The 110453-nt window shown below is 41.8% G+C and overlaps 2 protein-coding genes, 1 long non-coding RNA gene, 5 other non-coding genes and 1 pseudogene across 23 annotated transcripts; 6 read left to right on the top strand and 3 right to left on the bottom strand.

Annotated features, from left to right (window-relative positions):
- The first annotated feature begins 16929 nt into the window (after positions 1 to 16929).
- On the top strand, positions 16930 to 22459 carry LOC140626077 (protein LSM14 homolog B pseudogene; annotated as a pseudogene).
- ZNF391 (zinc finger protein 391) lies at positions 22347 to 62610 on the top strand. Of its 14 annotated transcripts, none has more exons than XR_012025344.1 (6): positions 22463 to 22596; positions 22958 to 23028; positions 24000 to 24074; positions 28461 to 28651; positions 58772 to 59249; positions 61180 to 62610. XR_012025344.1 is itself a non-coding variant. In XM_072813753.1 (6 exons), the coding sequence occupies exon 6, from the start codon at positions 29690 to 29692 to the stop codon at positions 30548 to 30550; it is 861 nt and encodes a 286-aa protein (XP_072669854.1). In that variant the 5' UTR covers positions 22463 to 22596; positions 22958 to 23028; positions 24000 to 24074; positions 24392 to 24548; positions 28461 to 28651; positions 29402 to 29689; the 3' UTR covers positions 30551 to 32583. The 14 variants fall into 14 exon arrangements, 9 of the variants coding, with proteins under 9 accessions (XP_072669849.1, XP_072669850.1, XP_072669853.1 ...); XM_072813753.1 differs by lacking the exons at positions 58772 to 59249; positions 61180 to 62610 and adding exons at positions 24392 to 24548; positions 29402 to 32583; XM_072813748.1 differs by lacking the exons at positions 22463 to 22596; positions 58772 to 59249; positions 61180 to 62610 and adding exons at positions 22347 to 22455; positions 29402 to 32583.
- Positions 37708 to 52816, bottom strand: LOC140626161 (uncharacterized). Its single transcript, XR_012025351.1, has 3 exons — positions 52343 to 52816; positions 38282 to 38351; positions 37708 to 38180 (listed from the first exon to the last, which is right to left on the bottom strand). It is a non-coding gene; the product is annotated as an uncharacterized lncRNA (long non-coding RNA).
- ZNF184 (zinc finger protein 184) lies at positions 60368 to 85032 on the bottom strand. Of its 3 annotated transcripts, none has more exons than XM_072813715.1 (6): positions 84559 to 85032; positions 84168 to 84311; positions 76656 to 76723; positions 68390 to 68516; positions 67979 to 68074; positions 60368 to 64832 (listed from the first exon to the last, which is right to left on the bottom strand). In XM_072813715.1, exons 2-6 carry the CDS (start codon positions 84172 to 84174, stop codon positions 62875 to 62877), a joined length of 2256 nt encoding a protein of 751 aa, XP_072669816.1. In that variant the 5' UTR covers positions 84175 to 84311; positions 84559 to 85032; the 3' UTR covers positions 60368 to 62874. The 3 variants fall into 3 exon arrangements, with proteins under 3 accessions (XP_072669816.1, XP_072669814.1, XP_072669815.1); XM_072813713.1 differs by having other exon boundaries at positions 84607 to 85032; XM_072813714.1 differs by having other exon boundaries at positions 84852 to 85032.
- A 2901-nt stretch (positions 85033 to 87933) lies between these two features.
- Positions 87934 to 88015, top strand: TRNAS-AGA (transfer RNA serine (anticodon AGA)). The gene has a single exon. It is a non-coding gene; the product is annotated as a tRNA-Ser (tRNA).
- Positions 88016 to 96724: 8709 nt separating this feature from the next.
- On the top strand, positions 96725 to 96806 carry TRNAS-AGA (transfer RNA serine (anticodon AGA)). Its single transcript has one exon. It is a non-coding gene; the product is annotated as a tRNA-Ser (tRNA).
- A 6946-nt stretch (positions 96807 to 103752) lies between these two features.
- Positions 103753 to 103834, top strand: TRNAS-AGA (transfer RNA serine (anticodon AGA)). The gene has a single exon. It is a non-coding gene; the product is annotated as a tRNA-Ser (tRNA).
- Positions 103835 to 104333: 499 nt separating this feature from the next.
- Positions 104334 to 104405, top strand: TRNAD-GUC (transfer RNA aspartic acid (anticodon GUC)). The gene has a single exon. It is a non-coding gene; the product is annotated as a tRNA-Asp (tRNA).
- A 3265-nt stretch (positions 104406 to 107670) lies between these two features.
- TRNAS-UGA (transfer RNA serine (anticodon UGA)) lies at positions 107671 to 107752 on the bottom strand. Its single transcript has one exon. It is a non-coding gene; the product is annotated as a tRNA-Ser (tRNA).
- Positions 107753 to 110453: the final 2701 nt, after the last annotated feature.

Raw genomic sequence — 110453 nt, 5'->3', positions numbered from 1 at the left:
CTTGCAGACTTTGAAGGAGCAAGCTATGATACTGGAGGTCTGTATGTCAAGGGACCAAGGGTGGCCTCCATCCAACAGCCACCAAGGAACTAAGTCCCATGGTTCAGTAACTCAACAAACTGAATCCTGCCAACAACCACATAGGTAAGTTAGGAAGTGAATCCTTCCTTGCTTGAGCCTCCAGATAAGATCCCAGACCTGGCTGCAAAAGGCACAGATCACCATATGCATGTGAAGCAACTACTCAAGGCTAGGAAAAGAACTATTTAAAAATATTAGGGATAACAGTGCTCAGAGCTCAGACAGGGCCTGTTCCAACAGCCATACTAGAAAACTGCATGATACATGAAATACTGGGTTGAATCAAAGAATAGTCATGCTAATATGAGACAATAATTAGCCCTTGGCTGAGAAGTGCCTTGGTCCCACTTAACAAATCTTAAAAGCTAGACCTGAAAGGATCAAACTATTTCCAAGTAACTTAACTGCATCGCAGATATAAACTCATAAATATTTTTAGGAATACAAAAATACCTAGAACCCCAAAAGATAAAATTAACACTGGCATCCAAACAAAGATTATTAGGGAAAAAAGGAAGAAAAATCACAATCCACAATGAAAAAGAATCAGTCACTAAAACCAATCTGAACAAATAGAATTATAATATAGTTACATTCCACATGTTCAAAATAAGCAGAGAATAGCAGATGAAATTTTTAGAAAGGCTCAAGATGAATTCAGAGGTAAAAGCTAAAATGATCATGATGAAAACTGAACTGATGGGTTAATGGCAAATTAGACATTGCAGTGTAAATATTAGTGAACTTGAAGACAGCAATGAAACTATCCAAAAAGAAACTGTGAGAAAAGATAGTCTTTTCCAAAGAATGAACAAAGTATCAGTGTTCATGCAGTTGAAATCTAGAGATTGAGGGAGCAGGGCAGAAAAAAGACTTGAAGAAATAGTGACTAAAAACTGTACAAATCTGATGAAAACTACAGACCCACAGACCCAAGAAACCCAACAAATTCTAAGCACAGAAACATGGAAAAAACTAAACCAATGCTTATAATAATCAAATCAATCAAAACTAGAGATAAAGAGAAAATCTTAAAATCAGCCAGAGAGAAAGAAGACACATTAGAAATAGAAGAACAGGGATCCCTGGGTGGCTTAGTGGTTTAGCACCTGCCTTCTGCCCAGGGTGTGATCCTGGAGTCTCAGGATCGAGTCCCACTCAGGCTCCCTGCATGGAGCCTGCTTCTCCCTCTGCTTGTGTGTGTGCCTCTCATGAATAAATAAATAAATAAATAAAATCTTTATTTATTTAAAAAAAAAGAAAGAAAAATAGAACACAGACAGCAGGCCAGAAACCAAGCAATCTAGAAGACCATGGAGCAACATTAGAATTTTATATAGAGAGGAAATACCTTTCAAAAATGAGAATAAAATGGGGGACCTGAGTAGCTCAGTCAGTGAAGCATCTGACTTCAACTCAGGTCATGATCTCAGGGTCCTGGGATCAAGCTCCACGTGGAGCTTTCTGCTCAGGGGGCTCCCTGCTCAGGGGGGAATCTGCTTCTCTCTCTCTCCCCTTCCCCTTCCTCTGCTTGTGCCCTTTCACTTTCAAATAAATAAAATCATTTTTTTAATCCTTTTTTTAAATTAAAATCAAGTAAAGGCATTTTTCAGACATAAAAAGACTGAGATCATTCAAAATATATTCTCTGAGGAAAATAAAATTTAAAAAAATATTTTATTTATTTATTCATGAGAGACACAGAGAGAGAGGCAGAGACATAGGCAGAGGGAGAAGCAGGCTCCCTGTGGGAAGTCCAGTGTGGGACTTGATCCCAGGACTCCAGGATCACAACCTGAGCTGAAGGCAAACACTCAACCACTGAGCCACCCAGGTGTCCCAGGAAAATGAAATTAAATTAGCAAGCATTCACAATAAGATATCTAGAAAAATCCCAATATAATTAGAAATTTTACATAATGCTAAATCAATTGTTCAAAAAACTATAAGAAATATAAAATATTTTAAACATAATTGTAACATATGTAAAACCAAAATTTATGAGATATAGCTACAGAAGCACTGAGTAGCTATGTCCAAAAGAACTTCCAGAAATGAGGAAAACATTCTATTTCTGTGCTGTTAAATGCAGCAGCCATAGCCACATGAGGCTATAAGGATTTGAAATATGGCTAGTACAAGTAAGGAGGTGAGCTTTTAATTTCATTGAATTTTAAATAGCTACATATGGCTAGGGAGTACTTATAGTGGACAATGCAGTTCTATATCTTTTTAAGGATTTTATTTATTTATTCATGAGAGACACACAGAGAGAGAGGCAGAGACACAGGCAGAGGGAGCAACAGGCTCCCTGCAGGAACCCGGATGTGGGACTCGCTATCTGGACCTAGGATCACACCCTGAGCCAAAGGCAGACGCTCAACTGCTGAGCCACCAAGGCATCCCAATAGGGTTCTAAATCTTGACGTGGTAGAAGTTACACAACTGTAAACAATTGTTAAAACTTAAACCATTCAAGCAAAATTGGTAAATTTAATTGTGTGTAAAATATACCTTAAAGCTGGGCAAAAAAATAGTAGGAAGGGTACAGTTGCAAAGGTATATAAAGTATAAAGGAGAAGGGAAAATTAAAGGTCTTGAAAATGTAGAAAGGATGAGATCCAAAACACAGGAAGAATTGTCCCAGAAAGACAGACAGAGCTCCTCTACTGACATGGGAGGGATCAAGTATGGGATGAAACAGGTTTAGGCAGGTTTATGTTGATTTCAGGAGAGTGAAAGGGTCCCCATCTGAGAAACTATTTTCTTTGTCATCTGTGAAGAAAATAGAGTGATTCAAGGTTTGGGGAGACTGTAACCTAAATTTTTTTTACACACAACCACGAAGTTTTGTTTTCTTTTCAGTGCTAATATACAAGGATTTTTTCTATAAAGGCAGCTATGTAAATCAAGGTACTTTGTTCTGAGTTTTACTAAGATTTGGTCATTTTATCAGCCTGAGTTGCAATGTTGCAGTGCATTCTTTTTTATATCTCCTTTATTATTATTATTATTTTTAGATTTTACTTATTTATTCATGAGAGACAGAGAGAGAAAGAGAGAGAGAGAGAGAGAGAGAGGCAGAGACACAGGCAGAGGGAGAAGCAGGCTCCATGGAGGGAGTCCAATGTGGGACTGGATCCCAGGTCTCTAGGATCATACCCTGGGCCAAAGGTGGCACGAAACCGCTGAGCCATCCGGGCTGCCCTTATTTCTCCTTTAAAGTTAGGGCATTATATAGCTTTAAAAATTATGTAGGTTAGTTTTCCCCATTTAATGAACTTCATTTCAGGATAAAAATGAGGGCATTACAAAATATTTATTATAAAAAACGCTCATTAGGTCTGAAATAATGGAGAACCACTGATACACTGGGTCATTTAACCTCACAGCAACTCCTTAATAAAGTTACTAAAAGAAAGATTAAGTAACAGGGGCACCTAGGTGGCTCAGTGGGTTGAGCATCTGCCTTCTGCCCAGGTTGTAATCTGGGATCAAGAACCACATCTCAAGGTCCTGGGATCCAGCCCAATGACAGGCTTCCTACTTCTTTCTCTCTCTCTCTCTCTGCCCCTCCCCTTGTTTGTATGTGCTCATTTGCTCGCTCTCTCTCTCAAATAAATAAATAGAATCTTCTTTTTTTTTTTTTTTTTTTTTTTTTTTGAGTTAAGTAACTAACTGGTCTAAGCTTATCACGCAATCAATAGATCTCAAACAAGCATTCAAATTCAGACCGGTCTGCTTTTCAAAACCAGGCTGAATAAAAAGTTATGTTCACAGAAAAACCTGTTTATGAACATTTAGAACAGTACAATTCAGAATTACCAAAAACTGGAAACAATCCACATGTTCTTTAACAGGTGAACAGGTTGAAACAACAGCAACAATTGTGGTGTATCTACTTAGTGGAATGTTGCTGAACAAGAAGGAACTCCCAGGAGACAAATGAATCTTCTTTGGTAAAATCAGAGACTATTAGAAACTATTTGACATGATTGTGAGGATAAATAAATGTTCCACTCTCGTCTGGAGGATCAGAGCCATGTTTGGCAGAAACAATCTCTTTCCAAATCAGTGGTAGAGCTTTAGATACAGCATTTTCACACACAATATATCACATTTTTATATTAACTTTGAGATTTCAAAAAAAAAAAAAAAAAAAGCAAGACTGTAGTCTACCTTTTAATCCAGACCAGCTGGGGCGCCTTGGTGGCTCAGTTGATTAAACATCTTACTTAATTTCGGCTCAGGTCATGATCTCAGGGTCATTGCATCAAGCCCCATGTGAAGCCCTAGGTCAGCTCTGTGCTGGGTGGGGAGCCTGATTAAGATTTTCTCTCTCTCTCTCTCAAAAAAAAAAAAATAATAATAATCCAGACTGGCCTTCCATTGAGCCTATCAAAACACTTTTCATTTAATTTTACCTAAAATTTCACTTTTCTTCAAAATCCTGCAATAACTCCGTTTCATACTTTGTGAGATGCTCCACAATTCTGCTGGTAATGGTCTACCTTGTTGCAGTAAATGAGTAAACCTAATTTTGTTGTAATATACATTTATTCCTGGTAGTCCCTATCAGATGTGTCTTAGCACATTTTACCTCAAAACATAAGCTCCAACAGAGACTGGCATGTTACAGATAATCAAATAAATTTTGAATAAATTATTGAAGTCATTATTTTTAACCTCTTTTTACAGGTAAGGAAATGGTCTCAGAGAGGTTGAATAACTCACCCAAGGTCATCCATGACATGGCTACAGGAGTTTTTTTTTTTTTTTTTTTTTTTTAGGGTTTTATTTGGTTTTGACTGATTTGATTATTATAAGCATTGGTTTCATTTTCTTTATGTTTCTATGCTTAGAATTTGTGAGTGAGAGAGAGTGAGCACATGAGCAGGGGCAGGAGAGGGAAAAGCAAAGCAGACTCCCCTGATCAGCAGGGAGCCTGACATGGGGCTTGGTCCTAGGACCCTGGGACCATGACCTGAACTGAAGGCAGATGCTTAACTGACTGAGCCATCCAGGTGCCCCAGGAGCTCACATTCTTAATTGCTGTGTTATGTGCCCTACTACTTGCCCAAGATAGGACTTCCTAAAGTTTCACAACTAGCAAATGGCAAAACTAAAATTGGAGTCTATGTCTAATCCCAGTCCAATTATTTTCCTGCTGTGGTATTTGTGTGTGTGTGTGTGTGTGTGTGTGAGAGAGAGAGAGAGAGAGAGAGAGAGAGAGAGAGAGAGAGAGATGTATACCTCAGCTCATCTACCAGACCTTGTATAGATCTCAATATATTTGACAATATCACAGAGATCCAAATACTGTCATATTTCAAATGAAAACTGTTAGATTCCGTCCCTCAGCAAGGTATGGCCTGATGCTAATTATTCATTCTGACAGTGATGAATGTGAGTGAAGGAGTGTAGCACTGAGAAGCACATTGGTAGTTGGAAAAAGTGAGTAACGAACAGAAAAGTGCAGTGCCTGGTGCTAAATACGTGCTTTTGGGTCTGCATCTCAGAAAACGTCATAGGCTCGTGTTCCTTCCTAAATGGACAAGCCTGAGAAGCAACATCAATGGATTTGTCTGATTGTCCCTCTACATTTCTTAAGTCTTATTTCCTTATATCTAAACAAGCCTCTCACAATCTGTTGGTTAAGGATGGGTGGAATTTGAAACCTCTCACAGTGTGTAGCATTCTCCCTTGGTGCATCTCAGAGATTGTTCCTTGGTGGTTCTGGAAGGAACCTATGAAGATTATGAAGATTAAATGAGTTATTAATGTGATACTGCTGAGAACTGAACCTTGCATATAACACAAGGAGCATCTCAAAGAAATTGGGAACAGTTAAGAGAGAGTCAAACAGAACTCAGAATTAAATATGTAGGTCGTCAGTGCTCCTGAATGAAAGATTCCCATGAAGACTTTAAAAAACAAAAATTGGAAAAATATAAGCAATTATATCTGGAAAAACTAAAAAATAGAAAATCATTGTCAGAATTACCTGAGAATGATTAAAGTTCATGATCTTCAATGACGCAGCAAGATATGGAAATATATATATGTTTGTGTGTGTATGTGTGTGTGTGTGTGTATGACGTGTGTGGAGAGAAATAGATGCTGCTGAGTTTAAATCTGGATCCTACAGATTTGCAAACGTAAATAGCTAGTTTTACAAACTTCTCAAGAATGTGTACATTTTGTAAGGAAAAAATTAAGTGACTCTAAAGAGAAATAGAAATTAAAGGGCTGTTTATATAACATTTTTATCAAATATTTATTGAAAGTATTTTTAGGTATACAGGTGAATGATCTGACAAATGTATACACTTGAGTAACCACCATTCCTAGCCATGATACAGAGCATGTCTGTCCCCCAGAAATTTCCTTTGTGCTTCCTTGCAGACAGTATCTCTGTATAGAACATTTAAGGATTTCCCATTAAATATACGAAGTCAAAAATTTTAAATTAAACACATATTTGAATAATTGATTTTTTAAAAAAATATTTTAATTATTTATTCATGAGAGACACACAGAGAGAGGCAGAGACATAGGCAGAGGAAGAAGCAGATTCCCTATGGGGAGCTGATGCAGGACTCCACTCCATCCCAGGACCCCAGGATCACAAACTGAGCCAAAAGCAGACGCTCAACCACTGAGCCACCCAGGCGCCCCTGGATCACTAATTCTATAATAAAAAATTTATATACTGCTTTGGAGTTACGTCTCTTGCCTTAGAGTCAAACTTTAACTGATTTTGCAAATAAAAAAATAGCATTATTTGACTTTTACATACTCAAACTGCCCCAAATGCCAGCTGTTAGAGTTGTACCGAAATAATCACCATGTTATTAATCCATCAATGGATGGATTAAATAGAAGCTAATGGAAGTTTATACCTGTATTTTCTATTTAATATTATTGAATACTAGCCAAAGATTTAGACAAATAACTTCTGTACACTGCCGCTGTTTCTGTTCTCAGTGTTTGGTTGTATTATAACTGTTGCCATACAATTTAGAGTATATTTTAAGTTGTATTTGAACTTACACTGATTAACAGCCAACTAAGACTAAATAGAAGTGAATTTTGGGGGGAGAGGAATCAGGTTTCACAGTTTCAATCAGGTTTAGGTCATTTCTGGTTTCTTCCTTCTATGCTGTGGTTATCTCAAGGGAACTTGGATTTACTGTTATCTTACCTTCTGATCTAAGTCTCAACCTATTAAAATGACATGACCTCACATAATATGGACAATTAGGTTCACTCATGAAGCATAATGCCATAGTGCTTAAAAAAAAGATCTTATTTATTTTGATAGAGTGTGTGCATGAATTGGGGGGGGGAGGGGCAGAGGAAGAGGGAGAAGCAGACTCCCCACTGAGCAGGGAGCCCAATGTGGGGCTCAATCCCAGATCATGACTTGAGCTGAAGGCAGATGCCCAACAGACTGAGCCACCCAGGCACTCAAGTGCCAAGTAATAAGAAATAGGCTCAGAAATAGAGTATCTGTGTATCTTTCCTAATCTTCTATTTTTTCATTCATCTTTTCAAAGATAGGCTTCAAAAGTATATGCCTATATCCTGTAGAAGTTTGTTCTTGTGATATATATCTTGAAAATCGCTCTCTTTCCACGTGTCTCTCCCCCTTAGATAAAATCTTGTGGTGTTGGACATGAGGGAGATGACCTTTCCCCTTGCTAAAGGTCTTAGTTATTTAAAAGGTGTCCCTTTGCTTCTACAGGTCCTCTGGAATTGTCTCTGTCATGGTTGAGAAGACTTATGAGAGATATACTTGGATTCCTGGTTTCTCTGTATTAGAACTTGTAGATGTAGAATTTGGGGTGATGCAATTAAAACATTTTCTCAATTTTTATTTGAGTGGTTCTATTTCCATTTGGGGCATTTCTTTTTAAAAGTTTTTAGAAATAAAGTATACCTGACATTCAATGTTATTTTAGTTGACACAACATAGTGATTCAATAATTCTATCCATTGCACAATGCTCTCTTTGATAAGTTTCCAGCTGTCACCATACAACATTTTTAGGATATTTTTTACTAACATTCCTTGTGTTGTACTTTTCATCTCCATGACTGATTTGTTTTATTAGGGGAATTCCTATTTTTTAAAGTTTCAGAAATCTTCTGAAGATGAGGGCATAAAAAGTCTGATGGTAAATGTATTAATGATTGATAGAAGCATTTGCATGGAGTGTCTATATGAAACTCTGATAAAAAGCTGAAATGTCAGAACTACACAATATCCACCATCAAGTATCTTATAAAAATGTATTTGGTAGTGTCGTGCTCACATTAACTTGCTAGCCTTTCATGAAATGTCAAATCTTGCTTAAACTTTATTTGTATTACCAGTGAAATTTTTGATCTCTGGTGATGACTGATGTTACCTGAAGTCATTAATACATTCATCACATTCATAGATTTTCTAGGTAGTATAAGTTATCAATACTAAAAAAGATTGTACTCTGGGGGTACATAGATGGTGCAGTCAGTTGAGTGCCTGATTCTTGATTTTGACTCAGGTCATGACGTCTGGGTCGTGGAATTGAGCCCCACATAGGCTCCACACTCAACAAAGAGATTCTCTCTGTCCTCCCCCCCCTCCATTCTCTCCTAAAATAAATAAATAAATATTTATTTTTTAAAAAAGGATTGTATGCTGGCTGAAGTCTTTCTCAGACTGACTACAACCATAAGGTCTTTCTGCAGCATTCAGTCTTCTGATTTTCATGATACTTATGCTCTGGGTAAAGATTTTGCCTTGTTTACCACAATCATAGGGTTTCTCTTCAGTGTGGGTTATCTGATGTGTGTTAAGATGTGAACTCTGGCTGAAGGATTTTCCACATTCATTGTTTATAAGGCTTTTTCCAGTGTGAATTACCTGATATAAGGTAAGGCGTGAACTCTAGCTGAAGGCTCTCCCACACTGATTATACCTGTAGGGTTTTTCTACAATATGAGTTCTGTCCTGACTTCTGACAGCAAAGTGGTCACTCCAGGCCTTCCTACAATCAACACATTCATAAGGTTTTTCTCTGATGATGAGTCAGGGATGAGTTTTGGCCAAAAGCCAAAAAGACTCATTACCTTGATAGGGTTTCTTTCCATTGTGTATTTCCTGGTGTGAATAAGAGCTGAATGGATTTAGAAGGCTTTCTCAAATTCATTGTACTTATGGGGTTTCTCTCCAGTGTATACTCTTCTGTTTAATAAGTGATAAGCTAGGGCTGGAACTTTTCACACTCATAGGGTTCCTCGCCAGTGTGGGTTCTCTGATGTTTAATAAGAGAAGAGTTCTGACTGAAAGTTTTTGCACAATCATTGCATTTATTTTTTTAATATTTTATTTATTTATGATAGTCACAGAGAGAGAGAGAGAGAGAGGCAGAGACACATGCAGAGGGAGAAGCAGGCTCCATGCACCGGGAGCCCGATGTGGGATTCGATCCTGGGTCTCCAGGATCGTGCCCTGGGCCAAAGGTAGGCGCCAAACCGCTGCGCCACCCAGGGATCCCCAATCATTGCATTTAAAGGATTTCTCTCCACCGTGGCTTTTCTGATGCTGAGTAAAGTTTAGATCGTCACTGAAGACTTTCCAATTATTACATTCAGAAAATTTCTAAGATAAGACGATGGATGATGAATCTTTGGATGATTATTAAGAAAAGAACAGTGACTGAAAAATTTCCCATATTCCTTAGATTTGTACGGTTTCTCTACACTGCATATTTGATGATGTCTTGTATTCTGTTTGAACATATCTTCAGTCATATCACATTTATACAGTCTCTCTCCTATAGGAAGTTTTTGTTGTGTAGTAAGGAATTTTTTTGCAAATTTTGTGTTTGCCTGTTCCCTCTCTTGCTGAGTATTTTCTTGCTAGAAAATGACATTTGATCCCATCTCTTTGCTTTTCTCCCTCCTGGCTCTCCAACCTATTCTCACATACCACATCCCCTACCAAGTTTGGGTCCTAAGGATCATCTTTGATGGGTCTTCCCGTGATTACCCCCAAGGCTAAGTATTCTTCAAAAACATCGTGGTTTTCAATAGACTCCTTGGCCTTGAAACTATTTTCTTAACCTGAAGAAAATTTTAAAGATGCATGTTTTGTGTTGAGTGAAAGGAAACTGGTAAAGATGACGGGATATCATAAAATTAAATATGTGCATAGTTATATGGCTCTTACATTCTGAAACATGTCTTTGCATTTAATGGAGCTTGGGGGATGAGCAAGGAGAAAGAAAGTGTATGCATGGGACAAGAATGGTAGAAAAGGAAATGGTAGGAAAGCCAATCTATATATAGAATTCAAAATGTGAGGGAAGGAAAGTGAAGCATCATCAGAAATTAGACAGGGGCCAATACATATATTTCAAGTTAGTGTTTTCATTTTCTTCAGATAAATACTCAGCAGTGGAACTGCTGGATCATATAGTAGTTCTATTTTTAATTTTTTGAGGAAGGTCCATATTGTTTTCCATGGTGGATACACCAGTTTACAAGCACACCAATTAGTGTATGGGGGCTCGTTTTTCTCCACATTCCTACCAACATTTGTTAATTCTTTTAGCTTTTTTATAATTGCCATTCTAATAGGTGTGAAGTGATAATCTCATTGTGATTTTAGATTTGTATCTCCTTGATAATGAGTGATGTTGAGCATCTTTTCATGTAGCTGTTGGCCATCTGTATGTCTTTTTTTGAAAAATGTCTATTCAGATCTTCTGCTCATGTTTTAATTGGGGTGTTCAGTTTGTTTGCTTGGGTTTTTTGTTTGCTTTTTTTTTTTTTTTTTTTTTTTGCTATTGAGTTGCGTCAGTTCTTTATGTATTCTGGATATTAGCCTCTTATTACATATATGATTTGCAATTATTTCCTTCCATTTAGTAGGTTTCCTTTTCATTTTGTTGATGATTTCCTTTGCTGTGTAGAAGTGTTTTAGTTGGATGTAGTCCCACCTGTTTATTTTTGCTTTTATTGCTTTTGCTTTTGGTGTCAGATTAAAAAAAAATCATTGCCAAGACCTATGTCAAGTAGTTTACCACTTACGTTTTCTTTTTTTTTTTTAATTTTTATTTTATTTATGATAGTCAGAGAGAGAGAGGCAGAGACATAGGCAGAGGGAGAAGCAGGCTCCATGCACCGGGGGCCCGACGTGGGATTCGATCCCAGATCTCCAGGATCGCACCCTGGGCCAAAGGCAGGTGCTAAACCGCTGCGCCACCCGGGGATCCCACACTTACGTTTTCTTTTAGGAGTTGTATAGCTTCAGGTTCTGCATTCAAGTCTTTAATCCATTTGAGTTACAATTTATGCATGGTGTAAAACAGTTGTCCAATTTCATTCTTTTGCATGTGGCTGTTCAATTTCCCCAGCACCATTTATCGAAGAGACTGTCATTTCCCCCTTCTATATTCGTGGCTCCTTTATTGCAAATTAATTGAACACATATGCATAGACTTATTTCTGGGCTCTCTATTACGTGATCTGATCTATGTGTCTGTTTTTAGGCCAATTCCATACTGTTTTAATTACTATAGCTTTATAATATAGTTTGAAGTCAGGGAGTGTGATGTCTCTAGCTTTGTTCTTCTTTCTTAAATTGTTTTGGTTATTTAGGGTCTTTAGTGTTTCCATACAAATTTTAGGATCGTTTGTTCTATTTCTCTAAAATAGTCTAATAAATAGTCTAATAAAATAGGGCAGCCCAGGTGGCTCAGTGGTTTAGTGCCGCCTTCAGCCCAGGGCATGATCCTGGAGACCCAGGATCGAATCTCACGTCAGGCTTCCTGCATGAAGCCTGCTTCTCCCTCTGTCTGTGTCTCTGGCTCTCTCACTCTCTCTCTCTCTCTGTGTTCTCATGAATAAATAAATAAAATCTTAAAAAATGAAATTAAAAATAAATAAATAAAATAAAAATGCCATTGGGATTTTGATAGGGACTGGATTAAATCTGTAGATTGTTTTGGGTATTATGAATCTCTTAACAATATTGATTCTTCCAGTGCATGAACGTAGGATATATTTCTATTTATTTGTGTATTCTTCAATTTCTTTCATTAATATCTTGTAGTTTTCAATATATGGGTCTTTCACCTCCTTAGCTAAATTTCTTCCTAGGTATTTTATTTTATTTTATTTTATTTTATTTTGATGCAACTGTAAATGAGATTATTTTTTCTTAATTTCTTTAAACATTTATTTAAACAAAAGCATAAACCTCATGGGATAATGACAAATGCCCCAAATATAAAACAGTGTGGTACCTCATGAAACTAAGCTTTGTGGCCTGAAAACCCCACCCTGTGAAAAACAATGTCACCTACAGGTGTCTGGCCTTTGCTGGGGGACTCTGGGGAATGCAGTGAGCCAGGGTCAAATGTATTGTATCTATGTCTGCTCTCTAGGACTACCTAACTTTCAAAATTTAAAGATACTTGGATAATGAGAAATTTCCAGGGCTTCTTTGGGTGAGGGGGAAGGGCTCTCTTCCCACTACCCCTAACCCACTTGAAATATGCATATGTACATGAACTGTGGGAAGCAATATGAACTCCAAATCCCGGTTTGTACCTAAATTATGTGAGTCTCCTGACTAGTTACGGCTAGCAGACTCTTCTCACTGCAACCATCCATATTCTCCTAATCTGCTCCCCAAAATCTCAACACAGCAAGCTAAGTGATCTGGTTAAAAGGCAAGTCAGGGCATGTCACTCCTCAGCACAGGGCCCTGCTATGTCTCCTACTTCACTGAGTATTAGCAAGATTCTTACAATGGCCTACAAGACCCTAACAATCTTATCCTATTACCCTCTGACACCAATTTCTACTTCTGTCTCCCATGCTTACTGCACTCCGGGCATATTGGTCTCTTTAGTGTTCCTTGGACACACCCAGCATATTGTTCTCTCTGCCCTATTTGCTCTTTCCCCATTACCTCCATGCCTCATTTCCTTACTTCTGTTCAATTCTTGCTCAAATATCACCTTCTTGGCCAGACCTTCCCTGACCATTTTGTTTAAAATTGCTACTATTGGGATCCCTGGGTGGTGCAGTGGTTTGGCGCCTGCCTTTGGCCCAGGGCGTGATCCTGGAGACCCGGGATCAAATCCCACGTCGGGTCCCTGGTGCATGGAGCCTGCTTTTCCCTCTGCCTGTGTCTCTGCCTCTCTCTCTCTGTGTGTGACTATCATTAAAAAAAAAAAAAAAAAAAATTGCCACTATCTTATCACCCTGATCTTCCCTATCCCTATTCCTGATCTTTTATCTATAACACTTAGGACAATATAACATACCACATATTTGATTAGTTAATATATTCCCACAACTGTAAAAAGTCTCTCTATGAAGGCTGGGATTTCTGTTTTGTGGACTGCTGCATCTCTGGCACTTAGAGTATGTGGCACACAGCAGACACTAAAAAAATATTTTAACATAAATTAATCAATGAATACTGTCACACATCTTAAAAGATAAAGATTAATCTAACAGACCTTTTAAAGAATCTTAAAGGATGTGACAGTATCCTCAATAAAGGAATACAATTAGTAAAAGATGATGAATAGTCAAAGTGTTGTGCCCAAGATTGCAAATCCGAGAAACCACCAAGGAGCCCACACCAATGCAAGTACATGAGGGTTTATTTACAAGCTCGAGCCTGGGTCCAAGTATATTCCATACAGCAGAGCAGGGACTTGGACCCCGAAGTGGGTTACAGCTGGATTTTTTATGGGCTGGTCTAGGGGATCTTCAGAAGGGGTGGAGGAATTTTTTCCATTCCTATATGGGGGAAAGGGTGGGGAGTTTCTTAAGATCTGATACAGGATTCTCTGCTGAGGGCATTCTGAGCTTTATTGTCTTTCTGATATGGGATTCCCTGCCTAGGACAATCTGCAGTTTTTCCTGTAAAGTTCAGCTCTTATTCCCAGGGACCTAAGATGGCTGTATTTGTGCTAATGCTAAACTTGAGGTGGAATGGCCTTAATTTTTCTCGGCCTCCACAAAAGATGGTAATATCATGTGCAGCCAGAGAGACATAAATATAAAGAAATGAGATAAGATTACCATGTGTTTATTGTTGTTGAAGCTAGACAATAGATACATGGAGCTTGATTATACTATTCTGTTGGCTTTTGCAAATGTTTGAGATTTTCCATAACCGTTTTTAAAAATTAAAAATTTAAAAAGGAAATTCACTGAAGAAACAGGAATACTGGGAAGAAGTCTGATTTTGACTTCAGGCAAATTTAACTTATGGGGATGGCTAGTCACCCATGTGAATGTGTGATGAAGGAAGGTGGAGAGAAGGTAAGAAGTTGGAGCTACAGAGGTCAAATCTGGTAGTCAGAATGGAGAGTTTCCCACAGGCCACTATGGACATGGTGAGAGGAGCAATTCTTTGTTATGCTAGATGTCCCATCCATCACTGCGCATATAACATCCCTGGGCACTAAATGCTAGGAATGCTTCTACCCCCAAAACATCTCTACACATTTCCAAATGCCTCCTAATGCCCACTATGGGAGTAGCCCCACTGTTGGATGAAAACTACTGGCACAGAGAAGCAGAACTATGAGAAAAAAATAATTAAGTCACAGTATTAGAGAGCAGAAGTAAGAATAATAAAAGTAACTGGGGGAAGGGAAGAACGCAAGTCAGGTTAGCCCACTGTATCAAAATTGACAGAGCAATTAGGAACAATAGATTAGATATGCTCAAAGCAACCTTCAGAGACACAATATTAAGTGAAAAAAGTAAACAGCATAGGGTCTCTGAGTGACTCTGTCAGTTACACATCTGCCTTCAGCTCAGGTCATTATCCCAGGATTCTGGGATTGAGTCCTGGTCCAGCTCCCTGCTCAGTGGGGAGTCTGCTTCTCCCTCTGCCCCTCATCCAGCTTGTGCTCAAGTAAATAAATAAAATCTTTTTTTTAAAGAATGGGGGCAGTCCAGGTGGCTCAGTGGTTTAGCGCCGCCTTTGGCCTGGGGTGGAATTCTGGAGACCCGGGATCAAGTGCCATGTCAGGCTCCCTGCGTGGAACCTGCTTCTCCCTTTGCCTGTGTCTCTGCCTCTCTCTCTGTATGTCTCTCATGCATAAATAAATAAAATCTTAAAAAGTAAAAAATAATAAAAAGAATGGGATTTGTAACAAAATCATTTAGGTTAATTAAAAGTAACCATTTACATTTTATAACAATATTACAAAAAGTATACATTATTATATAGCAATAAGAAAAGATTTGCTGATATACACACAACATGGATGAATATCAAACATAACATTGCCTATGGATGATGTGGAGATATAGGAATAAGGAACGAAGGTAAAAGGGGAGAAAGAAAGAAACAAAATGGCAGGGGGTAGAAATAATGAACTGAGCAGAGACCTCCCTGAAGATAACTTTCAGTAGAATGAATGAGAGGCATATTCCAAAGGAAGAGGAAAACAAAAGGTGAAGAAGTGAAGGTAGCAGGTGCATATCACTCAAATCTGGAGTTCATTAAGGGAATACAGAAGAAAAACATTCTTTTCTGTCTGAAAAAAATAGTAGCTAGAAGTGGCAATTTTAAGATAAAGGAAAGCAATAAACATATGAAGGCCCAGGAGAAGGAGCATAGAAAATGAAATACTGAGGATGCCTGAAAAGGAGCTAGGTAGGTTTCAAGTAAACATATCCAGAGGTGGGATCCAGAGCTTAGGGAGAGTGATTAGCTTTAACAAAGACTATGACTCCTTTGAAGACCAGAAATTCTGGTAAGAGGTAGGGAGAGGGATTCCCTAGGCTATGGGGAGAAGCCCCAACTTCTTAGGCTGCCCTGCACCAAATGGTTGGGATGCTTCTTCCATTCACATCCATTGGCTTCACCCATCTGGACAGGTATATGTAGGAAATTCTTTCTTCAACACACATGTTTTTTTTCCCTCTTGTAGGTAAATGATCACATCAGGCTTGGAAACTGGCAGCCCTATGCATAAGGAAAGGCATGTGACCTGGCAGTGGTACTGGACATAATAAGATCTGAAACTATCAATTATTTCATGACATAAGGCTATAGGGAGGGTTGGAGGAGGTTTGCAGGACTTGTTTTGAAGGCAGCACTCTGAAGAAGGGGAAAGGGAGTTGGCATTATGTTCAAGGAAGAGATGAAGATCATGGTGAAAAGTTCATTCATAACCAGGAAGATTCATGATTTGTCCCACTATTGAGAAAATGCTGTCTCACTGCCTCAGCCCTGGCTCCTTGGGGAGACTTGCTGGCAGACACAACAAACATGTTGCCTATAGTCAACTCTACCAACTGCAGACATTCACTTGGGAATGAAGAGCAGAAACATCTTATCACTAAACCTAAATATATCCATATTCATATATATATGGAGTCTATGATGCATGAACTCCAACTCACAGCTTAAGTAAGCCCTTTCTATTAGGAGCCCAATTTGCTTTCCTGGACAAATGTCAAGACTCAAGGGGAAACCGCTTACCCACAAAGACTAGATTTCTGCAGTTCTCCAGCATCACATCTCTGTATAAGTCCCTCTAAATGGAGTCTGGGTGCCACTTTTCCTCCCTAAAATATATTGCCACATCTTGAAAAAAAATCAAAGCCCTCCCCCACAAAAAAACAGACAATACTTGTTCAGCAGAAGTTTTAGAACAAGCGAGAGGCATGCAGGTAGTGCCAGCGAATAAAGCTCTGAACACATGAAGTCAAGGCAAGTGTAACTCAAGTATCTGCTCTATGTTAAGATTTGTGCTGGGAATAAAGAAGTATAAAAATACTGTCAAGGTGATCCAGCCAGGAGGCTACTGTCATGAGCGGCTCCTCGGAACCCCGATACCCCAGCAGCAAGATCGGCCTTGTCTCCAGAGTATTCCCTACACCATCGAATCCTCTACACCATCAGTGTGGACAACACCATGGCGCTCGCCAAAGTGAGGTCTTTTGGTGCTGAAGACCGCCCCACAGATGGGCGGGTCCCCCAAGAGAGGAAGTGCGTGCCTGCATCATTTTCCTGGGAAACGATATCACACATACCTCCATGTGTGAACCTGCGAAAGCTCAGCATGCACTCCTGCATGATCCTGCTGTTGCTCCGTCTCCTCCAGGCTTGGGCTCGGCCACCTTCCAGCCACACATGCTTCACAGTCTCTTCGGAGGGATGCCACCCACAGCTAGCTGGCTGCCAGCCCTCTGCTCAGCCAGTAAGACCCACTTTCTTAGGTCTGGAGAAGCTGGTGAGCCTTGGTTCTCCTCCATCCCCACAGCCCATCTCAGAGCGTACTTGTCCTCAGAGCCACATCAGCTCACCTCGAAGGGAGCTGGTTTTCCATCTGTCCCAGGCTGCCAGAGCCCCATGCTGGAACAGGCTGTCCATGCTGGTTCTGTTGATAACCTGAAGGCCAAGAAGCTGTTACCTGGCAGGGCCCTGTGGGGTGCAGCAGCAAGACCACCAGTGATGTTGTCCAGTCAGCAGGTGTGCACAGTCACCGGTAGGTAAATGAGGACAATGGAAGGCCTCAGAGGAGGACATTAGGGACCAGACGAGTCAGGAAGCACACCAGAGGGCAAAACTGCCAGACTGATGTCAAAGAAAACACTACTAAGCTTGAAGGCAACTTTGCTTTTTTTTGAAGGCAACTTTGATTTTGAGACTGTCAATGCCCAGTTGAACAGAGCGGAGCTGGACAAAGAGCTTAAGGAGAAACTGAATTTTAAAGATGACAAAGCTGAGAAGGAGACAAGAAGGAGAAGTCAAATTTATATTCTCACCCTCCCTCCACCCACTGTAAAACAAAAACACAACTATTGACAATTGAGAAAAGACTGAGACATTTAGAAATTAAAAACACATTTCTAAGTAACTTGTGAGTCAAAGGAAAAAATCATTAGGGAAATCAGAAAATATTTCAAACTAAATGATAGTAAAAGTGCAACATAGCAAAATGCATGAGATCTTGCTGAACAGCTCTGTTAGAGGGAAGTTTGTACCTTTAAATGTTTATATTAGATAAAAAGATTTAAAATCAATTATGTAAGTGTCTATCTTGAGAAGCTAGAAAAAGAGCATATTAAGCCCAACTAAGTAAATAGCTGTTAAAGACTAGAAGGCAATGAAGTAGAAAATAGACAAAGGTTTAAGAAAAATCAATGGAAAAAGTAGTTTTTTTTTGAAAATATTGGTAAAATTCATACTTCCTAGAAAAGCTGATCAAGAAAAAAGAGAAAGCACACAACTTATCAATATGAATAATGAGCAGAAGATATCATTACAGATTCTGTAGACATCAAAAAAATATTAAGGGTATTAGTATGAACAAACTCCTGCCACTAAATCCAACTAAGATGAAATGGGAAAATTCTATGAAAAATACAATAAAACTAGCACAAGAGGAAATAGAAAATATGAATAAATAGCCCTGTGTTTATTAAAGAAATTTAATGCATTATTAAATAGAATACTACAAAAAAGAAAAGAAGAAGAGGAGAGAAGAAAAGAGAAAAGAAGAGAAAGAAGAGAGAGAAGAGAAGAGAAGAGAAGAGAAGAGAAGAGAAGAGAAGAGAGAAGAGAAGAGAAGAGAAGAGAAGAGAAGAGAAGAGAAGAGAAGAGAAGAGAAAGAGAGAAGAGAAGAGAAGAGAAGAGAAGAGAAGAGAAGAGAAGAGAAGAGAAGAGAAGAGAAGAGAAGAGAAGAGAAGAGAAGAGAAGAGAAAACAACCCTCCGGGCCCACATGGTAAATTCCATCAAACACATAAGGAAGAAATAATACTATACTTCCCCCAAATCTTCCCAAAAATATAAAGGAAGGGAAGGGAACAGTTCCCAGGTTGTTTTATGGGGACAGCATAATCCTGACACCAAATCCCAACAAAAATATGATAAAATTATAGATCAATATCCTTCATGAACATAGATGCAACAATCCTTAAAAGTGTACTATCAGATAGGATCCACCAACATTTAAAACTTTTTTTTTTAAAGATTTACTTATTTTTATTTTAGAGAGAGAAAAAGAGTGGGAGAAGGGGCAGAGGGAGAGACAATCGCAAGCAGACTCCACAAAGAGTGCAGAGCCCAACATGGGGCTTGATTTCATGATCCTGAGATCAAGAATCCATCAGTATTTAAACAAAATAATATGTCAGGATCACATGGGGTTTATGCCTGAAATGTAAGGTTTACACAACATTTGAGTAATTGATGTAATTCATCATATTAACAAAATAAAGGAGAAAATTACATGATCTTTTAAATAGATGCAGAAAAGGTGATAAAATTCAATACCAATTTATTTTTTAAAAAGTCTTAGCAAACTAGGAATAGAATCAAAATTCTACAATTTAATACAACTGATTTATTTAATGGTGAAATATAAAAATTTCTGCTAAGATTGAATATAGGACATAGGCATCTGCTGTCATCATATCCATTCAGCATTGTACTAGAGGCTCTAGCTGGTGAAATAAAAGTAATAAATATGAGGAATAAACAGATAATAACCGAATATTTAATAAAATAAGACAAATAGAAGGCCTAAAGATTGGGAAAGAAGAAGTATAACTCTATATTCACAGTTAACATTATTTATATGGAAAACCCCAAGGAACCTACAAAACAATTACTGAAAAAAATAAGTAAATATAACAAGGTGATACAATATAAGATCAGTATAAAAAAAATCAATTGCCAGGGCACCCAGGTGACTCAGTCAGTTAAGTGTCCAATTCGATTTCGCAGCTCAGGTCATGATCTCAGGGTCGTGAGATGGAGCCAAGGCTCCATGCTCAGTGAAGAGTCTACCTGAGATTCTACATGACATTCTCCCTCCCTCTGCTCTTCCCCTTGCTTGAGCTTCTTTCTTTCTAAAACAATAAGTAAAATTCTTTTTAAAAATTGTCTTTCTATATACTAGAAGCAAACAACCAGAAAATGAAATGCAAATGATTCCATTTCTATTATAAAAGCCATAAACTATTTAGGGTTAAAGTTAACAAAACACATGTATGAACTTTAAACTGAAAACTAAATAGATGGTTCAGAACATTAAAGAAAACTTAAATAAATTGAGAAATATACCATGTTCATAAACTGAAGACTCAATATTTTTTAGACACCAACTCTTCAAGATGGATGCATATATTTAATACAACCCTGGTCAAAATCACAACAGGAATTAAAACAAGAACTGACTATAAGGACTCAGGTGCTTGTAACCAACGTTCACAGCAGTAGTATTCACAACAGCCAAAAGGTAGAAACAACCTGAGTGTTGAACAAGAGATGAATGGATCATGTTATAATATGGATGAACTTGGAACACACTATAACACAATACATGCTATAACATGCCACACCCTATAACATGGATTAACCTTGAAAACATTATGCTAATTGAGATAAACCAGATACTAAAAGATAAATTATGTACTATTCCACTTATATGTGTTGTCTAGAACAGGCAAATTCATAGATGCAGGAAGTAAAATGGAATTACTAGGGGTGGGGAGGAGGGTGATGAGGAGTGACTGCTCAGTGTGTTCCAGGGTTCTTTTGGGGTGAGGAAATGTTCTGAAATCAGATGGTGGTAGTGTTTGCACAACATTCTGAATACACTAAAAACTTCCCCATGCAATTTAAAATAGCTAAAATGGGAAATTTTGTGTTGGGTATATTTTACTACGATTTGAAATTTCAAATAAAAATATAATGAAAATGGCAACAGTAGACGGTCTCCGGGTCCCTTGTAGATCTAGGATCGGGATCCTGGTCCTCTTGGATTACTCCGTGGCCCCTACACACGGCGGTCGCACACCCGGTCCACAGCTCTGCACACGCTCTCCACTCTGGTCCATCAGTTCCCTCCGGGATCTTCCACTGTTTCTCCTCCTCTGCGCCACACTACTCCGACGTACCTCGCCCCATCGGTGCTGTCCCCTATGAAGGGCCCGAACAATTGTACCGACTTTGGTGCCATGACACTGTCTTCTTCTTCTTCTTCTTCTTCTTCTTCTTCTTCTTCTTCTTCTTCTTCTTCTTCTTCTTCTTCTTCTTCTTCTTCTTCTCCTTCTCCTTCTTCTTCTTCTTCTTCCGACTTCGGTGCCATGACACTGTCTTCTTCTTCTTTCTTCTTCTTCTCCTTCTCCTTCTCCTTCTCCTTCTTCTTCTTATTCTTCCGACTTTGGTGCCATGACACTGTCTTCTTCTTTCTCCTTCTTCTTCTTCTTCTTCTTCTTCTTCTTCTTCTTCTTCTTCTTCTTCTTCTTCGGTGCCATGACACTGTCTTCTTCTTCTTTCTTCTTCTTCTTCTTCTTCTTCTTCTTCTTCTTCTTCTTCTTCTTCTTCTTCCTCTTCTTCTTTTTTAATAAGGCAATAGCTCTGCCTTTTTTTTTAAGATTTTATTAATTTATTCATGAGAGTACACAGAGAGAGAGAGAGGCGGAGACACAGGCAGAGGGAGAAGCAGGCTCCATGACACTGTCTTCTTCTTCTTTCTTCTTCTTCTTCCTCTTCTTTTTTAATAAGGCAATAGCTCTGCCTTTTTTTTTTTTAAGATTTTATTTATTTATTCATGAGAGTACACAGAGAGAGAGAGAGGCGGAGACACAGGCAGAGGGAGAAGCAGGCTCCATGACACTGTCTTCTTCTTCTTTCTTCTTCTTCTTCCTCTTCTTTTTTAATAAGGCAATAGCTCTGCCTTTTTTTTTTTAAGATTTTATTTATTTATTCATGAGAGTACACAGAGAGAGAGAGAGGCGGAGACACAGGCAGAGGGAGAAGCAGGCCCCATGCAGGGAGCCCGATGTGGGACTCGATCCCGTGACTCCAGGACGGCGCCCCGGGCCGAAGACAGGCGCTAAACCGCTGAGCCACCCAGGGATCCCCTTCTATTAAAATTTTGTGTAGCAATCTAACAGATTAGGGTACGTCGCTACAGCCCTGGAGGGAGCTGGAGGCGGGCAGAGCCAGGTCTCCGCCGTGAGCACGGGGGCCGCCCGCAGAGAGCCTGGAAGAGCCGCGTTCCGGGGACCCTGCGCAGGCCGGGGACGTGGGCGGGTACGCAGCTCCCAACCGCGCAGGCAGCAAGGGTCCGAGCTGCGCCGAGCGGCGCGCACCAGGCCGTCCAGGAGCCCCACCCCCTGCGACCTCGCAGCACCCCCTCCCCCACCGCGGGAAGGGCTCCGCACGCCGCGGGCCAGAACTCTCGGGCGCAGGCGCAGAGCCGCGCCGCCCACGCCCCCGCCGGCGCCCCAGTCCTGCCGCAGGTCTGCGCGGGGAGGACGAGGCCGGGCCCCACCGAGCGCGCGAGGAGCCGCTGCTGCCCGGGCCGCCTGGGTGAGCGGGTGAGCGAGCGAGCAGCGGGCGGGCGCGCGGGCTCCGCGCTAAGCCTTCCGGCTCCCTCGCACTCGGGTTCCATCCAGAGTAGGTCCGGCCGCGGGGGTGCCCGGCCTCGGTGTGTCCCGACGCGGGGCTGGAGGCGGCCGGTGAGTGCAACGCTCAGGGCGCCGGACGCCAGGCACCGGGCCTGGTCTGGGCGGGAGGGCCCGGAGGCCCTGGGAGGCCCTTTTCTAGCCCAAAGCCCGAGCGGGTTGCTTGTAGATCCTGCCGGGAGGCGCCTCCACGCCTGAGGCTCGGGGTGCGCTGGCCAGGGATCCGGTGCTGTCCTGGGACTGCGCTGCGGCCAGACGGTGGCCTCCAGCTGCATCCCCGCTCCCCTGGGCCCCCCAGACCCCCTGCCCCCCACGCCACAAGTCGAAGGGCCCCTGGGTGAGCCTGTCACTGGCCCTTGAGTTTCTACCCAGACTGACTTTAACCTCGCAATCACCCCATGACATATACTCTTAGTATCCCCGCGATGCCCATGAGGAAACTGAGGCACACAGAAATGAAGCACCTTCCTTGAAGTTACACAGCTTGTGAGTAGTAGCTTTTATTTTATGGTTCTGATGTTAATAGTTGGTACTTCAGATAGTAGGTCCTTGTTTATTGACAAATTCTGTGTATCAAATTCTGTGTTATTTTGAACCAGTTTCTGTGAACACTGTTGCCTGAAGACTATCTGTTAGTAGGTTTCAGGACTTGACAATCTGTGTTCCAGGGTCGAACTCTGGCTGCCTGGGCCCTGGTGCTGATTCCTTTGTGCGTAGGCAAGGTCTCCAGCAAGCAGTCCGCCCAAGACCAGAAAACAAAGCCCCTGGACAATAGCTATCCCAGAACCTTCAGAACCTGCTTCCTTCTGAATGAGAGAAATTCTTAATATTGAAGGGAATAGAAATAAGGGAGAAGTCTTGCTGGATTACACATTGATTTGAAGAGGAAATGGCATGGTCAAAAGAATTTCAGTTGGTTAGGGTAATAGAAGGTGGACAGCGGTGGGAAGTTAGTCCCAGAAAAGCAGACTGGGTTGGCTGGTGCTGCAGCACTTATGACGTCTGTACTTGAGAGAAGAATGATTTGGTGGGGCTACAGTATGTAGAAAGCAGTAAGGTGATCCAGAGGTAGAAAGGAGGAAAAGAGAAAAGGACTTGCCACTCTATGGCAGAGAAATCCCTTGAATGGCACCTGAGCAAGGGAATGGCTCTGAGCTTGCAGACACAATAACCTCCTAGCCTCTCTGAAATATCTGAGGGTTCCCCGCTGAGACTTTTGTCACACACACCAGGCCTGCCTTCGAGTGCATCCTCCAAAGCCAGGAACTCATCTGTCCCTGCTCTAGAGCAGTAGCCGCTGAAGAGAGCCTCACACATTCTCTGAGAGCATCTTTGCTTAAATGTACACCCTCACAATTTTAAAATTAATTCATTTGAGATGTACACTGCAATAATATCTCTTTATGTTGTATATGATATTCTTTATTGTAAATGCTTTGCTGTCTTTTAACTTGTAGCATTAACAGAAGCTTTGTGAGAAGAGTAAGGACTGAGGTATGCCATCTTACAGTGTGGACCAGACTTTCAGAAAGGTGAGTAGACTTGCCCAGGGATGCCCAGCCTTATGGTGGTGGAGCAGTGTGAGCTGCCTTCCGCTTTGATCCTCAGGAGTAATTAAGAGACTGCTGTCATACTCTGCTTGAACTCCTATCCCATGTGAGGAAATTCATAAAGAGCCTGGATTTTGGCCTCAGATCACCTAGGGAGTTTAGGGAGGGTTTAGACTTGGTCCAGATCCATCCCTTTTACTTTTTATCATTAAAGAACTAGGGACTTTGGGTCACACATCAATGTCTATGGGAGGAGGTAGGCTTGCTTTTAGGCATTTGTTTTACCTCAACCCTTACAGTTGCATTCAGTTGGCCAGATGTGGACATTACCAGACCAGTGATTCTGGCTGCCTGGGATACGGCCTTTGCTAGCTTTGCCTTTGACCCAAAAGAAAACCAAGAGGAGGCAGAAGAGGTAAAGGCAATTGTCATCTTACTAGAAGAGCTATGTCCCATGTAAGTAAAGGATTCTTCCTTCTTTTCTGAGGGTGTCATTTCACCAAGCAGGCGATACATTTATATCTCTTTTCGTAGAACTTCCCTTGGGTGAGTCTGCCACATTTTGCCCAGGATGGGACTATTCCTTGTTTGTCTGCTGACTTATTACCCTTAATGTCTTCCTCCTTTTCTCAATTTCATCATTAGGTGATGATGAAACACCTTACTGGCCTGTTTCTTAAATGGTTTTATCTGAAACATGGACCTTAGGATCTCACATGTCTCTGGTGATTTGAAAAAGACAAGGTTCACATTAGTCTAATCCCCTTAGTCTAAGCACACATGTATGTGCCTTAGTATTTGGGACCTAAAACTAAACTCCAGGAATCAGAAAGCTTTGTACCAAACAATCAAGTCCAACATCTTCATTGGACGGATGAAACATAAATAGATTGATTATTTTCCCCTGGTTTTTATATAGCTATCAACAGAACTACGATCAAAATCCAGATTACCGAGGCACCTGGGTGGCACAGTCAGTTAAGCATCCAACTCTTGGTTTCAGCTCAGATCATGATTTCAAGGTTGTGGGATCAAACTCATTGGGTTCTGTGCTTAGAGTAGACTGCAGAGATTCTCTCTCTGCCTCTCCCTCTGCCCTCTCCACTCAAATGAATAAATAGATTTTTTTTTAAGTCCAGATTACCTGGTAAATGCTTACATCACAGGACCTCTATCTAATGTTTCACTGCATCGTGCCAGCGGTGCCACCTGCACTGAGGTGACCTGAAAATTTAATGCTCAGGTTATATAGATAGGGCTTTTGCATGACTGGGACTCACTGTAGCCTCTCAGGGCAGTCACCTTTCAGAGGCAGGCACTCTCTAAACCCCCATGGTGTTCTGTGGTTACGGTCATGCTGGTACCCTGGGATCGGTGGAGGTTAATTTCTTGGCCATTTAGGGGCCACAGGAGTGGAGAGTGCAACTCAAGTGTTGTTCTCTAGTGAGTTTGAGTCCAGTATTTAACACTTAGCTTTGGGCCAAATTACTTAACCTCTTCATTTCTCAGTTCTTCATTTGTATTATGGAAATAACAGTAGTACCCCACTCACTGTTGTGAAGCATAAATGAGTCCATATTCATGAAATGTTTATAATGGGCAGATCCACAAGACCTAAAGAATCTCCCAAGTTAGGGTCTTCTGTTTTAATGTAGAAACTTTCCCCAGTGGAGTTTCTATGTTATCGATCATGTGTCACATATACTAACATAAAATGTATATTATACTTATATATATATAATGAATTTATTTGAAATGCCAAAACAACTACAGTTTGGGATACCTGTACTACATGGTATATATGTGAATTGAATTATGTAGATAAACCGATAGCACATTGGCTCAGTTTGTCAATCCCAAGGTGTGAACGAGCATGAAGGAGAACTATCAACCTCAAACTGGCCATCTCCTTTGACTTCTGTCCTAGTTCTTTTCTCTAGTCAGGATATTCTGCTTACTTTTAGGTAGCTTATGTTTTCATGGTCCTAGGAAGACAATTTACAGAGATCTTCAAATTTTAGATCTTCCTGATTAGAGGGAAGACCTAAACCACCAAAAACCTAAACATTTTCTATATCTCTTCTCCAGGATGGAATATTAAATGTACTAATGTAGTAATATTCCACTGTGAACAGAAGTCCCATTTGCTATCCTGAAATAAAACTTACAGATAATATTACCTATAGATATAATTTCTGAATATCAATATATTATCTAACTCTGATATGAAGGAAAGAATTTATATTAGGATAGTATATATTTCATTGTGTACAGATTGGATGAAATAGAGGCCTGCACCTATTCACAGAATCACTGTGCATACAACAGCTCCAAATATAGCCTGATACATGAATGTCGTATTTGTGAATCTAACTCCATAAGTGGTTTAATTTTCCTGAAATGGTGAACAATTCTTAACATCTAAAGAAGGAGAAGTATATTTCCTTAATTTTCCAATATCTATCAGCTATGCAAAATATATTGTAGCTCTATGTAATATAGTGTTATGTTCTAGCCTAAGGTAACTATTAACTTTTTTAAAATTATTTTTTTTTAATTTTTATTTTTATTTTTTTTTAAGATTTTATTATTTATTCATGATAACACACAGAGGAGACAGAGAGAAAGAGGCAGAGGCACAGGCGGAGGGAAGAAGCAGGCTCCATGCAGGGAGTCCGACGTGGGACTCGATCCCGGGGTCTCCAGGGTCACGCCCTGGGATGAAGGCAGGTGCTAAACTGCTGAGCCACCCGGGCTGCCCTATTTATTTATTTTTAAAGATTTTATTTGTTTATTCATGAGAGACACAGAAAGAATGGCAGAGACACAGCCAGAGGGAGAAGCAGGCTCCATGCATGAAGCCTGATGTGGGACTCCATCCTGGGACTCCAGGATCACGCCTTGAGCGGAAGGCAGATGTTCAACTGCTGAGCCACCCAGGTGTCCCTTAACTTTTTTTTTTAGAGCAGGGGGAGGGGCAAAGAGAGGAGAGAGAGAATCTTAAGCAGGCTTCATGCCCAGCACAGAACTTAACACAGGGCTGGATCTCATAACCCTTAGATCATGACCTGAGCCAAAATCAAGTGTCAGACACTTAACTGACTGAGCCACCCAGGCGCCCCTATTAACAACTTTTGAAAGTCATACAGGATGAGGAACATTTTTTTGTTTTGCAGGAATATCCATTATCCCTGACCCCCACTAAATTCCAATAGCACCATCCAATCAACATGACAATCCCCCAAAAAACCCTCACCAATTCCCGGAACTCTCCCTGGGAAGTAGTACTACTGCCTTGAGAATTACTGTAATAAAAGAAATAACAGTGAAGTGTCAACAGAGTAATGATGGAGAAGCTGAAGTGTCTCTGCTATAAGAATGAGGCCAGGGATCCCTGGGTGGCGCAGCGGTTTGGCGCCTGCCTTTGGCCCAGGGCGCGATCCTGGAGTCCCGGGATCGAATCCCACGTCGGGCTCCCGGTGCATGGAGCCTGCTTCTCCCTCTGCCTGTGTCTCTGCCTCTATCTCTCTCTCTCTGTGACTATCATAAAATAAAAAAAAAAAATTAAAAAAAAAAAAAAAAAAAAAAAGAATGAGGCCAGCCAACCTTGTAAGAAGGCAAATTCCTACTAAGGAATGATGGTACCATAAAGTATGCAGCTGGATCTTACTGGAAGGTTCTATATAAATGAGACTTATTTAGTCTAGTGGTAGGGCTTCTGTGTTCTCTGTTTCCAGATGAAAGGCATGGTTTTGGCAAAGCTGAGTCCCAACAACATCATCATACTGCCATTGAGGTTCTGTATGCATGACTTCTTGGTGGATGTCCAAGGTTCACCTGTGCATCTGGGAGGTTCCCAGTCTACAAGAAAGGAAATACCTGTGAAACTAAATTATGTCTTGACCCAGGGGAGTTTAAACTATGCTGTGAGCAGAAGCTTTAGAGGAAATGTTATAGTTTGTAGCCTGTTGTCAAGCACAAGTGCTCAAGAGGAATCCACAAGAGAATGGCTTAAAGAAAAAGCATTAGTGGGGAAGGCTGAGTTTATATTTTAGACCCTCCCGCTCTGTGAGGAACGTTCGTTGGGGAGCACATTTTTCAGGCAACCCGGAGTATGTTTCTAAGGTTCTTTTTGGACAATTCTACTTGTCAGGTTAGATGAAGTTATAAAATACAAATGTCTGGGCCCCATATCATACCTATTAGCTCTGAAGCAAAGCCCAAGTATCTTGAATAATAAGTTCCACAGGGGATTCTGATGTGAATGTGTATAACCTTCTGGAACCCAATTTTGGCCTCTTTCAGAAAGCCATTTTCACCAGGCCCTCCTCCCACAGTTTCTGAACGTTTACACTATTGTTTCTATAGGTCAAAGCATTAAGATTGCACTCTGAATAGCCCCGTGTCTCCAGCACCCAGAGCCTTGTGTTAAATCATCATTTCCCATCAGGAATCCCAGCATGTGAACTGGACATGGTCCTTCAGTTAGAGAGAGAACAGCTGTGATAGCTGAATCTTCAGGAAACCAAAGAGGGCAGTGAGTGAAACTACCTGTTTGGGTAAGTGACACCATGAAAAGACCACCAGTTTGATATTTAAGAGACATGAGTTCTAGTCTGACCTCTTGGAATTCGCCGGGTAACTTGAGTCCGCTTTCTATTTGTCAGATAAATATGAGCTGGCCTGGGTGAATTCTGATAGTAGTGTTGTTTAGAAGAATTCCTAAACTAATTGGAAGGATGGTGGGGAGACAGGTAGGGGTGGCAGTGTCGTAGATAGCATGTCTTAAATCCTATTCTCTCTCAATCCCATGAAAATGATTACATCCAAGCTTGATAGAATCATCCTTACTGTGCTTTTTTAGAGGGTATCTTTTCTACACTTCAGAGTCTACTCTTCTCATCCCTTTCCTTTCTCCCATTTACCATTGCTGATGATCAGTTACAGTAACTGACAGATCATTTTACCTCCTAATCCCCTACTCTCTGCTCATCAACTGGCATATCTGCTTATTTCCATTTTGGGGGGCTCAACATAGTACACAGTCACCCTTCCTGTATATCCTGGTATATCCTGATGTCTCTGAGCTTCCTGTGCGGAGTAAAAAAATTCTGCCTGTTATCTCTTCTGCCCCATTCACTTCCCTCCTCTAACTGTCCCTTTTTGTTTTCTTCCCATATAAAGTTGCTAGTGTGCGTGAATTGCAAATTTTTGTCGTTTTTTTTTTTTTTTTTTCTTTTTCTGCTGGTTTATTTTCCTTGTTCTCCATACTAGATGCCGGTGACATCTGCACTTTAAATGTCTTTCAGATAGGGAGATTTGAACTGAGCCAAAGCATCTACACCTATCAGGCTATTTCTGAAGAACTAAAGTTTTCAGGGTCAGCGATGGAAATTCTCAGGGAATACTGCCCAAGGTCCTGCAAATGAAGAGGCCTATAAAGACAAGGGCCGGTTATCAAGGCAGACAAAATGTCCTGTACAAAAGATATCTTTTGAGAAAACAGCCATCAGAAAAGTGTCAATGACCCTCAAAGAAATTTTCACTAGGGAGAGAGCTCCTGAATCAGTGAATTTAGCCTAAGCTCAAAAGCTAATATGCAGCAGGACATTCCAAACGGAGCTAGATCCCCCATGTCTAGGAAGAATTCCAAAGATAATTCAGACTTTATTGAACACCAAAAACTTTTCCCACAAAAGAAACTTTGTAAATGCATTGAGTGTGGGAAAGCCTTCAGTTACAAATCAGACCTTATCATTCACAGTAGAATTCATGGTGGAGAAAAGCCTTTTGAATGCAATGAGTGTGGGAAGACTTTTAGCCGAAGTACACACCTTATTGAGCACCAGAGAACTCACACTGGAGAGAAGCCATATGAATGCAGTGACTGTGGGAAAGCTTTTAGCCGGAGCACTCATCTTAGTCTACATCAGAGGATCCACACTGGAGAAAAACCATACGAATGCAGTGAATGTGGAAAAGCCTTCAGCCGAAGCACTAACCTCAGTCAACATCAGCGAACCCACACTCAAGAAAAACCCTACAAGTGTAATGAATGTGGAAAAGCCTTTGGTGATCGTTCCACCATAATTCAGCACCAACGAATCCATACCGGTGAGAACCCCTATGAGTGCAGTGAATGTGGAAAGGCCTTCAGCTGGATCTCCTCCCTTATTGAGCACCAGAGAACACACACTGGAGAGAACCCCTATGCATGCTGTGAGTGTGGGAAAGTGTTCAGTCGAGGCTCATCCCTCACCGAGCACCAGAGAATCCACACGGGAGAGAAGCCCCATGAGTGCAGAGAGTGTGGGAAGGGCTTCAGTCGGGGCTCCTCCCTTCTTATTCACCAGAGGACTCACACTGGAGAGAAGCCCTACAAATGTAATGACTGTGGGAAAGCCTTTGGTCAAAGTTCAACACTCATCAGACATCAGCAACTTCACACCAAAGAATGATATTTGAGCTTTCATCAGTGTTCACAAAAGAGCACACAGCATTAACTTCCTACAGCTGAAAAGAAAAATATAGATATCTTTGAAGTTTTCTTCTGTACTAGCTAGCTATAAGCTACTTTCAAGTTAGCCTGCCTGCCTTCCTTTCTGTAAACTAGATGCTGAAATGAGTGCTTGGTACAAGGGGATGATTTTAAGAACCTGATACAGTCCATCTCCTCTTCTGGAGGACTCCAGCCGTAGTGTATAGACCTACTTGACACCTTGTATTTGCCCACTTTATCTATTCCATGGGGCTTAGGTCCCTGAACAGTCAGGGAACTTTGTTTCCCAAGCACATCAGCCCCATCAGCAAAGAGGAAATCCAATGTGTGACTGTGTGAGTGTTTCAGTGTGAGTGATACTGGCTCCAGTAGCAGAAGAGGAGGAGCTGGCTTTAGAACAGGACAAAAAGCTTCCCACTAGTTTGGTGATAATAGTGTTGAGGTAAATTCAGTCTCTTTTATAAGGACAGATTTCTCTCTTACACCTTTTTTTTTACTGTAGTAGATTTTCCTCAAAGTATAAACCATAGTTCTAATGTGCCTAATTAATCCTAATATTATTTTATCTTATTCTTACCAAGACTGTCTTAAGACTTTCATTTAGTTCTTCCAGTATTTAAAAAAAAAATGCTGCCCTAGTTTTAAATTTTTCTTTTGTTTATAGACTTCATGAAATGTACACCCTCTGGCCCCAACTCTCCCAAATCCTATAAAGCTGATCTCTCAAGGACAAATTCAGTGCCTATTTCTTAGTCTTTTTTTTCTACTTGACATTTGCAGAACTGGCACTTTTGGCCATGCTTATGCCTTAAAATTTTAACTTCTTCTGGCATCCTATTCTGTGCTGATCCACACTTTTCCTACCTCCCAGACACTCTGATGAACAATGATCAGCTCTAGAACTTTAGGCAAGAGTTAGACCAGAATAATCTCATTTTATCAGGTTATATATATAATACCTGAGGTTACTCAATTAGATTGTAAGCTTCTTGAAGACAAAAATCTTTTAGATCCCTGTAAAACATCCAAAGTGCTGAATAGTCACTAAATGATCTGTAATTCCTGCCTACTTTCTCCCAGGTAATCAGTCTGCTAGGTTTCATTTGAAATGGCTTATGAGTTGATTTCTCCCTCTATTCTTGGTGCTGCTGCTAGGTGCTAGGTGCTCAGCAGTTTGGGCCCAGATTACTAGAGTCAACACTGCTGCCCTTGTCTCCCTGTCTTGATTTAGCTGCCTGACTAAACCACCACCTTGTTCAAGGAGGCCACAGTTCCCAGGAAAAAGATCAGATGGTTTAATTCCAAGGCCTTCCACAGTTAGATCTATTTACTTATTTTCCTTTACTCCCCAGGAGCTGTGGGCAGGCCTTTCCTGTGTGTTTACTATGCCCTATTCTCACGTGGCTCCTTTTCACATGATTCTATGGCACCCTTTCACATGTCCTGCTTTCCTCCTGGTATCGCCAGAAATCCTGTCCACTTTGTAAAAGGCCTTTCTCAAATCCTGCCTCATCTGACAGTCTGAGTCCCCCACCTCAGAAGTGCTTTGCTCTGGAGGTTTGAATTTATTTTCCTGCATTACAAACTTTCCTGTTCTGTTTTCTGATTCTTTCAGGTGCTTTTTTCCCAGAAGCTTCTGAAGTTAGAAATTGTCTTAAATCTCTCAGAAGCCCCATCTAAATACATGGTATAATACAGATCTGGACTCTAGTTTTAATCCAGACCAGCAGGGTTTAATTTACGAGTACAATCTCTTTAGTCTTTTGAAGGGAGAGATAACCTCATAAAAATTTTGGTCCTTTTTGTCCTACCTTGAATTATATAAATTCACTCTTGGGACAAATTTTCCTTTGGAGTTCCAGGGATGCTGGCCTCCTGGCTTTCCCTTCCCAGAGACTGTTGTAAGGAATAAGGGAGCTTATTCATGTAAAATGATGAAAACAGTGCCTAACATAAAGTAAATGCTCAATAAATGCTAATTGTTATGATTCTGCGGTGCATCAACCTATAGCCTTTCATTTCATCTCCTGCAGGGTCTGTAAATCCAGTGCCAGAAATGGAAAACTAGGATTACAATTATATTAGAAGACATTTCTGCTAACTGTAATGATAGGCAACAGCCATCTCTTTTATTATAACTATCACGTGTCAAAAAGGATTCAATATAACTTTAAGATTGATAAACTAAAAACTTAAACACATATAAGTCAGCTTTAGAAAAAGGAGAAAGCCTTGGAGACCAAGATCAAGACAATCTATGGTATGCTATAGTTACCCAGATAGAGGTGCCAACAGAGCATTCCGCCAACTGAGGTTAGTTACTTTGTATTTAGAAAGAAAAATATATCCATTCTTCAAGGACAGCAAAGCTTTCCTAATAGACTTAAGATGAATTTCTCCATTTCTCTGCATTTAATTATACAATGCATTTGAAACCAAAACAAAAAACAATATATTTTCCACAACATCTAACATGTAAGTTCTACAGTAAATGAATATTTAGTTCATAGTGGAAGGCTATGAAAGGTAGGGGCAAAGATTGTCTTGGGGTGGAGTGGGGTTAGAAGGAGCAGAGCATAGAGCAGATAAACACATAATAACCGTGAGCCATAAGAAAAGCTCTTTTCACCCATTTGAGTCTTAATTTCCTGCCCTATACAATGAAAAAATCTGAAGTTTACAGATGTTAAGATACTTACCAAACACCAGGATTTGAGCCCAGTTCTGCTAACCAGTACTGGACCACATAAGGTGGCAGGAAGGAGAGAACTATGAGTACAGGCCAGGGATCCCTGGGTGGCGCAGCGGTTTGGCGCCTGCCTTTGGCCCAGGGCGCGATCCTGGAGACCCGGGATCGAATCCCACATCGGGTTCCCGGTGCATGGAGCCTGCTTTTCCCTCTGCCTGTGTCTCTGCCTCTCTCTCTCTCTCTCTCTCTCTCTCTCTCTCTCTCTCACTGTGTGCCTATCATAAATAAATAAAATAAAATAAAATATGAGTACAGGCCAAAAGGAGGGGAAAGGCCCTGTGTGCTCCTGGATATGCACTGGACAGTCCAACAGGGAGAGAACAATGAGTTCAGACCCAAGTTTGGAGAGCCCCTGTCTCCTCCACAAGATGCGATGTCAATCAGGGAGAAAACTGTGAGTGCAGGCAAAGAGGTAGGGAGAGGCCCTGTCTGCTCTACAAGATGCAGTGGACTGTCCAACGGGGAGAGAACTGTGAGTATAGGCAGAGAAGTGGGGAGAAGCCCTGTGTGCTCCCAAAGATGCACTGGACAATCAGGAGAGAATTGGGAGTCCAGGCACAGAGTTTGGTAGAGGCCTGTTCTGCTCCTGGAATGGGCTTGACTATCCATCAGGGAGAAAAATGTGAATATAGGCACAGAGGTAGGGGGTGACTGTCTATGCTCCAGGAGGTGCATTGGACTGTCCATTAGGGAGAGAACTGTGAGAATAAGCACAGAGATGTACAGAGGCCTGGTCTGCTTCTAGACATGTGCACCACTCTCCATTTCAGAGGGAGAATCATTTCAGAGGTGGGGAGAGGCCCGTTCTGCTCCTAGGGATGTGCTGGACTCTCCATCAGGAAGAGAAGTTTGAATACAAGCACAGAGGTGGGGAGAGGCTCTCTCTGCTCCTAGAGATAGGCTGGACTACCTATCAGGGCGATAACTGTGAGTACACACACTGAGTTAGGGAGAGACCCTGTCTGCTCCTAGAGATGCGCTGGACTGTTCATGGCAGGGAGAGAACTGTGAGTAAAGGCACAGAGGTGGGGAGAGGGCCTCTCTGCTCCCAGAGATATGTTGGATTGTCCACGGTAGGGAGGTAACTGTGAGTTCAGGAACACAGGCGTGGAGATGCCCTGTCTGCTTCAGGAGATGGGCTGGACTGTGAATCAAGGAGAGATTGGGGAGGTGGGGAGAAGCTGTGTCTGACACTGGAGATATGCTGGACTGTCCATTACAGAGTAAACTGTGAGATAGGCACAGAGGTGGGGAGAGGCCCTGTGTACTCCTGGAGATGAGCTGGAGTGTCCATCAGGGAAAGAAGTGTGAATACAGGCACAGACTGTGGAGAAGACCTGTCTGCTCCTTGGATAATTTCCAAGGCAGGGAGAAAACTGTGAGTACAGGCTCAGAGGTGCAGAGATGCCCTGTGTGCTCAAGGAGGTGTGCTGCACTGTCCATCAAGGAGATACCTGTTTGTATAGACACTGTGGTAGGGAGAGACCCTGTTTGCTCCTAGAGATGCACTGGACTGCCCATGGCAGGAAGAGAACTGTGAGTGTAGGCCCAGAGGTGCAGAGAAGCCCTGTTTGCTCCTGGAGATGTGCTGGATGGTCAATCAGGGGAGAACTGTAAGTATAAGCACAGAGGTGGGGAGAGGTCATGTCTTTTCTGGTAGATGTGTTGGACTGTCCATGGCAGGGAGAGAACTCTTGAGTTAGGGCACAGAGGTGCAGAGAGGCCCTGTCTGCTCAGGAGACGGGCTGGACTGTGAATCAAGGAGAGAACTAGGGAATCCCTGGTTGGCTCAGCAGTTTAGTGCCCCTCCTTAGGCCCAGGGTGTGATCCCGGGGCCCAGGGATCAAGTCCTGCATCGGGCTCCCTGCATGGAGCCTGCTTCTCTCTCTCTGTGGGTCTCTGCCTCTCTCTCTGTGTCTCTCATGAATAAATAAATAAAATCTTAAAAAAAAAAAAAAGAGGAGAGAACCGTAAGTACCAGCACAGAGGTGGGGAAAGGCCGTGTCTGCTGTTAAAGATATGCGGGACTGTCCATCATGGAGAAAACTGAGCACAAGCACAGAGGTACAGAGGCCTCTCGGCTCCCTAGAGATGCGCTGGACTGTCCATCAGGGAGAGAACCGTTAGTGTAGGCAAAGAGGTAGGGAGTGGCCCTGTCTGTTCCTAGAGATGCGCTGGACCGTATATCAAGGAGACAACTGAGTCCAGGCACAGAGGTCCGGAGAAGCCCTGTGTGGTGCTCGAGATGCACTGGACTGTCCATGGCTGGAGTGAAATGTGAATACATGCACAGAGGTGGGGAAAGGCCGTGTCCCCTCCAGAGATGTGTTGGAATATCCATCAAGGAAAGTACTGTGTGTACAGACACAGGTGCGGAGAGGCGCTGTCCTCTCCCCGAGTTGGGTGGGACTCTCCATAGCAGGGAGAGAATTGTGAGTACAGTCAGAGAGGTGGGGAGAAACCCTGTCTGCTCCTGGAGATATGCTGGACTGTCCATCTGGGAGAGAACTGTGAGTACCAGCACAGAGGTGGGAAGAGGCTGTGTCTGACCCTGGAGGTATGCTGCACTGTCCATTACAGAGTAAACTGTGAGATAGGCACAATGGTGGGGAGAGGCCCTGTGTACTCCTGGAGTTGAGCTGGAGTGTTGTCCATCAGGGAGAGAACTGTGAGTACAGGCACAGAGTGGGGAGAGATGTGTGTTCCAGATATGAATTGGTTGTCCATGGAGGGGAAAGAAACGTGAGTACAGGCACAGAGTTATGGAGAGGCCCTGTGTGCTCCAGGAGATTGCTGGACTGTCCATGGTAGGGAGAGGACTGCGAGTACAGGCACAGAGGTAGGGAGAGGCACCTTCTGCAACTTGAGATGCGCTAGACTGTCCATGACGGAGAGAAGTATGATTACCAGTACAGAGCTGGGGAGAGGCCCTTTGTGCTCATGGAGATGTCCTGGAGTGTCCATCAGGGAGAGGACTGTGAATACAGGCACAGAGGTAGGGAGAGACCCGTGTCTGCTAGAGCTGGGGTGGAGTGTCCATGGCAGGCAGAGAACTGTGAGTAAAGGCACGGGGGGGAGAGGCCCTTTGTGCTTATGGAGATGTCCTGGAGTGTCCATCAGGGAGAGAACTGTGAATAAAGGCACAGAGGTAGGGAAAGACCCGTGTCTGCTAGAGCTGGGGTGGAGTGTCCATGGCAGGCAGAGAACTGTGCGTAAAGGCACGGGGGGAGAGGCCCGTTCTGCTCCTATACATGCACTGGACTGTCCATCAGGGAGAGGACTGTGAATACAGGCACAGAGGTGTCCAGAGGCTGTGTGTGTGCCAGGGGATGTGCTGGACTGTCCATCACGGAGACAACTGTGAGTACTGGCACAGAGGTGGGGAGTGGCCCGTTCTTCTAGAGATGCGCTGGACTGTCCTTCATGGAGAGAACTGTGAACAGGCATAGAGGTCAGGAGAGGCCCTTGTCTGAGCCCGGAGATGCACTGGATTGTCCATGGAAAGGAATTCGGGGTATCAAGAACGAGATCGCTGTCTGGGATTGGATAGGTTGGTGATGACAACCTCCAGGTCTGGATAGTGCTTGTGTGAAGTAAGGGGATTATAGGAGGCTCCTGATCATGTTCAAGCAGTTCAGTCTCGCGGGAGAAAAACCCAGGAGAGAGGCCGGAGGGCATGGACCTGAGTCAGAGCATAGGGGGAAAGTTGGGAGCTGCAGAGCCGGGAAGGTGGGGAATGCAAGTCAGGCTGCCGGGACTCTGGCTGGGAGAACTGGTCCAGGGGCGCCTCCGGGATGGCCATGATTCCCTGTGCCTTTGAAGTGGGGTCTCCCGTAGGGCGGGTCTGACACACCTCAGGTCAGCACCACCGCGACGTGATCCCGCTTCTCTTAAGTCAGAGTGGAGCTAGAGCCGCGTGGTTTCCACGGGGACCTCGGGGCAGAGGGCAGCATGACCGGGCGGGGACAGCCTTACAGCGAGGAAAGGCGGAGGGTCCCCCGGACGTCCCCGCGGCCCCGGGAGACGCGCCCCTTCCGCGCGGCCCCGCGTTCCGACGCTCTGCAGCCCTGCTCGACCCCGCAGGCCGGCGGCCCACGCGCGGAGGCGTTCCCGGGCCGGGAGGCTGCGGGCGGGCTAGGGGAGGCGGCTCCAGCGCGCAGTGCGGGCTCCCGAGCGGGGCGGGGGCGCGGGGGGCGCGGGGGGCGCGGGGGGCGCCTCGGCCTCCCGTGCCCGGGTGCCCTCCCGGGTGGCCTGAGTGCGACACGTGGGCCCTGCCGCGCTTTCCTCCGACGGGGGGGGGGGGTGCCCCGGATTTCCTGACAGCTTCGGGATCTGCTGTGGTGCCAAAAACTGGACTGCGACTTGCGTGGTTTTCATCATTGCTTTAATGCTTTTTGATGCAGGGATGTGGGATCTGACGAGATTCTGTTTACTGGAAACATGGTTTGAATGAAGAAAGGGTATTGCTGGCCTCTGCCTGTGGAATCCGTATACTTATTTTTGGGTCCCATTTTTATGCAGAGGTCCTTATTGGAATTGTGCTGGTGGTTCTCTGTCTTTCCTGATAGGAGTCAACTTGTTCTTGCAAACTAATCGGAAGGTGTTGCATTTTAATATGTTTTTTAACAAAGATAGAAAAAGGAACGCCGACTTTGCAGTTGCTGAGATATAGCCCTGGCCCTAACTCCTAGCTGATGGCTCCTTACGCTGAGTTTTGGGACATGGAGGCAGCAGCTGCTGATTAATCTAGATTTTTTTACCTCTCACCAAAGCCATTTTTATCTCTTCATACCACTTTTTGCCTTTTCTCTCCCAACACATGGTGTTTGTTCATATTTGGCTGTGAAAGGAAATGAAGGAGATGGAAAGCAAGGGTAATCATATAAGGTGATAAAATTTAGGAAAAGGGGTTGGAAAGGGATAAAGACACCAAGTCCATACCTTCTATGATTGCTTTGAAGTTTCATCTCAAAGATCATAAAACCAGTCGAATCCATTTTAAACTTGTTCTCTAGGAAATAAAAAACTGATAAAACAGTGTTCACTTATAAAAATATTATGACAAATTTAAAACATACACAAAATTAGACAGTACAATAAATTCCCATATGCCCATTGTCCAGATCCAACAATTATTAAAAATTTGTCACATTTGCTTTATTTGTCCCTCTTTTCTTTCTTTGTTGTATTCTTTTGCTGAGACTTAAAAAATTCTTTAATTAAAAAAATTTTTTTTAATTTAAATTCCAGTGTAGTTAACCTATAGTGTTATATTAGTTTCAGTTATCCAGTACAGTGATTCAACAATTCCATACAGTGCCCAGTGCTTATCATGATAAAATGCCCTCCTTAATCCCTATCACCTATTTCCCCCATCCCCCATCCTCCCCCATCACTTGTTCTCTGTAGTTTAGAGTCTATTTCTTCATGTGTCTGTTTTTCCCCCTTTGCTCATTTGTTTCTTGTTTCTTAAATTTCACATGTGAAAAAAAAATTGACACGTGAGTGAAATTGTATGGTATTTGTCTTTCTCTGACTTTTTTGCTTAGCATAGTACCCTCTAGTTCCATCCATGCCATTGCAAATGGCAAGATTTCATTCTTTTTGGTGGCTGAGTAATATTCCATTGTGTCTATACCACATCTTCTTTATCCATTCATCTGTCATTGGGCACTTGGGCTGCTTCCCTAATTTGGTTATTGTAGATGCTGCTGCTAGAAACATAAGGGTGAGGGGATCCCTGGGTGGCGCAGCGGTTTGGCGCCTGCCTTTGGCCCAGGGCGCGATCCTGGAGACCCGGGATCGAATCCCACGTCAGGCTCCCGGTGCGTGGAGCCTGCTTCTCCCTCTGCCTGTGTCTCTGCCTCTCTCCTCTCTCTCTCTGTGTGCCTATCATAAATAAATAAAAATTTAAAAAAAAAAAAAAAAAAAAAAAAAAACATAAGGGTGCATGTAACCCTTTGAATTGGTGAATATTTGGGGTAAATACCAGTACTGTGATTAAGTCATGGGGTAGTTCTATACCTAACTTTTTAACTTAGAAGAACTTGTGTAGGAACACATCACAAAAAATACCTTTCTGAAGAAAAGGGCTTCACAAAAAATACTAGTCACTGACCTGAAAATCGCACTGTGCAGCATAAGTATGAATGTAATACGTTTAGCAAAAGCTAAGACTGTCAGGTTTAGTCAGAAGTACCCCCAGGGGGCCATTGAGCCTGGTGGTGAGAAGAGAGAGGTTCCCCACCAGCGTGGGGCCTTGATCTCCTCCCAGGTTTTGGCACCAAATGTCAGGTTTAATCTGATCGGTAGTAAAATGAAATAGAGAGTCCAGGCAAAAGTTGGTCGAAGCAGGAATTTTAATGGGACGTGCTCTCTCTCAGTCAAGGTTCCGCGGCCACAGGGGAGGGAGAGAGCAGGAAAGTCGCGGGCCAGGGAAGTCGTTCTCAGGGGAGGGCAAGCAGGCTTTTTAAGGGGGAAGGGGGAAGGGGTTGTATGTCTGTACAGGGTGATAGGTATTAGGCATATTACTGGTGGAATCGGCCTGGGGCAATAACTGCCCATACCCTTATATGGGGTCTGGGTAAAGTGGGTTCAGGTTTCCTGCATAGGTCCAGGCTCCCGTGATGCCGTGTCCTGGGGGGGCAGGGTGTCTGCTGGTGATGGGAAAGTTCTGAGGTTGGGGCAACAAGGTGGGGGGTCCACGCCATTTTGTTGGTGCCTCCCGATCCCCCTTGATCCCACTGGCCCAACAAAGACAGTATTCACTGAACAATAGAGTTCTTACAGGAAGATCTCATTAATCGTAATATATATGAGAAAAGCTTCAAATGGAATTCAAAGCCAATAAAAGATCAGATTATTTTTACTAGAGAGGAGATATACTCTTGTAATGATTGTGGAAAAGACTTGATCATTCCAATCTTATTCAAGATAAAAAAGAAAGAATTTGAAAGCCTTTATTTGTTATCAAAGTCATAAGAAGAAAGGTCTTGGGATCCTTGGGTGGCTCAGTTGTTTGGCCCCTGCCTTTGGCCCAGGGTGTGATCCTGGAGTCCCGGGATCGAGTCCCACATCAGGCTCCCTGCATGGAGCCTGCTTCTCCCTCTGCCTGTGTCTCTGCCTCTCTCTGTGTGTGTGTCTCATGAATAAATAAATAAAATCTTGAAGAAGAAGAAGAAGAAGAAGAAGAAGAAGAAGAAGAAGAAGAAGAAGAAGAAGAAGGAGAAGAAGAAGAGAGGTCTTGTACATGTATTGAATTTGGCAAATCCTTTACTCAGCAAGCTGTCTTGAACCAATGTCAAATAATACCTATAGGAACGAGGCCTTAAAAATGCGCTGTATGGAAAAAGGCATTTCCTTGAACTACTTCCCTTACAGTGCAAGGTAGAATTCATTTATAGCCAGTGAATGTGGGAACATTTTTTGACAGATGTGTTTCTTCTCTTTCTCTCTCCATCAGCATCCCCCCCCCCCCACGTCCCTCCCTCTCTCCCTTTCTGTCTCTCTCTAGCTCCTTTCTCCATTACTAAATCAGAAGTCCTACAGGGGAGAAACCATATAAATTCAGTAAATGTAGGAACACTTTTAGTCATAGTTCACATCTTGTTTAACAAGAGTGATAATGAGAACTCTTTCAACCAATATGCATAGCTTATTCAGCGTATAATATACTTCATGCTGGAGAAAAACCAACAAGTTAAATTAATATGGGAAGGCCTTAACATTTGCCCTGCACACTTTATCAAACATCAGCCACTGATACTGGGAAAAGCCATACCACTGTTGTAAAAAGGAAGAGCCTTTAAACTCTAGGGGCCAGTAGCAGGCTGCCCCCAAGTTAGGCTACTTTGGAATGAAGACTATTTTGACTCATTTCACTCAGCATAATACCCTCCAGTTCCATCCACGTTGAAGCAAATGGTGGGTATTTGTCATTTCTAATGGCTGAGCAATATTCCATTGTATACATAGACCGCATCTTCTTTATCCATTCATCTTTCGAGTGAAATGAGTCAATCGGAGAAGGACTAACATTATATGTTCTCATTCATTTGGGGAATATAAATAATAGTGAAAGGGAATAGAAGGGAAGGGAGATGAAATGGGTAGGAAATATCAGAAAGGGAGACAGAACATAAAGACTCCTAACTCTGGGAAATGAACTAGGGGTGGTGGAAGGGGGGGTGGGGGTGAATGGGTAACGGGCACTGAGGGGGGCACTTGACGGGATGAGCACTGGGTGTTATTCTGTATGTTGGCAAATTGAACACCAATAAAAAATAAATTTATTATTTAAAAAAAAGACTATTTTGAATTAAAAAGCAGTCAACAGGGCAGCCTGGGTGGCTCAGTGGTTTAGCACCGCCTTCGGCCCAGGGCGTGATCCTGGAGTCCTGGGATCCGGTCCCACGTTGGGCTCCCTGCATGGAGCCTGCTTCTCCCTCTGCCTGTGTCTCTGCCTCTGTGTGTGTGTGTGTGTGTGTGTTTGTGTCTCTCATGAATAAATACATAAAATCTCAAAAAAAATCTTTAAAAAGCAATCAACAGGGACACCTGGGTGGCTTAGCAGTTGCCTGTCTGCTGTTGGCTCAGGGTGTGGTCCCTCAATCCCTGGATCAAGTCCCACATCAGGCTGCCTGCATGAAGCCTGCTTCTCCCTCTGCCTCTCTGTGTGTTTCTCATGAATAAATAAATAAAATCTTAAAAAAAAAAAAAAAGCAATCAAAACCCAGGAGATTCAGGAAAAGCTCTTTACCTTCCCCACATGCCTAAAAAGAATGTAGATAGGAAGAGAGCTGTCACCATGGATAACAACATTGTGGTATGAACTAGGTACTGTGGACAAAGAGGAACCTAGCAAGCTGTTTAACCAAAGTCCTCCCTGTGTCCCATTGTTTCTGAGTGGCCCAGGAAATATCTGTTTACCAAAAATTTACTACTTTTCATCTTCCTAAGGATTGCACTTCTTCCCTTTGAGTTCCAGACCCCTATCCCCTTCTCCTTAGTTGAGGAAGACATAGTATCTCATTTTGCTTGATTGCCTTTGGAATATCCATGTCTGCATGGATTCCCTGTATATATGTCATTAAATTTTATTTTCTCCTGTTAATCTTTCTCATGTCAGTTTGATTCTTAGTCCAGCTAGAAGAACTTTGAAGGGTATTCTTGCTCCCCAACAAAGCATAACTCATCTCTTGACTCATACAGATTAAAAACATGATCTGATCAATGTGGGAAATCCTTTGGTTTTGTTTCATGTCTTAACATCAAAAAATATTAGAAGTCCTATCAATATGGCAAATGTGGAAGGAACTTCACTCAGCTCATGTCTTTCACAGCATCAGAGAATTCTGAGAGAAAAATCTGAGGCAGTTCTGTTCTTACATAGCACCAAAACTCCATAACATACAATATAGACTTCTGGTTTCCAGGGTAGCATGTAAAGAGCTTGGAAGTTATCACTCCTATCATCACAACAAGAAAAAAGCTGAACAAACTGAAAATTAACAAATTTTCTTAGATCCATCATAGAATTGAGGTCACAGGGTAAATACCACCCTGAAAACTGGAGAGACAGACAGGTGGATACAGAGAATCACCACTTATCAAGGGCAGAAACTGAGGTTGGAGCCAGCTACTGATAGGATTAACTAAAGGCTAATTGACTAGCTGCTGGAGACTGAGCATGGTCTAACTAGAGAGTTAAAAAACCTGAGAATCCAACCTTTGTGGAGACCAACATTATGAGGTTTACCTCTAGGAGCCCTGTCAGGTTCTTACTGTGAAGATCTGAGAAAAATCCTCTCCCTGCTAGAAGTAATAATTTTGAAATATGCCCAGAGCTATTCTAGTCTCCTTGACAAATGCCTGCGGTCTAGAGAACTATTTTACTAGAGTCTAACTATGTGGGGGAAGGGAAATTCCCAACTCTAGCTCTTTCTTGCCTTCCTCTCTCCTAAAAGGGAAGAGGAGTACTGAGAAGTACTTGTGAAGGTCCCAGCCCAGGGTCAAAAGCACACAACAACTGTTGCCTAACCAGAGATTATAGAACACTGCTCCCTCCCGCCCTGACATACCACCACATCAGTATAGTTCCTGTATAATAATGGAGGATTACACATGAAAGAGTTGTAATGTTGCCAAGTGAACTGGGAGGGCTCCAGGCCTTGGGGCCTTGACCAAACCTGTCTTCTTAGTCATGTCAGAAGAAAGAATTCAAGGATAGACACAATACAGTGGATGAGCAACACGAGTGGAAAAGTTTATTAAAGGAGATTGTACTCTCAATATGTGAGTGTAGGTGAGCTTGAGAGAGAGCAAACTATGCCCTGGGGTTTGGGTTTCTGTCTTTTACTGATAGTCGTTAATTTGGGATTATTCATTACTTGGGGCAGGAATTTCTTGGAAGCAAGGTTTCCTCCCTTTCCTTCCTAACTTGCTCAGGGGTTTTGTCATGGCACCACCATCTTGGGCCTGTTTGGTGTGATCTGACTTCTTGTAGATTGCTGCCAGGACAGGCCTTGGACCTTCCCCAGGGTCCTCCTTGCTGGCCTCCAGGCATCCTGTCAGAGCCTGACTATCTGCCTATTTTCAAGTAAGACTCAGGATGTATTTGAGAAAGAATCTCTAGGGAAACCCAAGAACAACAGAGAAGACAAAAACAAGGACAGAGGAAATTAGCCTCGAAGGCTGTGGCTGCAGAAAATTACAAACACAGTCTAGGGGATCTCTGGGTCGCACAGCGGTTTAGCACCTGCCTTTGGCCCAGGGCACTATCCTGGAGACCCAGGATCGAATCCCACGTTGGGCTCCTGGTGCATGGAGCCTGCTTCTCCCCCTGCCTATGTCTCTGCCTCTCTCTCTCTCTCACTGTGTACCTATCATAAATAAATAAAATTTAAAAAAAAAAACACAGTCTAATTCCTAGTCACACAAATTCCATGTTGAAGACCTGTTTACTATTTACTTCAGTTCCTTTTACCCAATACATCATGTCTGGATTTTAACAAATAATTATAAGGAGTACTACAAAGCACAAAACACAGACTAATGAGACAAAGCAAACAATGAGAAGCAGATTAAGACATGGCAGAGATTTTGGAATTATCAGACCAGGAATTTAAAATATGATGAGTACGTTAAGGGCTTTAAAAAGTGAATAAGATATAAGAACAGATAATGTAAGCAAAAATTCTAAGCATGAATCAAAAGGAAATGCTTAGAGTTTAAAAGCACTGTAAAGAAATGAATAGTTTAGATAGGCCCATCAGTAGACTGGACACAGCCAAGCAAAGAATCATTCAGCTTGAATATATGTTGATAGAAACCCCCAAACTGAAAAAGAGAAAAAAAAGAATAAAAAGCATAACAGAATATCCAAGAACTATGAAGCAGTTACCCCAAAAATTGTGACATGCTCAATGGGAATACCAGGAGAAGAAAGAGACAAAGGACCAAAAGATATATTTAGAGTAATAATGGCTGAGAATTTTTCAAAATAAACGACAGTACATACTGGGGGGACAAACTGATGTGAGAGCAAAACAATGTCAGTCATATTTATCATTTTGTGAAATAATTAAAATGTATAAGACTTCTCCACTGTTTGGATAAAATAGTATTACCTACCCAAAGACCAATTTATGTACATTTAACTTTCTTAGGCCAGTCTTATGCATCAAGACCTCATAAGTATTATAATCTCCACCTCACACATTTATTCCTCTTAGTGAGCTCTTTGGGAAGAGCTGAGAGCAACTTCTGCCCAGTCTCAGGAGTACTGATTTAGCAAAATGTTATAAGGAAGAATGTTTGGAGGCCTTTCTAAGGCTTCTACTTCTAGTAAATAATAGTATCCTACTGTATACTTCCTAGATAAAAGGATGTAAGTCAGGAAATGGCCAGATAGAAGAGTTGTATAGGGCAAGGTATTGAGGAAGGGGCACAGAGCTTCTGTGCCCTCCCTTTGTACCTCAATGTATTCATCAACCTGGAAGCTCTCAGAACCCCTCAGGGGAGGGTTTTTAATGGATGCTTCATTACATTGGCACGATGAGTTAAATCACTGGCCATTAGTGATTAACTCAACCTCCAGCCCTTTCTCCCCTGCTTGGAAATTGGGACTGGGAGTGAAAGTTTCAACTCTCCAATCACAAGGGTGGTTCCCCTGGTAACCAGTGCATACTTAGAGGCTTTCCAAAACTCACCTCGTTAACATAAATTCAGGGTGGCTGTAAGGTTTTTTTTTTTTTTTTTTTATAACAAAAGATGTTCTTTCATCTTTATCATTCTATCATTCTGGAACTGTTTTAGAAGCTGGGGACAGAAACCAGAAATCGCAGAAGATGCTTCTATTGCTTTTATTACTTACGAAATTGCAAGGGTTTTTGGAGCTCAGGAATGGGACAAGGCCAAATACATGTATGTATGGGGAACAGAGGGTTAGATGAGGACAAAGCACAAGCTGATATCCTACAAACAACCCCCCTACCCCAGGATGGGATATGTGTGACACTCCTCAGAGAGTTTCTAATGGTCTTAATGTTAATGCCTTGCTAGAGAGAAAAACAAGCTTTAATCTGACAATGGCAAGGCCTCCTGTATCTTGGAGGTCCTCCTTAGCATATGGAAATCCTTAGAAATCTCCCTTTTCCTTATTTCCCCCAACTCCCTGGTATATAATCAGCCAGTCCTCACAAGCCTGGGGCAGCATGGGTCCTGTACCCATGCTTTAATAAAACCATTTTGCACCAAAGACATCTCAAGAGTTCTTTCTTGGTCGTGGACTCTGGACTTCACCTATATTCCAAAACTTCACCACTATCACAACCAGAAATACAGATATTTGGAAAGGAACTAACAAGAAAGAATTGAAAAAAAGAAAAATAATTTCAGAAATGAAGATTAAACTACATGTTGGGCTGGTGAGACTGGGGACCTCAAAATGGCCGACATGAGGCCAGCAACCTCCCAATAACGCAGCCTTGCTGCCCCACCCCCATCTTCCTGCCAAAAGCTTTATAAACTCCCCTGCAGTTTGCCTGGGCGGACTTTCCTAACTCGAGCCTCTCCAAGTCAGGGAACCTCGCCCAGGAGCGCTCCCCATTAAAGCACTCTGGAACCTGGCTCTATCTTTAAGTTTCTCCGCTGATCATTAAAAGAAAACCTAACACTACAAGGAACAGAAGAGCAAATAAACACAATAATAGATCAAAAGAAATAAGGAAAATATTTAAAATCAGAAATCAATGATGATCAACTAATAATGAATTAGTTGATTGAGGCAATGATCACCAATGGCTGCCATCACTGCCATTATGTACCTCTAATAGATGTATATAGAACACGCCTATGAAGTATCCTTTCTGCCAGAATAAATATAGAGATATATAGATATAATTAAAATATATAAATAGAAAAAATAAAAAATAAAAAAAAATAAAATATATAAATAGATATAATTAAATAGATATATATAAATTATATATAAATGTAAAAATATAAATATAGATATATTTGATGAAGCCTCTTGGATCTATTGATTTATAGGAAACATGAGGGACAAAAGAAATCTATTAAATGACACTGGGCATACAACCAGCAGAACCAGTACAACAATGGAAAGCACTATTAACCTAGTTAATTCAATAAAAAATTGCAAGAAAAAAATACAGAGAAGACACTATAGATTAAAAAGTCTCAAGAGACATCAACCAATCTTAATATATGGATCTTATTTGGATACCAGTTCAACTTGTTAGAGCGAGTTAGTTAGGTTCTAGGAAGATGCCTGGAGGTCAGTCAAGAGGAAGTCTTTGCTAACTCAGAAAGTCAGCCAGTCCTGGCAGCACTCCAAGACAAAGCCACAAGAAGCAGGATCCAACCAGACAGGCCCAAGATGACTGACATGGAAGGTCAGAAACCCCTGACCAAATAAGAAAGAAAAGCCACAAAACCCTGCATCCAAGAAATTCCCACCTCAAATGATGGATATTCCCATCCCCTTGTTAACAACTGTCAATAAAAGAAGCACAACACCCCCCCCGCGCCCCCCCCCCCAGAGGTATACAACGAATGCTCTCTCTCTCTCTCTCTAGCTTGCTTGCTCTCAGATAGGGAGAGTGTGCTTTCACTTCAATAAACTTTCTTGCTTCTCTGCTGTGTTGTCTGCCCTTGAATTCTTTCTTGTGATACAACCAAGAGCCTTTGGTGACATCTTTGTGGTTGTCTGGATCAAGAGGGCCTCTCCAGTTCACCCAGCAACAAAATAAATAATTGTAGTTATATAAGCAACAGAATGTGAACAGGGATATTGTCTGGATCCAATGAGGGAACATATATAGAAGCAACAGAAGCAATGTAAGTACTGTAAAACACCAGACAAATATAAGGTACTATTATCATTTTAGAATGAAAGCAGAAAGTACCTTACATGAGGAAATTTGAATCTTGGGAGAAGCTATTATTACCTATTGCTACCAGTTTTTATAATTTTTAAGCATCACATCCCTATATGTCTGTCTGAGCAAGGTTCACTTGTTGCCCCTTCTCCTGGGTAAAGTCTAAAATCATCCTTGGATGTTATCAGTTCCTAAAACATCAAAGATATATGGTACCAGTAGGATGAAGAATGAAGTAGCCAGAAGTGAGAGAGGATCAAACTAAAATAACACTGATAGTGTTCCAAGCTGTAAGTCCTCAGGATGTTAACTATGTAGTAAGCATAAAGAGTCAAGATGAGAACAGGAGGAGGCGGCCCCCAAAAGTGTTGTCAGCAAGGAAAAACAGATGACCTGATATTCTGATGTGTTTGACCATACCAAGAAGATTTTTATGAATATATTGGTGAATTTGTGAATTGGTATTTAGAAAACTAAGCAAGCAAAAAAGGATTAATAACTACCTTTAGGAAAAACAAAAATCTGTACCAAGAAAAAGAAAATTAATCATAGTATACTATGTGGCTTATCTGTGAACGATATGTATATAGTCCTAGTTATCAAAATTGATTTCACTCAACCTTGTGATGTCAGTTTGTTGGAAAGGTTGGGGACAGGGTATGTATAGGGAGGTTGAGAGAGGTAAAAATTCTCATCCTCCATAGCAAAAGCCCATATATAATTACCTAAAACCGAAAAACCAAGAATAGACAATGCTGTAGAAACATTATTCTTAGGAACATTGAGGGTAATGCCAAAATAGCCAAAAGACTTAATAATAGTTCCCTTTGGACAGCAGGTCATGGACGTAGGGATAACTGTTTTTCCTTATAAGTCGAATAGTATTCTTTGGCTTTTAAAAATATGCATAGATATTATTTTGTTAAATTTTAGAACTAAAGTATTTTTTTTGAAGAACTAAAGTATTTTTATAAATGTTTCATGGACAATTATGGAGAGATTTATTATTATTGTCTACATAATTATTCACACTACCTCCTTGCCCAATAATCTCCCCATATGCTTTTTTAAATCATTAGAAAATATTCAAGACATTCAAAATATTACAAATGTTAACATATTGAACAAACATGTATCCACCATCTAGCCAAGGAAGTCAGCATTAACTGTACAGGTGAAACCCAAACAGCAAACTTTCTAATTTAAAATGAGTTATTTATCCCCTCTCTCTCTTTTACTAAGATTAGAATCATCTGATGTGATTTCTCTAGTATTTGCTTACGGGTTTGCTAAAGGTTCTTAACCATTTTCTGTCCTGGTTGATAGGAAATCTAGATTATTCCCATCAAAAGCCCAAATCTGATTTCTCTATCTCTTAATGGTACAACCATTCTCTCAGGCTTGAAATATAGCCATCACCCTTGACCTCTATCTCTTTGACAATCCCACTCTGCCTTGGCAAATCCTGTCTTTACATGGGATTAGAGGAGGGAAAAATAATCTAGGACAGGGAAGTTTGTTGCCACGCCAGAAACCCAAATGGCATTTTGGAAAGAGCAGAAACTCAGCCTCACCTGGGTCTCAGCCTGCGAGAGAATGGTAGCCAATCCTTGCTCTATGCCCTACTTGCTGAAGAGAGGAAAGAAATAGATGGTGAGTGCCCTGCTTATGCTTCTCAGACTCACCTAATGTAAATGCCCACCCTCCAGTTGATTTTTTCTAATCAACATCAGAGATGAGTCAGACATTCTTCTATCTCGGTCTACTTTCCATAAGACATAACTAAAATTACAGTTTTCAACCTGAATAAAGATCAGCATTCTAAATATGACCTACAAAGTCTTTAGAGGCCCTGGTTAACCTCCTTCCTCTATCCTCTCAGACCTCTGCTCTTGATACGCTGGCTTTCTCATGGGTTTTCACCAGTCTTAGGCCTGCCTAAAAACCCTACCTTGTTTTCTTTGCCTCTTTCTTAAAATGTAGTTTTTATTATTCAGGCATGGTGACATCAAGAGATAAGATGATTGCCATTGAAAAGAGAGTTTGTTATTCACTCACTGTTCCTGAAAAGCAGGCATGCTGTGCCAGGCAGGGCCACATGGGAGGAAAGTGCCCTGGTGGGAGGAAAATGTGGGCAAAAGCCTTTATTGTGGTTTCTATGGAAATGGCAAAGGACAAAGGAGGGTAGGTAGGTTTAGAATTGTCCAATCTGAATTATTTCAGTGGGGGAGTATAGGGACTGTCCTTAGTGGTCTGGTACCTGAAGTGAATAGGACAGCGGAATAGCAAGGAGTAAGAGCCAAAGGGCAGGTGGGGAGGGGTGCTGTGGGCCCTGGATGGGTTAGTTCACCTGTGAAAGATATGCAAGGGTGGGGTAAATTGTTGATATCCCTAGGACTTGGTGAGTCCTGGGAAGGCACAATCCCTCTCTAGTCTGTGAGGTTCCAAATACCAGAGCATCAAGAATACAGGAAAAACAAAAACCAGAAAATAAAATATGGTTAATACAACCTGTTTAGTCTTCTTTATCTATGAGCTCTCAGCCCAAGTGCCGCTTCTTCAGGGGAGCTTTCTGTGACTTCCCAGAGTCCCAGACCGTCATTTTACTAACAGCTCCTTCACAATTTCTAGCTTGTATGATTATTTGGTTAAAGTCTCTTGTCCTGACCAAACTACTTGACCAAATCCAACATGAGGGCAGATACTTGTCTGTCCACCTTCGTACCCACAGCTACAAAACAGTGCTTGGCACACAGTAGTTGTTCAAGAAATATATACTGAATAAATACATGATTGAATGTCTCTGAGCCTTAGTGACTGCCACACCAAAATGAAACCTGCAGGAATTTCCCTTTTACCTACAAGTTAAATCCCCAAGGCCAGCAAGTTAGAAACTGTTTTCCAAGGCTACAACGCTTGTCATTCAGGGTGCTAGGTCAAATCCTAAAAGCTTATGCAATAAGTAATATCCGTGATGTGTTGGACTCATGGATCATCATAATGATGTGGGAAAAATGTGTTCTGAGTTATGGACATGGGAAGCCAACACTTTTTCAGTGTAGTCAGCTTCTGTACTTGCCATTCTAAAATCAGCAAGGCTCTAGAATGAGGCTCCATCTGGTGTGAAAGGAGAGGATCAATTTGCTACAGTTTACATTTCCATAGAGAAGGTCTGTCCATAATCCCATACTGTATACATGAGAATAAATAATGAACGTTCTCCTAAGATGCTTTGAAACATGCAGAGATCATTTTAGGACTCAGAAATTTTTTTTAAGATTTTATTTATTTATTCATGGGAAACACAGAGAGAGGCAGAGAAATAGGCAGAGGGAGAAGCAGGCTCCCCACAGGGGAGGAGGGACTCCATACCGAGATCAGGCGGAGCCAAAGGCAGGTGCTCAACCGCTGAGCCACCCAGGCATCCCAGGACTCAGAAATTTCTCTGCAGCCCATCAAAGTTCAGTTTCTGTTTATGAATTGAGGATTGTCTGAATCACTCTGCAGGTTTGTAGCTTCATTGATACAAGTGAGAAGAATTAATGTAGCGTGATACAAGAATCAGTGTAGCTTTATTGATACAATCACTCTGCAGGTTTGTAGCTTCACTGACTCAAGCAAGAATACCATGGTGTGGTGCTCAGAAGAATTATCTATTGGATGAGGCTTCTGGCCCCAACAGTGCTACTTCCAATTACACAAGTGGGTCATTTGGTGTGAGTCTGTTCCCTCATCATTTACACTTATCCCACAAAACTACTCTGATTAAGAATCTGGGTGGCGCAGCGGTTTGGCGCCTGCCTTTGGCCCAGGGCGTGATCCTGGAGACCCGGGATCGAATCCCACGTCGGGCTCCCGGTGCATGGAGCCTGCTTCTCCCTCTGCCTGTGTCTCTGCCTCTCTCTCTCTCTCTCTCTCTGTGTGTGACTATCATAAATAAAAAAAAATTTTTTTTAAATTTAAAACATATAGAAGTGCAAGGAGCAAGATGCTCAGATCTTATTTAATAACTTGTAACATAAAGCGATGACTAATGTTGAATGTTTATCTGTGAGCCACTGTTGTAAAGCTTTATAGGAATTTATTAAATCTATTGAACACAAACGGATATCCATGATATTCTCCACATTTAAACACGAGGAAGGTGAGGCAGGGATACATAATTTAATCACAAAGTCATATAGAGCCAGGGCTTGAACCTAGGTTGTTTGGGGCTGGGAGGCACATTCTTCTGTGCTGCCATGCCTCCCTGCAAGGAAAACACCTTTGGAAAGTGGGCTAAGGGGCTTGATAACTGTAGGGTTCCCTCCCCCCACCCCAATTTCATAGACCAAACGAAACGGCACACACAGCAGCGCCTACGGGAAAGAAGTGGTCTGCATGACCTGATGTGAGGCCACATTACAGAGGCCCACGGCTTCCGCCGGCACCTCACACGGAAGCAAGACAGACCTCCTTTCCCCGGACTTCTTCTCTTCAAGGGTTCTCCTCGGGGATGTCTATTTTTCATCTTTCCAACCTTTGGAGACTGATCTGCTCTTCTCTTAAATCTCATCTTTCTATTATCCTCCTCTGAGGCTTCGAAACCCCCAGCACTCACCATCTCTGATAGTCACAGAGGATTTTGCAGCTTCACCTTAATCCTACATTTCCCTGGTAAAGCAATCAGAAACGGCTTCGACCTCGGCGGCTGCACGATATATTCCTTCCTGCGACTCTTCTTCCCTGAAATCTCAGGCTGAAAAGCTGCAGGTCAGGTTTGTTTTCCCTGGTGAGGATCCCTGTCTCCCAGGGGCGCGGGCGCGCGGTGGTCTCGGCCTCTGGGTCCGACCCCGTCCCGCGCCTCCTTTCGCGCAGGCCCGCACAGGCACCGGGCTAGAGCAGGCCTTTCCTCCCGGGCAGCACCCGGCGTACTCAGCCTCCCCCTCCTGCACTGGCGGGCAAGAGCGCGCCGAGCCTCGGGTCCCTCCGGCAGTGCGGAGGTGCCTCGGGACCCCGCAGAGCGCGCCCCCAGCGACCCCTCACCCTCCCGGCGGGGGCTGACCCGCGACTGAGAACTACATTCCCAGAACCCCCCGCGGTGTCCCAGCGCGCAGACTCCGTTTCCCAGGGGTCTCAGGGCCAAGCCCCGCCCACACCGTCGGCCCTGTGTGACGTCAGGGCTGCGGGCCGGAAACGCTGCGGGGCGTCGACGCTGCGGCCGCTCGGCAGGTGCTGCCCGGGCGCAGGTGCGCCTCGGTCTGGGAGGGTGAAGACCCGGAGTCTGTTGCTGTCTTTTCGAGCGAAGTGATAAGTCAGAGTGAAGCCTTCGCTCTTTTTCGTTATTCGTTTAACGTGTTTAACATGTTAATTATGTCCATGGATACCTGTTTATTCGTTTAACGTGTTTAACACGTTCTTTCCCTGCCTGCCCTGCGCTCATCTGCGTTTCTGGTTTGTGGACGGGAGACTGAGGATGAGTCACTTCCCTGAATATTATTTCAGCCCAAAGAGGCGGCGATCCTTCCCCCAGCCCTCCCCGACCCCTCCCCCCAACCCCACCACCTTCGCTGGAAAAGCAGAAATGCACGCCAGGTCACTCATGCTGGAACATGCTCTTTCAATCTTTATTCCCCCCAATATCTGTTGATATCTGCCTAAGTGAGGTATGGAGAGAGAGGTGTATATGTAACAAAATGTTTATACGTTCATCTAGAACTTCCCCCATGTTAATATTTTACATGATCATTTTTAGTAGTCTTATCAAAGACCTAAGAATGCTGTCCCTGTATCAGCATTTCTTTCCAGGCTTTCTAAATAGCAGTGCTTTTTGTTTTGCACCCTAAGGAAATGCTTCAGTCAGCCCGTATCAAAACAATATTATCAAATTATTAATTTTGTTCGTTGTGATAATGACATTATGGTTATGCTTAAAAGGAAGCAAAATCCTTTATAGGTTAAAAGACATGAGTTGTGTGATATTTGGGTCTTGCTGAAGAATACTCTAGGAATCAATAAAAGTGGGGAGCGAAGGGGCAATCACTAAATAAGATTGGCAAAATATTGATCATCTTTGGGATACCTAGGTGGCTCAGTGGTCAAGCATCTGCCTTGGCTCAGGCCCTTGATCCCAGGGTCCTGGGATTGAGTCCCGTATCAGGTCCTGGGATCAAGTCCTGTATCCCGTAAGGAGCCTGCCTCTCCCTCTGCCTATGTCTCTCATGAATAAATAAAATCTTTAAAAAATATTGATCATCATCGGAGTGAGGGATACACTGGAGTATACTATTCTGTGTCCATTTGGAATTTTCTGTAATGACTTCTCTGTACCAGTGTTCCTCCTGGAACAGTGAGGTCTGCTAATTCCTGCCTCATGTTCAGGTCATCCAGGTGAAGAATTTTTACTTGTGGTCATTCCTAGGATGCTGGTGATCCCTCTTCCTGAGTGAGACCCATCTTGTTACTAGATTTTCCACAGCACTTCTGAGGCCAAAGTAAATCTCAGGTTTTCCCAGAACACACTTTTTATCTTCCTACTCCCTCATTCTCCCTCCTCCTGGTCTCAGACATACGTGACTTCAGTATCTGGCTTATAGCCTTCTGCTCTACTTCCTGGTCTCATTTCATTGTGAGTGACATCAGTGTGGCTCACAGGGTCAATGCTCAGTAAATATTTGTTGAATCTCGGTGTCCACATGGATGAATCATCCAGCAAACATTCCGCTTTTTCTCTGGAAGCCTGGGGTCCTGGCAGCAGGAATCCCCAACCCTGTAGATTGCTGAAGCATCTGGAACCTATGCCTTTCCTCTCCCACCAGTGGTGAATCTAATCCCTTTTTAATTCTTGTTCCCAAAGTTCTCCTCCCCCTCTGCCTCTAAAAGGTGCCTGCCATCTGCTCCCCACCCACAAGCGTCTGTCCTCCACACTTTCCACACCCACCACTCAGCTCCTATCATCCATCCCAACTTTGTGGGAGATACAATTCTTGGTCTCTTTTATGACTTTGCTCTCACACCCTTCAATTTTCAGTCTCTCTTCTTCTGGTGACTTGTTTCATTATCACTTTAAACAAGTCTAGTGGGGGGTACCTGGGTGGTTCAGCAGTTGAGCCTTTGGCTCAGGATGTGATCCCGGGGTCCTGTCTCTGCCTCTCTCTCTGTGTCTCTCATGAATAAATAAATAACAAAAACATCTTCATTAAACCCACATGCTACTCTGGCCACCAACTGAATTCTCTCCTAATGTTGCCAAATTTCTGCCCCTTTAGACTACCTGTTTCTTCTGTTCTACACCTTACCATCACCCACCTGTTCCCTAGCCCATGAAATTTGGCCTGTCCCCTTGAAATTCAGCTATATCTGCTCACAGAGAAAGGAGAATTAAAACTACATGGAGCTATCATTTTCATCAATCAGATTGGCAGATATTCCCCGATTTGACAGCTTAGTTCTTGTCAAGGCTCTGAGGGGAGAGTCGGTCTTGTATGTTGCTGGTAGGAGGAGAAATGCCATGAAGGGGAATTTGGCAATATCGGACAATATATCTACACATATTTAGAATGACATGTATACAAGGTAATTCATTGAATAGTTTGTAATTGCAAAAAAATGATAATAACCTAGATGTCCTCCATCATGGAATTAATTGGTCTAATAAATTCTGGCTGTCCCTACAATGAAATACTGTGCATCTTGTGGTGGTTAATTTTGTGTGTCAACTTGGCTAGGCACCATATGCTTAGTTGTCTGGGCAAACACTAGATGTTTCTGTGAAGGTATTTTGTAGAGGTGATTATTTAGTAAAGTTGATAACCCTCCGTAGTGTGGGGTGGGCCTCATTCAATCAGTTGTAGGCTTTAAGACAAAAACTGAGGTTTCCTAGAGCAGAAGGAATTCTACCTCTAGACTGTAACACAGAAATCTTGCCCGAGTTTTCAGCCTGCTGGCCTGCTTGAGGGATTTTGGACTTGTCGGATCCCACGATTGAATGAGCCAATTTTTCTTTTCTTTTCTTTTTTTTTAAAGATTTTATCTATTCATGAGAGGAAACAGAGAGAGAAGCAGAGATATAGGCGGAGGGAGAAGCAGGCTCCCTCAGGGAGCCCATGGGGGACTTGTTCCCAGGGTCCTGGGATCATGACCGGAACCAGAGGCAGATGCTCAAACTGACCTACCCAGGGGCCCCTATTTTTACCTATTCAAAAACTTGAACTTTTTCCTTTCATGATCTCCTTGTTGCTGGATGTGCTTGTTCCCATGTCAGTGCCCGCTCAGTAAGCAGCATGCTGCACCTGCAATCTTGCCTTGGGATTGCCTCATTTCACTTCTCAGAGTTTTGATCCAACTCATACTCTGACTTGCTTTACATCTTCCTCTGACTCTTCTGGTTTTTGACCATCGACATTCTCCAAAGTTCTGCTTTAGTGTCTTTCCTTTGGCTCTCTCCTCCTCCTATGAGTTGAAACCATCAACCCTGCAGTCCTGGTCTGCATCTTCACACACAGCCTTCCTCAGGAGCTTGACACTGAAACTTCCACCTCCTTCCTGGGTGTCTCCAGACCATTATTCTGTTGGTGCCACAAACAAGTAGCTGTGAAAAGGAACTCTTCATCATCATCTTCAACCCACCTTTTTTACTGGCTACTATGTCAAGTGGTATCCCCATCCCTGTAGAGGGCATTTTGGTGGTCACAGTGACTGGGGACGGTTACTTGACTAGTGGGCAGGAACCAGGGATGATAAACATACTAAATGCTGTGGCAGTCTGGCACAGTGGGAACCGTCCAACCCACATACCTCAGCTTCCAGCCCATCATCTTGGTTCAAAATATGGTGTCATCTATAAGTCTTCTCTTTTCAGTGCTCCTCCACTGAGCTGATTGCCCAGCCTTGCTGATCCCACTTCTGCTGCTGTCACTGACTTACTTCACACATGAACTCTCAGCTACAACTTTGCAAAGGCTTCTTAAGCTGGCCTCTGATCTTCAATTTCCTACTCTTCACATTTGCAGTCAGTTACCTTTCCTCAGAACTTAACGGATCATGGTACTCTTCCATAAACAATGCACCCAGACTGAGAGCGTGCTTTGCCAGCTTTCCCTCCACTCCTGTGTGGGGGCCCAACATTCATTTCCACCTTGTCTGGGCTCCCCTTTGGGAGCTACGCATGTCCTGTGCAGGAGCTCCTAGGATTCCCATGCAAAAAATCATCATCCTGGTGCCTGGGTGGCTTAGATGGTTAAGCATCTGTCTGGATCCTTGAAATTCTCTCTGTTTCCTGGAATCTCCCTTCCCATACAAAGGTCAAATCTACCTACTAGGATATAGGGTCAGACCAAGGACACAACATCAAGTCCTTGTCTTGACACATGTGCCCAATCTCTGAATCTGCTCCCATCTGAGTCAGACTGCATTAGTTAAGGGAAGACACTCTTCCATAAAACCCACCTGACTCAAGAAGCATTTGAGGAAACCAAATACGTAGTTCACAGTTTTGTGGAACTAAGAGATCAGTTCTATGAAGTGATGGTCTGAGAAGAGACTGTACATAGGCTCAGGGAACCCAGGATTCTAGTTGCTGTGGTGCCACTAATTACTTATGTGATGTTATGTAACAAGACCTGGGCCTCAGTTTTTCTTATTTGCAAAATTAACTACTTGCTCTACGTCCCTCAAAGGCCTCTTGTGAGAATAACAGAAGAAAATATAAATAAAAGTTATGATAAATGAAAAGGCAAATGCTCCCCCAACTTTTATTTAAGTCCAAAATAGTATGAACCTTTGGACTAAGAGTTGGTGGAAGAGTGGGCTGTGTCCTCTTTACCACCACGATAGCAGCCACAACGGTCTCTCCTTTGTGCGGGTAGAGGAGAGCCGACTGAGCAGGTGTGGCCGAGGTACGGGGAGAGAAAGAGAATAGTCTCCCTCCCTTGTCTGCAGGAACATCCCAAGACCTCTGGAGATAGTACCATGTCGTGAACATACTATGTGTCTTCCTATACATACATCCCTGTGGTAGAGCTTAATTTATAAATCAAGCACAGTAAGAGGTTAGCAACAATGACTAGTAATAAAATAGAACAACATAAAATAGAACTTGTAATAAAAGTTATGTGAATGTGGTCCTGCTCTCCAAATATCTGAATGTGCCACACACTCCTTGTTGACATGAGATGATGAAATGTCTATGTGATGAGAGGAACAGAATGATGTGAGCATCGGGACACGGCCTTAGGCTACTACTGACCAGCAGACCCTTAGAAGGAAGACCATCTGCTTTGGACAGGGGCTGACCACGAGTAACTGAAACCGTGGAAAGCAAAACCACAGAAAAGCAGAGGCAAGCGCCTTACCTGATAAGGTAGCCTGCACAGGCGGTCCTTGATGTGAGCCAGGAGTCGTGCTAAGCACTTCTCATGTTTTGTCTTATCTCACCCTCAGGACAACCACAAGTTAGGTACTGTAGTAGTCTGAAAGACGTTTACAAATTCTTTGAATCTCCCTTCAGGGATCCCTGGGTGGCGCAGCGGTTTGGTGCCTGCCTTTGGCCCAGGGCGCGATCCTGGAGATCCGGGATCGAATCCCACGTCAGGCTCCCGGTGCATGGAGCCTGCTTCTCCCTCTGCCTGTGTCTCTGCCTCTCCCTCTCTCACTGTGTGCCTATCATGAATAAATAAAATAAAATAAAAAAAAATTAAAAAAAATTGAATCTCCCTTCAAACAGCAGAGCCTTACCCCTTCCCTTGAGCATGGGCCGAACTTAGGGCTCCCTTCCAAAGAAGGGGTGTGACCTCCAAGGCTGAAAGACAAGGTATTGGGGTATTGGGGTTTCCTCCTGGCCTGCTTTGTGGATCACATGTGTAGGACACCCCAGCCAACTGATTGTTGTGGTTGTGCACACATATGTGCGTGCACACACACACATTCATTGCCCCACAGAAATGGCAAGGTCAAAAATAACATGTCTCCAAAATGACGCATTAGAGATCGTGTTCATTGTCTCCTCCTTTTGGAAAAAACTGCAGATCACTGACTTGTTCCTTTATTACAGGCGGCACATTGGCCCCAGGCAAAGCGAGAGGTCCCTGGAGAATTAGCCAGGTGGAAGGAGGCCTGGACTCATGGCACCTGGGGGACTGATTGGCCTTGCCGCCCAGAGCTCTGGGCCTGCACTTACCCTCCAGTGTGTGCTGCAAGCTCCTGCAGGCTGAGATCACGTCAACCTCAAGCTCCACGGTGCCTGGGCCCCCAGTCTGAGGTTGTAGTATGTGGTTGTTCGGTAAATGAGCCAGGGGCTCCTGGAGATAGATGGCCTCGGGGACACCATGACCAAGCCTCATTCCATCACGTGGCCCCTGCAGCCCCTCTGTGTGCATTCTTTACCAGCAAGAGGCTGCTCTCTGTGAACTGCACAGGATGGAGGAAGAAAGAGCTTAGAGTCTTATCCCCCCACCGGGTCTCCTTGAATAAGCTGAACACTACCACCACCCTCCACCAAGATGAGTTACATCCGAAACCCTGGCACCCAGGTAAGCGAATGTTCTGAGAGATGGAGCTTCCAAGCAGAAGCCACAGAGACCACTCTCCCAAAGTCACTTTGAGTATTCACTCAAAGTTTGTATTCCTCAAAGTTTGTATTTCTAGCAACTAAATTATAATTTTAAATTTTTATGGTAATGGGATTTGGGAGGATACTTTTGAATTTTTACATTTTTGAATGTTATTTTTTCACTTTGCCAATCTCTAGATACTGTTGCCATTATTCTATTTATGTCATAAATGACACTGTTGCTCTAAGTTTGTTTTTCTAGCAATTCGTAGCAAAAACTTTGCTATTTATGTTGAAGAGGGCACTTTAGGGACTTCATAGATCAGCAGCTCGTTGGAAACTCAGACCTTTCCCCTGACCTTCTGAAGAGCAGTAACAGGATCCTCAGTGATGCATACATAGGTACTTCAAAGTCTGAGAAGCACCACCCTAGATTGTGTCTTAGCAAAAAATGATCCGTGTCGATCAGATGCCGAGTACTAATCCTACACTGAAGTTTTTGGTCTCCGAATCTAGTCTTTTTTGCACAACTGATTAGAAGATGAAACTATCTTATGATCTTTAGTCCCCCAAATTGATTTTTTTCATCGTTTTTGTATTCTAGAAAAATGAAAATTGCCTAGCTGAAATTTTACAGTAATCTTAAAAAATATTAGAATTCATGAATCCCAATGTTTCCACTTTTGTAATGGCTCATTTCTTTTCCCGCTTTACCCAACTGTAACTTTATTGTTAAACATACATATATATATATATTTTTTTTTTTTGGTAAAATGGACAAATTGATTTTTCAACAAATTGGTCATGCATTGATTTCTAATTCATTTATGACAAATTGAGTTAGAATGAATTGGGTCTGATTCCACAGGAGGAAAGCTCTAGTGAAAGGTGGTGAGAAGTGGCTCAGGCATCCAAAAGAATCAGGTTTAGGGAGCCTAATGGTATCCATTTTATAATGCTGTAGCTCTCTGTATATAGTATAGACAAGCTAAAACCCGAAAACCTGAAGTTCTACAGATGGTCAGGGTATTTAATTTCAGGTCTAAATGGTAATGCTACTTTTCATTGCTTCATGATCATTACAGTATAGGCACTCAATTTGAAAGATCATTTGCTTTTATTATTATTATTAACTGAGGGTATACTGGCAGTCCTGTTATGCCAGCGCAATGAAGTTTGCCTTGATGATGATGTGATTTAACTTTTCAAAAGCTTTTGACAAGGAGCTTCATCAAAGTTTTTTAAAATTTATTTATTTGAGAGAGAGAACAAGAGGGGAGAAGCAGAGGGAGAAGAAGAAGCAGACTCCCTGCTAAGCAGGAAGACTGACATGGGGATAGAGCATGTTATAGTATAGTAGGTGTTTGTGGCATATAATCAAGAAAAAAAAGACTAAGAAACCACTTAAATTAATTTCTCTCAGTTCTTAAAATAGGGGTGAGGGGGAAGAATGTACATGGCTAGGGGACATGTCAGGTGATGAACACTTTCACTCTCCACCCATGTAGCATTAGATTGATTGTGTCTGAGCAGCAGCAGCAGTTGCCAATATGCCCACCTGGGGAACTTGGAATGTATTCTGGGACAACTAATAGAGATGTTGTTTTTTTGAGCTACTCAAAAAGATACAGAAATATCAAGGTCATGTTAACTTCAGGAGGCTCCTTGCTTCTCTATTCTCCAGGCCTGTATTATCTGGGAGTGATTATTAGCACATTTACAAACTGAGCAGATGGAGGACAGGCAAGCACAGGGAAGGCAGAAAAGAATTAAGTTTGGTAGTGATCACATACCCTTGGTGCTTTGGATCTGATCTGACAAAATCTATGAAGAGATCAAATTAGTGGAACAAAGTGGGATCCTTCTGGGTTAATGACAAATTTCTACATAAATTCTACTCCTTCATTTAGTAACCAGTGGCACAAGGACAGGAGTCTCCCATTCCACACGGCCTCTAGTGTTTTCCATTGTGGGATCTCCTCTGGAAATGAGAAGACCCTTCACACAAGTCCAGAAACTTCATTGCTGTGGGAGGGCCTTGCCCTGTATCCTGAGATCTCTCCTCTCTGCTGGTTTCCACATCTCTACAGTGGGAGCACTGTAATTCCTCCATAATGGAAGCCTTGAGAAATTAATACCAAGATGGCATTCCTTTACAGTGATTTCAACTTACAACGGAGAAAGGTCCTGAGATTTGAAATAGCTGCCTTACTTCCTGAATTTGATCTGTTTCTGTCTGGCACCTTCAGTTAAGGAAGGGACAAGATTCCAGCGTAGGTTGCTAGCATTTAGATAAGCCAAAGACTGCACTGATTATTTTCACTTGAGAAAATCTGCAGCACCCCCTCCTCCAAACCTCCTCTGTAGAAGAGTCTCGGACGTTTCTGTACTACCTTCTGTTCTCAAAGATCTCCATTCTCAAGGCCAGGCTGGGAAAATTGTCAGTTGCTCTGAAAAGAGCTGCCTGATAATTAGACTAGATTGCGAAGGAAACATAGGGGCCTTTCTCTTCCGTGCTTGGCCCATACAGATTTCTGGCTTGCGTGCTATCCTGACCAGGTTGGCCACCACTGGCCATACAGGCTGTGGGCTGCACACTGCCAGGGGCATCGTTAGCCCTGTCATCTGCATTTGGTAAGCAAATAAAATGACCTTTAAAAAGCTGTTGAATTTCTGTACTTCAGTGAGGAAATAAATTAATCCTACCTCCCGGAGCTTGTGAGAACCCAACTTACAAAACAAGAGGGTAGTCAAAATTATGTGTACAACAGCTAATCTCTGAGGCTCCTGGGAGGAGCCACATGACACAGTTATCAACTAAAGGAGTGGATAATGAAATCTATTCCAGTTCTTTCCAGGTGCATATTAGGAGTTCAAAAAACATACTAAAGCCTGGCCCCTACCCCCTGACCAATTTAATTACGTCTTCAAGGGTGGGGCCTTGGCAACAGAATTTTATAAAGTTCTTGAAGTGATTCCACTATTCAGTGAAAGTTAAATAACACTGGTTTAGCTATGGAAGGGGATCTTTGTGATGAACTTCTAGAATGTTAAAACGTGCTAAGAAGAGATAGTTAACAGGAAGGTTTAATACTTGCCCTGAAGTGAACTATTATATTACTGATAAATTATTAAGAATTTTTTACAATTATTTTTATTAAGAACCAGTAAATCAACTTAAATGCATCAGAACAGGAGCATAATAGATCCTCAGTCTAGTTACTGAAGCACAAATGCTTTCTATTAGCAAAACATGCATAAATACACACACTCTAGATGCAACATAGGAAAATGCTGATGTATAGTAACCCTGATCAAGAATATATTGTGAATATTCAAAACTGGAATATAAAACTCCAAACCACTTCTGAAACCATCTACTCCAAACCCCTCATTCACAGAGCAAACTGAACCTTAAAACGGTTGAATTTTCCAATGTCACAAAGTTGCTTAAAAACATAATCGGATTACTTCAGCCTGATGTCCTTTCCATTCTATTGTGTGACAGTGTGTGACAGTGAAAAGTTAAAATATTTTAAGCACTTTCTCAATTCCTCTGGTTCTTCAGTACTTAACAAAAGGACAAACCAGACTTCCTCAAAGAGTCATATGCCAGGGTGCAGTCTCTGATGTTTGTTGAGAGCAGACCGGTATCTGAACGCTTTTCCACAATCATTACAGCCAAAAGGTTTCTCTCCTGAATGGATTCTCTGATGCTGAATGAGGTATGTGCTCTGGCTGAAAGTCTTCCTGCATTCATTACAGTTGTAAGGTTTCTCCCCCGTGTGAGTGTTCTGATGTTCAGTCAGATGTGTGCTCCGGCTGAAAGCTTTGTCACATTCGTTACACTTATAGGGCTTCTCTCCAGTGTGAATTCGTTGATGCTGTGTCAGATGAGAGCTCTGGCTGAAAGCCTTTTCGCATTTATTACACTGGTAGGGTTTCTCTTCTGTGTGAGTTTTTTGATGTTGAGCAAGAGATGAACAGTGCCGGAAGGCTTTGCCACACTCGGCACACTCGTAAGGCTTTGCTCCTGTGTGGATTCTCTTATGTTGTGTGAGGTGTATGTTTTGGTTGAAGGCTCTCCCACATTCATTACACTTGTAAGGTCGCTCTCCAGTGTGTATTTTCCTATGCTGAATAAGGGAGGAGCCATAACTGAAGGTTTTCCCACACTCATGACACTGATAGGGCTTCTCACCTGTATGAATTCTCTCATGTTTAGCCAGAGATGAACTCCGAATAAAGGCTTTTCCACACTCCTTACATTCATAGGCTTTCTCCTGGGTATGCGTCTTCTGATGCTGATTAAGGTTGGAGAGGTAACTGAAAGCCTTCCCACATTCACTGCACTCGAAGGGCTTTTCTCTGGTGTGGATTCTCCGATGCTGAGTAAGGGAGGAGCAGTAACTGAAGGCCTTTCCACATTCATTGCATTTGTAAGGTTTTTCTCCAGTATGAATTTTCAGATGTTGAGCAAGGGATGACCAGTAACTGAAGGATTTTCCACATTCGGCACAGTCATATGGTTTCTCCCCCGTGTGTGTTTTCTGATGTTGAGTGAGGTTTGAGTGCTGGCTGAAGGCTTTCCCACACTCGTTGCACTCATATGGTTTCTCACCCGTGTGGATCATGTGATGACGGATAAATGTTGAGGGACCATTGAAGGCCTTTCCACATTCATTACATTTATAGGTCTTCTCCCCGGTATGAATTTTCTGATGCTGAGTAAGATGTGTGCTCCTGGTAAAGGTTTTATCACATTCATCACATTTAAAAGGCTTTTCTCCTGTATGAATTTTCTGATGTTCCATAAAATGGCCTCTCTGGCTAAAGGCTTTTCCACACTCGTTGCAAGTATATGGTTTCTCACCCGTATGAATTCTCTGATGCTGAACAAGATGGGTCCTCTGACTAAAGGCTTTCCCACATTCATCACATTTATAGGGTTTTTCTCCAGTGTGAATTCTTTGATGTTGAGTAAGAGATGGACCCTCAATGAAGCCTTTCCCACACTGATCGCACTTATATGGTTTATCTCCAGTATGAATTCTTTGATGGTTTATAAGGTTCTCACTCCGACTGAAGGCTTTTTCACATTCGTTACATTTGTAGGGCTTCTCTCCAGTATGTGTTCTCTGATGGCGAATAAGAGCTGAACAGTAGCTAAAGGCTTTCCCACATTCGTTGCACTTACAAGTTTTCTCTTTTTTAACTGGATTTATATTCTGTTTGACACTTGTTTTGGTAGAGGTCTCTTCTGGAGATTTTTCTTGTGTTATAAGGTTTGAACTCACACTGATGCTTTTCTCACAGTCATTAGTTACAGGGCCTCTCTCCCAGGTAGGTATTTTATTTTCAGTTATTTTTATTTCTCTTGCCAGGGTCTGTTTGTTTGCCTGCTGCTTCTCTACAATGCTCTCATACTCCCAACTTTCTAAAAAGTTAGAACTGCAAGGATCATCCCTCTTGTGTTTTTCCACAATTGCCTCGTCAGATGGCTGCTCTTCAGAAACATCCAGCTCTGGGACTGATACGCTATTTTCTGGTCTTGTCTCACAGTCTAAAAGAAAAAGAAAATGTCTATATTCTCTAAATGCAAGGGGAACAAATAATTGCCTTTGTTAGAAGGACCTAACAAAGCTGAGAGTAAAGCTCTTAGGAAATCTTGAGGATTTTCAAGTATAGCCTATTATTTGGGGAAAAAGTTGGAAAGAGATAAGGATAATGATAAATAAAATATGAAAGTGGCAAGAGAATGTCTCACTCAGTTTATAGATGATCTCTGAGAACCAGGAAGGTAATAATAAATTAAAAACTGACCAGAGCAATGGCAGACAGCCAGGGACACTGGCAGACTAAGGCTGACAGTGTGAACAGGACTCCTTCCCAATGTGCACAAAACAGAAATCTGAGACAAAGACTTCAAGTGTGGACAACTATGGAAGACCCGGCTGACCCTGAAACAGAGGGAACAGCTACATCTCTGCCAGAAGTGCAGAAGGCATACCCAGAGCACAGACTTTACGGGAGGAAGAGAACAAGTTCAACTCTAGATGTTTCAAGAATTAGGAAGAGAACAGAGGGACTAGACTGGAGTGGTGTTTTCGGGGGTGGAAGATGACAAAAGTAAAAGCACCCAGATGTTCAAATGTCAGATAGGAAGGACCAGCACTGACAAGGGAGCAAAAGAATAGACGAAGCAATAGGAATGTATGCAAGGAAAGAACACTCGGGGGGCGGGAGGGGGGGTTCCTGAAGGTGGGTAACAGTAGGCTAGATAAAATATACTAATGAAAGTGAGCAGTTCATCAGCACACAAACAAGACAGCAAGGCACATAACCAGGAAGTGCAGTGTTGCTCAAGACAGGAAAGATGACAACTAAAGAAGCAGGGGACTCAATGCTAGTAGATTCAGTAAAGAAAAAACCACATGGCTTTGGTTCCTTCCACTGGTGACAGGAGAGGACAGAAGATCCCAAAGAACCCTGAATCCCTTATGCTGCCAACCTCATGGGAATCAGCACCAGCATCACTGCAAGCATGCACCATGGGGGAGATGGGAAACAGCTTCCCACCCCCTCCATTCTGGCACCCTAGGTACCAGCACAATGCGAGGAGGCACAAGCAGACTCCTAACAGCAGTACTTCTCCAGCACAGACCAAATTAGTGCAGCACAGGTTTGGAGGAATGGCCATTTGTTCAGTATAAGAAATGGGTATGTTTTCACTAATAGAATGATGCCAAGATATATTGGAACAGCAGATGGCCACAAAGAATACCTCCCAGAAGTAGTTCAGAGTGAAGAACACAGAGCCCATGGGGTCTGAGGCCATTAAAGGGGGAAAGGGTGTCCAGCCCTGGAGCTGTAGTTGAAGGCAACAAACACAACAGACCATGACCAATGTTATCCACATTGTCATGTCTGAGATCAGTGGTGGGGCAAAGAATAAAGGATTGGAGCCAGTTCAGAAGGCCAGACTGAACAGCACCAATCCTACTGCTGAAAGGAATTCTCACTTTACTAATGCAAAGCTGTGGGCATCAACCACAATATTGCAACACCCCTATGGATAGGAAAATAAAGGATGCTGACAATCTGGCTGCAAAAGACCAAAGTAGACCCATAAGACAGAATACATATCAGGGTGACAGGTCTGCATTCTGTGTGTATGTGTGTGTGGAGGGGGCAGGTCTCCACAATAGCCCAGAGAAGATGGCATAAGGAAGGTAAGGAGAATGATACAGACAAGGCCCACGACCAGCAAGCCACCTCAATGTAGGTACTCAGACAACTTCCAATTACCTGTACATATCTGTAAAACCATAAACTATTCTTATGGAGATTAAAAACAGCAAATCAGCAGTTAAGATTAAGTCTACTCTGAATGCTAAAGAGGGAAGGCTAAGGGCTAGCTTACCAAGACTACCATCCTGTGGTCCTATTCCAGTAATAAAAAGTAAATCAGAGAATGGAGTCAAATATTTAAGTGATTGCCTTCTGCTTACCCACCAGATCACTGGGACCTATGTTATTATCTACACAACATGAGGTGTCTAGTATTATTTTTACCTAAATAAATCTCTTTTTGGTAATGACTAAAGCATTTTGTGCAAAGTCTAGGATTTTTTAATACACAAATATTTTAAAATTGCCTTCTATTGGTTCAAGTTGGGATTTTTAAAACTTTAATTTGTAATAAAATCTGACAACTTTTTTCCAAAAGTTAAGCATGACTTAATAAAGCTCTTAATCTGTCTCAAAAAAATCACTTTTCTAAATTGTGTTCCATAAAGCCATAAATTTTTACCTTAAAATCTTAAAGGTGAAGAATGAAAAGAAGGAATCATGTTTGGGAGGGTGGGGGGAGTTAGAATGCAACCCTGCTGGAAATTCATAATGCCCAATTATATATATAAGAAATCTCTGAGTGGTCTTTCAGTAAGAAACCTGCTAAAATTTTAGATAACCCAGCACTTCCCAAATTTGAACATGGAGTGCTTTTTTTTCTCCCCATAAAAAAGAACTCCCATTCCCACCTCATTGATTCTGGAGATATATCCCTTGCCTAGTGTGACTAAGTTTGTATATTTTTTCAGGGTCAGGTCTTTAAACTCTGTGCAGTTTGGGAATTCCTGGTTTACAATAAAGTTATTCATAATTTCAAGTTGTAGGATCAGAAGCTTAAGGAATAAGTGATTTAAAAAATGAAGACTGCAGGTATGGAACTCACTTTTGTAGAGTTTGGGTGGGAAAGCAAGGAGGCATATTGGATGGTGGCCAAAAGGATGAACAGTATTGAGTAAAAGCATTTGGAAATTTAGAGTACTATTTGTTTGAAGATACTAGCAACAGAGCCTGTAGATCCAAAACAAACAAACTGTAAGGGCTGAAAAGTGGGTGATAATTAAGAGACTAGGATAATTAGGGACTAGGAGGTGGGAAAAGATGGAATCAAGAGTCCAGGTCAAGAGGCAGCCTTTAGTAAAAAGCAGGAACGATACCTCCTCTGAAAGGAGAATCAAAAAAGAAGGTATGTGGAGACCATTAGTGTTCTGACAAAGCTCAAGAGTCCATATGGATTCTCATTTCTCTACAGGAGACACTAAAGAGAGGCAAGTACATCTATATTTCAGGCATAAAACCCTCTTATCAAGCTAATGGTTAGAGTTAATGATATTCATCCATCAGGTATCCATTACTTACCTCCAAAAGTACCTACTGGAATGCCAGGTTCAATGATCCATGGCTCCGTCCCTTGCTCTAACTGGGAAATCACATCAGGTTTGGAAACTTGGAGTCCTGTTCATAGGAGAAAAAAAGGTTCCTGACTACAGTAAGAGGAAAGTGCTACATGGGATAAATCTGATGGCAGTGAACAGCACATAAAGGCTTGATGTGACAAATTCCCAAACATGGTATAAATTGGGAACCAATATGGGCTTCGAAAAATTACTAGTTTGTACTTCTACTTGCTAGGAGAGTAGAAACCTTTTCAAAACCTTTCAAAATTTAGGAATCTTAGGTTCCTTAACTTCATCAAAGGCAAAAACTCACATAAGCACAAGAGACCCCTCCTCCTGCACACCCGGATGTTCACTCAGAAATCATCCTTACCTATGGAGACCAGGTGGGTATAATTTTCTAGTGTCACATCCCTGAACAAATCTCTCTGGAAGGGATCCAGCTGTTTCCATTCTTCCTGGGTAAAGTCCACGATCACATCCTTGAAGGTCACTGATTCCTGAAATAGCGAACATATTTCTCCTCAGCCATAAAGCATTTACCTAGGAAAGGGGTAGAGTTTGCAATACTGATGGAAGTAAGGCAAAAGAACAATGGGGCTAGGTGAATGACTTTGATGTTTCCTCTTTGAAATCAACATCAAAATAGTGCCTCATTCACTGCGTTACTGTGAGAAATTGATAAGAAATGTTCAACATGAAATACTTATTTAAGGTCTGGCATAAAACTAGTGCTAAGTCAATGTTGGCTACATAGTTCATCACCATCATCACCATCTCTGTGATCTAAAATACACAGAGTATTAATACTACCTATTAACATCAATAAAAGCTTTTACTACCCACAGTGTTTAAGAATAACCAAAAATGTTTTTGAAAGAATCTGGGGGAGGAGACTTGCCCTACTGCATTTCAAAATATACCAAGAGGGAAATTAAAGGGGAGTGGCCTAGTATGGAATAAAACTTGATGAAACAGACCCATGGTTATAAGAACTGAACAGGATTAAGCGACTTTCAAATTAGTTAAAAAGAGCTAAATTAGCCACTAAGTAGTATCAGAACAAATGATTGTCTATTTGAGAAAAAAATTAAGGTGAATTTCTTACTTCGTGGCACACAAAAATGTCTGTTGGAGTAGAATCTTAAAGGAAAAGCAAAAATAGAACAAGAACTAGGGTTTATAATACGCTTGAAATGAAAATCCGAACACAAAGAGACTGAAAGATATAACCACATAAAAATGTAAAACTTCTAAAATAAACTATAAACAAAAGACAATATCATGAATTCCAATAAATAGAAAAAAGATGAACCCACAACAATAACGACAACAAAGCCAACAACGCAAAGAGCAAATTCACCCAGGACAGTGTTCTATAAGCCCTCTATAAAAAATGAGATACAACCAGACAGCAGGTTGGCTAATGCTGCTAAGTGTACATGGGCAGTGAGGTAGAGCAGCCCTGGACCCAGTAAAACTTTAAAAGCACCTATCACTCAATCCAGTTTTATTGCTTATAGGCATTTATTCTCCAGAAGCACTCAGAATGCAAAGACACATGCACAAGTACCCTTGCAACACTGTGGAGGGATAAAAAGCAAACTTAAATGTTCATTAATAGGACAGTGGTTAAAGAATTTATGGAATATCCATACTGAAGCCCTTGATAAGGACATTATTTTTTAAAGATTTTTTTTAAAAAATTATTCATGAGACATAGAGAGAATGGGAGAGAGAGGGGGGCAGAGGGAGAAGCAGGCTCCATGCAGGGAGTCCGATGCGGGACTCGATCCCGACACTCTGGGATCACACCCTGGGCCAAAGGCAGGCGCTCAAAAGCTGAGCCACCCAGGCGTCCCAATAGGGACATTTTTAAAATGAAGTATCTCTAGATGCACTGATTAAGAAATGCATGGGATATTAAGAACAATATATATGGCATGATCTTGTTTTTATTTTTATGACTAGGAAGGCTTATATATAAACAGGAAAAAAACCTGAAAAAAGACATTACCAACATTATCAGTGGGCCTGTGTGGTGGGACTTGGAAGCACTACAGGGGATGTCCTACCTTTGCTTTGTTCTGTATTTGAAACTGGGTGAGTTAGTTTTGTTTTAAAATTGGTAAATCAGGGGCACTGGGATGGCTCAGTCAGTTAAGGGTCTGCCTTCTGCTCAGGTCATGATCTTAGCGTCCTGATATCGAGTCTCACGTTGAGCTCCCTGCTCATCAAGGAACCTGCTTCTTCCTTTCCCTCTGCTCATGCTCTATCTCAAAATGAATAAATAATATCTTTAAGAATAAATAAAAATAAAATTGATCAATCAACACATGAGACTTCTGTTTCTGACGAGAACAGAGCAAGTAGACTAGCTCTGCCAGTGTCAACAACTACCCAACTGAACAATCTATCTGGAACAAATGCGTTTATATTTGAACAGCAGGCAGGACAGACGATCACGAGCTTCACAACACCCTCAGCAACCTGCCTGGAGGCACCCCAGGCTGGAGGGGAAGGAGGCAGAGCCCCTAAAGAATGGTGGTTTTACTAAGCTCAAGACACAAAAGCGACTGCTGAAGAATATGGATGCAGGGAATCTGCAAGAAGATACTGCAGAGTGGGGAGCTATACAAGGAGGAAGTTCAAAAACTGGTGCCAATACTATGGTCTCCACAGACAAGATGAAGTCAGCAGTATGACAGAGGGATGAAGAGACATGCACGCTCAGCTCCCACAGACGGTGCCAATACATTTCAGAAGGAAGGCAAGTTTACCTGTCAGGAAAGAGCAAAAAGCAGCAGGTCTGATTTGTACGACCTTTACTAATCTAACAGGGAGAACCCGATCCATGTTTCTGAGCCTTAAGCTCTGATAGCTAATGTTACATCGTCACTGACTGATGGCATGACCGCGTGCCTGGAGGGGGATGTCCCAGACTGTCAGCACTGTTGAAAGTGCAGATGAAGGCATCATGCACATACAGTGCCTGCTCTGGGATCTGCACCACAGCTGCTCAACGGCACGTATGTGCCGAGGGGGGTCAGTGCCTTTTTAAAAAAAAAAAAGATTTTATTTATTTATTCATGAGAGACACAGAGATAGAGGCAGAGACACAGGTAAAGGGAGAAGCAGGCTACCTCCTGGGAGCCCAATGCAGGACTTGATCCCAGGACCCCAGGATTACGACCTGACCCAAAGGCAGATGCTCAATGACTGAGCCACCCAGGCACCCAGACCAGCTCCCTCCCTCCAGGAACTCTGGCCTCCAAGACTCAAGTGGCTTCCCCAGGTAGACATTTCTCATATCTCTGTGGATCACAGCTAGAAACAAAGTGTCTTTGTGCGACTATCATGGAGGGAGGACTCCGAAGCCTGCACCTGATTTCTCTAGATTCCACTCGTGAACACCTTTTTCTTCTGGATCCTGTTGTGTATCCTATGTTGTAATCATCTTTAGCCCTAAGTCATGCCACTGACTTGGGGACTCATTCTAGCAAATCACTGACTTACAAGGGTGATCATGGGGCTCCCTGAAAAACAGTCCCAGAGTAAGGCTGGGCTAGATCAGCCCTAATAAAGCTTGTGATTCAAAAACAAACCTCAGAAGGATCAGGCTGTGGTCAGGATGAGAGTAATAAGACTGGATTCACATTCCTGCATGAAATAACAAAAAAACTCTAGGCAAAACATAGGAAAACAGTTTCCAAGCAAATGATCTCATACAACAAAGAACAGCGATCCCGAAGAAGTAGTAAACCAAAGAGGTGAGTCACAATTGCTCCAGCTTACTGCCCTGAGTTTCCAGACAGGAATGCAGAGGCGGAGCACTCAGGGGCTGCCCCAGGGCTCCCCAAGCTGAGAGTCTGGGGAAGCCAAAGGGACTGGAGGTCACAGGACAGAGTACTACAGGTGAGAGTCACATAGGAAAGAAGCAAGGAAGACTTGGCAGAGCACCATCAGTGGGTGGTTGTGAGAGACCACCCAAGGCTGGGGAAGAATCACCCAAAAGGATTCAAGAGAGTAGTACTGGTGCTCAAAAAGGGCTGGAAGTAGAGTCTCCTTTCCCATTGGTCAAACTGGCAAGTTGCACAGTTCATTAGACACTGGGTAAAATACTGCGCGAGGCTGTGTCTCAACAGTGGGACCAAGCAGCCGGAGACCACACGTTGCTCTGCTTTACCTAATAAATCTTAGAAGCCAGATCTGAAAAGAAACACACTGTTTCAAATAACTCAACTGCATCCCAGAGTAAGGCTCAAGAATATTTTATAGAAACACAAAAGTACACAGAACCCAATAAGGTAAAATTTACAGTGTCTGCCATTCAATCAAAGATGATCAGGTCTGCAGAGAAGCAGGAAAATACAACTTGTAATGAGGAAAAAATTAATCTGTTAAAGCCAACCCAGAACTAACACAAATGCTAAGACTAACAGACGACAGCAGTAAAAATTATGAATGTATTTTGTATGTTCAAAATGTTAAGAGACATTTAAGGTTTCTTAAAAAACCTAAATGGAATGTTTAGAGCTAAAAATGAGAACGTTCAGAGATGAAAAGCACACTGAATAGTATTCACGGCAGATCAGGCATCGAAGAAGGAAAAATTCATAAATTCAAAGACAACAAAAATAGAAAATATCAAAAGTGAAACAGGAAAACAGAACTTATAAACAGAGATGGCATCAGAGAGCTATGGGCAACTTCAAGTGGCCAATATGTGTGCAACTGGAGTCCCTGCAAACAAAAAAAAAGAGAGAGAGGGGAATAGAAAAAATTGAAGAAATAAAGCATAGCTCTTTAGTTTCTAAACCTGATGAGAAGTATAAACCCACGGATCTAAGACACTCAATGAACTGCAATCCTACGAGACACAAAGAAATCTACACCAAGGCACATCCTAATCAAGTAGCACAAACCCAGTGAAAGAGAAAAATCTTACAAGCATACAGAGCAACGAAGACACATGAATGTAAAGGAACAAGGACGAAAAAGGGTAGATGCCTTTTTGTTGGAAGCAGTGCCTTTTTTCTTTTTTTTTAAAAGATTTATTTATCCATGAGAGAGAAAGAGAAAGAGGCAGAGACACAGGCAGAGGGAGAAGCAGGCTCTGCTTCTGGGTCTCCAGGATCACGCCCTGGGCTGAAGGCAGCACTAAACCGCTGAGTCACCTGGGCTGCCTTGCTGGAAGCAATGCAAACAAGAAGAAAATGGAGAAACAACTTTATATACTGAAAACTGTCAAACTAGAACTGAAACAGAGGAAAAATAAAGACTTCTTCAGGCATAAAAACTTGAAGGGATTCACGACCAGTGGACTGCACTATGGGAAATTGTAAAGAAGCCCTTCACACAGGAGAACATATGATGCCAGATGAGAAAAAGGATCTACAACCAACATTTCTCAACCTTATCATTACTGCTATTTTGGACCAATCATTCTTTTAAATCACTGCAGGGGTAGCATCATAGGCATCACCCCACTGGATGCCAGTAGCACTTCCCACCAAGTTGTAACAACCAAATCTCCTAACATTTCCAAATGTCTCAAGGGTCAAAATCACCCCTAAGTGTCGATCACTGATATACATCATAAAGATTAAAAACACCATGGGATGCCTGGGTGGCTCAGCAATTGAATGTCTGCCTTTGGCTCATGGGATCGAGTCCCACATCGGGCCTCCTGAATGGAGCCTGCTTCTCCCTCTTCGTATGTCTCTGCCTCTCTCTCTCTGTGTATCTCATGAATAAATAAATAAAATCTTTAAAAAAGAAAAGATTAAAAACACCAGAAATCTAAGTGTGTGAATAAATATATATAATTTCTTATTATTTATTATATTTCTTTAAAAGATAATTGCTTAAAAATATCAAGTATTGTGGGGTTTGCAGCACAAGTACTAGTAAAGTATGTGACAACAATTGCATTAAAAACTGGGAAGAGGGCAGCCCTGGTGGCTTAGCGGTTTAGCGCCCCCTTCAGCCCAGGGTGTGATCCTGGAGACCTGGGATCAAGTCCCATGTCAGACTGCCAGCATGGAGCCTGCTTCTGTCTCTCTCTCTCTCTGTATCTCAAATAAATAAAAAATATTAAAAAAAAAAAAAAAAAAAAAACCTGGGAAGAGAGGGGCGCCTGGGTGGTGCCTGGGTCAGTTAAACATGTCTTTGGCTCAGGTCATAATCCCATGATCCTGCAATCGAGCCCCATGTCAGGCTCCCTGCTCAGTGGGGAGTCTGCTTCTCCCTCTCCCTCTGTGCTCTCTCTCTCTCAAATAAATAAAATCTTAAAAAAAAAAAAAAAAAACCCGGAGGAGAGAAATGAAAGTGCACTACCATGAGGTTCTTCCAGTCTTTACGAACAGGATTATCACTTGAAAGTAAAAGGCGATAAATATGTATACCTTAAGCAACAAAAAAAAATAACAAAGGGTTATGGCTAATAAGCTAATGAAGAAAATAAACTGGAATCCTAAGCAACATTCAGTTTCCAAAAGAAGGTAAGAATGGAGGAAAAAGGGAATGAAGGCAATACAAAAAGAAAAAGCTAGATGATACTTAATCACATCAATAATCATATTACACATAAATATCACATTGAATGTAAAATCATATTAATAAATGGTCTGAATACCCCAATTAAAAGGCAGATTGCCAGACTGCACTGAAATAAGGAAAACCCAATGAACTCCATATCACCTACAAAAAAATATAAAGACACAAATTAAAAGCCAAAGGATGAAAAAAAGATATGCCATGCTGACACTAATCAAATATCAAAGTAAGCTTCAGAGCAAACAATAAAAAGTTCATTTTTCAATGATAAATAAGGTCACTTGGTTAAAAAGACATAACAATCCCACATGTTTATGCACCTAGTTGCAGCTTCCAAAGACATGAAGGAAAAACTGATAAAATTGCAAGGAGAAATACACAAATCCACATAATAAATTTCAATATCCCCATCACATTTGACAAAACAAGTCAATAGAAAATAAGGATATAAAGCATCTGAACAACACTCAACCAGCTTGACTGAACAGATACCTGTGGTAGATGGAGTAGTGGCCCTCCCAAGACATCCACATACCAATCCTTCAAACCTATGAAATTATTACCTAAAACAAGAGACACTGCAGATGTGATCATGTTGAGGACTTGAAGATGGGATAATGATCCCAGATTACAGGGGCGGGCCCAATGTAATCAAGAGTCCTTGTAAGAGGGAAGCAAGAAGGTCAGAGAGCAGATGTGAAGATAGGAGAAGAGTCACAGAGAGATTTACAGATGCCACTAATGGCTGTGAAGGTGGAGGAATGGGACACAACAAGTCCAAGAATACAGAAGCTGGAAAAAGTAAGGGAACAGATTCTGCCCTACAGACTTCAGAGGAATGCAGTCCTGCCAACTCATTTGGACTTCTGACCTCTGTAACTGGAAGACAGTAAGTGTGTTGTTTTAAGTCGTGATGCTTCTAAAAGGAAACTAATGCATTCTTAGAATACTCTACCCAACAACAACAAAATATACATTCAAGTCCTCACTGCTCATTTACCAAAGTAGACCAAATAAGGGCAAAAGAAGTCTCAAATTAAGTAAGATTCAAGTCATACAAAGTATGTTCTCTAATTGCATATATTCACTATGGTGATGGCTTCCTGAATACAAAGGTGTGTCAATACTTACCAAGTTATACACTTCAAATATACGTAGCTTATTCTCACATTATACCTCAATAAAAACAAAGTGATACCAGAAGTACTTGAGCTGAAAGTGGGAAGAACTGGGATCATTTCCTTGATAAGATGACTACACTGTGGGGCAGGAAGTAGGGAAAAAGTCTAAGAAGGAGTCTGATGAAGGGAGGCCTTGAGGTGAATCATTCCTGCTGGAACAATGGTTATTTTTTTTTTTTCCAATGGTTACTTTTTTTGCCTAAATTCTCAGTTACTGGTTTTTCCTAAAACAAGATCCTGTCCCTTTCTTCCTCAAAAACCATTAATGGTTCAGAAATGGCCTACAGAATAAAGCCTTCAACTTCTCATCTAGACAACTGAGGCCTGCCATATTTTAACTTATTTAATTAATCATTTGTTTACCATCTGCCAAAATAAACCAATCTTTCTAATTCCCATGTAACACCCGTTAATTCTAGTGACACTTTGCTCAGTCTTCCCCATAGCTAGAATCCAACCCATCTCTCCCACATTACTTGTCTAAATATCCAAATGTCCCATATCCTGGGAGAGGTAGTGCATATCCCATTCCCCTTGAAACTCTCCTGACCCCTCCACACTACACATTTGTGCATTCTTTATCTTTCACAGTACTCATTTAATTTTTATACTTATCTGTTCTGGTTTTTAGCAGTCAATTAGTCTATTCAAGTAAAGGATTAAGTTTTGCACTCCCTTTGCTCTATCACTGTTGGAGCATGACAAGACACCAAGCAAGAGGGTAAGTGGTGAACATGTATTAGTGATGCTGGAGAGACAGAGATGCAAAGACGGTCACTGAGCAGTTGGGAGCCCAGAATGAATTCCCAACATTGGTTTTTATAAATGAACATATGCCACAGCAAAAAATTCTCAATCCATTGTGCAGACTAAGATGGCATTTCAGGAATTCCAACTTACTTGAAAACTGGTTGATGCAAGTAAAGTGTGTCCCGCTTGGAGGAGGGCAGGCTCCGGAGAGGAAGGGTCTGGAGGAGAAGAAGAAACACAATGAATCCTGTCCATAGTAGCTGTTCCCAGCAATCTGTTAAGTTCAGATTCTCTTTCCATGTGAAAATAGTATGAACTATGCCATTTCCTTACTTCTCTGAATGCAAAAAAATAAGCAGGATCATTGAGGACTAGGGCCCCAGTACACCTCATCAGTAGGCTTGGGAAGTAAAGCATGACTGTGACATTCACAGTTCTGTCCCCTAGATATGTACAGTATCCCTCAACTCAATATGTTCCATATTAAGTCAGGCAAAGTATTTCCACAGCTTTCTCTGCTACATACAACATCTGAATAAATAATACAATTACTTCCCAAAAGTCTTCACAGGTCCTTTGAAACTCTAAATATAAAAATTTGTATTAGTAGAAATTAAATATCATAATAGCATATATTACTTATACTACCTACCCACCAGAAAAATTAAATTGACATGGTCAGTACTAACTGCTGCCAACCACGTAGAGCAACTGGAACTTTTGTGCATTGCTGTGGGGTGTAAATTTATCAAACCCATAGGAAAACTGTTTTTGCAGTTATATACTAATGTTAAACATATGCTTGTTCTGAATTCAGCACTTGTGTGCATACAACCACATACAACCACAGAAGTGAAGGCTCATGACCACCTAAAGTCTTGTAAAAGACTGTTTATAGCAGATTCATTCATAAGATCCCCAAATTGAAAATAGCCCAAATGTCCTTCAACAGGTGAATGGATAAATAAACCACAATATTTTCATACAACAGAAAAGAATGAGCTATTGATATACCTAATAACATGGATGCACCTCATAATGCTGAGTAAAACAAGCCAAACATAAAAGAATACATAACTATATAATTCCATTTACATAAAAAAAACAGACCAAACTGACCTATGGTAATAGTAGTTAGAACAGTGGTTACCTCGGGAGGGATAATAACTGGACAGGACCATAAGAGAAAGTTCTGGGGCATCAGAAACATCCTACATTTTACTGTAGGTGGTGATTCCACTGGTATATAATATATAAAAATTAATCAACATAGAGTTGTGCACTTAATATATGTAACTTATACGTCAATAAACAAAAACAAACTTTGCTTTTGGGAAGGTCTATTCAAAGTAATGGTTAACAGGAAAGCCCAATTCTCAGAAAGCAGAGGAAGCAATAAAAGAAGCTATTTATTATTCTCAAATTTGATCAGTAAGGGAAAACTGATTTGTAATAAAGACCTTGAGGAAAAAAATGAAGATGTGATTTTAGAATTTTTAACAGCAAAGGATTTGTTGTGCATATACAGATATGTAACCAAGACTTTAGGAAAATAGAATCAAGAAAAATGTCTCGGGTAAAGATGCTTCTGACCTCAAGTAACAGAAACCAACAGAACCAACAACAGTGAGACCTGCAGAAACCAACCATGCTGGTTATGGTGAACGGCAATAATAAACGCTCAGTAAATGTTACAAGTGTTATGATTATAAAGGCAGAGACATATATGAAAAGTAATCCTAACTATACAATTGTGAAAAAATCCCAAGAAGAAAAAAAAAGCAAGGACTCAAAATCATTCTGGCTGATTTACATTTATAAAAGATACAACAGGCAAAGAATTGAATAATGGTATCAACGTGGCAGATTAAGAGTGTAAAAGGACCTTCCTTGTAAAAGAACATGGATTTAGACCATCCCTGTGGTGAGGGTATCTCTGTGGAAGTCCAGGAGTCCAGGAGAGAAGTTTTGGCATATGGTGGAAGCAAATAATAATAATCTAGGACTGAATGCACTGATGATGTAAGAGACAGTTTCACTTTGTGTCACAGCCCCCATCCCCACAGTGTAAAGCTCATAGCCAAGAGAAACCTTCCAGGCCCATTATTTCTCCCAGAGAGTAAAAGTGAGAGTTGGGCACTCAGCTTCCCTAGTTGTGTGGGATGCCACCAAAAAGACCCACTTCCTTCTCATCCCTCCAGAACACTGAAGTGTCCAAGGGACTGGGGGGCAGGGAGCAGCTGGGGAACAGCAGTCTATACTCTTGGAGGGCACAAAGGACCACAGAACGTACTAGCCACTTAATGGACTCCATTAGGAAGCCTGCCAAAGAGCCACTAGGGATGCTCCCCCGCACATTCCCCCAACTAGCCTATGGGCACCCCAATGGTCTACATGCCTCACCTGCACACCCTTCCTGTGGCTGGCTCCCTGTGTAAATCCCTGATGACAGCGAGAGCAAGTCAGGCTCTTGCCAGCCTGACTCTGCAGGTCTGGGCAGAAAGCACTAAACCCTAAGCATTCGTACCACCAAGGGAGAGCAAATGGGAGTCTGCCGCCACCTAGCCTCGCTCTGCAGGACTGAGAGGAGGTATGCAATTTTAAGAAATCCTCCCCACAAGGGAAGAAAAAGTGTGGGGCAGACATATCCACAGAAGGTCTGAGAACACCTGAGCATCCATAACAGGGCTGACAGAAGGTACTTTTCTTCTGAAGCCAGTAACTAAAGACAGGAGGAGGAAGTAACTGCTTCTTCAAATGCAAAGACATAACCCCAGACTTCAAGAAACATGAAAGATCAAGAACACATGACATTACCATAGAAACACAGTAATTTTCCTGTAACTAACCCTAAAGAAAAGGAGATTTATGACTTACACAATAAAAACATTCAAAATAGTCATTTTAAAGATGCTCAGTGAGCTATAAGAAAACACAGAAAAACATGTAAATGAAATTAGGAAAACAATATACAAAACTGGAAGTTTAACAGATAGATAGAAATCATAAACAAAAAGCAAAATGACAAATTCTAGAGCCAAAGAACATAATGAAATGAAAAATGCAATGGAAGACATCTACTGCCAACTGGACCACGCAGAGGAAAGAACCTGGGGGACAGAACACAGGTCACTGGAAATTATCCAGTCACAGGAGAATACAGAAGAAAAGGAGTAAAAAAACCCGATGTAGGATACCATTAAAAGATACAACCCAGCCATTACTGGAGTCCCAGAAGAATAATGGGGAAAAAGGGACAGAATGCTTACCTAAAGAAATAGTAGCTAAGAATATCCCAAGTCGTGGCAGAAACTAGGACCTCCAAGTTCATGAAGCTCAGAGGTCTCCAAATAATTTCCACTGAAAAACATCTTCTCTAAAGCACATTATGATGAAACTATCTATGATCAAAGACAAAATTATAAAAGCAGGAAGAGAAAAAAGTGCTAAAAGAGAAAAACTACCAACCAAGAATACATTACCCAGCAAAGTTGTGCTTCAGAAATGGAGAAAGACAAAAAACCTAAAGGAGTTTGTCACCATTTGTTTACAAGAAATACTGAAAGACATCTTTCAAGTTAAAATGAAAGGATGCTAATTAGTATCACGAAAACAGGATATTATAAAACACACTGGTAAAAATAAGTGATAGTCAAATTCAGTAACACCCTAATACTGTAACATGGTTGTGTGTTCAACACCAATTTTTATGTGATGGTTAAAGGACAAGAATATTAAAACTATAGCTACAATAATGTATTAATAGATACAAAATATAGAAAGATGTGAATTGTGACACCAAAGACATAAAATGGGAGGAGCAGTAAAAAGGTAGAGGGTTTTTTGGTATGCAATTGAAGTTAGTTATCAACTTGAAACAGACTGTTTTATCTAGCTGTTTTACATAAGCTCCAGGATAACCACAAAGCAAAACCTAGAGTATACACGCAAAAGATAAAGAAAAGGAAATCAGAGCATACCTCTCTGGAAAATTATTAATTCACATAGGAAGACAGCAAAAGAGGAAGAAAGGAACCAGGGAAGTATAAAACAGCCAGAAAGTAACTAATAAGGCATTAGTGGGTCCTTAGTTACTAATAATTAGACACAAATGGATGAATTTCTCTAATCAAAAGGAACAGAATGGCTGAATGGATAAAGAAAATCAGACCCACCTATATGCAGCCTTAGAAGAGACTCACTTCAGTTTTAAGAGCTCACTAGACTCAAAGTAGATGGATGGAAAAAGATATTCCATCCAAATGGAAATTCCTGGGAAACTACAATAGATGTAAAGTCACAAACTGAAAAGAGACAAAGGGGCCATTATGCAATGATAAAGGAGTTAATTCATATATCCAGAGAATATAATAATTATAAATACATATGTACCTAACATCAAAGCTCCTAAATCTGTTAAGCATATACTAACAGATTTCAAAGGAAAAACAGACAACAATGTAGAATAATAGTAGAAAACTTCTGGGCAGCCCAGGTAGCACAGCGGTTCGGTGCCGCCTTTAGCCTGGGGCGTGATCCTAGAGACCCGGGATCGAGTCCCACACCGGGGTCCCTGCATGGAGCCTGCTTCTCCCTCTGCCTGTGTCTCTGCCTCTCTCTCTCTCTCTCTCTGGGTCTCTCATGGGTAAATGAAATCTTTAAAAAAAAAAAACAGGAGACTTTAGTATCCCACTTTCAGCAATGAATAGATCATCCACAGAAAATTAACAAGGAAACCTTGGACTTGCACCTACTTTAGATCAAATGGATCTAAAACATATAATACAGAACAGAATACACATTCTTCTCAAGGACACAAGAGCTTTCTCCAGGATAGATCACAAAACTAGCCTTAGCAAATTTAAAACTAAAATCATATCCACCATTTCAACAAAAATAGTATAAAACTGGAAAAATTCAAAAATAGTGGACACTAAATAACACACTCCTGAACAACCAAAAGGGTCAAAGAATAAATCAAAAGATATCCTGAAACAAATGAAAATGGAAACAAAATACCAAACATATGGGATGTAGCAAAAGCAGCTCTGAGAGGGAATTATATAGTGCTTAATGTCTACATTAAAAAAAAAAAGATCTCAAATAAATAACCTGGCTTTACACCTAGAAAAGGAACAACTAAGGCCCAAGTTAGCAGAAGAAAGGAAATAAAGATCAGAGCAGAGATAAATGAAATAAAGATCAGAAAAATAACAGAAAAGATCAATGAAACTAAGAGTTGGTTTTTTGAAAAGGCAAACAACACTGAAAAACTTTTAGCTAAAGAAAAAAAGGAGAAAAAGTTTAAATAAATAAAATCAGAAATGAACAAGGAGACATTACAACTCATACTATAGAAATACAAAAAGGATCAGAAGAAACCACTGTCCCAACAATGTGGATAACCTATAAAACTTAAATTCTTAGAAACATATAACCTAATAAAACTGAATCATGAAGAAACAGAAAATTTGAACAGACCAATATGGAGTAAGGAGACTAAACCAGTGATTAAACACCTCCCAACAAAGACAAGCTACGTATGAAACTGTTTCACTGGTGAATCTGTCTAATATTGCTAGAAAAATTAATGCCAATACTTTTCAAATTCAGCCTAACAGCATATATAACAAACCTAACCTACAGCTAATATCATAGTCAATGGTGAAAGGCTCAGAGTTCCCTCTCAGATAATCGACAAGAGGAGGTAGCCCACTCTCACCTTTTCTATTCTATTTAGCATAATACTAGAAGTCCTAACTGGAATGATTAGGCAACAAAAAGAAATAAAAGCCATCCACACTAGAAAGAAAGAAATAAAATGATCTGTTTGGAGATGACACACAGAGAAAAATCTTAAAGACTCATCACATTGGACAACTTAAACTTACACAATGTTAGGAGTCAAGTATATCTCAGTATAGCTGGAAAAATTTTTTTCCTAGCAACATTTTGTAGCTTTTAGTGTACAGATCTTACACATACTAATTATATTCCTGTTTCATATTTTTGGTGCTATTATAAACAGAACTGTTATTTTTTTGGAACTTACAATTGTTTACTGATAATGTAATGAAAGACAGTTCATTTTTTAAATTAAACTTTTTGTTTTGAGGTAATTTTAGATACACATGAAGTTGTTAGAGATTCTCTGCACTCTTAAAAAATCAAGGACTAATATAAGGTAGAGCTCAAACCTACATAAATAAGTGATGTTAAAACTTTTAATGATATTAAATTCAAAAAGAAACTGTGATAATAGGTTAAACCAAACTTCGCTGCATACCCATACTTAAAGAATGTAAAAGCAATGACAATGCAGAGAAAAGTCTAGTGATATATCACACAGCTCTGTCCTAACTCTGACCTGTTCAAGGACATGAAGGAAGAAATAGAAGGAATATTCATTAACGATGCCAGTGACATCAAGTTGGAGAGTTAAAACACTGATTTTTTAAAAATTTTTATTTATTTATGATAGTCACACAGAGAGAGAGAGAGACGCAGAGACATAGGCAGAGGGAGAAGCAGGCTCTATGCACCGGAAGCCCGACGTGGGATTCGATCCCGGGTCTCCAGGATCGCACCCTGGGCCAAAAGGCAGGCGCTAAACCGCTGCACCACCCAGGGATCCCTAAAACACTGAATTAATGAAGATTCATAATTATTCTGACAGGTTGGAAAATGGCCAAAAACCTGAACAATCATATATGTGAAGTCCTGATATTAAAGATAAAAAACAATAATCTCGCACAAGGATGGCATAAATCTAGTTCACTACAGTTTATGTAAAAAAAGATCTAGGGCTTACCACGTAATATCGATGATTTTTTTCAAAGCAAATATAAACTGATTCTAAACAGCAGAAGTATAAACCAAACTCAAAGAAGTACTTTTAGGTACTAAAGGTCTACGGAATTTATCACAAAAACATCTAAAGAACTATGTTTAATTGCAGGCAATGCATTTTAAGAAGCAATGCTCTCGGGCAGGAGAGTCTTGGGAAAAGAGGTCCAGACATATCATATGAAGACCCATCAAAGGAACTGAGGCTGTTTTGCTTAGAAAAGAAAAGAATTTGTGAGTAGGTGTTTTAACAGCTGAATTCACATTCTGCAGGGCAGTAATGTCTCTTGCTTTTGGAGACTAAGAACTAATATTCAACATAGAAGTTACAGGGATAGGCACTTCTGCCTAACATAAGGAACTTAAAAAGGGGGGGGGGGGGGGCGGAAGAGCCACCAAGGGAATAGTGTGCACCCAAAACGGAGAGTTTAATGCCACACTCCATCAGTATGCATAGGCTTAGCAAACGGCCATCTGCCAGGGATACTATCCTTCTTGTATTGAAGGGACGATTACCAAGATTTTTTCTGACCACAAGATTATTTTCATATCTAAGAAATAAAAGTCATGTGAAAGAGGATCACAGACAACCTGAATCATCGCTCCTTTTCATTTCCCAATCCCGATGCCAGGGGTAATGAACTCTTCCTGCAAGTCTCTCCATGTAAACCTAAGTAAGGATCTCGCACCATTATGCAATCCAGTTTTTCTCTAACCTTGAGATAAGGCTCCCTCTTTCCACCTCTACCAGCTGTCAAGTATTTGATCTTCTTTTGCCCCCATCGCCCCGCTCTTCCATCCTCGGGTCCCCACTACCTTCCATCTCAGGAGCTCATTCCGTTCCTCCGGAGCCTGGACACGAGGGTTTCCCGAGCAGCGTCCTTCCAGCAGGGGCCTCGGTCTGGGGTTCAGCCGTCCAGCAAAGAGCAGGAGCCCTTCCACACGCTCAGGCTGGCGGCCCTGAAAGACACACGGGGTCAGCAGCCTGCGTCACAATCGCACTTCAGAGTTTTGCACTGTGGCTCAGAGAGCCTTGGAAAAGAGAAGTGCCCGCCGAGAGCCAGTGCACAGGCACTCCCGCTGGACAAAAAGAGAGTGGGGCACGAGGACGCAGGTTCAGCTCCAGATGCAGAGGAACCCTCGGTGCCCCCCCACCCTCACCCCCTACCCAACGCTGGCGGGAGCGCGCCCAGGCCCGGCCCGTTACCTCCGTGCACACTGGCGGGCTCCCGCCCCGGCTGGGAGGAGGACACACCTGTTGCGGGGAGGAAAGGCTGGAAGGTGGACAGACAGGGCGGGGCCGGGTGCAGATCCTTCCTCTTAGACCGGAACAAAAGAACAAAGCCGTCCAAGGGATCAGGGCGGAACCGCCCCGCATTGAAAAAAGAGAGGGGCTCTCCCTCCGAGGACTCCCCGGCGCCCTCCCGCAGAGGCCGCGACCAGCCCGGCGACGAGGGTGACGTCACGCGGCCGCGAGGCTGACGGTTGCCATGGTGATACCTGGGCTTCCCTCCCTCTAGGGCGATCCGCGCACTCGGATCCCGCGTCCGGAAGCACTGGGACAATCACCAGACGTAGAGAAGGGAGCCGAGGAGGTTGCACTTCCCCCAGCGCCAACCTCTTTTCACGCCTACTGCCGCTTCAACAGCCACTTCCGGTCGCGCGGAGAGAACCCCGCCCCCGCTCGTGGGCAGCGTTCGGCCGTGCCGGGCAGACACGCAGAACTACGATTCCCAGAGGGCATCACGACGCTGAACCCCATTTCCCAGAGGCCTCAGCCAACGTGTAAGTTTTCCCATTGGGCAGGTCTCCCCGCCAATCACGGGCTTATAAACGCCTCCAGTGGCAGCAGGGGAACCGCGGGCACTTTCAAGTTTGTGTGACCGAGCGGATTGCGAGCAATCCGTGTCTACACTTGTAGATAGTCTTAGAGCACACACAAGCACTCCACGATGTATTATTTGCCTTTATTCCTCTTCCTGCAACCTAGGGAGTGCTCTGCTGCTTCGTCATCTTAAAAATTCTGCTCGTGACCTGTAATGTGACTTTCAGGGCTCTCAGACCGGTCCCGGAGGCCTGTGTTTTCTAAATGCTGGAGGAACCTGGGAGGTGTGGTGTCGGCGTTTTGCTCCGGGCACTGCGTGGTTTCGTCCTCCGTCAGCCGGTCGAGTGGAGCCCGACGCCGGGTCGCCAGCGTGTCCCTGGCACAGGAGGACCCCGTGGAAGTGGGGAGGGTTTCTGTGTGTGGTTCCCCAGGCACTTCCGAGCTGTGGACCCCAGCTCTGGGGTGAGGGCCAAGGTCAAGTTAGTCCGTCTGCTGGCCTGGCCAACGGGAACACTGAACTTGGAAATCCTAACACGGAGTAAATGGAAAACATCCACACAGGGAAAGGAACTATCAACTGGAAGCCTCCAAGAGCAGATGTCAGGAAGGAGCTGAGGTCAAGAACAAGCTCTCAGTAGATGGTAAAAAGACATTGCTTGAGTGAAACAGGATAGAAAGATGTGGAAACCAGCTGGAAAAACAAAAAACAAAACACGAGAAAGACATTCTAGATGATAAAAGACAAAAATATATACCAAGCATATTTAAAATGAAGCAACATAAAGTCATACTGGAGAAGAACTGGATCAACTCTATGAGAATTGAGTCCATTATGTGTAGTAGAATATTCTTCTCAAGCTCTTCCATGACTCAGAAGGAAATGATAAATGAAGTAGAAGAAAAGAAAGTGCTATCTGGCTATCAGGAGAGGGCCATACAAAATCAACTATGATTTAACACTTTCTATATACCAGGCACTGTTCTAGGTGCTTTTCGCCCTTTAATTCCTAAAACACCCAGTGAAGTTATTTCGGCATTATTATTCCTACTTTACAACAAAGGACTTGCCCAAGATCTCATAGCCAATATATGGGGAAGCTGGGACTTGAATTTAGTAATCTGATCCCAAAGTCTCACTAGACTCTCAAGTAAAGATGAACAATTTCCTGAGTTTAAGAATACATCTCTCATTCATTGCTGTCAGGAGGACTCTGGGAGACAGTTTGAAGTTTCTCATAAAACTAAACATACTCTTATGATCTAGCAATCTTACTCCTTGGTATTTGAACAACTCAATATATTTACACAAAGCCAGCACACCCATGTACTGAACACTCCAATTTGAGAACCACAATCATCACCAGGATCCCAGAAACTCCTCCCAATGGTAATTATTATTCTGATTTCTAACAGGATAAGTTAGTTTCACCTGTTTTTGAACTTTCAAAAAATAGAATGCACTACAGTCTGTATTCCTTTGTGCCTGGCTTTTCCTATTCAATACTGTGTGAGATTTCATCCATGTGATTGTGTATTCTTGTAATTCCTTCTACTCTGTGTTGTGAAATTACATCATATGAGAAAAAAAAAAAAAACTCAGTTTGTCCTTTCAACATTAAATGGACATTTGAGTTGTTTCCAAAGGTTTTGTTTCCTGCCACTTGCCATGGATTCTCATCCTTTACCTAGATCCACTCCTCCATAAAAAAAAATTTTTCTGTCAGTAAAACAGTTGTCCGTATCTTGCTCATTGGTACCCTAAAACAGTCAGTTGATTAATAATTTTAGTTCAAAGAGTGCATCACTCTTTGCTGTTTTGAGGCGTGTTTTTTTTTGTTGTTGTTTTGTTTTGTTTTTGTTTTTAATCTATCACAGAAGGTCCGGGATATTTCTTCGGTGTCTAACCTTAATGAAAGCTGGGGTTCCAAATGACTTAAGCAAAAATAAAAACAGCCCTACATGCTTGATAAAAAGTGTACGCCAAATAAAAAGTAAGTGACATGTATAAATTATGGATGATAACTAGTTCCCGTCCGTCCCTTCAGGGCTGGCTGTCCCATCAATGCACACAATGCCTGTCTCTCCCCTTCTCATCTCTTCCTCCTCTGCGTTCGGGCGACGTGATTTCTCCATTTGCGGTCGTTCTCTTCTTTCCTTAGATTAGCACACGAGACCCAGTAGACAAAAACCGGTGCACGGGACGGGCTCAAGGAAAACACCTGTACCCCCAGCCTCAGCCCGCAGCCGGAAACCCAAGACGAGGAAGGGAAAACATGCGAGCATTTGCGAAACTGAGCAAACGAGCGGCTGCTTTGGCCAAGATTCAGACCAGAGTCGTCCTCGAGGACGGTGGCCGGGCTCCGGGCACCTGGGACGCGCGCCTAGCGGACGCGGTGGGTCCCCGAGCGGCTCCGCAGCCCTCCCGGCGCCCTCCACCCTGGACACCCGTCAGCGGCGAGGGGCGCCCATCCACTCCGCTCCCCTCTCGGGGGCCACGTCGCCCCCCAACCCTCCCCGGGGACCACGGCGGCGCGCCTCAGGGCTGGAACCGTGGCAGGGGACACGGGATCCCGCTCCCGCGGCCGGAGCGCGTGGCCGCCGCCCGAGGACGCCCCTCCCGTCGTCCCGGGGGAGCGCAGGGCTTTCCGGAACCATCTGCAGAGGACCTGCCTATGCACTGGCGATCATCTTTACCCCGTCCGCTCCCTAGGCTGGTGCAGTTTCTAGTACGGACTTAAGTAGCTACCCGAGGGCTGTGTAGTCGTGGCCGAGTGGTTAAGGCGATGGACTAGAAATCCATTGGGGTCTCCCCGCGCAGGTTCGAATCCTGCCGACTACGCGTGTTTTTCTCCGCTTGGCACCTGAGGTCTCCTCAAAGACAAAGCCTGGCCTCGAGTCTGCTCTCTGTGAACAGGACTCTCTTTCTTGCTCGAGGTCCTCTTTTACTTGGGAACCCGGCCCGGAGCTTTGGCGGACTCGGCTCAGGGTTAGCCACTCCCTCCCGCCTTTTGAGTGTAGACGCCGGCGCAGGCAGCTGGGCCCCACAGAGGCTGCTCCACCAGAGCATCCTCCCGCCTGAGACATACGGCCGCACGGCGAGCTCTGCGGCCAGGCGGGAGCCCCGTGCGCTCGGCGGCGGCGGGGCTGGAGGAGGGAGCGTCCACCAGCTGCATTAGGGCACGAGAGTACAAGCCCGCCGCGGAGCAAAAGGAACCCAAGGAGCAAAATGTCTCCCCTACAGAGGCGGTGCCAGCGGAGGCCCGTGACCACGTGGTTGACTGGGCGACCAATCAGAATTACCTCCGGAAGTGACGCGCTGGGGAGGGCGCCGAGTCATCTGTCCCGTGACCCTCAAAAATGTGTGCTCTGCCCCTGACCAGAGGAAACCTCAGACAAACCCAAATGAAGGGCCTTTCTGCAAAATAACTGTACTCAAAAATAGCACTATTATGAAACACATGGAAAGACTAAATGTTTCAGGTTTTAAAAACATAATACAACACATAATCTGGTACATTCTTTTGATGTATGTGGCATTATTGGAACAATTGGTAAAATCTGAATAGAGAGCATGGATTAAAGAATTTTATTTTACCAGTGGTAATTCCTAAATCTATTCATTGTTCTTTGGGTATGTAAAAAGAATGCCTTTAAGAAAGTACTGAGATACTTAAGGGAAAAGAGTGTTTTCAAACTCCCATCTACAGCTTCAGAAAAAGCGTATGTGTATAATATATACTTTTCTCTCATCTATGACAGAAAAAGAAAAGAGTTATATGCTAAAATTTGGGGATGGATTGAAGGATAGCTAGAAATTCTTTACATTCTTGTAACTTCTGTCAGTCTGAAATTATTTCAAAATATCTACAATGAACCCAAGTTTGGGAACATGACAAAGATGTCTATCATTTCTTCTACCCAGCATGGTGCTAGAAGTAAAGTCTAGCACAATACAACAGGAATAATTGATATTAATATTGGAAAATAAAACCTTCACTATCAGAGGATAACTTGATTATGAATGTACAAACTGAAAAAGATCTAAAAACTATTATTAGTTAAATGAATCCAATTACTATTAGCTACTATTTAGAAGGTTTTTGCCTTCGTGGTCAATATATAAAATATCAGGTGTATGAATATATTCTAGCAACAAGCAAATGAAATATAGAATTTTCTGAATTCCATTTTCAATAGTATTACAAACATTACCTAAGAATAAGCCTGAAAAAAAGTGTGCAAGACTACATTAAAAACAACAAAACATTGCTGGATAAAATAAGGAGACCTAAAGAAGTGATATGCTGGGTTTGCATGTGGAATGACTCAATACTGTTAGGAGGTCAATTCTTCTTAAATTGATTAATAGATTCAGCGAAGTCCCAATTAAAATCTCAGAGAGTATTTTTGTGGAAATTGATTCTAAAATATTATATTTGTAAATGCAAAGGAACTTGAAAAGTCATGTCAATATTGAAGAATATAAACTAAATTGGAAGACTTATGCTAGCAATTTACAAAATAAGTCTTAGGTAAATTCAGTCAAGTGAGGGTGGTCTTTTTAATAAACAACAGTACAACATTTTGAGAGAATAAAATAAGCCTTAATTTCCTACTTCACATTATAAACACATTCTAAACAAAACTATTTAGTGATAAACCTAAACTATTGTGTGACAGAAAAAACAAACGTTTCTAGAAGAAAAACAGCAGAATATGTTCATGGGCTTGGGCTAGATGAAGATTTCTCAGGCAGAACATAAAGATCCGAATCATAAAATAAGAAGTTGATGAGCTAGACACTTTAAATGAAGGATGTATTGGTTGTAAAAGACACTATTTAAAAAGTGAAAATACAAGCTGTGGAAGGAGAGGAGGTATTTGTGATATACATATATACCCATCAAATGATATATATATACCCATCAAATGACTAATTCCATATATATATGAAGAACCTCTATAAATCAATAAGAATAGACAACCCAATTTGAAAATGGCCAGAACACTTGGCAGACACTTTATGAAAAAGATTCAAAATGGTCAATAAGCATATGAGAAGACATTCAACACCATTAGTCATGAGAGTAATGCAAATCAAAACCAAAATTAGATAGCACTACACACCCACCAGAATGGCTAAAATTTAAAACTATGACAATGCAATGGGTGGTAAAAGTATTTTTCACATGGTTAGTAGAAGTATAAATTAGTATAACCACTTGGAGAAAATGTTTCACCATATCTATAAAAGCTAAACGTAATAGTCATATAACTCAGATACTACACAATTTGATTATAAACCAACATAAATAGCATGTACATGCACGTTCATAACTACTTCATTTTAATAATCAAAATCTGAAATCATGGTACCTGGGTAGCTCAGTGGTTAAGCATCTGCCTTTGACTCAGGTTGTGATCCTGGGGTCCTGGGATGAAGTCCAGCATTGGGCTCCCCACAGGGAGTCTGTTTCTACCTCTGCAAATGTCTCTGCCTCTCTCTTTGTGTCTCTCATGAAAAAATAAAATCTTAAAAAAAAATCTGAAATCACCTAAGTGTCAGTGACAGAATGGAAATGTAGAAGAGTATACAGTCAGCATAAAGAATAACTACTGATAAACCCAATAACATGATTAAGTCTCATAATGTCACTCAAAAAAAAGACACAGAAGAGTACACACTATACTTATATGAAGTATAAAAACAGCAAAACTGATTTATGATGATAGAATGATTGTCCTTAGAGGGAGGGCACACACTGACCAGGATGAGACTAATGAAAGCTTGTTATCCTGGAGAAGCTATTCTATATTTTGAGCATGGTGATGGTCACACAGCTATAACTGAAAATTGATCAAACTATATAATTAAGATTTGTGCTCTTTACCGTACATAAATTATACCTAAATTTAGAAAATGAGAAAAATTGAGGCAAAATAAGGATGGCTTAACTCAAACAAAAACTGGGAGAATCCTTCATTAGCAAATGTGCATTACAAGACATAATAAAGGGTATTCTTAATGCCAAAGAAAAATAAAAAATCTGAAAATTGTACTTAATAGGTTAATTAACATGGTAGCTAGTATCATAGTCAATATACAAAAAACATATATATTTATATGTTCCAATAACCATGAAGTGAAAATTAAAAGTTCCAATTTCAGGGCATCTGAGTGGCCCAGTCAGTTGAGTGTCTGCCTTCAGCTAGGCTCAGGTCATGGGCCCCAAGTCAGGCTCTCTGATCAGTGGAGAGTCTTGTTTCTCCCTCTCCCTCTGCCACTCCCTCTGCTTGTACTCTCTCATTCTCTCTCAAATAAATAAATAAAGGCACTATAAAAGTTCCAATTTCAATAGCTTAAAAACTTAAAACACCTAGAAGTAAATCTAATAAAAGATAAGCAAGATACCTGCACTGAGATCCTTAATGTATAACTGAAAATTAATCCAGAAAAAGAAGTAGAACTATATAAATATTTACCAATCTAAAAAGAGGCAAAGGAGCAGGAATGGTAAAACAAAGAACAAATTGGAAAAATTAAAAGAATAAGAAGCAAAACTCAACTAAATAGATATTTATCTTTAACATAAGCAGAGAAAATATTGCAATTAAAAGGGAAAAAAATGTCATACAGGAAAAAATTTACCCAAAACCATTTGCTTTTTATAGAGCATCCAATTTAAACATACAGATTTTTAAAAATAATTAAAGCAAAAGAATGTAAGACATAGAATAGCCAAAAAAGATAAACCAGAACCACTTTAGTGATAATAACTTGAATTTATAGCCTTTAAAAAAGAAGCATTACTAAAAATAATGGAACTATTTCATAATCTCCAGAGTAAATTTAGTAAGAAGATATTATAATCCTATATTGTACACACATAATAACAACTTCAAAGTATAGAAAACAAAAGACTGACAGAGCTAAATGGAGAAATACAAAAATCCATAATCATAGTTGAATACTTGAATGCTTCTATAGATATAACAAATGGCACAAAAAAGCAGTATGGAAAAGTAAGTTAAATTTAGTGAGGAAATTTTAAGTGATTGGATTAATACTATACCCAACTGCAGAATATCTTAACTTTTGAGGTATACATGCAACATTTAACAAGATAACCAAATGGTGAGCATTATGCAAATCTCAACAAGTTTCAAAGATAGTAATCACACAGAATATGTTCAGCACAGTATAATTAAATAAAAGTCAGCATTAATAACGTAAACAAATGGAAAATTCCCAAATGTTATAAAATTAAGCGACAGAATGCAAAATATTATGGTCAAATAAGTTTTAAAAACTATAAAATATTTTTAACTGAATGATAATGAAAATAGGATATATCACTTCAGCTCCAATCTATTGGAAGAGGAGAAAATTTGAAAGGTAATGATCTAAGCTTTCAGCTCAAAAACCTAGTTTTAAAAATCCAGTAAATTAAACTTTTAAAACTTAGAAGGAAAAAATAGCAAGAGCTATAATCAAAAAGAGAAAAAAATAGAAGAAATAAATGAACAAAAATTTGCTTTTCAGATAGTAAAACTGTTACCCCAAATCAAAACTAACTTCTCTTAAGGGGGAAAAAAGTATAAAAAGGGGACAACATTAAAAATCTTACTGATATCAAGATTAGAGTGAAAGGATAAAATGAATAGTTTCTGGGGAATAAATTTGATAATAGAGGATAAATTATAGGTTCCTTCATAAACATGACTGACCAAAGCAGACACAAAGAGAAATTAAAAATTCAAGTAGCCTAAACTCTGTTAAAAAATTATTTTTTAAAAGATTTTATTTATTAATGAGAGACACAGAAAGAGAGAGAGGCCGAGGGAGAAGCAGGCTCCATGCAGGGAGCCCCACGTGGGACTCAATCCCAGGTCTCCAGGATCAGGCCCTGGGCTGAAGGCTGCGGTAAACCGCTGAGCCACCTGGGCCACCCTGTTAAAGAAATTAAAATCATAATTACCCTCTGTATTTATTTGCTATGACTGCCATTGCAAAATACCACAGACTCAGAACAATAGAAATTTATTTTCTCACAGTTCTTGATGCTAGAAGTCCAAGATCAAGGTACAGGTTTGGTTTATCCTGAGACCTGTCTCCTTGGCTTGCAGAAAGCCATTTTCTCCTATGTGAGCACAGTCCTGTCCATATATGGTCTTTCTTCTGTGATGGCTTATTTCTGGTGTCTCTTTGTATCCAAATTTCTTCTTCCCACACCAATACCAGTCAGAATGAATTAATGCCCATCCTAACAGCCTCATTTTAGCTAATTACCTTTTCAAAGACCCTATCTCCAAATACAGTCAAGTGTGAGGTACTGAGGATTAGGTCTTCAGCATTTGAATTTGGGAGGAAACACAATTCAGTTTGTAACACCTTTTCACAAAACAAACACTATGAAAATATGGCTTCACTGTTGCAGTTTTAAAACATTAATGAAGAACTAATATAAAATTTTTCAGGAAAATTTTATGAAATTAAATAAAAATAAAATTTTTCAGGAAACAGAAAAAAATAAAAACACTTCCTAACTGTCATTATGAGGCCAGAACAATAATCTTCATATTAAAATTTGATAAGCATGTTGCTAGAGAGAAAATTACAGGTCAATCTATGTGTTAAATATTCTAGATGCAAATAAATAAATAAATAAATAAAATAAAAAATAAAAATATTCTAGATGCAAAACTTCTAAATAAAATAATAGCAATCAGATCCAGTAATGATTTACAGTAATCTGGTAATGACACAATAGTCAAAAGTAAAGAGATAGTGTTTATCTTAGTTATTATTATATTATTAATATAATTATTATATTATATATATTATTAAGTTATTATATGAAATTTGTTTAATATAAAAAGCAATCACTTTAAATGTACCACAAAGAGTAAGAGAAAAAAAATCAAATGATCATAGCATTCAACAAAACTCAACACCACTATGCTATATGTTGGCAAATTGAACTCCAATAAAAAAATAAATAAAAAATTCAACACCAATAGTTAAAAACTTTCAGCAGTCTAGGAATAGAAAGATTTCTTAATCTCATGATGCATATATACAATATCCTACATCTAACATTCTGATAATGTTAAAGATTTATTTATTAAGTAAACTCTACACTCACTGTGGGGCTTGAATTCATGACCCTGAGATCAAGAGTTACATGCTCAACCAATCAAACCAGCCAGGAACCCCCCACAATTATGGTAAATATTTAACATTTTTAAAAAATATTTTATTTATTTATTCATGAGAGACACAGAGAGAGAGAGAGAGAGAGTCAGAGATGCAGGTAGAGGGAGAAGCAGGCTCCATGTAGGGAGCCTGACGTGGGACTCGATTCCGGGTCTTCAGGATCACACCCTGGGCTGAAGGCGGCCCTAAACTGCTGAGCCACCAGGGCTGCCCAATGTTTAACACTTTCTCCCAGATACTGGGACCAAGATAAGCATGACCACTATCACCATTGCTATTAAAAATTGTATTGGCATCTTAGCCCATGAAACAAGACATGATAAAGAATTAAAAGATGTTAAGATTAGAAGTGGAGAAATAATATGATTACATGCTTGGAAAAATCCCCCAAATCTACAAATTATTAGAATTAATAAGTAAAAATAGCAAATTTGCTGGATACAAAATGTTGTATTCACATATACTGGCAAAACAGATAATTTTTAAAAATATCATTTACAATAGCAATAAAACTGTGTCTAATCTAATGATAAATAGAATAATAAATGAAGTCCAGAGAGCTTAACTGACTGAGCTGCCCAGGCACCCCATATTTGCCCATTTTGAATACAACCCCTATGCACTGCCTCTTTGCACTTTCTCCTCTGCTGCCATGCACCCCCCCTTACCTACCTCCCCCACTCCTCGCCCAATGTGGTCAGTAAACTTCTATCTCCTTCCTTCTGCCTCCAGTGAATACTTTCACCACCTGCACCCCGCCCCCACTGGCTTCCACATGATTGCGCCCCCCCCTCGCCCTGGCATACGGGGGTCCCCATCTGATTAGATATCGCATAGACCCATGAAAGTGTCATGATATAACTAATTATGGCAACATCTATATCACAACTTCAATTTTATTTTACATTTGCACTTAGTCATGCTTTTTAAAGACTAATTATGTGACTGATACTCAGTGATAGTGAAGGCTGCTCAAATAATAAACTGCTCAGTTAAATGTGGAGTCTGGTTCCTTTACCCAAAACTTGGCTTAATACTCCCTTCAGGGCAGACTCTCCCCTCATTAAACTGGGGGTTTCTTAAAGTTGATTTTATCTCAGTAGGAGAAGAGTTTCCCTTCATCTCCTTCCCACCTCCCTTCACTCTTCTCTCACCTCTCCTCCCTCCTCCTCCTATCTTTGCCCCCAAAAGTGACATTTATTCAAAGAAAACAAAAAGACAGAAAAATGTCAAGATCTCCTCCCATGTCACCTTTCTTTCTCCCCTCCTGCTCCTCTGCAGCCCCCCAGGGACTGAATCCTGGCTAGGGCTAGATAGCAGGACAGCCCCTCTCAGATGAGGTCAGCAACCCTGAGGGGCATCTCCTTCATGCAGGTTCTATAGAAGGTCTGGGTGTCTCTAAGAGTCCTCTTGTCTTCTGTCACCATGTTAATAGCCACAGTCTGTGGCCAAATGGTCTACCATGATGGCCTCTATGGATACAGCTGCCTTTGGGTATACTTCAGTCCTCTTGTCTGTTTAGATAGCACGAAAGATCCCCCTGTCTTCAGACTCGAATCACCTTCCTCCCCCTTTCCACCTCCCCTCCTTGCCCTGCTCTTTAAAAAATTACATTAAGACCTTCTAAGCAGGATAGACAAAATCAGTTTCAAGATTTGGGGAAACACTGTGACAGAGAAATGAAGCTCAAAATGTGAAAGGGGGAAAAACCCTGTTGAATTGGTTAAATTTGGATAGAAATAGCCCCTCATCTGCCCCAAGAAACCATAACAACTTAGCAAGATGCTGGTTAGGGATGCATCACTTTGAGCGCCTCCAACCTGGGACACAAAGCCCTGGAAGCAGTCCCCCACTTGGAACCAGCTGGAGCCCACTTGGAAACCCCTGGGGCCCACCTGGAACCCTCCTGGGCCCTCTTGGAACCCCCCTGGGAACCACCTAACACACCCCTCCCCAAACAGCCTGGGGCCCACCTGGAACCCACCTGGAGCTCACCTGGAGCTCTTCCGCACAATTGGTCACCCAGGGAGGAGCGTGGGCTCAGTAGAAGGTTATGCCCCAAGGGCCTGGGTGCGCACGGGTTTGGCGCAGGGGAAATTGCGCTCTGAAGCCAGCACTCCTAGGCGGTACCGGAGCAGGCGGGGGTCACCTGCACTCACCTGGGACTGCTGGCGGCGCTGGTGCTCTGGGGTCCCCGGGGTCCCGAGGTCCCGGGGGTCGGCTGCTTTCCAATAACTGTGTCTAACAGCGGCGGGGCCGAGGAGCTCCGGAGGGTTGGTGTGCGGCGCCCCAGAGCTCCACCAGTGCCAGTGGGTGCGCTCCCGCCCGCGTGTAGTCGTGGCCGAGTGGTTAAGGCGACGGGCTAGAAATCCGTTGGGGTGTCCCCGCGCAGGTTCGAGTCCTGTCGACTACGGCGTGTTTTTCTCCGACACCGGAGGTTGTCCTGGGAGGAGTTCGCTGGCCATTCCCACTGCTGCAGGGTGGCCTTGGTAGCGAGTGCCCTGCTCCGTCCCTCACTTATACCTTTGCTGCCACCGAATTCCTGTCCCACGGTTAAACAATTGTCTTCACAGGCAAAAAAATGAAACACGAAACTAAAGAAGAAAGCCAACTAAAACTTATTTGAACGAAACGGATGCTGCCACCTGTTTGCTGTCCTTGAAGCCCCACCTGGATCTTCTCCACACACGCACTTCTGTTGCGAGAATACGGTCGTCACTTAGAAAGCCAGCTCCGTGAGATCCAGGCTGGGCTGGCTTTTCAGGAGCGCAGCCAGAGGTGCGGCACTCACCTCCAGCCGCCGAGCAACCCAGCACGGTCACCCAGGCGCGGGCGTCCCCTCCCGGAGTACGGTTGCGCTTTCCTGTCCAACACCATGGCTCTGACAAACCCTGCTTGGTCTTCCACTCAGATATTACCTTTCTTCTTCCTTTACTTTATTTTCTCCCTAGACAACCAAATGTAATGAAAAAGAAGTGAAATTCATAAATCATATAAGTAATACAAAAGGAGATCGTGATTTGACCGTGGAGAGCTGTGGCAGACACCACGTTAATCAACTGATCCCAGTTAGCATCTCCAGTATCTGGACAATCAACATCACACATCTCCCAGGTATGGACTGCGACGAATACAACCTCATTTGTGAGATATTCTGCTAAAAGTGCATACTATGAACTTAGCTCTCAGGAAACATCAGACAAACTCAAGTTTAGGGGGCGTTCTATAAAATATCTGACCACTTTGTTTTTTAATGTCAATGAAATGAAAGAAGAAGATTGAAGAACTCTTTCAGATTCAAGGACTAAAGAGATGCAACAACTGGATGCAATCTATTTTTCTTGAAATAAAGGATCTGCACAATTGGCAAAATATTAACAAGGTCTGTAGATTAAATAAGAGTTTTAATCTTGATTTCATGATTGTTCTGTGGTTAGGAAAGAGAAGGTCCCTGTTTTTAGAAAACACTGAAGTATTTACGGGTAAAGGACATCTTGTCTGAAACTCACCTGTCAATACTTAAGAAACAAAATTATATACGTGTAAATCTATCTATATGTATCTATCTACTGAAAAAATAAAGCACATGTCATAATTTAACATTTGATGAATATAGGTGAAGGACTTATGAAGATTCTTTGTACTATTCTTGCAACTTCTCCATAAATTAGAATTTATGTCAAAATAAAGAGATGAAAAAAGAAAAACCATAGATCAATTAATTTTAAAAATAGTGCTCATTGAAATAAAAACCCAAGCACAATTTGAACATTAGATGTAACATAGGTAATGAGAAAATTATTAAATGTGAGTTTATGCCTGATGAAAGAATAGTATGCAGAATTCTGTAGTAAGCAAGGAAATTCATACACATTATTTTTAATAATGACTGATGTTTAGGATAAAGGCACAAGATGGAAGTATTACACAGCAGTATCATGCATAATTGAAGGGTGAATATAATCAAATCATTCTTGGGTCCCATGATTTTGTATCAGGAAAAAAATAAGCAGTGTTACATCAGCTTTTCCATGAAGTCACCATCCAAGTTCATAATCAAGGAACACCCTTTTAGGACAAAAATAAACCTGAAATTTTAATCAATATTTTAATTTAAACACTAATTATTACAATTATGTTACTTAAATGTTAGTGGGTAAAATAAATGAGTGTTGTGGTGCAGCAGGATTATTCACTAAATTATTTAGTCCCTCTGGTTCACATTGGAAGTAATATGCAGATGCCCACTTTCAGCTAAGGTTAAAAATTATTTGTTTCTGTTTCTTCTTTTCATATACAAAATGTATATGTGTATAACAAGTGGAAATTAAAATACAAATATTTCATTTGCAGCTGAACCTTAAACATCTGGGAATAAATCTAACAAAAGATATGCAGGAATATGGATTAAAAACTACAAAATATTGCTGGTGGAAATTAAATAGAAGGAAATAGTATGTTTATTTTTTGAAAGACTCAATTTTGTCAAGGTGACAACTATTTCCAAATTGATCAACAGATTCAATAAAATCCCAAACACCAAATATGTATCTTATGGAAATTAATCCATTGTTTTAAAAACACATTTGGAAATGTAGAGCAACTTAAAAAATGAGAAGCTATTGAAGAAGATAGCAAAATTGGAGGAATGATACAATATACATATCAAGATATATGTATTTATAAATCTATGATATTTAAGACAGTATGCTCTTGGGTATTGTCTATGTAAACTAAGGCAGTACGCTTCTGGTTATTATATATGTAAATATATTGGTTGTTACATATGTACTAAAACATTATCTTCTTATCTATATCAACTTAGCCAGGCTGAATTCCCTTTTCTGTATGTTTCTGATTGGATGGTCCCCAAGGGACATTCTTGGGGGCAATTTGGAGGGAGAAGTCAAGTAGCCATTTTGCAGCTCGTTCTAACTCACCTGCTGACATACCTCCTCAGAGGCAGCAGTTGGGCCTGCCACTGCCCCACCTTCCCCTGGATCCTCTTTCAGCCTCCTCTTTCTTGGATCAAACGTGTGTGTTTAGCTCTAAATGAAGGGCCCTGGCTTCCGCAGGACATCTGCACCAAAATAACACAAATTTCAATCCATCTTGTGGGGCTTCAATTCCTACTTGTGGAGTCCAGCTTGTTCTAATCTTCCCCACTTTATATTTTTCTTCCCCTCTTGAACAAACTGCCCTATGGACTCTGAGCTACAGCACTTCAGCATTTACGTAGACTACTTAATCAGCTTCTACAAATCCCTCAAGTATATATGAATATATGTGTATATATATGAAATGTATGTAACCATCTCCGTGGTTCTGCTTCTGTCATTGAACACTGATTGTAATTTTTTGTTCATGGATTTGTTCCAATTGTTCATTTTCATAGTGTTGACCAGGAATGAAATTAGTTCCAGAAATGTCTATATTCAAGAAGAGGGTCATGGAAGAAAAGGATGAATAAACACTATGCAAAGGAAAGAATGATATACCACTAAAGTTTAAGGTCAGATTGGTGGGGGGCACCTGGGTGGCTCAGTCAGTTGGGCAACAACTCTTGGGTTCCTCTCAGTTCCTAATCTTGGGGTCAGGGGACTGAGCCTGCTTGGGACTCCATGCTCACCATAGAGTCTGCTTAAGATTCTCTCTCTCCTTCTCCCTCTACCCCTCCCCCACTCTCTCTAAAATAAATAAATAAATAAATCTTTAAAAATAAATAAAGTCAGATTGGTGGACTTAAATAACCAGTGCCAAAAGGTCTTCTGTTTTTCACCATGGTAAAACAACATGGTAAAACAACACCAGACTTACTCTTCCACCTTAAACCAGAAAACTGAATAAAGTATACACAATAATGTTCTTCAGACAGTGACTAACTTTGATACCAGAGAAGGAAAACAAATGAGAAAAAAATCAAGTCACCTTAATGCCTGAAAACAGATCAAGAGGGACAGAAGGGGAAAAAATAAATAAATAAAATAAAATAAAATAAAATAAAATAAAATAAAATAAAAAAAGAGGAACAGAGGAACATTTTATAATGATAAAGGGGTAAATACATCAAAAGGACATAATAGTAGCTCCTGGGTGGCTCAGTCAATTAAGTGGCTGCCTTCAGCTTAGGTTATGACCCTAGGGTCCTGGGATCAAGTCCATGTCAGGCTCCCTGACCAGCGGGGAGTCTGCTTCACCCTCTCCCTATAATCCTCCCCCCTGCTTGTGCACATTCTCTCTCTCTAATAAATCTTTTTTTAAAGGACATAATAATCCTACATATGTATGCACGTAGTAACAGAGTTTCAAAATACATGTAGCAAAATCTGATAAATTGAAAAGATAAATAGAAAAATTCTTCAAATACAGTTGGAGATTTTAACACTTCTCTTTCAGTAATTGATGAACAAGTAGTCAGGAAAATCAGTAAGAAGATATAAGATTTGAACATTATCAAGGAACTTGACCTGAGTAAGATTTATAGACTACTCTATCCAACGACAGAAGGATACAATATATTCAAGCAACATTGAAGACTCACTAAGATACACTGTGTTTTGTGCAATAAAATAAATCTTCAGTTTAAATGGAATGAAATCATAGAAAATATATTTTCTGACCACAACGAATTAAAATAGAAATTGATACCAGAAATTAAAGAAAATACATCTAAATAACCCACAAGCCAAATAATATATACAAGGGAAATATAAGTTTTTCATTAAGAATATAGAAGCGAAATAGTACAAAGTGTCCGCAGCTGAAGTTTTGTATAGGGAGCAATTTATAGCAAGAAATGTTTATATTATAAAAAAAACCAAGTGCTCAAATAAATTAATTATTCTTCCACTTCAAGAAACTAGCAAAAGTACAATGGAAATTAATATAACATTGTATGTTAACAATACTGGAATGAAAAAAATTAATAAAAAAGGAGAGTAGAAAAAAAGAAGAGCAAATTAAACACAAAATAAGCAGAAGGAAAAAATATTAAATAGTAAAGCAAAAATTAATTAAACAAAACAGGAAAACAGTAGAGGAAATCAATGAAACCCAAAGTCTGGTGATTTGGCAAGTTGAATATTATTGACAGGTCTCTAGACAGACTGATGAGGAAAAAAAAGAGTCACATATTATCAATATCATGAAAGAAAGGGGGATATGTACCCAGATTCTACAGACAATAAAAGAATGTTATGAATAATATTACATCAATTAATGTGACAAATTAGATGAAATGACCAACTTCTCAAAAGACACAAACTACAGCTCAAGAAGAAATAAATAATCTAAATTGTCATATACCTATTTAAATAGAATTTGTAGGGGCGCCTGGGTGACTCAATTGGTTGAACATACAACTTTTAATTTCAGCTCAGGTCATGATTTCAGGGTCCTGGGATGAGCCCTGAGCTAAGCTCCATGCTCAGCATAGAGTCTTCTTGAGATTCTCTTTCTACCTCTTCCTCTGGCTCTCCCTTTGCTGGCGTGGGCCATAAATAAATAAATAAATAAATAAAATATTTAAAACTAAACAAACAAAATAGAATTTGTAACTAAAAGCCTTCTCACAAAGAAAAAATCCAGGCCAATAAAGATGGCTTTATTGGTGAATTTTACCAAACCTTTAAAGAAGGAAGCATGCCATACCTACATAAACTCTTCTAGAAATTAAAAGATAAGGGAATGCTTTCCTATTCATTTTATGAGGTCAGCATTACCCTTGATAACAAAACCAATGACAGTTAAAAAAAAAATCACAGACGCATGTTCTCCATGAAAAGAACTGCCAGTATTCTTAACAAATTTTAGATTGAATCAAGTATTTTCTAAAAAAGGATGATATGCCATGACCCAGTGAGGTTATCTAGGGGTTGCAACAAGTGATTATTGCTTCTGAGTTCTCAAGGGAGTCATTTTCCTTGTCCCTCAGAAAACGTGGAGACTAAGATGCTTTCATTCCAACATTCGTTAGCTCTCTGAATTAATTAATGTCTCTTATCTGCACATGTTTCTATTTGTAAATGATGGTGGCAGCACTTTATGGAACTGTTCTGAGGGTTAAATGAAGTTATTAATCAGAAGTCATTTTCTAAAATGTGGAATACAGAGTTGATAGACACTAGTATAATTTTTACCAGATCAGTTTCCATGCCACACCACTCTTTGTTTTTTCAAACAGATAAGAAGTGATTGTAGAATCATCCTGTAGTTTTAAAGGAAGTGTGAGGAACACTTTAAATTCAAATACAAAGAAATATTATACTTTGCCTCAAAATTTGAAGGAGAGAGAAAAGCTGAAAGAGGAAAACAAGGAGTAGCTATGATTCCAACACCCCCGGGGAAGTTTTAGTAATCAGTTTTTTGTTGACGCACATCCAGTTTTTTAATGAGAGTATATAGCGGACTATTGATTTAAACCTGTTTTTTCCATTTATATATTTTCCAATTATATAAACAATGCAGAAAGCAGTGCCTATTATGAAAAATTTGAAGAATACAAAGTTAAATATCATTTTTATCCCTCACTTCCATTCCACTTGTTTGCGTTCTTGTTAGATTGGTGAGTAGGCTATCAGATTTTTTTTTTATGTACTTGTAATTTGGAGTTCATTTTATATAAATGGGACGATTTAAATTTGTTGTTCTCTATGTTAATGTTCACACACATTTTCCAAGTAAAACGATAAAGATCTAACTCTTTAAAGGCCACATAGTGCCCTTGACATGAACATCATCATACTAATGCCTTAAGGATTAATACGTTACTTCCACATTTTTGCTCTTACGAATGATCGTGCAGTGGACACTGTAACCACGTAAAGCACTAGCTGTTTCTGCCGATTTCTCCGTCAAAGCTACATGATCACCCACTCCCTCCTACAGGTGGTCGTGAGCGTCCAGGTCTGTTGGAGGACCAGGTGTTCAAAGGCCGTAGACCAGGAAGGGCTGGAAGTCAGGGCCTGTTCAGCCGGGAGAAAACATGCTGGGTTCTCGTCGCCTACACACCGGAGCAGGGGCTCAGACCTGCGGCCCACTCCCAAGACTCGGACCCCTGACCAGTCCCCGGGACTCGGACCCCCGCCCAATCCCCGGTCCCCAGGCTCGGGCTTCGCAGGACTGACTTGTGTGCTTGGAACACTGATGCTCTCGCGGTGAGGATTGTCATCCCATTGCTCCCAATCGCCCGGGCGGAACGAGAGGTTAGACTTTATTAAAAAAATTAAAAAAAAAAAAATCAAACCCCATTTTACCTGAAGGTTTGTGTCGTTTATAAAATGTGCTTTCTTGTACGACAAGCAGATGATCCTTGTCTGTATTCTTTGTCATCCACAACTTGAAAAAGACTTCGTCGTCGTGTAGTCGTGGCCGAGTGGTTAAGGCGATGGACTAGAAATCCATTGGGGTCTCCCCGCGCAGGTTCGAATCCTGCCGACTACGACAGCTCCTTTTTCAGTGAAACCGGCATCCTGGACCGAATTCAAGCAGTGGGGCTGGATTCCGGCCGGAGCGCCTCCCGCCAGGGGCGAGGGGTGGTCCCAGCCCGTCCCTTTTATTGGGGCGAGGAGGGGGCGGAGGGGAGGAGCGGAGGAGTAGAAGAGGGAGATGGGGAAGGAGGAGCAGCCATCGCGCAGCGGGATGCAAGCCCCTCGGGGACGCCCCACGTCCCCCCTCCGCCGTGGCTCGCTCGGCGGGCCCTCCCGGGAGCAGAGCTGCCCCGGGACCCAGGTTCCGCAGCGGATGGGGGGATGGGGGATGGGGGGTGGGGGGTGGAGGTGGGCGAGGGTCCGCGGGACCGCGTACAGCCAGGGCGGCGCACTCGCGCGTTTGCTGCTGAGATCATGATGGTCGTGGCTAGCCAAGCACAGACCTCGTGCTCACAGGACGCGGAACTGCAGTGTCATTTATGAGACGTCTCTGTGACACCGCCACCGGGTCCTCCTCGTTAGTATAGTGGTGAGTATCCCCGCCTGTCACGCGGGAGACCGGGGTTCGATTCCCCGACGGGGAGTGCTGAGGTTGCTTTTGTGTGTCTTCACATATTTTTAGAATTCCTGGCCCTGAGGTCCCCACGGCTTCGGATCAAATACTGTCCTCCTCACCTTCTCACAGGAGAGCCGCGGGGCTCCCGGGCTGGGTACCTGGAGCTGCGGACCTCGGTCCCGGAGCGCCGAGGGCGAGGCAGCTGTGGTCTCCGCCCATCCGCGCGCTCCCCGGCTTCCCCATCATACCTGCCTAACAAAGGCTGAGCCCAGGATCCAGATTTAGATGTACAAACGTGGTCATGACAGTGTTAAGTTAAGGTGTGTTCAGGAGAGCACGAGGTGATGGTGAGTCAAGTCTACACCAGAGCACAAGAGAAATCCTAGTGGAGAAGTTCATCACGCAGATCTTGGAGAAGGTGCACAGTACTCTTCAAAGTGCCGCCTGGGGAGGTCAAGACAGAGAGCAGAGCAATGCGACCTGGGGAACCTGCCTTGATGAGGGTCCATGTGTGGAGTGCTTGGGGGTTCCAGGGCTAAGGCTGGAACGGAAAGAGGGGTTCAGGTGAGCTCCACAGGGGTCTAATCTAAGGATAGCTCAAGGTCAAGGTCCTGGGAGGCAGGGGAGACCTCTGATCACAAGGGCTGTTGGGGAAGTCATTACAGGAACTGACATTTGCTTGTGACACTGTGGGCTTCCATGTAGGGCATGCCCTTCCCTTGTACCGGGCCCTGGTGTCAGTGTCCCTGCAGGCCTTGGCCAAGGTAAATGGATGCCAAGGCAGCCACACCTGGAGTAGCAGAGCCAGGCTCTCATCATGTATAGGTACCCATGGGTGTGAGTAAGAAAAATGAATATGAAATAGGCAGACAATCCAATAGAAAAATGGGCAAAGGTAGTCCAAGTTGGAAACAATCCAAATGCCTTTGTAGATGGGGTGGAGTTTAAGAAATACCTTGACATATGTCGCTGATTTTGAAGAGTGGGGATCATGGAAAAATGCCTGTCAGAACAAGAGTGAAAGCACTGGGGTCTTCTATGACCAAGGAAGCTCAGAATAAGAGTGGCCCAGAGGGGTGACACTCTGGTGACACTCCAGGTGGCACCGTGGTGGCTGCTTTTCTGTTCCAGTCCTTCCAACTCTCATTCTTCTCCTCTTGTGTGTGTGTGTGTGTGTGGGGGGGGGTTGTTTTATTTGTTTTTCTATAAACAAAAGCTCTGGACCTTTTCTTTCCATTTACCACTGCATGCAAACCAGAGTACTAAGTCTCTGAATTTATACTCTGTTTCCCAAATCAACCAAAAAACACAGGTAAATGTTCTCAGTCCCTGAGTATGCAGAAGAAGGTATGAAGAGAGAGGGCAGGAACCAGAGAACTTTCTGCTGGAGTCTTTATGTCAGAAGAGACCGAGACATTGAGCACAGCGAGTCCTGGCAGCCAACTGTGCTGTTAGATTTGGAATTTTTTCTCTAACTGATCAGATTTTCATTTTTTCTGATCCCACTTCTTCACATTCTGGTTGTTTGACTCTTATTGCTAGCCATCTTTGGACCAAAACAGACGAGTAACTGAAACGAAACCAAAACTTGCAAATGTGACACTGTGACACACACGACATGTAAAGCGTACAAGACCATGACGTGCAAGACAAACTGCCTAAGCCCGACTTGTTTGTAGTCCACTTTCTTTACATATTTTATGGCAATATCATAGACTAATGCCGCATGGACTCATGTTCCAAAGATAAGACCGCTGACTGTCCCCATCGTTTACTTAGTTTACATATTCTGATCATCGTTGCCACAGATCTCTTTCAGTAATTTCTGCTCTAAAATCATCCTATGACTAATTCTGGTCCTGAGAGTCCCCTCCCTGAGACACTGAGGCTCTTTTAGACTAAGATTCTCCCCTCTGAGTAACTTCAATACACCCTGTTTACCAGAATCAACAGGCTTTTCTGATGGTTTCTGTATGGGGCTCCACATGGATTTTGTTTTTAGTTTCAAACCAGAAATATTCCTGGGCTTGGCAACCAAAGCCTTACATCCACTTGCTTTGGTTTAACAAACCTTTCCCACTCGGGCTCTGGAGTTTTCAGGCTGAGAAGATAAGAATGAGTGTAGTGCTCTTCTTTATAAATTAATCATTCATATGAAGTTACAATAGCGACTTATTATCACTCAGGTAAAACCACATTGCTGCCAAATGATATTCCCCGAACTTGTGCTAGAGAAACACTTAATACACAATGGGTAACAATCTACTCCAGACCAACCACTTAGACTTATCTAGGGAGGCAAAAATCTGAATAGGAGAGTCAGGCAATAACCTTAATTTCCAGCTGTAGACAATAGCAACGAAAGCACCCCTGACCTGCCCCCACACCCACCCCAACTTTTGGTTCCCTGGGTATAGACACAAACTCAGAGTTCAAGCTCAGTGCCACTTACAAGCTAGGTGATCGTGGCCATATTATCTTACTCTTATGGATGTCAATTTCCAGATTTATAAACCAAGGGTAATAATAGTATTCACTTCATATGAACGTTGTAAGGATCACACAAGCTAACACACATAAAGCACTTGGAAATATGTATATAATAAATGTTTGATAGGTAGGTACTGATATGAAAGTCATTTCTGTGTTTACACCAGGATTGAGTTGCTAATCACTGGTTTTTAAAAAGAGTGTTCCCTGTAGTATTTATGAAAAGTGACCTCACACACATAAGAAAGTCCTTGGTGTACATACCATTTTACTGTGCAGTGTTGGGCAAGTCAATCTTTGTTTTCTTATTCTGTAAAATGGGACTAATATCACCTATGTCATAGGGTTATATTGGTGACTAAATGAAGTAACACATGTAATGCCAATTCAGTGCTTGGGACATAGTAAGGATTCAAAAAATGATAGCTGTTAGAGTATAGACTGCTTTATAAATCTTGAGCTGTAGATGGTAGCAACGAAAATACCACCAACTCCAGGAGATTCAGGGGGTCTGACTTTGATGCTGAGAATCCAAGTTGGCTATGACCCGTAATTGAGAAAAACCAATAGCCTTTCTCAAATCAGGTATAATATTAAGTGAGGCTCACACCCAAAGAGATGCACTCATCCCTTTGAGAATTGATGGTCAAGGTTTCAGACACAGTGGTATTTGGAATTGGAGAAAGAAATTGTCTGACCCAGAGACATAGGTAACTGGCAAGGCAGGGTGAGCTGAACAGAAGTTCTTCTTTCCTTTGGCGTGCAAACGGACAGAAGTGATGGGAGGAAGATTTTGGCAAAATCGTAGCCGGCAGGATTCGAACCTGCGCGGGGAGACCCCAATGGATTTCAAGTCCATCGCCTTAACCACTCGGCCACGACTACCTGCTGGTTGTCGCTTCTCGTTAGTGACTTTGAAGGTGTGCCGCTTAATAGGCACCAAACCATCTTCCACCATAATGTGACATTACACTGTACTGCGATACAGGGAAAGATGGTTTGGTGCGTAATTACTAAGGCTGGTAAGGAGAAATAGGATTCCTACGTCCATTCAGGTCTTCTCAGCCTTGGATGAAATGCATCGCCCAACAGCAAATCCCAATTCAGCGGGGCAGGTGGAATGCAGAGAAGCCTGGTGAGCCAAGAGGGGACTGTCTGCACCCAGAACTCCACTCCCTGGTCTGAGTGACCTCAGACCTGCAGGTGCCAACGGTGATTGGAAGCGGGCTGGAAGGAATTGGAGTTTTCGCGTTTGCTTTCAGCGTTAAACACTAAAACCTAAATATCTTCAATGGCCTTCAACTGCTTTGCCCTTTCCCTGCTTCAAAAGAACATGGGCGGTGGGCGGGGGGCGGGGGGGGGGGAGTGCGGGCTGGAAGGGGGCAGGTAGGGTCCCCGGGCAGGAAGCGGGAGGCCGGCAGCCCCAGGAGCCCGGCCAACAGGGAGAAACCGTGCAGGGTAACAGATTCTCCAGCCTCCGGACATTCTCTCCTGCTCCTAACACACAGGAGGGTGTGAACACTGGCTAAACCTAGCTGTATTAATAGGACTGCTCCTGCCAGTAGAAAATGGATTCATTGACACACTATAGAACCGGGATCTTCTTTTAATGGAAAATTTAGGGACCCTGAGATTGAGTGCTGGGAATTGAAGCACTTGCTCAAAGCACCCTCACGGTAGATGGTAGATTCAGACAGACTTCCAGATACAATCAGGAGAAATCCTTTCAGGCCTGAGGCCCTGGCAGTGTCTTGCAGTTAGTTCACTCTCCCATATCTGTCTTCATTTAGGGCAGGCAAAGAGACCATTGCTCGCATGGATGGGGTCAAGTGTGTCGCCAAAGAAGATAGACTGCAACAGGATCCCCTCCCATCTGTGAATGTGATTTTATTCGAATATAGTCTTTGCTAATGCAATCAAGTGAAAATGAGGTCATTCTGGATTAGGATGGGCCCTAAATCCAATGATAGTATCCTTATAAGGAGAAGGAGATTTGGAGACACACAGAAACAGACACACAAGGATAAAGGCTGGGTCAGAAGGAGACAGAGATTGGAGAAGTGAACTTGCAAACCTAGGAAGGTCAGCGGGGGAGCCAGGAAACAGATTCTCCCTTGGGCCTCTAGAGACAACCAAACTTGCAGACACCTTGGATTGGGGTTTCCGATCTCTGGAGCTGTGAGAAGATAAACATCTGTTGTTGTAGGCCACTCACTTTATGGTAATTTGTTAGGGCAGCCCTAGGATGCTAATGCAGCTCCCTTCCCCACAAGTTTGGAATAATATCCTTGCTGGTGGTGGCGCTTCTAAATTCCACCAAGGAAGCTCACCCAAATGGCATGGCATTTCCACATGGCATGCTTATTTTTGAGAAAATTCTCCTAGGGAAATAATCCAAACTAAAGGAAATTATTTATGTGCAAAGACCTATATGATACAATTAGTTATCATAATAATGTTACTAAAACATTTCCAACAATGGGAGGGGATGATTACATAACTTAAGTTATATATAGCTGGAAGAATGTTGCAAAGCTATAGAAAACAACATTTTGGAAGAGGTTGTGATTGCTCAGGTGAGAAGTACATGATAAAATGTTAAATGAAAAGAGCCAGATAAAAATATATGAAATACATGACCATGATTCTGTAAAATTTTATTTATAGATATTTGGAAGTTGGGGGGGGGGTGTGTGGAATATACCAAAGTATTGCTAATGTGGTCTTTGGGTTTGAGGGTTGTGTTACTGTTTTTCTTTGTTTTTCTATGATTTGAAGCATACATCATTACTGAAATTTTTAAAATGAAGAAGCAGAGATACTGATTTTATTGCTGGAACAAGAAAGATGAATTCTCTAGATACAAGACTTCAGTATTCCTCAGTAGCCAGCCAAACATTGGCTCAAGTGGTCATTATCCAAAGGAACTATTTGTTCGGATGCCTGGGTGGCTCAGTGGTTGAGCATCTGCCTTCTGCTCAGGTCTCGATCCTGGGGTCCTGGGAGTGAGTCCCACATTGGGGCTCCCTGTGGGGAACCTGCTTCTCCCTCTGCCTATGTCTCTACCTCTCTCATAAATAAATAAATCTTTTTAAAAAGGGGGGGGGGCACTATTTGTTAAATATGTTGGTGAAGCCGAATTTTACAGAGGAGGAAACAGACACAGAGAAATTAAGTGCCTGACCCAAGGTCACAGAGCTAGCAGCTAGAAGCAACTGAAGAGTTGCAGCTAGGAAATCCGAATTCAGTTTAGGGAGGTTTTAGGGCAGAAAAATGCTGCATTCATTTTGGGTTTTGTTGGTTTGTTTTTAAAAAAAATAGGTTTTGCCAATCCATTTCACTTTTAAAACTAAGTATCATGTAATTTATGATGTTTAATAATACTGATAATTTGAGAAATAATTTAGGAGGTTGAAGTCCACAGCCAGCTACAACAGTGAGGCTGGTGGTTGGAAAAGACTGCCTTTCTGATGTTCAGATTTTGAGAAATAGTCCTCAATGAATGGATGTACAGATTGCATTTTTTGAGGGGTATACTTTTCTTAGATGCACAAGACAATCAGCACCAAACAAAAACCATTAAACT

The sequence above is a fragment of the Canis lupus genome, chromosome 37 (assembly GCF_048164855.1).
Source record: "Canis lupus baileyi chromosome 37, mCanLup2.hap1, whole genome shotgun sequence".
Classification (NCBI taxonomy): domain Eukaryota; kingdom Metazoa; phylum Chordata; class Mammalia; order Carnivora; family Canidae; genus Canis; species Canis lupus.
This window is presented reverse-complemented; position numbering and strand designations above follow the sequence as displayed.

Coding starts and splice junctions, on each gene's coding strand:
- ZNF391 (XM_072813748.1), top strand. CDS start 29,690: ATGCAGCAGGACATTCCAAACGGAGCTAGATCCCCCATGTCTAGGAAG.
- ZNF184 (XM_072813715.1), bottom strand. Junction 68,517..76,655: donor TTGCATCAACCAGTTTTCAA/GTAAGTTGGAAT, acceptor TCGCTATTTCAG/GAATCAGTGACCTTCAAGGA. Junction 68,075..68,389: donor TACCCACCTGGTCTCCATAG/GTAAGGATGATT, acceptor TCCTATGAACAG/GACTCCAAGTTTCCAAACCT.